This window comes from Canis aureus, chromosome 8 (assembly GCF_053574225.1).
Source record: "Canis aureus isolate CA01 chromosome 8, VMU_Caureus_v.1.0, whole genome shotgun sequence".
Taxonomy (NCBI): Eukaryota; Metazoa; Chordata; class Mammalia; order Carnivora; family Canidae; genus Canis; species Canis aureus.
This window is the reverse complement of record NC_135618.1, coordinates 19,476,922-19,621,100: the sequence shown is the minus strand read 5'-3', so window position 1 is coordinate 19,621,100 and position 144,179 is coordinate 19,476,922. Positions and strand designations below refer to the sequence as shown.

The following is a 144,179-nucleotide window of genomic DNA, read 5'->3' as shown; positions in this document are numbered from 1 at the left end:
GGAGGGGCAAGGAGGGAGGAATGAAGGGCACGGAGAGGAAGCCGTAGAGGCGGAGAGCATTGTAGATGGACAGACAGCCTCAGATTCCGAGGCACCGGGCGTTGCTGTGGACATTCCGTCTGCCCCAGAGAAAAGAGGAGGGTAACTGAGAACTTTGCACTGATTTCTCATGACCTTTTTTCTTTTGGAAAAGTGGCATGCTCCATAATATTAAAAAAAAATGTACATTTGAAAGACTGAGTGATAAGTGATATATCATATTTATTATATGTTGTCCAAAAAAGAGTCACTTATATACGTTAGTAAAACATGATTTTTCTTTTCATGTCTTTTTGATTCAGTAAAATAAATGCTTAGACAAAAATATAGATTTTTTTGTGATTGAAAATTACAAAAAATAAAGTTTATCTTTTTTTAACAAGCGATGAAATTCAAGGGAGCTGATTTTACTAAAGCAGAATGTCCTATGATGAAATGCCTGACTTGGTTTAGGGGGAAAAAAAATCCCTCCCATAATATTAGGAATTTACAAGATCTGTAAAGACTTTGGGTTGACTTATATAAAAACAGCTCCAGTTTTCATGCTGGCCTCTTCCGAGCCGTTATTTGATGTGTGAATTCCTTTCTTTTTAAGTGGATGATTTCAGAGCAGCCTGCAAGGCCAGGGGGGGAAATGTCTCTGCTCTAGGCTGTTGGTGCTGGCTAAATGGGCGGCCAACTTTCCCCGCTCCCGGCTTGCCTGGCAGCCCCAGCTAAACTGGGTCTGTCTGCCCCTCCTCCTCCTAGCGCTCTTCCCCGGGGCAGTGAGGGTCCCCAGCGCCGGGCAGCGGGCGGGTGGACGCTCCTCGGGCCTCGCAGCTGTTCTGCAGCCCGCAGCCCGGCGCCCACGCGGCGGGACAGCCTGCGAGCGGGCGGCTGCAGGGAGCGCAATTAGGACGCCCGGGGGACTCGACGAGGGCCGGCTAACGAACCCTCATCGCGTCTTTAATCCTTGCCTTCGCGTTCCCCAGCGGGCATCCAGCCCCCAGCCCTGGCCCAGCCTCCTGTCCTAGTGAGTTCGTTGTGCTGGGATGCCTTGGAGCAGGAATCTAAGTCTGGCCACGACAGGCGTGCCAAGCTTTTTATCAGTGTCCTTGTATGGGTTGGGACCACAAAATGAAAGGCCCTGCCCAGAGGGTGGAGGAGGTCCGCTGCCTGCTGTTAGGAGTGTGTGTGAATGGGTGTGTAAATACTGGTAGCACCTCTGCTAGGGCTGCAGGTGTACCCCCACCAGACTAGGCTCAGCATTCAAGACTATACAAGGGAACAACGGATCAGGGGTTCAGTTCTAGGGCTGCTTCCCCCTCCTCCAGCCCCAGGGTCATTTCCCAAAGGGCCAGGGTCAGATCCCCATCTGGGTAGTCCCACGTCTCTAGTCCCATTCCTGCCCTGGTACAGTGTCAAAGGGGTAAGACAGCTAAAACACATTCAGACCCATCCTCCAACTTCCTCTCATGTTGAACCTTAGTAGAGTTAAAAACATTTTTTAAAAAGTGGAGTGCTGTGGGAATGTGTATTGGGGAGGGGTGGGAAGGAAGAAGGGAAGAAGGAGGTGAAATCCAGGAGGAAATTGCCTCCGGCGCCTTGATCAGACCTTGGCTAATTAGGGAGTGGTTTGCAGATTTCTATCTAGCTCATCAATTTGCTTTAAAAGTGGTCTTGGTCTTGTTTGATTCTGACAAAAGGGTCTTGGATTGGCCCTTCTCGTTTTCTTCCTGCTGAGCCGGGGCAAACTCGGATAGCTGGGTTGGACTGGAAGCTGGCAATGCGGTGTCCAGTGGGGGGGATGCTCAATGCCTGGGGACTCTAGCAGACTCACCGTGTTCCATCTTAGCTGCTGCTGGGTTTTACAGTCAAGTTTAAGTAGTTCAGAAATGCTCTGCCTGGACCCAAGAAGGCCCTCTTGAAGGCTGGGGTGGAGGTGGGGGGCACTACAGCTTTTGTCTGCACTTGTCCCAGGGCCAGTCAGCTTTGGGCCCCAGAGAAACCTGGGAGGTTACTGGAGTTCACTCATCACACATTCCCTATGAAGAATGACCTCAGGTCCAGTTGGGAAAAACACATAAACAAACCTACAAATACAAACAAGGCCACAGCACCCATCGGCTACCAATAGCCAGCCAGCAGCTCACCAGCCACGCTGCGGAGGAGCCTGCCTGCTGCCCCTTCATTCTCAGGGCTGAACTTGGACCCCAGAGGTGGACAATGCAGGGGGAAGCACTGTTACAGAGACCAAGTTTTCTTAATTAGCCTTATATCCCACTGTTGTTAGCCATTACTCTGGATCCACCAGAGTCCTCCTAAATTTGCTTTTCCTCGAAGGCATGTTGTTTGTTTTTTTTTTTTCAACCCCCTAAACTGGGCAGCTAAAAGTGTCAATTCCCCCTCTAAATGTGTTTCGGTTATTTCCTGTTGCATAGAAGTTGGCAAATTGGCTGTTGGGGGTGGGTGTTGTTTCAGGAAGAAAACTGCTGAAATTTCTTCTTTTCATTCTTTTCTTTCCGCTGAGGTACTGCAAAGGGCACTTCAGCAGGTGCCCTCCTATTCAAACGTCCCCAAACTACTACTTAAAAGTCAAATGCAAACACATCCCTTTCCTCAAAAGGGGTCCCTCTGTTCTTCTGTGCTGGCCCAACAAAGATGGGGGTTGGCTAAGAGATGAGGAGTGCAACCCTAGGTTTCCTGAAAAGCAAGGAACAAAGATAACAGGCAAAGGTCTTTTCTCATGGGAGATGTGGAATCAGTTGTGGAGGCCCAGAGGACAGCTGTCCCTAGGAGCTGTGCTCCTTTTCTTTTCCCCTAGTTTCACTTGGTGTTTGAAGGGCACTCCACGGTTAAACTTTATTTGGATCGGTCCTGCGATTAAGTTGGGGACTGGCAAAACAGGGACTTGGTGGTGGCACTCTTTGCTTCCTACAGAAACCCAGGAAAACGAACCCACAGTGACCCCCTTAGATTTGCCCACCCCAGTATCAGCTCTGGGACCCCAAGAAAGCTGACAGAAATCTGTAGTGCGTGTGAAGTGAAAAGTTGAGCCCCTGGCCAGCAGCCAGCCAGTTTAGTCCAAACCAGCAATTTTCAGTGAGTTGTGAAGTACCGATTGCAGCTTGTCTCTAGCCTCCAGCAAATATACCTACCACCTTGTATCAGTTTATTTTTGCTCCACCCCTTAAAATGAAAGCCCACGCGATGCCAAATTAGACAGCGGATTTCCTCTGTTGCAAATAAAACCCACTTACCCTCAAACCAAGACTTCCCTCCTCCTCTCTCCCTGCCATCTGACTCCTGCCTAGGCAGTCCTTCCCCAGGAGTCTGCCGAATCCCACCTCCCCTCTTTAAACGGGTGGCTTGTGAGTAGTTTGTTTTGTTACATTTTTAACTTTCTAAAAATATTTGGAAAAGCTCTCCCCAGGGCTAGGGAAACTTTAGTTCCCGTTAAGCCACGTGGTTACAAAAATATACTGGAAGGAGCTACTTGGTTTTCTAAAAAAGCCAGGCGCGGCTGGAAGCCAACATGCTTGGGAGGAGACCGACTCTTCAGTGATGGTGGGAATGGGCAAAGGCAGGGTGGAGACTCCAAGGGGCCCGATGTTCCCTTACAGCTCTGAATCCTTGATGAGGGGGAGCTGGCTCTTCTCGCCTTGGCCGTTGGCTAGAGAGGTGTGGGCAGATGGATGAGCCGGGGGAGCTTTCCCAGGCTTTACCCCCAGGGACCCTGGAAAGGGCCTCTAGGCTCCTTGAGCCTCCCACTAGGTCTTTGGTCCCACTCTCTTGGCCGGTTCCCAGCCTGCCTCTCTACCGCCTACTTGCTTATTTCCTTAGAGTTGGGGCGCATGGCTAGGGCCCAGTGGCCCTCCCTTCTCCCTTCTTACTCTGGGTGGGCCGAACACCCCCAGGGCTGAGGAGGGGCGAGTGTGTAGGGTTGAGGGTGCGTGCTTTCGGAGAAAGGGAGGTGTCACTGGCCTCTTGCATTGGAAAAACAGGTCAGCTGCCTCGGGGCGATGCGGTGACCCAGAAGGGACTTTCTTCCTCCCCTCCTTCCGGCGGCATGTCGAAGGTCTTCGTGGGCCCGAGCGTGGCGGGGTGGACCGCCCGGGCCCGCGCCGCGCTCTCCCCAGCACCACAGACAGCTCCCGGGCGCGGCGGCGCGGAGCGCGGGCCCGGGGCTCCCTGCGAGGCCGGGGGCCGCCGGGGGCGCGCGGGGGAGGCCGGCGCCCGAGTACAAAGGGCCCTCCCCGCCCGCGCTTCCTCGTTAGCCCGAGTCCAGACAGGGTCACATCCCACAGAAGGAAATCTTCAGATCAATAAAGTAATTCAAAACCCCCAAAGATCTCGGGGTAAGTCGTGCTCAGCGACAGGCCGACTCGGAGCCCTGCCTCTCTAGTAAGTTCTTAGTAGGAGCCGCCCGGGGAGGGGGGGGGCCTCGGGCCCGCGGCTGCAGCGGGGTCGCCGGTGGAACCGCGCGAACGGCCCCTTCTGCTTCCCGGGCTCGCGCCGCGCGCTCCGCCGCACCAGCCGCCGCCGCGGCCGCCCGAGGCCCGGGAGGAGCGCCCCGAGGGGCCCGGCGGGCGGGAGGGGTGGAGGCCGGAGCCCGCCGCCGCTGCCGCCCCGGGCGCCTCCGCGGGAGCCCCGGCGGAGCAGGAGGCCCTTCCAGCGCGCGAGACGGAGCTCGATTTCCGAGAAGGGGGCTTTGTCACCGGGCGACGCCGACGGCTCCCCTCCCCTCTCCTCCGCTCCCCGCCCCCTCCGGCCGCCCGCCGGGCTCCGGGGTGCAGGGCCCTGGCCGCGGCGGGCCGCCCGCCTCCCGCTCCCGCTCCCGCTCCCGCTCCCGCTGCCCGCGCGTGGAGCCCAGGCTCGGGGCCGCCGCCGCGCTCGCGCTCCAAGCGGGGTCTCCCGCCGCGCGCGCCCCGGCCGGGCCTCCGCGCCCCTCCGCCCCGGGACGGCCCCGCGGCTCCGAGTCCCGCCGCGCGGTTAGGGACCGAGCTCCCGGGAGGAACGCGTGCGTCAGCGCAGGGACCCCGCGGAGCGCGGGCGGGAGTCCAGATGCTCTCACGACCCAGTGCCGGCTTGGGCTGGGCCTGCAGAGCAGGGCCCCCCTCTCCCATCTCCACGGGCTCGCCAGGGGACGTAAAGGCTTCTCCTTTTCCGATAACGATACTAAATCTTTGCCCAGGTGCGTGCTCCTATCTGCATCCCGCTTCCTGTCCCTCTCCCTTCAAAAGGCCTCGTGGCTGCAAGTGACTGCCTTCTGGAGGGAGGTTTTCCCCTTTGTTGATTACCCTCCCCTGCTCCATTTCAGTTGGAGGGATGGAAATGCTAAGTGGAATTTAGGAGCTGATAGAGACTTGCAGTGGCAGGGATGCTCTGCATTTTGTAGTTTCCGGCACCCCTGGGGAGCCCCCACAGCGTCTGGGGGTCGGAGGAAGAAGTGTTTCGGGGTGTGCATCTTTGCCTGAAATGGGAGGGAAAGTTTTCTATATAGAGCAATATGTATTTATAAGGCCGCCTTAGGAGAGAGGAATTAGGCATTGGTGGTACCTTGTTTCCTCACTCCTATGCTGCAACATGAGTGCTCCTCGTGAAAAACTACTCTACCTTCTGTCAACCTAAAAAAAAAAAAAACAAAAAAAAAAAAACAAAAAAAACAAACAAAAAAAAAAAACGAGGCAAGCTCACAATTGTCAAAAAGATTAGTTTGTTTGGGAGTAGCAGAGGAATTGCAATTTGGGACATGCTAACTGTAGCAAGCTACAGGCAAGTGTATTGAGGGTTTGAGGTAGGCCATATTTATGGGCAGAGAATGTAAAGAGGGGAGAACTCAGTTAGAATCTGTTAAAATAAAAAACAAACGGAGACCAGCTTTGAAAATTCCCTGAGCAGACAAAACCGGTCCAGTAATACAAATAAAGCTCAATTCAGCTTATTTTGTAAGATCAACCAGACCTGGGTCATTTCTTGTTCATGTCTCCGGAAGCCATAAGCAAAAATTTCCCAAGGTTGATATGAAGCAACTCCTGACCAGCTCCCTATCAACTTAAGAAAAATCCCAATATTATCAGTTTTCTATCAATCAGGAAATGGGCAATCAGTCTCTCAGGCCCCAAATTTTGTTTTCCTGAGCACACGTATGTGAGAGTTTACATTTTATATCCTCTGGTTCCATTTTAGATTGAAATTCTTTTACATTTCCCCCCTTTGACCAAGATCTTTCATAGAAAGCACCATTGATCAATTATGTCATTCAGGTGTTGCTTGTTAATTTCTGTCACAATTGTAGGTCTTTATAGGTGGATTGTTTGTGTGGCCTAGGAAGGTGAGAGGGACGGACCATCCTCGGGAGTCTTTTCCCCTCTAAAGCTGAGGAAGGCCATCCTCAGGGGTCTTGTCTCAGGGAGGAGGGAAATGATACGGAATTTCTTTTGGGCTCAACTGAACAAGAGGATTGAAAATGAAAAATCTGTTATGTCCCTCTGAGGTGGGCCATTTAGTTTCCATGGTCAGTTGAATTTCAGGAAAAGTCTTTGAAAGGAAAATAATTTTATTTTGTACCTACATTTGGGAAGAAGGCATTTGTTTACTAATGCAAAACAGGAAAAATTTAATTAGAAAGATCAAACTGAGGACCAATGGCCCAACGATAGCTATTGCTTGAAATACAACTCCCAGGGCGCCTGGGTGGCTCAGTCTAAGTGTCTGCCTTCACACTCCTGTCTTGATCCCAGAGTCCTAGGATGGAATCTGGCAACCCATCCTGCTCCCTGCTCAGTGGGGTGTCTCCTTCTCCTTCTCCTTCTTCCTCTGCCCCTCCCTGCACGTGTGTGCTCTCTCTCTCTCTCATTTTCTCTCTCAAATAAATAAAAAAATCTTTTTTTTTTTAAAAGAAAAGAAATACACCTCAACCAGTTTCCCCGATTGTCTATGTTAAATAGATTGAAAATGTCCCAAGTTCTGGGAGGTTGGCCAATTTCTGCTAGAAGCTTGATATTGTGTTTTGTTATTTTTAGTTCTTGTGTTATTTTCCATGATTTATTGACATAAAAACAACATTCTTCTCCAAGTAAGGTGCAGGTGTCTCCCCCCCCCCCCCCCCCCCCTGTGGAGCAGTGAGGAGGTTCAGGGCTCTGTGGTTTTGTAGGATTACTCCTGCAAGGCTATCTATTTGTGTTTGTTGATTTTCAAAAGCTTGAACAGAAATATTGGAAATGGTAGACATGACTACAGAAGGACTGAATTGCTTTAAGGTTTGCTATTCCCAACTATGGAAAACAATCTGTGGTGAAAGCATGCCCCGAACCCTTTCTCTCTATCATAGGGTTACAGCTAGGCAGCCACCCAAAATTATAATGTTCCCAGTTCTGACATGTCCTTTTAAGTTAATAAGAGAAAGACCCCCAGAGTAATAGGTATATAAGTAGTAGAACGAAGAGTTTTTTCCAATTTTTGGCATTAGGGATAAGGGTAGTGATCCTACAACCTCCTTTCCAATTAAGGGGGAGTGTAGAGTAGAATATATGTTTCTTCCACATAAAAAGAAATACCCAGTGTTTTCTAAGAGTAAGGCATAGGTGGATTCCTTTGCCCAGATTCTTTTTCCTGGAATGAAAGAGGGAATTTCATGATAAAAAATATAATCCTTTATACAGAGCACGTGGTAATCTGGTTTATTAGCATAATGGGAATGGTTATATGGGCATCTTAAATTTTCATAGCAGTGGAAGAAAGTAAATTTGAAATAACAAGTGAACTGATCTAGTATAAGTAAGGTTTTGGTGGAGGCCTGGAAGATATCTAGGGAAAAAGTAAGTTTCCACCGTCATCAGATTTTTGGTCAATTCCCAATGACGTACCATTGAACAAGGACACATTAGCGTCCCATTTTCTGGTATTATTATGGTTTTCATTTCCTTACCATAGAGATATATTTAATGGAGGAGATGATATATAGACTTCTGGATTCCAAATAGGAAGTGAATTCATGTTCATTTGGATCAGATAAAATTCTATAGTCACAAATATTTAATGGTAGATATCCTAGAATTTTGCCATTTCTGTCACTGTTCTTGAAACATAAAGAAAAAGAAAAAATTGGGGTAAGAGTCCAGACCAGAGTGAGAGATAATCCTTTATGAGTGAGGGGCACCTAATGGAAAGTCATAGTATTTGATATCAGTCTTCTAGAAGGAAAGACATATGTGGCTTCAGAGTTGCCAAAGGAAAATCCTACATCTTTACCAGATTGGTTTTGTCATCCTTCTAAAGATAGTGGCCAGGCCACCAATTTAGATTCATCATGAGTAATATTTGCTCTGGCACAAATCCAAGAATCAGTCATTTTAGTAGAATCAGAGAGTTTTTGTAATGTGGGGATAAAAGGATATGTTAAGCCTCAAGTAAAGGACAGTAGAAAAACTAAAGAAAGGACAATTAAGGGCCTGAATGACCTGATTTAACTAAATATAGAGTACTTAAAAAAAAAAAAAGAACAGGAAAGTGATATAGGCCTGGTCCAGATATCTTGAGTAAGCTGTCTACTCCAGATGCTATCTGCTTCAGTTCCTAGAAATTTTCAGTTTCAGGTCACCAGTTGGTGTACAGGTTCATTCAGATTTGGGGCTTTCTTTAGATGTGACACATGAATCCCAGGTATCTATTCCTTCAAGTCCTTCACTTGGTTAATAACACCTGGTAGGGACATTTTCAGCAAGGTTGAAGAGAGTCTTTTTGGAGATGTCTTTTCCAATAGACAAAATCTCCAGGCTATAAGATGTAATGTTGATGTCTTCATCTCCAGGGAGTGCACTGTCAAAAGACTGTTCTACCAGTGTGATTATTTTCTATGGACTCAATTGGGTCTTTGCAAAATTAACATATGCCCCCCCCCTTTGTTAATTGTGGGTTAAAAGAAGGAGGGGTTAAGTGCATAGGCCATCCTGTAATTATTTTATTTTAGATTTATTTATTTTGAGAGAGAGGGAGAGAGAGAACATGTGGGGGGATGGGCACCAGGGTCAATCCCACAACCCTGAGATCATGACCTGAGCCAAAATCAAGAGCTGGATGCTCAACCAACTGAGCCACCCAGGTGTCCCCTATAATTATTTAAAAAGGTTAAAGTTTATGCATCCAAAAGGAAGTAGATCTAAGATTTAGAAGGACCAATGATAATGCTTTTGCCAAGGTATTTGGATGGTTTGCACTAATTTAGCTGAGTCAGTAATTCCATTTGTATGTTAGACCAGTCCTGAAGATGTGAGGATGATAAACACAATGAAAATGTTGCAGAACTGGCCAGACAGCATAGACTTGTCAAAGTATTTGACCAATAAAATGGATTTCCCAATTACTATGAAGAGCAAGGGAGAATTATCTTTTCCAATACCATTTTAGGTACAGAAGAGCTACCTGTCTACGTGGGAAATCTTCAGTCCAACATGAAAACATACAAACCATTATCTATGAGATGGGGGCAATTGTATGATATCCATTTGCCAAACCTTGAATGGTTCATTGGGTAAACTAAATGGGGGCAGTACAGATGAGTTTCCTTGGGTTAAATTATGACAGATGGAACAAGCAAGATAAATACTTTTTTGTGCCTTGCAGATGTTTCCCACCAATGTTGATTCATGAACATTATCATTTTATCAGTTGACCAGTGATTTAACTCATGCATGGTAGTTAATAATGGAAATTTTAGATTTTCTGGCAGGACTGATAGAACCAGAGTTTCTATTCTTCATGATACCAACAGCTTTTAGAGCTCCAATTTTATTTTTCTTTTTTAAGGGCCAATTATAAATCTTTGGTTAATTCTCTTAGGTCATCGTCAAGTAGTTTTCTGGACCATGATAGAGGTTTGGTCTATGGATCCCATAAGAGCAGCATTTTTTGCAAAGGTATCAGTGAGTGGTTTCCTTTGGCTTTCAGAGAGTCAGATTTAAAATGCCCAGGGACTTTAGTAGTAGCCAGAGCTGCTGCCAGTATAGCATCTAATAAATCTTGAACACAAGGACCATTTTTAAATTTTGTCTCTGCTGGAAGTAAGGAAACTTTGTTGTTTTCATAACATTCCAAAATCACGGACTACTCTAAAAGTGTACTGACTATTTGTATAGGTGTTTGTGGTTTTACCTTGAGCTAGAACACGTGCTTGAATAAGAGCATGTAATTCAGCTTGTTGGACTGAAGCAGCCACAGGTAAGGCCTCCACGACCTCAAAAGGAGTTGATATTGCACATCCAGCATGCTATTTATCATTTTCACTTATCAGATAAGAGCTATTAGTCAAACCATGAGAAATCAACATTTGCCAAGGAGGTTTCTTGTAAGTTATCATGGGGGTTAATAGGTGATCTGTTAAAGTCAAACAGTCATGGGGATTTTAGCCATGGAATAAGGAAGAAAAGTAGCAGGGTTGAGATTGATATGACAAATAAGAATGATCTGAGGGGAGGTTAGCAAGAAAATTTCATAAGAAGATGGCTTGCTGAGAGGTGTTGGGCGTGGTGTGAGTTTGAGAGCTTCAATGGCATGAGGTACAAAGATGTCAAGGCCTTTCCAGGAAGGTGGTAGAAGTGACAGCCGTAAGGCATGGAGAGGGAGACCATGGGATCTAATTGTTGGCTGTCTGGTAGCCTCCATGTTGTTGGGTAAGTACTCTGAGGGCATTTCCCTCCTTTTCATATACAAAAAAGGAAAAAGGGTAGCTAATGGTTTTGACGTCCAAGGACAAGTGGATTTATTAAGATTTCCTTCAAGGTTTGTTTTTTTTTTTTAAATTTTATTTATTGGACAGAGAGAGAGAAAGAGAGAGAGAGAGAACAAGTAGGGGGAACTGCAGGCAGAGGAAGAGGGAGGAGCAGGCTCCCGACTGAGCAGGGAGCACACATGTGGGACTAGATCCTGGGATCTAGTCCTGAGCTGAAGGCTGATGCATACCACACAGAACCACCCAGGTGTCTCTCCTGGGGACAGGGACATGGGATCCCTGGGATCATGACCTGAGCTGAAGGCTGATGCATACCACACAGAACCACCCAGGTGTCCCTCCTTCAAGGTTTTATTTGATTTATTTTTTATAAAGATTTTATTTATTTACTCTTGAGAGGCACGGGGGGGTGGGGGGGCAGAGACACAGGGAGAAGCAGGCTCCATGCAGGGGGCCTGATGCGGGGACTTGATCCCAGGACTCTAGGATCACACCCTGAGCCCAAGGCAGATGCTCAACCGCTGAGACACCCAGGGATCCCCCTCCTTCAAGGTTTTAAAAGCCAATCCTTCTTTGTTTTCCTGGGTAATGGGGTCAGGTTTAGTAGTTTTTAATAAGACACACAGGGGCTGGGCCATTAAGGAGAAGTTTGAAATCCCACTGCAACAATAAATGACTCTGTAATTGACATTTGGGTTTAGGTTTTGAGAAGCTCCAGATGCCATGAAGCCTACCAGGACCTAGATATAACCCTGGTTTTGAGATGAAATGTCCTAAATATCAGACTTGAGTTTGAACAAATGGCAACTTTTTCTTTGAGACCTTGTGTCCCTTAGTGGTAAGAGTTTTAACAGGATTATTGTCTTCTTGTGCAGAGGGTGAGCAGAGAAGTAAATCCTCTACATATTGTAGTAAGATGGAGTCTCCAGAAAATTATATATTGTCTAAGTCAGCTTTTAAAATTTGTGAGAAGGGCACTTGATGGGATGAGCACTGGGTGTTATGCTATATGTTGGCAAATTGAATTTAAATTTTAAAAAATGTTAAAAAAACACTCTAGGGGTGGCTGAGTGACTCAGTCAGTTAAGCACCTGCCTTTGGTTCAGATCTTGGTTCCAGGGTTCTGGGATGGAGCCCTGTGTCAGGCTCCCTGCTCGGCTCCCTTCTCTCTCTCTCCTTCTGCCGCTCCCCGCTTGTGTTCTCTTGCTTGTGTGCACACGCTCTCTCTCTCAAATAAATAAAATCATAAAATAAAATAAAATAAAATAATAAAATAAAATAAAATAAAATAAAATAAAATAAAATAAAATAAAATAAAATAATAAAGGGGATCCCTGGGTGGCTCAGAAGTTTAGCACCTGCCTTTGGCTCAGGGCATGATCTGTGGTGTCAGGATCAAGTCCCACATCTGGCTTCCTGCGTGGAGCCTGCTTCTTCCTCTGCCTGTGTCTCTGCCTCTCTCTGTGTCTCTCATGAATAAATAAATAAAATCTTTAAAAAAATAAAATAAAATTTGTGAGACATAAAAATGACTTTCAGTAAAAATCCTGGGGGCCTTACTGTCTAGGTATACTTTTACCTTTTCCCAAGTGAAAACAAAAAGATATTGGCTAGCATTGTCAATTGGAAATAATGGCCTGCATAACTGGATCACAATGAAAAATTTGTTTCTGGTAGGGATGGATGCCAATAATACATGGGGATTAGGAACAACAAGATGGCAAAGAATAACAATGCCATTATTTGTTACTCAGAGATCTTGGACAAATCTCTATCCTTGACCATTAGATTTTCTTACAGGTAAAATAGGGGGATTAAAAGGACTGGTTCAGGGAATAATACATCCCTGTGCTTTATAGTCTTCTATAGGTTTTAGGTAAAGCTTCCTTGTTTATAGGGTATTGATTAATTTTGGGGAGAGGTTTTGAGAAATCAATTTGGATTTTAAGGGGAAGGGAGGCACTATGAATTCCGCCTATGTCCATGGAGGATTTTGCCCATGGACTAGGGAACACTAAATCTAATACTGGAAATGAGTCTGAAGTTTGATCTTTCCTGGTTTGTAAAGTACATGAGAAAGAAAAAGGGTTTGGATTTTCTTGGGGATTTGGTTCAAGGGATTTTAGTTCAGGAGATTTGAACTCAAGAGTTATTTCTCCCTTTTGAGAGAAAGAAATGGCAGCATGATATTTTTCTAAGAAATCTCACCCTAATAAGTGGACAGGGGAAGATTTACTGAGGAGAAGTGGGTATTTATCTTGCAAAGATCCCAAGCAAAGGAGTGTAGGTTTAGAAATAGGGACACATTGTGGTTTATCTGAGATCCCCACTATTTGAATAAATGTATTACTCTGAGGAAGGGATTGTTGTTTTTCTGTTTTGTTTTGTTTTTAGGAACTGTTTAATTGTATTGGGGTTGACCACTGATAGAATAGCTCCTGTGTTAATTAATATTGTAAAGGGTTGGTCACCAATCTAGAGTAGTTTCCCACAGCCTATTTAATGGTAGAATGGGAAATAGTCCTTGTGTTTCCTCAGATCATTGGGACGGGTCTGACCCTTGGATCATGGAAAGCTGTAATTGTCTAGAGTTTTTTTTTTTTTTTTTTGTAGCAGTCCTTTCTCCAGTGGCCAGGTTTTGTTTTTGTATTTATTATTATTATTAATTTTCAATAATGACAGAGTTTGATAGGGAGAGCTTAGGAGATTCCACTTGTTGAATTCCATCTATTGATTCCATCTGTTGAATTTGGAAACTTAACATTTTGGTTGCCTTTCTTTTGGATTCATCATTTGGGGTGCAGGTTAACTGATGAGTTAGATTGACAAGATTAGGGATAGAAGTTGTCTCCCAGCCCATGGGAGTTCTATTAACTAACAGAGAGAGAGAGATCTCTGTTTAAACCATTTATAAACACTGAATTAAAGGCCACTGGACAAATTCTGGACATCTATAAGGAGTCCAGAATTTAAAAATAATGGAGAGTCTGCTGTAGCAAGCATGAACAGATTTGGCAGGCTTTTGGGTGCATACCCCAATTTTGTTCCAATCTATCGGTTGAGGGAAAGCCCTTGGGATGGCAAGATGCAGCCTTTTGGCTATGGCATTCACTTGGTCATATAAAAGAGCTGGTGGTTGAGCTACTTGGAATTCTAAAGATTGTTCAGGGCTTTCCATATTAGTAGTTTTCATCCAATGCTGGGCTTCACCTTCTCCAAAAGCATGTAGACTAATTGACAAAGAGGGGAAGTGAGGCTGATAAGTCTGAATCACAATACTGAATTCTTCTGCAAGTCCATGAGGATCCTCAGTTCCCTTGGGAAAATATTTTACTCTATATAGCTCTAAATTCAGGTTTCATCCATGGGACATAAGAAATTAATGGTTTAGCTGGATCCTCAGAAGGCCTAATTTTAAAAAGGAGAGTTTTAACAGGCTCAGTTGGTAAGGTTTTAGCATTAGAGAAGAAGGGGAGAGCAGATAAAGGGCAGGGTTAGAAGAGGACAGAGCTGGATCTAGAGGAGGCACAGCTACAGAGTTAGGGGCCTGGGCCAGTGTTGCCACGGGAGAGGCTTCAGATTTTTAAAAAAATCTCTTTCTAGTAGTTTATTTGCTTCAGTTACTTAGAAATAGTATTTTGTAAAGAGACAATTTTAGAATCTTGAATACATTCAGAAGCCTCTAAGTACCAATTAAAACAGCTATCCCATTCAGATTGTTTAATTCTATTGCTGCAGTCTTCTCATTTAGTCTGGAGAAAAGCAAGTTAGGGGAGATCCAAAGTTCTCCATAATGGCCATTGAAATTCTAAATTACCTTTTGTAAGATGGGTCAATTTAGTGAAAAATGCGGATGAGGAGAGGCCATAATTTTTTAACACAAAATGGGCCAGGGTCCCTGAAGGAGGGCCACCCTTAGAGCATTTTAGATGATTAGGATCCCATACTTCATGAGAGACATAGAGAGAGAGAGAGAGAGAGAAAGGCAGAGACATAAGCAGAGGGAGAAGCAGGATCCTCGCAAGGAGCCTGATGTGGGACTCGATTCCTGAACCCCAGGATCACGCCCTGAGCCGAAGACAGACGTTCAACTGGTGAGCCACCCAGACATCCCAGGATCCCATATATCAGAGGTTCCTTGAGAGCAAACTAAAAAAAACAAAAAACAAAACAAAACAAAAAAACCACTTTTTTTTTTTTTAAAGATTTTACTTATTTATTCATGAGAAACACACAGAGAGAGGCAGAGACATAGGTAGAGGGAGAAGCAGACTCCTGGTGGGGTGCCTGATGCGAGACTGAATCCCAGGACCCCGGGATAACGCCCTGAGCTGAAGGCAGACGCTCAACCACTGAGCCAACCAGGCCCACATAGCCTGATGGGTGTGTTTTCAGAGTTGGGAGTTGTCTTTTGTTTTATGGTGTCTCCTTCACGGGATACTGTTCCCCACTCCCCAGCAGCAAACCCTTACTCTAGTTGCCTCACCCATGATCAAGTGTCCCTCTCTTGTTCCATGGAAATTGTGTTGCATTTGGCAGGCAACCTAACGTCAATCTGGCCTGTCCCTGATTACCTTATCCTTTAATGGGAGTCTTTTACTTTGGAGACCGAAGTCTTTCATAATGAGGTGGCAACCATTCTAGTACTACTTATTTGCTCAGCTCATGCCCACTGATATTATATTTTTAAAAATTTGCTTCACTTAAGAATTCCTAAGAAATTATACTGAAATTCTAGTGTGCTTCTAATAGGACAACAAAGGAGTACTCACTAAAAGAGACAAAGCTTTTAAACAGATCCTAAATAGAATCAGAGAGCTGAATCAAGACCAAGAGCCTGGAATTCAAGAAAAGACCTCACCAGAGAGAAAGCAGACAACGACCCATGGAGGCGATAAGTACAAGGGACTCCTTGTGGACACTTCACTGGATTCTAAGGGTTGTTTTCTGGGGTTCACTTCCTTTGGATCCCACTTCTGATGCCAAGGAATGTCAATCTAAAATGAGGTAAACTGAACTGAGCTCCAAATTGTCAAAAAGATGAGTTTGTTTGGGTATAGCTAGGAACTGGGATTCAGGACATGCAAACTGCAGCAAGCTACAGGTGAGCCTATATTAATGGCTATATTAATGGGCAGGGAATGTAAAGTGGGGAGAGCTCGGTTAGAATTGTTAAAATAAAAAAATAAACAGAAACCAGCTTTGCAAATTCCCCAAGTAGACAAAACCAGTCCAGTCACACAAATAAAGCTCAATTCAGGCTATTCTGTGAAATCAACCCAACCTGGGCCATTTCTTGTTCATGTCTTCAGAAACCATAAGCAAACATTTTCAGAGGTTGGTATGAGGTAACTCCTGACCAACTTCCTCTCTTAAAAGACAATCCCAACATTCTCAGTCTTCTGTAGATGGGACATTTATGGGAAATCAGTCTCTCAGTCTTAAAGCTTTATTCTCCTGAAGGCACATGAGTAAGATTTCCCATTTTATATATTCTGGTTCCATTTTTTATTGAAATCTTTCACAATTTAAAAAACAATTTGCTGATAGTGTTAGGAAAAGGATATGGAAGTGCTACTCACTTCCTACTGTAGGGAAGCTAAGCTGGAGGTGAAAGTGGAGTGGAAAGTGGAAGTCTTCCAAGTGAACACAGCACAGTCGGTCTCTTTCTCAGTAGACAGGTTTCTGGTTGAACGAACTGCTATGAAATTACTTTCTAATAATCTAATTCGAAGCTTTTTGATTTTCTAATATCTCTCATTTGAGAAAAGTGGCATGTCATAATGTACGAATGATCAAATAATGTTTGCTAATGCCACCAAAGGAGCTGATTGCCCAACTTCCTTTTGCAACACCTCCTACCTCCCCACACTGGGCATCTGCAGTTCAATGGGCAAGGATAGCAGAGGTATCAACAAAGACAGAGTCGTGCACTGAAAATAGGGTGGATCAGAGCCACAATCACTTTAAAAAACCTCACACTGTTATCCATCTGCCTCATTTTCCACAGGCTGTTCTATTAATGGAAGTTTACCAGTCATTTCCATTAAGAGGATTTCAGAGAGACGTCTACTTCCTCACCAACCTTGAGTGAACACACTGTGGCGTTACACTAAACATATTCATATGTGAATACATGTATAATTGTCAAATAATCTTTCATTGTTTTGCATCAACAGATTTTCCCATTAAGTCACATAAAGTCCAAATAGATAAGTAGGGGCATGGGGGTGTTAAATTTTGTCTTTCTTCTTTTCTAGATTGCTGTAGACATTTCTGGCAATCCGTGTTTTGGATTCCTCCTCAAAATTCTCTAGATTTATTTATGTGACAGCAGATTATCAAGAACCAGTTCCTGAAGCTGGAGATGCTCCACCCATTCGTCTCACGGGTCAGCCTTCGGCTGCCCTCTCCCTCCCACCTGTGTCTGCTCAGAGCAGGAAAGAAAGCACCTGCGCAGTCCCTGGGGTTCCTCCTCTTTGCTCTACATCCCCGGGGGTGGAGTTTTCCCGGCCTGCCTCCTTGCTGAGCCCTGGGCCAAACCTGTTACTTCTTTCGTCTACCCTTCTCTTGTTATCACTTTTGGTTAAAAACCCTTTGCCCTGACGGTGCCTAAGGGGTGACATTATGTAGCTCTGCACATGCCACCGTGCATCTCGTGGCCTAATTATCCCCCCAAAAAGGCACAATTATTTTCACATGCCCAAAGTCCTCCCATGAAGATATTTTATAGGCTAGGAGTTTATTAGAATTCATATAATCATTCAGACCTTTCCACCCCACTTAGTAAAGCAATAAGGATGGCTTTCATTTCAGGAACAGGTACCAGACGTGATGGCCCGCAGTCTGGTGAAGAGTGTCAGGTGAGTGAATTCCATAGTGGAAAGCTCTAGCCTGCTTGGAGACTTAAAGGCCCAGGTCCACAGAGTCCTTTCCGTTCTTCATTCTCACCTCGCTTTTACCCTCTGATTTTTGCTTTGCCATTTTATATGCCTGGGATGTTTTTAAGGGACGAAGGTGATGGACCGAGCATCGCGATTGAAGAATGTCAATGCTGAAAAGTTGAATTAAGTTTGTAAATTTATTGGATATTACTGTTTTCGAACAGGATTTTTAAAAACCCAACTATTCAAAACATTGCTTATTAACAGCAGTATTTCATGCCTCCATGGCATTTCAGGAAGGATCCTCTTTCTTTGGCAACAGGTTTTATAGGCTGTTCTTTTCCTTCCATGAATGGTCTAGTCGCTTAGGCAAGCATGACTCTTGGTTCTGCTCAGAAATTTGGCGAAAGGATATATTCCAACATCCACATTAATAGGTAAGTGGATTTTGGACAGAACTGGTTTTGATCCAAACCCAAGATTGGAAGGAATCTCAACTGGTCATCTAGCATAATACCCATTCTAAGCGTTAGTTCTTTGTACAACATATTTGCTTAAGTTTTTTTTTTCTTTCAACCTCTATTCCTTCTCTCACTTTTTTTTCTGTGCAGATAAAGGAAAGGAAAGAGATAATGCAGGATTACAGCATTTTCAGATGATTCTGACTTTCAATTTTAATGGAGTTAAATTTATGTGGTTAAATCCTACTACAAAAGAAACCAAGACTTTTTGTAAAAATTATTAAAATAACTTTGTTTTGTAAAAGTAATGCATGCTCACTGTAAAAAACTTATAAAATATTGAAGAGTAGAGAGAAGAAAAAAAAGCCCATCTTCTGTCACTCAAAGAAAACCACTGCTAACATTGGATTTATTATTTCTAGATTTTTTGCTCTTTTATATAGTTATACATTTTAATTTTTATATAGTTGTGATCTATTTCTCCTGGGATATCATTTAGTTATGTTTTCCCCATGCAGTATGAGTATTTCTCTGTTTTATTTAAAACTCTTTGTAAGTCTCTTACTTGATATATGTGTTCTCTTCCATTAGTGTGTCACAATCCAGTCAACTCTTTTTCCATAGCTGGATGTTTAAATTGCTTTCCTTAATTTGAGATAAATAATGCTGGAATGAGTATGAAAGCAAGATCTTAGAGATTGGGTTCTACATGTTATGTGGTGTATCACGCTATTATTTATCTTGTTTGGGGTAGTGGAAGCAATGAAGTAATGAGATGATCAGCTCAAGAGGGGAAATGCATTCCTCTTGAGCAAAGGTAGTGGTTTCTGTGAATAGTGCAAAGTCAGCCTTAGTGACCTGAGAGCTCTGGGAGTTAGCCTGTATATGTTGTGGCGAAGTAAGTGAAGAACACCACTTGCCATTTTTTTAAAATGTGTATCTTGAGTTTCCCTGACTTAGGGTATGAATTTGGCAGCCTCTTCCTCGGAGAAGGAGACTTGCTTGACTGAAGAGAGAGGAAGAGGTTAGGTCTTCTCGGATTTAGGTTGGTAGCATGTGGCCCGACTCGCTTGCCCTACTGTTTTCTGTGCTCCAAGCATTCTGTGGGTAAATAGAAGGCTTTGCCTTCTAGGGCTGTCAATCTGGCACCTTTCATCAGAACTAAATTCAGGTTAAAGAAAAAAGAAAAAAGAAACATAACCCACAAAGAAATTTGAGGGTGGGGGTAGGGTCTGAGGAACAGAAGGAAATAGCAGTAGTCTACCCTTTCATTTACATGACACACATTAACCGTAACAGAGAAGTTCCAAGAGAACTGTCTTGTTCTCTTGTCTCCAGGAGCCCATGTAGGGCGCTTTAATTGCCACATTTTCAAACTGATATAATGGTGGGGATGTCTTAGTAATTACCTTAATGAGATAACACCTTTCCTTCCCTCAACCTACTCATTATCACGCCTCTTGTTCAAATTTCAACTACAAAGAACTATACTTGTAAAAAAAAAAAAAAGTCTGAAATGTATTGTTCCAGGTCTCATACCCTTAAAATAATCACATTGCACATATCTTAAAAATCTGAAAGAAATAATACACATAGGCAATTCAAATATGTTAAAGGAAAGGCCTGAGATAAGTAAACTAAACATCTGGGTGCCCTTTAATTATTCTTGGTTGGATTCTTTATCTTGACCTATAGTGATGCTAAGGTGCCAAAGTGATGAATTTTAAGATGTTGGGCTGTGAAGACGTGCAGCTGCAACACTGATGGATTTAGGAAGGGATGGTAACAAGGTTAGCTGCATGTGAAGTGTGAATTGAGATTTTTGCAAAGAGACTGTGATTGCAGATGGGCATAATGTTGTACCCTTGCATGAAATCTTGCTATTATTGTATAATGGTCAGACAGAGTGTGAAATGACTTATTACTTTTCTTTTATTCTTTAATGAAGTTGGTTAGAGTAGCAGTACTACTGCTAGTCAATAGTGGTAAAGCGCACGCACAAAAAACTATATGACAGGTGCTGACACATTAAATATTTATTTAGTTTTGACTTTTTTCCCCTAATTTTCATGAATATCCATATGCAAACACAAGCATCTCTTTATCTATATAGACCAATTTGCCTTGATTTGTGAATCTGCATTTACCCTTATTCTCCTGTATAAATATCTATACGAGGCTCCAATGTATATAAAGGATTGCGATGTCCGTGATAATTTCATAGCACTTTTAAGTGTTTGAAAATGCTGTCATGCTTTGGAGCTGATTTCTACATGGAATTCAGATTTGAAAACTCTGTTTGGAGTTCTGTGGGTAACATGAAATACCAGTTTATCCTGTGGTGACTAGATATGCTTTATGGAACAAAACATAATAAAAACCCATTTTGAGGCACACTTTCTTAACATGTTGAGTTGTGGGGGAGATCAAATCATAGTTCTTCTGTTTTGTAATATAGAGTACATCTCTTTCATTATATCACAAGCCCATAATGTAAATATTTCTTTACATACCAATATCAGAATCACAAAAAGATAATACCTTAGGCTTTACAAGTCAAAGGGAAATAATGCTGTGATGTTAAAAACAAAACATGGCAAATAAAAACCCCTCTCCCTCTGTAGTCAGTCTTCTGGTTCCAGTTGCTTGTGTTAGAAACACTAAGAAATATGCATTTAAAGGAAAATTTGGGGGGCAACTGGATGGCTGGCTCAGTCGGTAGAGCATATGACTCTTGATCTCAGGATTGTGAGTTCAAGTCCCATGTTGGCTGTAAACCTTACTTAAAAAAACATTTTGGTTTTGGAGATGAGGGATTTTATTCATTATAGAATGTTTTAATATGATCTATAAGATTCATAATAATTCTTTTTTTAAATTTTATTTAAATTCAGTTAATTAAAATATTTTTAAAAAAAACTAAATTCAGTTAATTAACATATAGTGTATTGTTTCAGATGTAGAGTTTAGTGGTTCATCAGTTGCATATAACACCCAGTACTCATTACATCAAGTGCCTACCTTAATACCCATTACCCAGTTATCCCATGCCCCCATAGTAATTCTTTTTAATGTTTTTAAAAAATATTTTTTTTATTTATTTGGTAGAAAGTGAGAGAGTACAAACAGGGGGAGTGGGAGAGGGAGGGGGAAAAGCAGGCTCCCCGCTGAGCTGGGACCCCAATGTGGGGCTCAGTCCCAGGACCCTGAGATCATGACCTGAGCTGAAGGCAGACACTTAACTGACTGAGCCACCCAGGTGCTCTGATAATTCTTTTTTTTTTTTTTTAATTTCAATTTTGTTTTAGTTTTTATTGATAGAGAGAGGGAAAGCATGCATGCCCACGCATGAGTGGGGGAGAGGGGCAGAGGGAGAGAGAGTCCTAAGCAGGCTTGTACCCAGTACAGAGCCTGATGTGGGGCTTGATCTCACAACCCTGAGATCATGACGTGAGCTGAAATTAAGAGTCGGACACTTAACGGATTGAGCCACCCAGGCACCCGATTCATAATAATTCTTTTTTTAAATAGATTTTTAAATTTATCTATTCATGAGAGACACAGAGGGAGAGGCAGAGACAGACAGAGGGAGAAGCAGGCTCCTCGTATGGAGCTCTATGCGGGATTTGATTCCCGGACCTGGGATCACACCCTGAGCCAAAGGCAGACACGCGACTGTGGAACCACCCAGGCGTCCCCCTAATAATTCTTAATGCAATGGTTTGATACCCTTGATATGAATAAGAAGTGTTTAGAAAAGACAGAAAAATATGTCTTTAATATATCCCCTTAAATAGAAAATGTAACATTCTAAAAGAAAGCTTAAATCAATTTTTTTACATATTTCATATTGTTAAATAGTTAGACTCTGATATAATAAAAACTCTTGTTCTGTCTTTGGAATATACTGAGAGTCAAATGATGATCTTCAAAGCAAAGGAGGATCAGCTCTTAGAAACAGAACAATTGGCCCTGAACAACATTTAGTCTTGTCCCTCAGCACAAATTTCTTGAACTTCCTTCCACCTATTCTCTGGCTCAACTTTGTTCTACAGGCAGAAAGAATTTCATAAATATGTAGTTCCTCATCACTCAAAAGATAGAATGACCGAATATTTATTTGGATGAAATCTGGGAATATAACATATATCATACCATTTTTTAAAAAAAGGATTTTATTTATTTATGTATTTAACCGAGAAGCAGGGAGGGGTAGAAGGGGAGGGAAAGGAAGAGGGCAAGGATCCCAAGAAGATTCCCTGCTGACCGTGGAGCCTCACGACCCTGAGATCGTGACCTGAACTGAAACCAAGAGTCGGACACTTAACCAACTGAGCCACCCAGGTGCCCCTACATATATCATTAAGCTTTTTAAAAAATTTCTTTTTATGGACAAGTCTTTGTTTTCGCTAGGAGTCTCTTGGAGTGACTGTAGTCTGAGACTAAGTGGAATGAGTGTTGGGGTTTCTCAAGATTGTCCTAAGGGTACGTATATAGTATGGAGCACTATGCATAGAGCAGAGCTTTGAAGCACTTGCACTTATGAGCTATCTTAACCCTATGTGTTTGTGATATTAGTTTCAGGAAAGACATACACTCCCACTGCTTACGTAGTGACTTGGCCACATCTCTAGAAAATTCAACTTTTGGTTTTTGGCAACTGTAATTAGTGATCCTCTCTGTTCTATATTCCCTATTGAGAAGTACTGTGATTGGCTTGCAGTTTACTAATTACTTCTGTAATTTTATGAAATTGAATCTGTGTAAGAGAATCCATTATGTGACATGGGTAGAAATCTGGTCCACTACCTTATCAATTTCATGTTTTTAAAAGATTGGCTGAGCTGCATCTGTTGCAACATTTTGGGAATTTCCTCTGCCTTAACACCAATGTTGTAAAACTCCGAATACTTCCTTGTTAAGAAAAGGTTTCAGTTTACCATGAATACACAGTATGGACATAAACATTTATTTCAACTGATTTTTCCATTGATAGCTTTACCCTTGACGTTCCCTTTCTAATCCCATTCTAGGATGAGAGACCTTGGCCTTTATGTTTGAAAGTGCTTGGTGGTAGTTTTCTTTAGTAAGATGAGAAATATTCCTTGTGGATTGGTCAGGAAATGATGAAACAAAAATACTCAAATTCTCAATTAAAGAAAATTCTCATCACGTCTCTCTCTAAGTGCTGGTTTCTAAATTCTGGATTGTTGTCAAGACATCAATCTGTCGGTGCATTCACTCACCATAGCTAGTAAATTAGCATCTAACATTATCCTCAGTATGTGTCATATCTTTTTGTCTCCAATCCCTAGGTCAGGGCCTAGTGTATAGTAGGGACTCAAAAAAAGTTTATACAATTGAATATGAAGTCATCGATTCATTAAAAACAGCATATCCAAGTGATATTTGCAAGCTGAAGTGTATTTCTTGAGGGGAAGAACCATGTCTGATCTTTCATTGTGCTTTGAGCACCTAGCATAATCACTTGAGAGTCCTGAGGGTGCAATGAATGTTTGTTGCCACTGTTGACTGTAGTGGTGATACAGTGCAAATTTTCAAAAATCCAATTTTAATTTTCAGGTGTTTTTTCACTGACAGCTTGTAGATATCAATAAGAAGAAAGCACCCAGTAAAATTGTACTAGTTATAGGACATCAGCTTATTCTTGAACTAATTGTACTTCCAGGCTACATTTTATTAAACTCCCCCTTTCATTATAGCTCCAAAGTAGTTACTTGACTCGCTAGACTTACCAGTTGTTGCTGACGATGTGTAGCAAGTAGAAAAGTGCACAGAATACTCCTCTCCCAACTCTTTTCTAAAAATGAGCTTTAATCAGGATAGGAGTAAACGCCAATGCCGGGAATTGACTCCACTTTCCATTGGATCCTATATTCTAAATTGTATTGGTAAGTGAGTTCAGGCAGCTACATAAGCTAAGAAAAGGAATACGGAGACCTTTAGCCTATTAACAATATTCTTAACAAGGTAATGACAACTGGGAAAATAAATTGAGTTGGCAATTTAATAGGTATAATTCAAAGAGTAAACAGAAGCAGCTAAATTTCATGGTTAATAGTAGTACTATTGAAACAAGGCTGTACTGTTAATGAAAACAGTGACTTTCAAAATGAAGCTACGTTTAGCAACTATTTTTCACTAGAAGTATTTGGCATGATGTTTGGGCTCAAAATTACTATTCTGTATTGCTTAATGCACTGTTAACTGGAATCTGAAATGTGTGTGGCAGGAGAAAAGAGAAAACTGGTGCTTTTTCATGTAAGAACGCTCACATCTAGATTCTCTTTGTTTTTACTACACCCATATTTTAAGATGCTTGGAGAACAAAAGCATACCAATAGAGGAACATCTGTAAATCTTGTCAGGTATTATTTATGTATTATTATTTTATTGGAAAAAATGTGAAAATATGAAGAATTAGAAAACAGAACAGCTAAAATGAGGTATAATGAATTGCATATCAAAAACACACACAAGGAAATAACAATGTCATGACAACACATTTTCATTATTCTAAAAACAAATTCTGTCTGATGGTTAAAACCTATTAATTGGGTATTTTAGCTACTTACCAGAGGAATAAGACTGGAATAAGTAGCCTTTCCTTCTGAGGTATAATATGGATCTAGTGTTATTTTATTTGGTGATCTTCTGGTTCTCTTAAGCTACATATCTTATGGAAAGAGTGGAGAATATGTGGAAAGGATGTATTATTAATGTATTTCATATGTGGCTTCAGGTTTCCTAGATACTTTCACTAGCAAGGTATTTGAGGAAAAAATTGAAGAAACAAGTAGGAATGTTAGAGACATGATAACTATCCCTAGAGTACTACAATGATTCATAATTCACAAGAGAGCAAGGCTCAAGTGGATCATACTTTTTATGGTACAAATGGGATTAATATTGCACGTCATGGATACAACATGTTTATGACAGAGAGGACCACATTTCAACTCCCTCCTACTGTGTTAAGAATTGGGAGAAACAGCATTGGAATATTTTTTAAGCTTCCAAATTAAAAAAAGACCAATGGTTATTACTGTCAAAAGATGGAGATAATTTTAGAATTATTTTAGTTTTTTTCTTAGGGTGCTGAGATCTACTCACAATGGTGTAACATTGCTGCAATTCATATTTATTGCTTGTGAAACATTGCAATGTGTGATCACCTTTTCAGCTTAGAAATTGTCTTGCTGCCATATAAACTTCCAGACTATCTCTTAACTAAATTCTAACTCGAGGAATGAAGCAGTTCCTCAAATATTTATTTGCATGCATATTCTATTTTTTTTATTGGAGTTCAAGATCTAGCATAACACCCAGTGCTCATCCCGCCAGGTGCCCCCCTCTGCATGCACATCCTAGATACGTCTGTGAGACTTCCATACTTTTAAACCACTGTAGACTTGTGAGTTGTGGACAGCAAGGAACATGGCTGAGTAGATTACTGCATGAATACATGAATGGCACTTTAGTTTCTGGAGTCTTCTATACTTTCCATTCTGTATGTCAGTTTCTTTTCTTTTCTTTTTTTTCTTTTCTTTCTTTTCTTTTTTTCTTTTCTTTACAAGAGAGTGAGCGAGAACATGCACATACACGAGCAGAGGGAGAAAGAATCCTCAAGCAGACTCCCTACGGATTGTGGAGCCCAATGCAGGTTTGATCCCAACTCCCTGAAATCATGACCTGAGCCCAAACCAAGAGCCAGTTGCTTAACCGACTGAGCCACCCAGAGGCCCTTCTCTGCTTTCTTTGACTTGTTTCCTGTCTCCTTCTGCTCTTTCTATTCTTTTTAAATCCATTTTACCTCTATGTAGTACTTTTGCCATTCTTTTGTATATGATATTTGATTGGTTGTCTGTTTTTCTCCTTAGACTGTAAGCCTTTTGAGGACATATAATACACATTTAAGAAATTCCCTCAGTGCCTGTCAGAGATGCTCAGTAAATGTTTATTGAGCTCCTGCAAACTAATATTCTTATTTTACAAATTATGTATAAGGCTGTCAGGATTATTAAACTCTAGAGTAGAGATCTTTTTTTCTTCTTAGTATCTATCTTCATATATAAATTTAAATTTCTAATTTATTTAATTTAGACATAATATGTAAGGGTGATTGGTTAGGATTATCAACACAATGCTGATGCATATAATATTAAATGTTTGGGAGGTCAGAGTCCCCTGTATAGCTTCTTATTTACCAGCTGGGGACTGGTATTGTGGTTTGTGAATATTCTTCTCCAAAACATGAGACTAGAGATTAATCCTCTATTTCTTTTCTATAGCAGCCAAGAAAGACTGGAGTATAGGACCTTAGAAAGGGAAATTGGAACTGTGAAATCTTATGAGCTAGGTCTTTTGTAAAAAAAAAAAAATCATAACACATATATGTATGTGTATTTATACAATACAAATATATAAATAATATTCAATATATAATATATATATAAATATATATATTTATGGAGAGGGCAAGAAAGAGAAAGATGTCTCTCATTCATAGGCTTTGGGAAAACAAAATTTATCAGTGAAATGTCTAAGAAATATAAGCATTGGCATTCATCAACTATTTTGACTGTGTATTCTATTATGAAGTCATTTTTGGTATTTATTAAAATGCTCTCTTGGCTCCCAGTTTATTACTGGTTCATCTGATTTGAAGGGATAATTGGACAGCTCTGATAGATGAATATTAAAATGTGTCTGCTTTCCTTATAACGTTCTGCTAGGGTTCCGTCCAGTGTTTCTCTGCAATGCCAAATGACCAGGGAATCTTGGCAAAGAGAATCTCCAGGCTTTGGCAGTAGAGGATGGGCCTACATTTTCTCAACTGCCCAAATACTCTGTGACTTTTGGTCTCAGCAGGCATCTCCTTCTCTTCCATAGCAACAGTACATTTGGGGGATTACTGTTTGTTTTTTCTCCTACCTCCTGTGGGAGAATACCACTATTTCTAAGCTGGAATAAATCAGGTCACTGGCTAGAATTCAGGATGGCCCTGTTAGACGCTGTTTCTAGAGTTTGATACAGGCCTTCTTTTGGGGACAGAGGGGAAAACATAAGCAAATTAAAGATAATGTCAAGTTCAACTTGTATTTTCTTTTCCTGCTGAGGGTATGTGTAAAAAATGACATTTCTCCTTTATGCAATAAACATAAATAGAAGCAGTATGTCAAGAACTAGTCCTCAAACTTAAGATCATTTCCATGGAATACTATTTTATTAAACTGAAAATTTACAATGGATAAGGATCAGATACCGTAAATGATACAAGACTACTTTTTTCTAGAGGACTTCACTGAAAGCATTTTATGGTACATGGATTGTTTTACTGTGAACATTCCCAGTGATTGGTACAAACTTTTGCCAATGAATGACAAATTTACATACACATCATGTCAGCCAGCAATATTTTGTAGCTTTAATTGTTTTAGCTTCAGGCATTCATGTCAAAATAGTGTTTAGTGTCCTGCAAGTTGCTCTGTTTCTTTGCAACATTAAATTTATTCTGTAATTTGCCTGTTTTCTTTCTAATGCATTGTCCATTAAGTCCTTTAATAATTTATAATATAAGACATATGATGCAACTTTAGCACACAAAACTTCTTTTTTAGAAGGTTCTCGGGTGTCAAGAAGACCAGAAGACCTGAAATGAATTTGCATGAAGTGTTTACTCCTACCTTATATCTCCATTAAAGAGATCCTCTTATGTTGTTAAAGTTTTTGTCTTAATGTAAAGCCTATTGTTTATATTAATAGATATATAATATTATACTAATTTTAAATTTTAGGTAAAATAGTATTTTTACTTCAAAAAACTCCAGGTGTGCAATAAAGAATCTATTAAAAGGAAATGGATATTATTCTGGGTAGCCAAGTAATTTTAATATTAAAATTAATTTTATTCAGCAAAGTCTGAGAGAATGAATGAGACGAGAAAAAGTTGTTTGTGACCATTTAGGTAAGCCAAGTTCAACAAAGACGTATCAGCACAGAAACATAATCTTTGTTTTTTTTTTTTTTTTGAAACATAATCTTTGATGTGTCTTTGGTTGTTAAAGGTTTGGAGCATATTGAAAAAATAATTTTCAGCTTATATCTGAGTGTTACCATTTTTAAAAAGATTTATTTATTTAAGTAATATCTACACTCAGTGTTGGGCTCAAACTCATGACCCAAAGATCAAGAGTTGAACACTTCTGACTGAGCCAGGTTAACATTTTTAATGGTTAGAATTTTACCTTATGTCCATTTGTAAAGAATGACGCTTTCTCAGTTCCTTTGTCTGATGGTGGGACTGCTATGTGCATGTATATTGTGTCTTAAGTATTAAAATAGCAAAACTAGCTAAATGTATAAAAGCTAAAGAATGTCAAACACTTCTTCTCTATTATTAATGCCATGTTCAAAGATAGCCTATTCTTTAGTTTTGGATCATTTAAAATAAGTTTCAAATGAATAACAATAACATATTCCTCAGTATATCGTCAATGTCTCCTTGCTCAAAGTAGTGTTAGAGTCTTAAAAGACCAAAAAGGGGTTATCTTTTCTGTTTTGAGTACTTATATTTGTAAAGATGGAAAGTTCTATTTAAAACATGAATAATGAAAATGTATATATTCACATGTTATAAAGTTACCTTTAGTATTCCCCTCTTGTGCCTTCGTCTAGTCACAAAGGTGTTTCTTCAGTGATTGTATTTATGATCAAATTCTCACAGTGCCCTTGGACAAATTTAGCTATAATTTGGTTATTGGGCCTTTGTGATCCTTAAAACAGATTCAGACAATTATATAACTGGTGTCTTAAGAATTTTGGAGCACTGCAGCAATTTCTAGTCCAATCTTACCTAATGATTTGTTCAAAGCGTTTTATAACTTTTATTTTTTAAGATTGATTGATTGATTTGTGTGAGGTGGGGAGAGGGAGCAGAAAGCAGAAAGAAGGGAGACGAAGAAGGAAAGAATCCCAAGCAGACTCTGTGCTGAGTATAGAGCCTAATGGGCTCGATCTTATGACCCATGAGACCATGACCTGAGCTGAAATCAAGAGTCAGATGTTCAACCGACTGAGCCACCCCTGCACCCCAAGGCTTTTTATAACTTTGAACTCCTAGAGAAAAGTAGATTGTCCGATTAAATAATCTCCAGAGATATTTAACCCAAGGTTGATACCATCTGTTGATAGTTCCTCATATGGAAGGAACACTTCACACTTCAATGGTATTAGTGAATCAACCATAATATTTACTGTGGGATTTAAAAATAACATATGATGACACTATATTTGAAGTATTTGAGCACCTTGAAAAGGCTTGCCTCCAATGGCTTTACCTTTAGTATTCCATATTTGGGGGTAGTATCTAAAGGGAAAGGTTGACCAGAATGCATATTTTGAGTTAGTAGGATTCCACACCCCCCAACCCCAACAACCTTAGTTGATCACTTGTCAAGAAAGTACTTTTTTTTTTTTTTTTTTTTTTTTTTTTAAGATGAGAGGATTAGAAGAAAATACAGGTGCTGAGAATGAAAACTGTACCATATCTGGGTTTGGTGGGCTCAAATTCTGTGCTGAATTAGAATATGAAATGAGGAGCCTATATCTGTCTTGACCTTTGCAAGCCTGAATAAAGTGTTACAGGCTTGTGGTTACAAGCTTTTTTCAAGTTTCTGTTTTCTCCACTGCCTGGAATAAATTCAGAAGAGGAAGGAATATACTTGAACCAACAGCAAACTCCTATACTGCATTAGAAGAGAGTATATTCGCCTTATCAGATAGATAAATTTGGGTTATTGACAATAACATATACATTCTTTCATTTCTCTGTTTATTCCATTTCCGATGGGAACTATGGCCAGAACATTTTCTGAAGCAATATTGAGATAAATGTGGCCTTGCAATTCTAAGAGGAAACTCCCTACTGCTTGCTAATTTCCAGAATGTCTATGGTAATTAGAACAGTCCTCCACCAAAGGAGGAGGAGGCTGTGTACGTAAAAATCATGTATTCTTCTGCTTGCTTCTCCAGGCCCGTGCCTTTTTTCCTTGCTATCTTTTTGGAATCCTAAGGAATAACGTGATACTCCATCACATGCCTGGGGTGGGGAGGGCTCAGGAAGGGTGAGGAGAGGGGTGCTTGTGGCTACATTTCTGTATTGAATTTAATTTTTCATTGATAATTAGACTCTCAAAGCCACCTGATATTTTTGACCAGCAGGAAACAAAAGCCCACTGATTGACTCAGGGGATGCGGGGGAGCGGCCCCCACTGTGCTCACACAGCTTCTCCACAAAGACTAAAAACAAGAGCTGTGGCAAATTGGATCACCATGCAAGTTCCAACTGGCCCATTGTGTACAAGTAGTAAATTGGGAGCTGATATTTCTGAGAACTATTTATTAGCAAAGCTTGGTGTTTTACTCCCTCCCTCCCTCCCTCCCTCCCCTGTTCCTCCCTCACCCTTAGTTGTTTTTTTCTTTCTCTCTCTCTCCCTCTTTCTTTCTTTCTTTTTTTTCATTTTTAGCAAACTGCTTCTTACCAAGTTAAGTGAGCAATCTACAGCACTTAACAAATAATTCAGGTAATTATCCAAAGAGCTGTCCAGACTAGAAACGTACTGATTATATGTGACAAATTGAATAAAAAATTTTTCAGTAATCTTAATAGGTATTTATGTGTGCATAATTGCACAAAAGGCAAAAATGGAATGGCATTGGCAGGAGTTTACCAAAATGCAAACAAATAGAAAAAAAATTCTAGAAATTCAATCCTATTGCTGTATATATTAAGATTTTAAATGAAGATGTCTCAGTGACAGCTTCTGGTGGAGTGATCAGTTCTAACCATTTAGTACAAAAAAGGTGTGAAAATACTAGCCTGTGGCCAGTTAGCAGAAATTGTAGTTATACAAGCCTAGACCTGCATGTCTTACAGAAGGATTGATAACTCTGGAGTTTTTTCAATTTGAGTAATACAGAGAGGGAAAAATGGAGTCTGTTTCATTAGTTGCTTATATATGTTCCATCTTTGAGAGTTTTAGCTTTCACTGAGCTGGGAATGTGGTATTATTTCTACTACCAATATCACAGAGAAAATGTATTCAGAAGGTTGTATGACTGCAAGAATAAATAAAGTTTATATTAATCTTTCACAACAAAGTTTTTGAGATGATACCGGTTCATTTTATGGGTATTTATTTATTTGATCTTTTATGGACACTGCCACATATGGTACATTTTTGTTTCCGTGTGATTCCATTTTCCACCTTTATATAATTAATTCTATGACTAATTAACTGATTTGGTGAGAAGAGCTCAGACTAACATGGTAAAATCCAGTGTTCCAGCCACAGAGCATCATGAAGACTCTCACAGGGTGGGTGCAAGCGTGTTCTGGTCATTATTTTGTATCTGAGTAGTACAACTCAACCAACAAATATTAAATACCACATGCCTGTGGTATCCAACAACGTATTAGGTGTTGCAAGGGATGAGAAGAGTATGATGCTTGATTTTAGACATCTAGAAGTTTAGCATTTAATGGGTAAACAGAAGTTACCAGCAAATACAATTATTCAATTGCAGAGGTTGTATGATATTGCAGAGCTATGAGTACTTGAATGCCTATTTAGATACTCTTCTAGAAGGAATTGAAGTGTAGCCTTTCTTAACCTGGTAGCTAGCATAAGGTGGGTGGGGTTATCGTACCTCAGAAAATCATACTAGAACTCAAAAGTGTCTTAATTTTTAAAAAAGAATTTATTTATTCATGACAGAGAGAGAGAGAGAGAGAGAGAGAGAGGCAGAGACACAGGCAGAGGGAGAAGCAGGCTCCGTGTAAGGAGCCCAAAGTGGGACTCCATCCCAGGTCTCCAGGGTCACCCCCTGGGCTGAAGGCGGTGCTAAACTGCTGCGCCACCAGGGCTGCCCCCTTAATTTTGTTTTTAGAAAAAAATTTCATTTGATTTTTGGAAACCAAAGCACACAATAGAGCTCAGGATTTAGGGACAATGAGCAATCTCAAAGATGAGGGGCATGTTCTTGGAATATGGTACGTTGTAGAAAACTATTCAGTTTTTGCCATTACAGAATTTTAATTTTAAGTGGAGAGGACTTGAAGACGAGCAAAATGAAGTATGTTCATAATAGGTTCCTGACGGGGTTACTGTAGGATTGAGAGAAGGCATATAAGGTGCTTGGAACACACTGTGTTTTCATGAAATATGAGTTGTTTTTAAAATAAAGCTGTCAGTAAAGGTTGTAGTTTCTCAGGGCCTGCAAATGGAGAGTGAGTTGGAAGTGATGGTGCATGATTTGGCTCTCTGGGCTCTCGGGACTTCCGATGGGCATATATCTGTTGGATGTGACCCCCCTTTTGTGCTTTTTGGGCTTCAGCACTCTCCTTACTTTGTTAGGGCTGGCTTCTAATATCTACTCCCCTTCCATCACTGCAGGAAATAGACCTAATTTCCAGGTCCCATGGACTCTTCTGTGCAGCATTTGACAGTTTTGCCCTTCTTTGGGATCTTCTAAAAAAAAAAAAATCCCCTTTCCTTGGTTTCTGTGATTATCACTATCTCTCACTTTCCCTACTTTCCTCTGTTTCTTTGATGAGTTCTCATCCTCCAGGAGCATGCACATCTCTCTCTCTCTCTCTCCCTTTTTTTTTCCTAAACCTGAGTCCTAATCTCAACTGCCTTTTCCTCTTCTTCTACAAAGCACCCCCCAAGGAGAATCTTGTTCTCTCCCCCTATGACGTCAGTTCTCATCATCGGATGCCTGACAGTTCTCTGTGTCCAGTCCCAGCCTCTCACTGGGCTCTAAAATGCATTTATGGTTTATTTTTCCTTATATTGTCTGTAGTTGTCTTAAATACAACGTGTCCATACAGAACTTATTTTCTATGACAAAAGTGTTCCTTCTCCTGTATTCTGTATTTAAGTTAATGGTATCCCTGCCACAGGGCATTCAAATGTGCCAGTTTGCCTGGGACAGAGGGGTTTCCCAAGACACAAGACTTTCACCACTAAAACTGCCAAAGTTCTGGGTGATCTGGGACTAACCAGACATACCTGAGTTTTCATCTACTTTTCCTTTCCTTTATCTCCTACCTTTAAGTAGTCACCAGGCTCCGTGTATCATATCTCAGGACTCTCTCTTGAAACCTACCCCTCTATTTTTATTCTCAATATGACTGCCTGCATTCAGACCTTTATTATTTTGTGTCTGGGATTTTGGAAGAGAATGTCACCTGGTATTCTTTTTTTTTTTTTTCACCTGGTATTCTTGATTTTAATCTCACTTGTCTTATACATTGGCAGAGTAGTCTGCATAAGTGCAGATCTATCATCATGGCACTATTAAACAATAAGCCAAAACATTAGGAAGTGATAAATCCATGGAGAAAATTGAGGTCTTCCTTAGATTAGAGGGTTTTGGCTCTTCAACCCAACCACAAGAACCCTATGACTCTGACAGGGACTGATTGTAACCTCAGTGTAATAAATCTCTGTTAGAGATCAACACAATTTTCTCCTCAGCTTCTGGATCAATTTTTTCCCCTCTGCCTGGACAGCAGTGCTTGCTTTTTAAAAATTGCTATGGGAACATCAACTTGCATTAGAGTTGAATCAAAATAAGACCAAAAAATTTCTGTGATATGAAGAACTAGGTACTAGTGATAGGGAAAGGAGATATGAAAGAGAGGATATACATTTTTTTGAGAATATACATTTTTAACTAAGAAATAAATTGGAAAATTTACCACTCGGGAATATTATCTTAAACACCCAAAGCAGCTCACCTCCCACCCCCTACTCTAGGACCTGTCTCTTGCTTCAACTATAGTCTTGCTGGTGGTGACATCATTTATTGCTCCGTAATAATATGCTCCTTCATTGTGTCATGTCCATAAACTTGGAGAGGATGGGGGCTTTTTTTTTTTTTTTAAAGATTTTATTTATTCATGAGAGGCATGGAGAGAGAGAGAGAGAGAGAGAGGCAGAGACACAGGCAGAGGGAGAACCAGGCCCCATGCAGGGAGCTTGATGTGGGACTCCATCCCGGGTCTCCAGGATCACGCCTTGGGCCAAAGACAGGTGCCAATCCGCTGAGCCACCCAGGGTTCCCTGGATGGGGGCTTTTAAATATATCCATAAAGTCCCTGATACTCCTTTCTTTTAAGATTTTTATTGTTTTAAATTTTTAAGTAATCTCTACACCCACCGTGAAGCTCAGATTTATAAGCCCAAGATCAAGAGTTGCTGGCTCCTTTGGTGAGCCAGCCAGGCACCCCAAGTCTTTGATATCCTACCCTATAACATGTGGAGCTCAGTTCTCTTCCTGTTGAGTGTGAGCTAGACTTAGTGACTTGCTTCTAAGGAATAGAGTATGTCAAGAGTACATGTGTGTGCCTTCGGAGACTAAATCATAAAAGGCATTATGCCTTTTTGCTTGCTCTCTCTCGGATCACTCACCCTTGGGGAAGCCCGTTTGCATGTCTTGCAGGTGTTCTCCTTACGGAGATATCTACGTGGGGAGGCACTGAGGCTCCCTGAGGGCAGCCAGCACTAACTTGCCAGGTATGTGAATGAATTATCAGTGTGGAAGCGTATCAGTGTGGGAGCGTATCCCTTCAGTGGACTGCAGCCTTCATCGACATCTAGACTCCAACCTCATGACTAACTCTGAACCAGAACCACCCAGCTAAGCTGCCCCCAGATTCCTGACCCATGAAACTGTGTGAGATAATAGGTGTTTATTATTGGGGTAATCTATTATGCAGCTATAGGTAATTGATACAGAGTAGTTTTGTTTGATACTTTCTCTTCTTTCCTGTCGGCCCTTTCCCCAAAGACTCAGACCCTCAGATCATAATACATTTTGCTGATTCTTTTGCAAAGAAGCTATATTCTTTCCTTCTCACTTATTGTATTTCCTGCTGTTATGTTCCTTCATTTCTGAAATCTTGACTTCCCATCTCATTCTGAGGGGCTGCCCATCCTTCCACTGTACAGAGAGACCGCTCTCCATAGGCCTCTTGCATCTTTTAATAATCTTATGGGCAGAAAGACTACTTTTTTTGTTCTGGATGATCTTTCGAAAGATGCCAGTTTGCTTACTGTCCTGTATAATAAAATAATATCTTCCTCTGGCTTCCAGGCTGGCTTACTGCCCATTATGGAAGACTTGGGTTTCATGAGTTCAGTGTTCCTCAACTGTGGTGCAAACCTACTGTATATGCAGGATCCACCGAGGCCCTTCTGTATCACTCCCATGGCATTTGGAGAGTAGGGGTGACCAAAACAAAAATGGTTTCAGGTGCTGGTTGTGCCGTAGACAAGTGGGACCCCTCTTGTTTCTGATGCAGGAGCTCATGACTTCTTCAGGCTCCCTTTTTAGCTTGCAAGTAAGGTAAAAGCTCAGAATCTTCATAGTTCTTGACAGTTTCAGCTCATTCTCCTCATTCCCACCTGAAGTTGTGATCATGCCTCTTTTCCGTTCTCTTACTCATTCACCAAATGAAAACATGCTAGATCTGCACCTGCCTAACATTTTGATTGCATTTCATTTTGTTTTGTTTTCAATGTATCTTAGTAAATGCTTCAGGCAAACTAAAGCACACTCTTCTCAATTCTGCCTTGGAACTCTAGAAGTTGACGATGTTTTTGTCTGCTATATCTTCCTCTTATTCTTCTCCACGAAGCCGGAACACCTACCACTTATAAATGTATGAAACTTCCCTCTTCTGAGAAATAGTTATGTATAGTTCTTTTCCCTGTTTCTGGTCATCATCTGAGTCCCCCCTCACTCCATCCTTGCTTTCTCCTGCTTCCCTCAAGTACTTACCTCCCCCGTGGTACACAACGGTACTTAAGGGGAGACCTCAATGTGCAGTCTTTAAAAATCACTTGTTACCCCATATGGATGTGTTTTCTCCTAGAGAGGGTAAGAGAGCCCTTGAAAGCAAGAGACTTGGAATTTGTTTCCTGCACAAGACATGCAGATGTGGACAGAGTACGCTTTACATTGTGGTCACTCACCCAGTGCTGGCGGACCCACACTGTCTGGTTTCCTGGGGTAATCTGAATCTCATCTGGTGACATTGCCTGTTTTGCAGACATAGGATTAGAAACCCCAAACAGGCCCTGAAATAGCTCTGGTCCCAGAAGCAGATGGCAACCCTTGAAAACGGCCTCTGGCTCTTCCTGCAGAGCCACTCCTCATTTTCAGCCTAAACCTTTCTTACCAGTCTTAGCCTTTATCCACGACTTCTTACTTTTCCCCTCAGGCTCCCGTAGTGTAAGTCATCCTCTGGAAAAAAAAAAAAAAATCACCAAAGCTCTTCAATCTTTTGTCCGTTGAATAACTCTTGAGTTCTCTTTCTTATGCCCTTTAATGCTCTCTCTCTGAGATAAGATTGGGCTCCTTGGTTTCATATTCTGTTCTCTGTGGGAAAGCATTAAAAATAAGAACTAAACAAAAAGTTTTACTCTGAGGAGAGGTTTCTTTTTCTTTTCTTTCTTTTTTTTTTTTTTTTGCCTCTTCTTTTCTTTTTGATGTTTAATCTATTCTGCAAACAGATTTTTGCTTATTCTGTCCTTTACTCCATATATCTACGCTCCTGGAGGTTCATTCCTTGTGGGGAGATTTGTTTTTTGGTTTTTTGGAACTTTTATATATAGCTTTTTAGAGATCGTCTCCTTTCTCCACACCCACTCTGCTGCAGGCTTGTGAACTTGAAGGCACATGTGCGTGTGCGTGTGCGCACATTAGAAAGAGAAAAAGAGATTTCTCACCAAGCAGGCTCTTCCCAGGGTCCCCAGCTAGTTTTGGAACCTGTGAGGGAGCAGAGGGTGACTCTGTCCCCTGATGATTCACATGGCCAATGGCTTCTTCAATTCTGTCAAGTTATACGATAGCAGTTTTCCATTTTAGAATTGCCATTTTAGAGTTGGAACGGTCCAGAGGGCTAGTATGTAAAGTAGTGAGGGATATGAAATTACAGCTCAATTTCTGTGGTGTCCATGCAACAACATGGAGATTCATTAACTAAAGACGTTTTATTGATAGAATGAAATAATATATGAAAAATGCAATATAAACTCCTTGTCATTATCTTTCACTATGTATGACATTATCTTCAACATAAGTTACAACCTGATTAAATGTGATAGACATTTAAAAATCCATGCCAAGTCAAAACCCTTTTCTTCATGTACAACATCTTTTGTCTAAACTCTAGCAAATAAAGTACCTTTCATTGTAGGATTTCTGCTTAACCTGATAAGCAAAAACAAGCAAAAAAAAAAAATAAACCCAAAAGCAACTACGACTACCAATATTGAATAAAGAATTAAAAAGACAAACACAGGATACTTTTTTTTTTGTTTGAAAATGCAGAATGAATATTAAAGTTAGTACCCCCCCCCCCCGCCCCCAAAAAACCCAAAGAAAATAATCAACCATCTCCCCAGGGGTAGACTTTCCTGCCTAGGGGCACACACTTACTCTAGATGTCTCTGCTCTTCGGCTCTCTGCTCCTCTCTGTACAGGGACATACTGAAGCCTGTGCCACAGGAATCCCGATGCCTATGCACCAGTGATGTGGGATTTGTTGTCCAAGATCTCTTTGATGGCCTCAGAGCAAGGCTTCACTGGGATGCTTGGGAGTAAATCCTTTTAGGGGCAGATGTCTGAGATAAATTGTTCTACTCCAGCTAAACCACAGCAGTTCAATGCAGAGTGGCTGGCTTTTAGTGTCCTGCTGGGGCTTGTCCTTGGTTTTCAGCTTGGTAGGTATCCTTGTAAAACTCCTGGACTTAATCATCTCATCTTTGTGGGAATATCCCAGTTGCCTGCAGCTATTTCAATGGCAAATATCACTAAGCAGAAGCCAAAGAACAATCTTTGCATGCACTGGGGCTCTTGCACAGCAGCCCAGGAAACTCACCAGCATCCTGAGGGCACCGGCTGCATTCAGAATATATATTTCAGTGTAGAAGCTTTCTGGAATGATGATTTTCTTGCTCCAAGATGCTCTTGGCTTCAGATTCAATTCAGAACTAAGTCCAATGACAAGGAATGCAATCCTGGCAAGCCAGAAGATGAAATTAAATTTGAAGAGCTGGTATTTGATGTGCTGGTTCCTTTTTTGACCAGTATGCTAAAGACTGGACAGCTGGACTACTGGTGTGTGCACGGCCGGGACCTGAGGTGCCAGGGGCTGCCTGAACTTCTTTTTGATACTATTATTCTTTCATATTGCTATTAAAAAAACTAGTGAAAAGAAACTCTGTTAGAAAAAAGTCTTTATCATTTTGGTCTTGTGGAAATAGAATATTTGTTTTTATTGTAGAATTGTTCTTCTCTCTAGACTTTAAAAAATATTTTTTACAAGCAACTTTAAGAAAAAAAAAATGAGCCAAGTACATGTAGGTTATTTCACTTGACATCTCAGTATTTAAAGATTTTTTTCACCTTTGGGTCAGATTATTACCTACATTATATAGTATGAATTTTATAAAAGTTACTACATGACTGGCAGAAATATGTGGCTTAAATTACCATGATATGTATCACAATTTCTGCTGGAGACATAGATATGTTTTTAGAATTCATAAAATATTTCAAACATACAAAAAATAAAACACTATAACTGATACCCAGATTAAGCCTATGAACTTTATTCCTATTCATGCTCCAAATTCCATTCTCCCCTCTCCCTCTCTAGGGGTAAACTTAATTTTACTATATCACAGGTGGGGTTCCCCAGGAAACAGGCTCTGAGACACTGAGATTTATATGTGGAGGTTTTCTGTGGGATTCTCTCAGAAGACATTGTGAAGGGCGAGGAAAGCAAAATTGGGGAAAGTTTTCAGCATTTTAATTATATGTCTGGGTATGGTTTTCTTTAAACTTATTTGGTGTGGTTCACTGAGATTCTTGGATCTGCAAAGTTATGTCTTTCACCAAATTTGGGGCATTTTCAGCCATTATTTAAATATTTTGGGGGACCATTTTCTTTTTCCTCTCTTTCTGGGACTCCAGCAAGATAAATCTTATACCTTTTGATATTGTTCCAATACAAAGCCTTGTTTATTATTTAACTCCCCCTCCCCTTATTCAGATTGGATCATTTCTATAGATCTGTCTTCAAGTTACTAGACTCTTTTTTTTTTCTCTGTTCTACTACTGAGGTCTTCTGGTGAATTAAAAAATTTCTGTTCTTGTAATTTTGAGTTATGGAATTCTCATTTAGTGCTTATTATTGTTTCTATTTCTTTGCTAAAAATGCCTATTATTCCATTTGTTTCTAGATTATTTGCCCTTACTTGAGGTGGCATGGTTCTAATAACTGCCATAGCTTTTTTTGTTTGATAATTTCAATATTTGGGGTCCTCTGAGTGATGATATCTGTTGATCACCTCTTCTTTCCAGTTGTTTACATTTTCCTAGTTCTTTGCATGTTGGACTGTATCTTGGTCATTTTGAATGCTATGTTATAAGATTCTGGGCTCAGTTAAAATTTGGAGAATGGCTTCTGCTTCTTCTCCTTTTCCTCCTCCTCCTACTCTCTTTTTTTAAAGCAAGCAATTATCACTAGGAAATTTAGACCTCAAGTCCTGACCTGGCTTCTGTGGGCTTAGAATGTCAGTTTAGTTTTCAAAGAGTTTGCAGTGCTATTCTGGTTTTCACAGTTTGTGCACCTTCCCTGGTGGTCTACACCATAGTTCAGTTCTCAAAGCCTTTGCTGTGCTGATTCTGGTAGATTTCATGCATGTTCAGATTGAGAGTGAGTTCAAGGCTTCATGCAGAGGTTTAAAGAATCACCTTTTCTCAACTTATTTCCAGATTTATTCAGCATTTATATATTATTATAGTGTATATATATGTGTGTGAGGGGGCATCCATATTAACTTAGTTTATCATTTTGCCAAAACCAGAAGTCTACATGGTTGCATTAAACAATTTATTACATTCATGTGATTTCTTTTACAACAAAATGATGTACTTTTGATATTTACAAACTTTTATCAAAAGTTCATGTAACAGATGATGTTAACGCTCCCCTACTATTTCCTCAGATCCTTTTGCCATTTTGTTCATGTTGATCCCAGAGGTTTTCACTTTTGACAGCCAGCACCTGCACTGTTATGTCAGAAAGCTGCTTTTAGGCTTTGAGTGTCTAGTTTGCCTGTGGACACCTTGAAGATTCTGGGAATTTGCATCCCTGATGCATAGTCCTATTACCAATGGCCAATTGAGATGGGAGGTAATACTTCAGCTCCCTCATTCCTGATCTGACACCCTTAGGTGTAACCTAAACTGCACAGCTCCCTGGCGGAATTGAGTTAAAGTTATCCCTTGTGAGACTTTGCTGAGTATTGGGATCCTTGATTGGCTCCTTTAACTTCTCCGCCCACTTCCCCATTTCTTTCTGTTTTTTGCTTAGAAAACGTCTTTGTAAATAACTTCCACATCAGTCCTTCTTCCAATATCTGCCTCTGCGACAGTGTAACAGAATTCTAAGATGGCTCTCAAGATTCCCTGGTGGATGTGTCCTGTATAATCCTCATCTCTTGAGCATGAATGGGGCTATTTTTATGATGAGATAGTCACTCCCTTAATTCAGTTACATTATATGGCAAAGGCCATGGGATCCTCACTTCCTTGATTATATAGGACTCAGTTTTAGCACTCTGAAGAGAGAGATTCTCCTGGACTGGAGAGAAGTAAGCTGTCATATTGTGAGATGGCCATATGGCAAGGCCAATCTTGTGATAGTAGAGCATCATCCCAGTTCTTCCACATTCCTGTAGTGACTTTGGGCAAGTTAGTTAACCTCCATTTCTTTTCTATTTGTAGAATGGGAGTACTGATAGTACTTACCACACAGGATCATTGTGAAAATTTACTTAGCAGGTATATAGCTGGGAATAGTGCATGGCACACACACAAAAATGCTTTGTAAATGGGAGCTATTATGATAGGTAGTATTGCTAAAATACATAAATTATTATCCAATAATAATAATTATATAAGTAGTTATTAATAAATAAATATATTAAATGTACCAAAATATGTTAAGAGATCAACATTTTAGTAATAAATATGTAAAACATGAAAATATACCAAATACATTTTATAAAATACATGAGCTATTATTAATCATTCCTTTAAATAATGAAATTGTTATTAATAGTGGCCACATAGTGGTAATACATTACTTAAGCTGTGTGGAATTATGATCCCTTCCTCCTGTCCCTCTTTTTCTCCAACCACTCTTTTTTTTTTTTTTAAGATTTTTTTTTTTAAGATTTTTTTCTTTATTTATTTATGATAGTCACACACAGAGAGAGAGAGAGAGAGAGAGGCAGAGACACAGGCAGAGGGAGAAGCAGGCCTCATGCAGGGAGCCCGACGTGGGACCCGATCCCGGGACTGACTCCAGGATCTCGCCCTGGGCCAAAGACAGGCGCCAAACTGCTGAGCCACCCAGGGATCCGTCTCCAACCACTCTTTATGTCTTAGAGCCTATTCATCTTCCAAGGTCCAACAAAAAACGTCTTTTCTATAAATCCTTCTGTGATCCCACCTACACTCTGAAATTTCCTTGGTCTACTTATATTTCTCTTCTGGTATTTCTATATTTCTCTTCTGGTATTCAAAACCCCTCTTTCATTGGTCCCTTGGTTAAAAAGGTCTTATCTTGAACTGCACATGATAGAAACTCAATAAATATTTGTTGAATGGATGTATGAATTAAGAGCATTAATAGAACTTTTAGGAGTCTTTAAGCTATTCACTTACCTTAATCTACTAATTTCTCACTAGCCACACAGTGGTGTTCTGATTCATAACTGGAGCTCTCAAAATAAAGATATCAACTACACCAAAAAATGTAAATTTTCACTTGTTATTTTTTGGAAATCTGTGTTCATGGGGAATCTCTGGCTGTCTTTTCTTGGACAAAATGGTAGTGTGGAAAGTAGCCAGAGGAGGTTGGAGTGGTTTGAAAGCATGGTAATGCCAAGTGGGGGCGATGCTGTCTCTGTAGGTAAAAATGTTATCAGTATATTTAAAAATGATTTGGGAAAAAAATGATTTGGGGACTCTTTTAAAGTCTGATTTAAAAATTCTATGTCTTCTACCAGAGGCATACCTTTTGGATTGGAAGTAGGTGTTTGCTTTGTGTACAGTGGAGAATGGTTTTGAACCTTGCATTTTGGTGCTCAGTAGATGCTAATTTCCTAGGTGGACATTGAAGCATCAGGTGCTTCACCCCATGATGTCAAGATGAGAAGATCACATTTTTCCTTGACAATAAGAGTATGGGAGTGGATAATATGTTAAATAGTTCTTAAAGGATATGAATGGTGTGCTTTTTGTTACCCAGAACACGTGCTTTTTCTCTTGTACAATGCAAGATAGGTATGGCTGTAATTATCATATTACCTAGCCAGTTAGCTATTCTGTGAGACTGTGATTATGCAGAGTGTAGAGAGAACTTTATTTATGAACTCATTCTCAAGAAAAAAACAAAAGCAAATAGCTAAGCCAGCACATCATCTAATTCTCAATGTAAAATAATGCAGAAGTGCGGAAGATGAACATCTGATTTGTCACATCTGATACACTAATGTTTTATCCAAAAGGAAGAACACATTGTAACTTGCTCAGTCATCTGCATAAACACCACCTGGCCCTTTACAGGCACCTACTCAAATAACAGGAGTCAACGAATGGCAGCTCTACTCATAGCCTTTTCACTGGTAGAAATAGAAAAATCTCCTCTCTTTTTTTAAAAAAAGAAAGCATTTATGTATCAAAGCAACATCTAATACATTTTTTTTTCAACAGCATAAGACCTAGGTGATTAAAGTGAAGCCACTGGAACCTTCCATATTAGGGAATATATGATCACAAATTACCCAGTTTTTGAGCAGCTAAAAAAAATTCATTATTCTTTAAAAAGAGAGATCAAACCAGTCCTTGTGCAAACCAGATCTTATTATTATTATTGCAACATGAAGCTACTTATTCCCCTGGGTATGTCACTTAGTAAGTCTTGCATCGGAATAGCTATAGTTTTTAGTGTAAAATATTTTGCCAGAGATGGGAGATTTTTTCCCCCTCTGAACTGACACATTCTGGTTGTATGCCTCAGTGATCATACTTTTGTGCTACATTACACACATAGAGGTAGCATCCCATTTCCAGTTGCACAAATATAAAAATGGGGAACCTGGGTCACTAAAGTATATTGTACCAGTTTGTATGTTTTCAAAGAAAGAGTTAGGAAAGACAAATCTCACTTGCTTTTACATTTTAAATTCAAGCTGGCTAACTAGAAGGTGTCAACTACTTAATTTTTTTCATTGAGAAAACCCTGCCAAAGTCTCAGTGTATTTCTGTCCACAGGAGGACAATTGAGTAAGTTAGTCTTCTGGGTGTATCAGTGTGTTTTCATTTTATTTTAAAGAGGAGACCATGTTCAAGAGTCACTGAACTGTGCTGTTGGCCCATTCTGTTATTAAGACTGCCTTTGGGACATCCCTAGACTCCCCAAATTCTTACCTTTAAATATATCTTTTAGTCATCTATCACCCTAAAATTCTTCCTGGGGCCACTTGAAAAGTGACAGTTGGTAGCTCTTTTACTGGATTTCTGAATCATGTGATCTGAGTTTGAGCTCTTAATAGCCTCCTTATGCACCTATTTGGTAGTAGGGATCGTTGGACCCTCTCTGTTTTTGACTTAATGCATCATGATATTATACAGTTTAATTGCCCAGGAAAATCAATGTCAATACAAAGCAAATGTTTAATTTTGTATACACTGTTCAAGTGTGTATTTCATTGTCTTTTCATGTGACATAAGATTCTATTTTAATGTATCTTCTGATTCATGTTGGAAAAGCATGCCATGGATTAAGGAGTGAGAAGGAGTTTGCTCTTTTCCTAACTTCTGGTGCAACATGGAAAGTCATTTTATTTTTTCTTTTATTCTACTGGGAAGTTTAAAGTTCTTACTATGTGCTAGTGTTGGGGAGAGAATAATAAAAAGTAGACATGATCCTACCTTCATGCTTTATGCTTTCTAGTCTAGTAAGTTTGAACAAATATCTAAATAGAAATCAAATGTCTAGATAGAAACCAGGTAGATCTCCTAACATAGCAAAGCAGGAGGATAATAAGGTGTGGTGAGGACTGGCGTAATTTAAACTTAGATTCTTTGTCTAAATCTTCCAGGTGATTACTGCCATGTGAGAATGAAGGCCCTGAGTTAGTATAATTCTAGGCTGTATAGTGCCACTGTACAAATTAGATAAAGGCACTCCTATATTTTGTGGATATAGACTTGGCACAGCAAATAAGTGTGTTCTGGATGTCAGCCCCACTTACTACTTGGGCTGATTCTACTTGGGCCTATATGGTCTTTTTCAAGAAAATCTGGATATCTGGATTTTTTTTTAATATCTGGATTTTTAAAGTGAAATTTCTTGATTTTTAAATGAATGAATGAATTAAACTCTTAGAGGAATTCAATGAATTCAATTTTTTTTAAAAAATCACTTTATAGATCAAATAAATTTATGTGTTGGATTTGGTCTCCTGGCCACCACTTGAAACTTCTGAATTATAGGTTAAACCTCAGAGATGAGAAGTAACAGTTCTAGTTTATTTGGTCGTCATGCTCCTCAAAAATCTGGAGACAAAAGTATTTTCACTTTTGGTCCCAGAAATAAGAAGCATTTTAACTATCTGAATCCTAAAGACTAATTTGAAGAGAAATTGTCTTTGTCTCTGAGAAACAGAGACAATTAGAATACAATTAGAGTTGTATTAGTCATGAAAAATTCTCAGGTGTTTTGTTATTTGAGAATTACTCATCTATAACATGAGTACTTGGGAGTTAAAAATGCAAAGTTAATTGTAAAAAGTAAGTAGAACTTGTATAAATCTCAAATTACCTTGATTTTTTTTTCTTTTAGATATATGGTATTGGTTCTGGGCTATGATTGGTATTATAATAATATTTGATGATGTTACTGTAAAGGTGAGCTAAGAATAACACCAAAAATTTTGCATTATCTCACCCATAATTTGCCTTCTGGTCATGGATTTAGGTTGTCCCCAAATTTTCCATAGTCAGAGGTAATTAATCATTTTAAGTGTTAGCTTGATTAAATTTTGTCTTTGTAATGATTCATTTTTTATGTGTTACTTTATTTAAGTAAATAAACCAAACCATATCCTACTTGGGTCAATGGAATCTTGAAAGATATGTATTGTGGTGGAAAGAGATAGGTACCAAAGGTGTACCTAACAGCCCTGTGTCTTCTAAGCTGGTACTTCAGGGAAATCTTGTCCTGAGGAATAATGGGAAGTTGCACACAGAGAGAGAACAAATTGAATCTTTTTGTAGAGGTGGGAAGAAAATATCAGGTCTGTGTGAATGATTACTAATGACCTCTTTTGATGAAATGCATTTCTTTTCAGGGACTAGAGTTGTTTGGACCTTATGTAGTCATTACTTTTGTGAAGTTCCATAAACATGAAGTCCTTTTTTATCTGTAGGAAAGTAGAGCATAGGTCAGTGGAAATACTTTATTTTTTCCCTTTTCACCCACAAATGAAATATATATAACTCTGTGCCTAAGCTCTTAAGGAACCCAGACTGCAAAACTGCAAAAATGTAAGCTACACATGCGAAATTACCACAAGCATATGTAGTTATCTAGACTCTGATGCATTCTGGAGAAGAGTGTCCTTTTTGTTCAGAGAGAAGCCTACAACTAATTTCCATTGGGTTTCTAAAACTTGACACTGAATAAAAAAGATTTCATTAGAAAATAAGTTGGAGCTATAAAGTAAGTACATTGTTTTTCTTGATTTTATGGCATCTAAGGACATATATCTTACTTGTCCCCCCAAAAGAGTATCAGTGAAATAATCATTTTAGGATATTCAATTGTATTTTTTCTTCTAACATGTTATTTTTGGCTAGACTATTCGAACTAAAAGGAATCTTAGTGATCCATTTCATTTCTAAACTGTGATACTTGGGACTCCGTGTTGCTTTGGATATGTTTCAGTGTTCCTCTAAGAGTTTAATTAAACTTTCATTTAAAAATACATGGTTAATTCTGAATTATTTAGGTTATCATTGGCAGTAAAGAGGAGGTAATTAGTCATGGTATCAGAACCCTGGCTACCTTTCAGCCAAAGTGGCTTCAATTTTTTATTCATTTATTAAGTAAATATTTATCTAGTGCCTGTGATATGGCCAGAGACTGTTTTGGGTGCTGGGAGTAAAGTGGTTGAACAAGGTAGACAAAGTCCCTGGTCTCATAGAGGATATATTCTGGGATAGAATGGGACAGGGGACAGGAACGGATTTCCAGTATGTACACTTGAGGAATAACTAACTAGAAGGCTTGGAACACCTACCCACAAAGTATATCTAGTAGTCAAGTTCTATTCACTGTGCTAGAGTGCAGCATATAAGTTGATGAGGTTAGGAAGCTATCAGGGCAAGAACATTTAGGTCCTTGGAGTCATGATAAGAGCTTGGACTTTATTATAAATGCAGAGGCAGTGACATGATCTAATTTATGATTTAAAAGAATCATCCTGGCTTCTGTGTGGCAAATAACCTACAGTGTAGCCAGAATAGAAGCAGCAAAGACTTTTAGATGATTTTTGTAGATTTCTACTTCTGAGCCTGATGCCATAGATTGTGGCAAGGCAGTGTTTCTTGCTGAAGACAATTATAAAAGCTGGATGAATTTAAAAACTCATTATGTAAAAAGCACCTGAGAACTGTGGGAGGAATGAGCAGGACCAATTGGACTACTGTTTCAGAGAGGAGAGATTATGATTAGGGCCATTTCGCCATCCCAGGGCATTTAGTGACTTAGACATGGCCTAAGGATCAGAATTTGGCCCAGGGTGAAGGCTACTTCTGGGGGAAATAAAGGTTTTAGTAATTGTGAGGGTCTAGAGTGACAAAATCCAAGAGATGTCAGATGCATGGCCAGTTTTCACTGTAAGGCATTTGCTAAGTTTTGAGGCTTCACAGGAGCTTAAGGAGCTAGTTTGAAAGCTTCTGAAAAGTAGAGTGAGATATCATAGTCTCATGATTCTTTCTTTCTTTCTTTCTTTCTGATAGGCACACAGTGAGAGAGGGAGAGAGGCAGAGACACAGGCAGAGGGAGAAGCAGGCTCCATGCACTGGGAGCCCAATGTGGGATTCGATCCCGGGTCTCCAGGATTGTGCCCTGGGCCAAAGGCAGGCGCTAAACCATTGCACCACCCAGGGATCCCTAGTCTCATGATTCTTAGAAAACAAAGATCCTTCTAGGGGAGGAAGCCCAAAAGCAAAATGGGCAAGAGATGAATTCCCTAGAAAGAGTAGTATCCACAGTTACTTTTCATCTGGGATACTTAACTAAATCTGGGTGTATCTAAAGATTGAAAATCCAGACCTGTCTTTTGGCAGATCATTCCATAGAGCCAGAGAAACCAGCAGAAATTTGGACTTTTTGGGGGCTCACTTGAATAACAAAATGGGAAATTTAAGGAATCTCAGGCACATAGCTAATCTTCATATAGAGATCTTTCCTTGAAGACATTTGCCCCATTTGAAGCTGTGTGGAGTAGAATGCTAGGGCTAAGTTGTAAACCTTTGCAGAACTGAATCTATCTCAGACTTTCAGATTGGGGATATCAAAGTCCTCCAACATTGATGATTAAAAGCTCTGGGAATTCATGCCCTAGGAACAGGATCAAGAGAACTAGTTTGGATTTTACCAAAACCTCATCACAGTGGCAACCCAGCTCAATCTTGGGTTGGCTTGAAAAGATTAGTTCCCCCAGGGGGTGCCTGGGTAGCTCATTTGGTTAAATATATGCCTTCAGCTCAGATCATTATCTCAGGGTCCCAGGATTAAGCCCTGTGTCTGGCTCCCTGCTCAGTGGGAAGTCTGCTTCTACCTCTCCCTCTGCTGCTCCTCCTACTTTTGCTGTCTCTCCCTCCCTTGGTCTATCAAATAAATAAATAAAATTAAAAAAGGAAAGAAAAGAAAAGATTAGTTCCCCCAATAGCTGCTCTTGCTATTACCAGAGATAAGAAAGCCTTTCTGATGGGCAGATGACATGATCTGGAGACCTTATGGTTTTTTGGAATTGAAAAACAAGCCAATAAAAAATACCCAAGCAGAAGCACAGAGAGAAAAATAGTACAAAAACAGATAAGTGCAATGTGTGGGACATTCTGAAAAAGACATGTAATTGAAGTCCCAGAAGGAGAGAAGGAGAGAATAAAGTATAAGTAATATTCAGAGAGTTAGTGGCTACCAATTTTCCAAAACTATTCAAAGTATCTACCTACAGATTTAAGTAGGATAAATATAATGAAAATGATACCTGGATCTCATATATAAAACTGCTTAAAAACTAATCCATAGAGAGAGTCTTAAATTAGGTCAGAGAAAGACATTATTTTCAAAGGAACATCAACAAGACTTTCAGCTGACTTCTTGATTTAGGCCATGGGAGTCAGAAGACAATGGAATAGCATCTCTCCCCCTCCCCCAGTTTCATTGAGAAATAATACACACATGACTGTATAAATTGAAGACATACAGCATGATGGTTTGATTTACATATATTGTGAAATGATTACCACAGAAGGTTCAGTTAACATCCATCTTCTCAAATAGATAGAATAAAAGGAAAAAAAGAGGAAAAGAATTAAGGGGACAAATTTTCTTCTTATGATAAGATCTCTTAGTATTTACTCTTTCAGCAACTTTCTTGTATATCATCCAGCAGTGTGAGCTATAGTCATCATATTGTACATGACACCCCTGGTCCTTATTTATCTCATAACGGGAAGCATTTTGGTTACCTTCCTTCAATTCTCCTTCAGTTTACTCCCTACCTCTGGTAACCACAAGCCTGATCACTTTTTCTATGAGTTTGATTTGTGTTTGTTTTGTTTGTTTTCAGATTCCACATATTGCTGAGATTATATAGAATTTGTCTTTGTCTAACTTATTTCATTTAGCACAATGCCTCCAGGGTCCATTTATGTTGTCACAAATGATAGGTTTTTCTCATTTTTTATGGTTGAATAATATTTCATATTCATTCATTGGTGAACACTTAGGTTGTTTCCATGGCTGGCTATTATAAATAATGCTGCTATAAATACGGAGGTTCAGATATCTTTTTGAGTTAGTGTTTTTCTTTTTTTTCCTTTGGATATATTTCCAGAAGTGGAATTGCTAGATTATATGGTAGTTCTATTCTTAATTTTTTGAGGATCCTCTATTGTTTTCCATACTGGCTGTACCAATTTGTCATCCCATCAATAGTAATCTACCTTTTCTTCACATCCATGCCAGCATTTGTTATTTCTTGTCTTTTTGATGGCCATTCTAACAAATACGAGGTGATATCTCATTCTGGTTTTAGTTTGTATTTAACGTGTATTTTAACATGTATGACTGTGATGTTGAGCATCTTTTACTGCTCCTATTGGTTTTCCTGTATCTTCTTTGGAGAACTATTTAGGTCCTTGGCCCATTTTTAAATTGGGTTGTTTCTGTTTCTGTGTTTGTGGTTTTGTTTTTTGTTTTTTTTTGCTTTGATTTGTATGAGTTATTTGTATTTTAGATATTAACCAATCATCAGATAGATGTCATATCCAAAAAAACATTACCAAGACTCATATCAGGGAGCTTTGTTTCTGTTTTCTTCTAGGAGTTTCATGGTTTCCCATCTTATATTTAATTCTTTAATTCATTTTGAGTTAATTTTTGTGAGTGGTATAATTTATGGATCCAGTTTTTTTATACATGAATATCCACTACTTTTTCTTTTTGTATATTTTTTTTTGGATTTTGATTTGCCAACATATAGCATAACACCCCAGTGCTCATCCCATCAAGTGCCCCTGTCAGTGCCCGTCACCCAGTCACCCCATCTCCCTTCCACTACCCCTTGTTCGTTTCCCAGAGTTAGGAGTCTCTCATAGTCAGTCATCTTCTCTGATTTTTCCCACTCATTTTCTCTCCTTTCCCCTTTAATCCCTTTCACTATTTCTTATATTCCCCAAATGAATGAAACCATATAATGTTTGTCCTTCTCCGATTGACTGACTTCACTCAGCATAATACCTTCCAGTTCCATCCATGTTGAAGCAAATGGCGGGTATTCGTTGTTTCTAGTGGTCCAGGACCATTTTTAATAGACTATTTTTCTCCATTGAATATTCATGTTTCCTGTATCAAATATAAATTTGCCATACATGCTTGGATTTATTTATGGGCTTTTGATTCTGGTCTCCTGTTCTGTTTGTCAGTTTTTATGCCAGGACCATACTATTTTGAGGACTATAGCTTTATAGTATAGCTTAAAATCAGAAAGTATGGTACTTCCTGTTTTGTTCATTTTTCCTCAGGATTTATTTGCCAATTCAGGGTCAGTGGTTCTAAATTTTAGGATTGTTTTTCTACTTCTATAAAAAATACCATTGGAATTTTGATAGAGATTACACTGAATCTATGGATGGCTTTTGGTAGCGGTGATATTTTATTTATTAATTTATTCATTTTTGGTAGTAGTGATATTTTCATAATATTAATTCTTCCAATTCATAAAACATGGGATACTTGTCCATTTACTTGTGTCTTCTTCAATTTCTTTCACCTGCACAAACGGGGAGGGACAGAGGGAGAGGAAAAGGGGCAGAGAGAGAGGTTAGAGGGAGAGGGGGGCCGAGGGAGAAGCCGACTCTCTGCTGAGCAGGGAGCCCGATGCAGGGCTTCATCCCAAGGACCCTGAGATCATGACCTAAGCTGAAGGCAGATTCTTAACTAACTGAGCCACCCAAGAGCCCCTCTTTGACCAATGTCTTACAGTTTTTAGGCTAGAAATCTTTTGCTTTCTTAATTAAATTTATTCCTAAGTATTTTTTTGATGCTATTGTAAATGAGATCAGTTTCTTTTTCAGAAATTTTGTTAATATATAGAAATGCTACTGATTTTAGCATTTTTTGTGTATGAAATCATGTTGTCTGCCAATCAAGACAATTTTACTTCTTCCTTTATAATTCTGATACTTTTTATTATTTTTTTCTTTCCTGATTGCTTTACGTAGGATTTCTAGTACTATGTTGAATAGGAGTGGTAAGAGTGGGCACCTTTGTCTTATTCTTGGTCTTAGAGGAAAAGCTTTTATCTTTCACTGTATTTATTATTTTATTTTATTTTATTTTTATTTTTATTTTTTTAATAATAAATTTATTTTTTATTGGTGTTCAATTTACCAACATACAGAATAACACCCAGTGCTCATCCCGTCAAGTGCCCCCCTCAGTGCCCATCACCCATTCACCCCCACCCTCTTTCACTGTATTTAGCATGATATTAGCCATGGGCTTGTTACATTTCCTTTATTATATTGAGAAATGTTCCTTCTATGCCTAATTTGTTAAGAGTTTTTATTATGAACGGATGTTGAATTTTGTCAAATTTTTTTCTCTGCATCTATTGAGATGACCGTATGATTCTTTTTCATTCTATTAATGGGATGTATCATGTTGACTAATTTTCATATGTTGAACCATCCTTGCATCACAGGGATAAATCCTACTCAATCATGGTGAATGATCCTTTTGCTGAATTCAGTTTGCTAGCATTTTATTGAGAATTTTTTCATCTATGTTTATTGAGGATATTGGTCTGTAGTTTTCTTTTCTAGTTGTGTCCTTTCTGATTTTGGTATAAGGATAAGTCTTGCCTCATAAAATGAGTCATGAGTTTTCCTCTTTAATTTTTTGGAAGAGTTTAAGAAGGATTGGTGTTAATTCCTTAAATGTTTGGTAAAAATCACTGGTGAAGCCATTTTGTTCTGTTATTTTTTCTGCGTTGGGAGTTTTTGATTACTGATTCAGTGTCCATACTAGTAATTGTCTATTTAGACTTTCTAGTTCTTCATTCAGTTTTGCTAAGTTGTATGTTTCTACAACATACAAAAATCTATGGATTGTCTAATTTGCTGGCATTAAGTTGTACATAGCAGCTCTTATAATTCTTTAAATGTCTGAGATATCAGTTGTAATGTCTCTATGTAGAAGTCAAATTGTATGACTGGGTAAAAATACAAAATCTAAGTATACGCTGCTTATAGAGAATAAAGAATGCAAATATTTGAGGATATAGAAAGGTTGAAAGTAAAAAGATGGAGAAAGATAAGCTTAAAAGTACTAATCAGGGATCCCTGGGTGGCGCAGCAGTTTGGCGCCTGCCTTTGACCCAGGGCGCAATCTTGGAGACCCGGGATCAAATCCCACGTCGGGCTCCCGGTGCATGGAGCCTGCTTCTCCCTCTGCCTGTGTCTCTGCCTCTCTCTCTCTCTCTCTCTGTGTAACTATCATAAATAAATAAAAATTTAAAAAAAAGCACTAATCAAAAGAGCTTTTTCAACCTTACTGATATCAGAGAAAGTAGACCTTTAAGGTAAAAAGCATTATTAGTGATAGGAGGAATATTTCATAGTTGTAAAAGGTACAGTCCAACTGGGAGGAGGCTATTGCAGTAATCCATGTCAGAGATGGTAATGACACGGACTAGAAAGACAGCTGTTGATGTAAGGTAAAGTAGTCAAATTCTGGATATGTGTTGGTGCAAATAGGACTTGCTATTGGATTTGGTATGGGATATGGAAAAAAGAGAGGTATCAAGGATGATTTCAAGGTTTTTGTCTTGAAGGACCAGGTAAATCACGTGTGATTTACTGAAATGGGGAAATTTATTGAGACTTGAGGCTCGAAAAGAGAATAAAAGTTATTTTCTGGCTGAGTAGAACAGAATTTGGGGAAAGAGCAGTAATTCAGTTTTGAACATATAGAGTGATGGTGCTGAGAAGGCATTTGGATTCACGAATCTGTAATCTAGTGTAACTCCTCATTTTATAGATGAAGGGAGTGAGTGAGGCTTCAAAACCATCTTGTAGGGTGCCTGGGTGGCTCAGTTAGTTAAGCATCTGCCTTGGGCTCAGATCATGATCTGGGGTCCATGGATCGATTCCTACATTGAGCTCCCTGCTCAGCAGGGAGTCTACTTCTCACTCCTCCTCTGCCTCTCCCCCTCCTCCTGCTCTCTCTCTCTCTCAACTAGATAAATAATATCTTTAAAAACAAATAAACAAACAACCAAAAAAAAAAAAAAACCCAACAAAACTGGCTTGTAGTTACACCACAAATAAATGTCAGTGCCAGGATTAAGATCCAGATCGTTTGGAGCTAAGCCTAGTGACTTAAACCATACCATATGTTACTTCTAAATTTGCTTTGTTGAACTGCAGAAAATATTTCATATAGAATAGTAGTAATTGTTAAGGTGTATTGAGTGTTACTGCATGCCAAGAATCATGCTAAATAGTTAGGATACCTTTTCTCTTAAGGTCTTTTTTTTTTTTTCTTTTGTAGTCCAACAAGGTAGATACTGTAATTATCTCATTTTTATAGTTAGAAAACTGAGCTTTTGAGATTAAGTGACTTTCCCAAGGCCATTGGTGAAGCTATTCAGATAGCCCCAGGGGTTCAACTCCTGTCCCCATGTTTTAACTGCTATACTTTATCTTTTCCAGCATGCTAGAAAACAGACACTCAAACTGTGCTGTGTCCCAATTCATCTTCTGGATTCATTTGTGGGTTTATGATTATGTCACATACAGACTATTTGATTTTGTGACCTCCAGTTTTTCCTTTAGGTTTTGAATTGGACTAAGGAACCATTTCCATCCAGTTACATTTAGGGAACTCACTGATACTTTCATAGTGCACTTTCCCCAGGGCCCAAGAGGAATGCTTCATTAGGACATAGTGATGGCTTCTTGTTTCAGCAGCTGTAACAGCTGTCTTTTTGGAACAAAGGAGTAATTAGAAATCATTTGCAATAAAAGCCTTCTTTCTTTTTCTGACATAAGAGCCTTTGTATTTTTGTTGACTTCTTTGAAAATTACAGAGAAAATAAATGAAACCAGGAAAAAAAAATGCCAGAAACCCCAACACCTCATCCAAATTACCTCCCCAACCAAAACTGAAACATCCTCAGAAGAATGAGGCTTTTTTTTTGGTCTTTAATCTAAGGGTAGTGTAAAAGCCTAGGTAGTCTCTGGGACTACTTTAATCAACTTAATGCAGTCTGTAGACTTCAGGCTTTGGGCTAGTACAAAGAGACACTCAGATGTAAGCCAGTGAGTGAATGCTTTCACAGGGCATTGCACTAAAAACAGGTCTATGCGATAAAAGGAGAGGTCCAACAGGAGTCAATGATATGGTCCATTCTGGCTAGATTGATACCGTCTGGAAATGGGTTATGTTACTAAAGGTGTAGTGGCAAGAGCCAGCTGGTCCCTCCATCTAGCATAATTTCCTTCACAAGTCGCTTGTGAGAATAAAAGTGCATGGTGATGGACCTTTGTTAGTTCAAAGGTTTTTACCTCTTTATTCTAAAGCCCCATTGTGAATTCACAGGGCTTAAAATATGTATTACTGTCCCTTTCATTTTATCATTCTAAAAGAAATCAAAGACAAAACTTATTTCTTCCCAATGAGCTTGTCTGTTTGAAATCATAGGGTGTTTGTACATATGGTCTTCTAATATCTCAACTGAATCTTTGCAATTTCTGTGGGAATTGTGAGGTATTTGTCTTCCTTACAGAGTTGCAAGGAGCTCTTGCAAAAAAGACTGATTTGCTTTCTCTTCCTTTTCAGTAATTACAGTTTAGTTTATTGTAAAATAAAACAGAATAAACTACAGGGACATTTTTAAGGGGATCTGGAAGGCTGTTAATTGTCCCCTCCTTCTCAATGACAGTTGAGTAGTTCATCTTGCTATAATCTCAACTCTTGAAGATTTCCGTCCACAACTTTTACTTCAACAAAACTTCTGGCTGAATCAAATAGGTATTGAGCCTAAACATTGTGTACTACATAGGGTGATGCTAGGAAACATATGAAAATTTTAGCTGTACAACGAAAATAATACTCTCATGAACATTACTAATTGCTGTTTGTTATGACTGGCCTGAAGAATTTTTCCTGAAGGTACATACTTCATATTGTGAATTGCTTGCTCACTGGAGTCTCTATGTCCTATATTTTCTTGTCTGACACACAATCCATACTTTAAAGTCTATCTTTTATCCATTCAATACAGCTTAAAGTGTAATTTCGGTGACTGACAGTTTATAAAAAAAGGAGAAATGCTCATTTTTTAAAAAACTGGGAAACAAAATAATCTCTTACCAGTACAAAAACATTGGTGACACTCCCCAGTTTCCCAAAGAAATATTTTGTTCATCATCTCCTGAAATGTGAATCACAACACTCATGACAGGTGAATGAAGAGAGGAAAATTAAGATATGGGCACAAACAAAAGCAGCATTAATAATTCAGGTAAATAAAATTTGTATACAAAAGAAAACTGTCAAGGTGATGGAGAATGTTTCTGCAAATACAGGACATTTAGGCAACAGGAAAATGAGTTGAGCTTTGAATGTTTTACATTCCATGCAAGGGCTTATGTAGCTTGAATTTTCTTTTCCATTCCATGTAGCTTATGTAGCTTGAATTTGCTTTTCCTGATTTCATTGTTGTAGCAAATATTATTTACTATGATTTATAATCTTTCCTAGGTTAACTGAGTTGGAGTTTTTCCCTTATCCACATTGCTACAATTTTAAAGAATCAGCCTCAGGTAGACTGTGGAGTGTTCTTTGATATTTTATAGTTTGTTTATATTAGCTTTAATTGGTTGAAAGCCATTCTTTTCTTATCTGGGCCATTTATACTAACTTATATAATTTTGTCATATCTCATCCGTAGTGTTGCTCAGTGAGTCTCTTCATGTAGTTTGGCTGCTTTAATTTTTAAGGCACGTTGTAAAAACATCTAAAAGCAGATGTGTGTATAAATATAAATATGTATACGTATTTTCAGTTGTAAAGGTAGTATATTACAATTTACTCTTCTGAATGTAATTTGTTTTCACTTTTCATTATACCTTGGAAATCATGCTGTATCAACACGTATAGATCTACTTCATTGCTTTTAATGGTTGTGTATAGACCTTTTTTTTTTTTTTTTTTTTTTGCTGGTAGCTATTTAGGTTGTTTTTCTTTCAGTTTCTGTGATAAACAATGCTTCAGTGAACATCTTTGCATATATATCTTGGCTTATTTTTGCAAGTAAATTGCTAGTGAAATTGCTGAAGGATAAATTCCTGGCAGTTAAATTGCTGTGAAACGTATAGTCAAATTGCTTCCCAAAGAGGTTACGCCAATTTACATGTTCACCAGTTGTGTAGGAGGGAGTCTGTTTCTCTATATTCCAGCCAATATTGAGTACTACCACATATTCTGAGCTCTGCCAATCTTGCATATCATTTAAGATGGATTGGTGGCTCTAAGCCCATGAGCTCAGCTTGTTAATGTGACCTCCCTGTAGAGAGATCTGTTTCCTGGAGAACCTCTAGCGTCAGTGTCTTTAGAATTTTTCTCTTGCACTAGTCAGACTCTAGTGGGGTTGCAGACACTCCTGCAATCTCCTGCCTGGAGGGGGAATGCCTGACGGTCAGTGTTCTGGGAGCCAAGGAGAGAAGTCCGTTTTCAGTACAGAACTCATGCTCTGAACTGTACATTGAGTCCCCAGGTCAAGGACTTTGTTACCAATCCTTCCCCAAAGAGTGAATCTCATTTTTCTGCTTTATGAATTATGTTGGTTCACTGTTTCCCCCAACACCAGTTTGAGATACAGCACTCTGGGGTCTGCTCAGTCATTTACCATTCTCTGTGTTTTTATAAGTTTGCAAAAATACTGCCCCCTCTCCTGTTCACCCTAACTCACTTAAATAAAGTGAATGTTTCTGGAGGGAGCAAGAGTGGTGGGTATGTGTTCAGTCTGCTGTTTCATCTTAGTCTATTAATCCCTCTAAACTCTCAATGTTCTCAATTGAGGAAAGAGGATAATAGTGTTTTCATCAGTTGTGAGGATGGAATTGTGGTAATACAGGGAAAGGACAAATCATGGTCTCTCAATAAATGTCTTTGTATAATATTACTACCTGTGTGACTACATCCCTCCCACACTTGTGGAATATATCGCAGATATATTGCAAATAAATCTTTTCTTCCTGAGAGACGGAAAGCATGTTATATGGAAAAAAATTCCTTCTCCTCTGAGACAGGGGAACCCTCCTGCACTGCTGGTGGGAATGCAACTGGTGCAGCCACTCTAGAGAACAGTATGGAGGTTCCTCAGAAAGTTAAAAATAGCACTACCCTATGATCCAGCAATTGTACCACTAGGTACTCACTTAAAGGATACAAAGATACAGATTTTTATATCTGCCAATGTTTTTATCAGCATTATCAACCATAGCCAAACTATGGAGAGAGCCCAGATGTCCATCGACAGATGAATGGATAAAGAAGATGTGGTATAAATGTACAGTGGCGTATTACTCAGGCATCAGAAAGAGAAATCTTGCCATTTGCAATGACATGAATGGAGCTAGAGTGTATTATAGTAAGCGAAATCAGTCAGTCAGAGAAAGACAAATACAATATAATCTCATTCATATGTAGAATTTAAGAAATAAGATGAAGATAGAGGAAGGGCGAAAAGAAAAAGAGGAGAGAAGGAAATAAAGCATAAGAGACTCTTCATGATAGAGAACAAACTGGGAGTTGATGGAGGGAGATGGGTGGGGGATGAGATAGATGGGGGATGGGTAATTATTAAGAAGGGCACTTGTGGTGAGCACTGCGTGTTGTGTCTACAGTAAGCGATGAATCACTAAATTCTACTACTGAAACCAATATTGCACTGTATGTTAACTAAAATTTTAAAAAAATTAAAAAAAATCCCACCTTCTCCTCTCATCAGGATCAGATTTGTATGCCTTGCTCTCTTGTTGCCGTCAACATAATAATGTGAGGAAATGATTTTTCACTGGGTATCCTCAAATGTCGGTGTGTGTAGGTCTTCTCTTTTGGGCTAGCTGGTTTCACCTAAGGGGGAATTTCTAGTGTTTTACCTGTGGATGGCAACCTGTTGCTGGACCTTGGATTGCTGATCAGGATAAGGGCTCTGTGGGCCTTGCTCCTTCCTATGTAGGTTTGAGTGGAAACTCTGTTTTTGGTCACTTCAGTCCTATCTTCAGCAATGCCGGTGGTCCCGAATGTGGGAGCTCTGGGGTTCCAACCTGCCAGGAAGAAAGCCTCTTATCTCCTGCTGGGGTGGGAGGGAGCAGTTTCATGGCTCTCTGGGGTGTGGGAGGAGTCCTGGAAATTGAACCACTCTTTGTAAAAATGCCTTGCAACTTTTTTTTTTTTAAGATTTTATTTATTCACTTGACAGAGAGAACACAAGCAGGGGAAGGAGCAGGGGGAGAGGGAGAAGCAGACTCCTGCAGAGCAGACTCCGAGCAGACGCCCAACTGATTGTGCCACCCAGGCGCCCTGCCTTGCAGCCTTTAATGTATTTACAGATCACCTGGGAATAGGCTCTGAATCAGTAAGTCTGGAGTGGTACCTAGAATTCTTTATTTCTTTTTTTAAGGTTTTTAAAATTTATTTGTGGGGCAGGGAGAGGCAGAGGGAGAGAGAGGGAATCTCAAGCAGACTCTCCGCTGGCAGGAAAGCCCATGCGGGACTCCATCTCACGGCGCTGAGACCGTGACCTGATCTGAAATCAAGTGTCAGACACTTAATCCACTGAGCCACCCAGGTGCCCCTGGAATGCAGTATTTCTAACAGGCTTTTAAGAGATGCCAGAGGGGGGTCCCTGGGTGGCTCAGTGGTTTAGCGCCTGCCTTTGGCTCAGGGCGTGATCCTGGGGTCTCAGGATCGAGTCCCACATCAGGCTCCCTGCATGGAGCCTGCTTCTCCCTCTGCCTGTGTCTCTGCCTCTCTCTCTCTCTCCCTCTTTCTCTCTCTCTCTCATGAATAATAATAATAATAATAAAAATCTAGAGATCCAGGTAGCTGGTTGCAGACTGTGAATAGCAAAGCTTTCTATAGACTACCCATCCAACTGTCCTGGACCATCCAACCAACTTCTTTGCTTTCCTGGGCTTCTGGTGACCTGAATAAAGTTGCTTTTGTTAGTTTTTCCCTCTATAGGTTTAGGCTTCAGGTTTTCCTGCTTTGCAGAATGACTGACCGCTTGCCTGTTCATATTTGAGTGAGATAGGAAAAATCTCTCTTCTGTTTTTGTTTCCTTTTCTGTCCTCTTTGTCCTTGTAGGTTTGTAGCTTTCCATTCCTCTTTTGTCATTTTAGGAAGGGGCAAGAGGGAGCAGAGATAACTATAGGAGTTCAAATTGCTATGTTCTGTGAAGTCAATTTAGACAATCGCAGGTGTCTGAAAAACACTTGCTGACTGTAAAGTTCTATAGAAGTTAGTTAGAGTATTTCGCTGAGCATACCAGGAGGCAATGATCAGAGGTCGCTGTGTACTCTCGTCCCATCAAGTACGTAACTACCTGGTATGTACAGCTAGCATCCACCAGGTATAGAGCTGGGACCTTCAAGAACAGGAGAGAATATGCATGAGAAATATGAATATGGCCAATGCTGGTAATTATGGATTCAGCAATAGCCAGCTTACCGTTGCACATCTATAGGAATTTTTCCACCTTAAATGTTGGAATAATACAACTTTAGTTCTGATTCAATTTAAGACTGAAAGTTTGGCTATGCACAGGTATAATCAGAGAAGCAATCATGGGATATGAGCCAAGGATTCGATCTATCATCTACCTATTGTTTTTCTATCTATCACATATAGATGTAAAGGGATCTGTATCCTTGCTAGATGTATATCCATATCCTCCAGGATTGATTTATGTATCTGGAAGCGAATACAAATTATATTATTTTCCTCTTCTTTTAAAACAAAGGTAGCTGTTATATATATTATTCTACACATTATTTTTTCCCATGGCAGTATTTGGTATGTAACATTGTGCTTTTTTTTAAAAAAGATTTTATTTATCTATTCATGAGAGATAGATAGATAGATAGATAGATAGATAGAGGCAGAGACACAGGTAGAGGGAGAAGCAGGCTCCACGCAGGGAGCCCGATGTGGGACTCGATCCCGGGACCCCAGTATCAGGCCCTGGGCTGAAGGTGGCGCTAAACCACTGAGCCACCTGGGCTGCCCAACCTCGTGCTTTCTAATAGTTTGCATGCTATTCTACTATATGAATGTACCATAGTTAATTTAGTCTATCCTCTATTAGACATCTGATATCTGGGCCTTTTCCAGTCTTTTGCTTTTACAAATGTTGCTGAAATCAGTGTAATTTCATGCGTGTACTCTTAGATCTTCATGGTAAATTTTTTAAAATGGAATTTCTAGATCACAGGGAATAGTACATTTGTAGATATTGCCGATTATCAGTTGTTCTCCATAAGCATTAAACAAATTTGTATTGGGGCGCCTGGGTGGCTCGGATGGTTTAAGCATCGGACTCTTGACTTCGGCTCAGGTCATGATGTTGGGGTCGTGAGATCAAGCCCCATGTCAGGCTCCCCCCTCAGCAAGGAGTCTGCTTAAGATTCTCAGATACTCTCTCTCCCTCTGCCCCACCCCACTGCACTCTCTCTCTCTCAAATAAATAAATACTTCTTTTAAAAAATTTATACTTCTGCCAGCAATGCTGAAGAGTGCATATTATCCCACAAATAATACATTAGCAGTTCGACATTGTTGCCAAAATGAGAAGTTTTTTTAAAAAGACATTTTTCTTGGTATGTCTGAGGTTGAATCTTTTCATATGGTTAAGGGCCACTTGTGTGCTTTATCTGGGACATGTGGATTTCAAAAATCCATGTTCTTTGTCAATTTTTCAACTGAGTTTTTTTTCTTCGAGTTTTTTTTGGGGGAACTCTTTATATATTAAGGAGATGTGGCTCACAGGCTAAGGTGATCTCTGGTAGGTGATGCCCTTGTACAATTCCCTCTCTTTAAATGAGAGCAGAACCTGTGACTTGCTTCTAACAAAGAGAATAGGTCAGCAGTAAAGGGATTTTGCATATTTAATTAAAGTCCCTGACCACTTAATTTTAAGTCAATCAAAAGGGACATCCTGGGTGGGCCTGACCTAATCAGGTGCGCCCTTTAAAAGGGAGTGTAGAGGTCAGAGACTGGAAGCAACAGAAGCTTGTTCTCTTTGTTGCTGCTCTTGAAGAAGTAAGCTGCCTTGTATTTTGTGAACTATATCAGGGAGTTTGCAAGCAGGTCCTTCCTTAGTCAAACCTGTAGATGAGAAGATAGCTTTTAGGTTTAGTCATAACTGGAAAGACTTTCCCTATTCTAAGATTATAAAACATTTCTGCATGTTTTCTTCCACAACTTTTGAGATTTTATTTTTGTACACTTAAAGTCTTTGATCTGTTTGGAATTTAATTTGCCTTAAGGTGTGAAAAATGGATAAAATTTGTTTTTTCTAGGTGGCTGTCCAGATATCTCAATACTAAAATTTGTTTTAGTGTTTCAACCTATCCCCCTTTGGTCTGAGAGGAGATTTTTTTCCCCCATTAATTCCCTTGTGTATTGGAATTGTCTAAACTTTTAAAAAAAAAAAAAGAATGGTCTAAACTTTTAATATTTTGGTAGCATAATTTCTTTTTCTTTTTGAATTTCATTTCATTTTACTTTTTTTTCATTTTTAAAGTTTAAATTCAATTTGCCAATATATAACACCTGGTAGCATAATTTCTTGAATGTAATTTGGTACATTATTTCTCTGAATTTTTTTTAGGGGGGCCTATTTCTTAGAAGTCAGGAATTTCAACTGACCATCTTTGTATCTCCTAGCCCACTGTTTGGAATACAATAGACCCTCAATGAAAGCTTATTGAAGGAATGAATAATGGTATTCATACAGTGCAGATGTAATTTATGGAATGCTTTTGCTCAGTATTAACTTTCCTTAGTCAGCAGCTGAATTTCAGTTTAGGGAATTATGATTTTGGGGTTCAAGCTCCATCCCTACAAATGAGTTTATAGATACATACTCGGTGCATATGTATAGATTTATGATTGTAATCTTGACCAGTAGAACCAAAGAGAAATGAAGTGTGTATTTATGTTCCCATTCTGCAACTGAAAGAAAACATAATAAACTTCAATCAGTTAGTAATCATTTGCATTTATTATGGGTGATGGGAATCACTTACTGCTCAAACCTATAGTTTCTATGGGGAGGACTTTCCCTCTTGCCTCACCCCTTAGTCCAACCTACAGAGGAACCCACAGAGGTATTGTGAGTTATCTATCTAGTGAGTTTGGGAAAGGAGCTAGACATACAAGGCCTAGCCATTTTCTCATACTATTTGTGTGTGTGTGTGTGCGCGCGCACATGTCTGTGTTCAACATCTTGTTGGAAACACATATTCTAATCTGATTTTCTTTTAAAATTTTTTAAAATTTAAATTCAGTTTAATTAACGTATATTGTATTTTTAATTTCAGAAGTAGAATTTAGTGATTCATCAGTATTATATAACACCCAGTGCTCATTCCATCAAGTGCCCTCCTTAATGCCCATCACCCAGTTACTCTACTCCTCTACCTACCTCCTCTCCAGCAACTCCCAATTTGTTCCCTTTAGTTAAGAGTCTCTTATGATTTGTCTTCCTCAGTTTTCCTCTTTTTTAATTTTTCCTTCCCTAACTGACTTATTTCACTTAGCATGATAATGCTCTAGTTCCATTTGCAACAATGAGGATGGAACTAGAATGTATTGCGCTAAGTGAAATAAGTCAGTCAGAAATACAAATACCATATGATTTCACTCATAGGTGGAATTTAAGAAACAAAACAGAAGAAAATAAGGGAAGGAAATTCAAAAAGAATGGAATGGAATCAAGTGATAATTGTCTTTCTCTGATTGACTTATTTCACTTAGCATAATATGCTCTAGATCCATCCTCATTGTTGCAAATGGCAAAATTTCATTCTTTTTGATGGCAGAGTAATATTCCATTGTATACAAATACTACCTCTTCTTTATCCATTCATCTGTCAATGGGCATCTGGGCTTTTCCCATAGTTTGTCTATTGAGGACATTGCTGCTATAAACACTAGGGTGCAGGTGGCCCTTCAGATAAGTACATTTGTATCTTTGGGATAAATACCCAGTAGTACAATTGCTGGGTCATAGGATGGCTCTATTTTCAACTTTTTTGAGAGATGTACATACTGTTCTCCAGAGTGGTTGCACCAGTTTGCATTCTCACCAAGAGTGTAAGAGGGCTCCCGTTTTCCACATCCTTGCCAACATCTGTTGTTTCCTGACTTGTTAATTTTAGCCATTCTGACCAGTGTGAGGTGATACCTCATTGTGTAATCTGATTTTCTATGTAGATTTTCTAAAGTAGAAATTGGATGCACAGATGGTAGCATTTACACAGTGTGGTCTTGGAGAATGCATCCCTTCAATGCTTGATGTTCTTGATGGCCAGGTAGGCTTGCATTTTTCTGCACTGCATGGCACTGAGTGAATGAATTTACTTCCATCCACTGCTGACACACCTGAGCCATGTCCCTCAACCTAGACTGGCCTTTGCTGTCAATCCTGCTGATATTCTGACCCATATCTCTTGTTTAGTTCACTACTGGTTGGGAACTCGGGCCGAGTAAATGGTTCTATTTAATGGGCTTCCTCAAGCCTTTCAGCATTTAATCTGAAATTACTTTAATTGTAATCTTCCCCTGATAACCTTCCTAAACTCTTTCTTTTGAAATTACCTAATTCAACCAATTTTGTTTTAATATACTGTGTGTTGGCTCATTTTAAGTACTTAAAATCGAGATAACTGACTAATGTTACTAATGATGGGGTGTGTTTAATGTAGCTTTATATCTCATCTCTATATGCTCGTTGAAGGCCGTGCATATTATGTATATAGGTTCATTCAGTAGTTTCAGAGAATGAGCAGAGTCTGTGAAATTCATTAAATATTGCCACAATAAGAAAAAAGGACAAACCACAAGAGAAAAACAATCTGTACATGAGATTTCACTGCAAACTAGACTGTTTCAGTGTTTATAAATATTCGTCTGTGGAGAGAAGTACATGTATTATAATAATTATGCATTAGTGCCTCATTAGTAGGGGGTTACATCCATGCTGTTTCTTTTTCCTCTAGTGTATTTCTGATAAGTTAGCATTTTTAAAGTCTTATTTAAAATGTAATAAAAACAGAGGAGAGAGAGTGTGTGTATATTCAAGAGTAGATCATTTGTAATTCCTTCAGCTGTGTGAAGAAACATGTTCCATGGGCTTCTGAGCCTACAGAGAAGATGTAAAATATTACCTTCCTTATTCAGAACCAGAACCTAATGACTTGAAAAGTGACAAGCAGGTCATGTCAGAACAGAACTTTTATCGTATCGATGTTTTATTTTGGATGCCATTATATACATTTAAATGATAGGTTCCTAAGTATGTTTTTTAAAAGAGATCCTTTCCTGACTAGCACTCCCAGAAATACCTTTTAATGCACTTTGTAGGTACCTTCTAATTGCAAAATCCATGGATATGTTCAGTCTTTTAAAATTTGATCCTTCTGTCAAATTCCGTCTAGTTGGGGGCACCTGGGTGGCTCATCGGTTGAGCGTCTGCCTTTGGCTCAGGTCGTAGTCCCAGGGTCCTGGGATCGAGTCCCACATCAGGCTCTCTGCAGAAAGCCTAGTTCTCCCTCTGCCTGTGTCTCTGCCTCTCTCTCTGTCTCTCATGAATAAATAAATAAAATCTTTTTAAAAATCTTAAATTTCATCTAGTTGACCAATTTCTCCTTTTTGGGGTTTGACCTTTGACTGCTAGATAGAGCACATTACTTGTTCTCCTCCAGCCTCTCTGACTGCTGTTTCTCTATCTCTCTTACGTGGTCCTCTTGATTTTTTTTGTCTTTTCCTCACATATTCCATTTTTTCTTTTCACTGCTCTTCTCACACTTCCTCCTCTCCCCAGATGATCTTGGTTCTCATGACCATCTATGCTAATGATTCCTACGTCTATGTTTTTGCTCTGCTTGAATCTGTGTCAGGTTGCCATTTCCAACTGCATACTGGGTTCCTCTAGCAGTCTCATAGGTACTCAGAACTTAACTGAAGACCAGCTGGAATTCATCATCTTCTCTCATAAGCTTGCTCTCACTTCTTTTATTCTGTTTTAAATGACGGCATCACTATCAGTCACCAAAAGAAGCAGCTTGGAAGTTACCCTTGACAGCTTTCATATGTCCTCTCCTGTGTCCATTTAGGCACCAAGCTCTGACAAATCTACCTCTCAGTATGCTCTCAAATCGATCCCATTCTTTTGAGTCTGTCTTATGACTTCTCTGGTTGGATAAACTGCTTGGGCTATTGCAACTGACTTTCCACAGGCCACCTGGCATGTTGTCTTGTCCCAGTCAAAGCCACACTCTCACACTGCTTTAGAATGCATTGCTGCCCAGGCACTGCCCTTCTTAAAACTCATCAGTGGCTTCCTATTGCATGAAGGGTAAGGATCAAGCTCTTAATGTAGGGTGCAAGGCCTTTAATTTGGAGGAAAGAGGAGTGGGAAACTGTTTTTGAGGCACAAAGTTAAAACAATATAGAAATGTAAAAGGTAAAAAAAAAAATCACCATTCCCCAGTCCACTCCCCAGAAGTAACCACTGTTAGAATAGAAGTTAAAATTCTTAAGTACAAGTTACAGAAAATGCTGGTTGATTTAAGCAAGAAAGGAATATATTTAGAAAAATGTGTGGTAGCTTCCTGAATCCTCAGAAGTGAGAACCGGATTGAAGATGATGCAGCCAGGAGGTAACAAAGTGCCACATCCAAAGTAACATGGAGGCCATCATTGCGGTGGCCACTGTGTGGTCGGTGCTGGCCCCAGCACTACAGCTGTTGCTTCTCAGCAGCTCCATCCTACTGTCATAGCCATCACTGCACAGACACCTGTGTTCCTAGTTCCTGCAAGGCTGGGCTGGGGCTTTGGTTAGCATAGCCTAGACATAGTGAGGGCTTGGAAAGCAACTGTCTGAGATTTTCAGGGACAAAGTCACAAAGAAATTATGAGTAGAAACTCTGGAACCCAATTTCTTGGATTGCAATTTGTTCATGTACTTATTGGTTGGCAGGATATTTGACCTCTCTGCGTCTCAGTTTCCTTTTCTGTGAAGTAGGGATGCTTCATGGGATTGTAGTGAAAATGAAATGTTATTTTAGGCGAATTGGTTACAAAAGTTCTTGACTGAAATCTTATCATTTACATCAACATGGATGGAACTGGAGGGTATTATGCTGAGCAAAATAAAGTCAGTCAGAGAAAGACAATTACATGGTTTTACTCATATGTGGAATATAGGAAACAGTGCAGAGAACCATAGGGGAAGGGAGGGAAAACTGAATGGGAAGAAATCAGAGGGAAAGATAAATCATGAGAGACTCCTAACTGTTGGAAAGGAAACTGAGGGTCACTGGAGGTGAGGTGGGTAGGGAAATGGGGTAACTGGGTGATGGGTATTAAGGAGGGCACGTGATGGGATGAGCACTGATGCAACTGATGAATTACTGAACTCTATATTTGAAACTAATGATATACTATATGTTGGCTAATTAAAGTTAAATTTTTAAAAAGTTCCTGGTGATGATAAATATATAAAATGTTAGCTATTATTATCATTTCAGATTATATAGTGAAACTTGATTTTCCCATTAAGACTTATCTGGAAGAGAAAGATTGCACAAATTTAGAAAAGGAGTTCATGCAAGCGGGCAGCCAGAAAGAATAAGTGTCCATTATCCTAGGTATCCTTCCCTAGGATAGACTTTTTGCCCATCCATTTGCAGTTAAGACATTTGTGCTTGTGCGTGTGTGTATGTGTGTGTGTGTGTGTGTTGTATCTGTATACTCAACTCAAACCTAGCTCAAACAACCTCAGACACAAAGCGTGGGAATTTACTGGTTTTGTGATCAAACCACAAAGAGGGAGGACAGGGAAGCAGCTGGGTCTTAAGACAACTGGAAGCATAGAGCTCAGTGCCACTAACACTCTTTCCCTCTCTTAATCTCAGTTTCTCTTGGTGTATCAGTACCATTCCCTTATATCCAATTCTTCTACAAGACTGAAAAAGACCATCTCTGGCAGCATAGGGCCTCATATCTTCCTACTCACCATCAGCAAGAAGTAGAATGTCTTCCCTCTGATGCCTGGTTAAGGAATTCTGGCAACTGGTGTGGGTTGACTTTGGTCAGTCGCTGTGGCTGGGTAGGTTGTCATCAGGGAGCCCGGAAGCTTCTACTGAGACCACGTGTTTCAAATTTGGAAAAAAACATTTTCCCAAAGGAAGGACTATTTGGCAGGCTGTTTTATGTTCTGTATAATTAACCCCGGTGGCAAGCTAAAAATTCCTTTACATTAAACAAATCTGTCTTTAAATTAGAAATAAAAAGCGCATGTAGCCGAAGTGTTAGGTACTGATTTTTAAAACCTTGGAGATCAGCATTGTGTTAACTTGGGCTGCCAGGATAACTTGTACAGTTCCTTGGAATAAACTTCTGTCATCTTTCAGTTGTAGAGTATCCTGAGTTGCAAGGGAGCTTTAAAAAAACTGTTACTATTTGCAACCATTTATCTGTGTGAATCAATTCTCAGCAACCAAAACAAAATACAACAAAACAAAACAAAACGGCAGGGATACTGTTCTGACTGTGGCTATCATCTGCCACTCCTAATTTCTGATTTTGTGTTCAACCAGACTGCTGGGTGTTCTCATTGATTGACTTCATATTAGGTAAGTATTTTGTATTTTAATCTTCAAAATTAATGTATACTAAAACTATTGCTTTCAGATGTTTTATTTTCTTGTAAGACTTCATTTGAAAGGGTTTAACTGCTAAAATTTGAAAACTGGTATGTTACAGTAGGGGTTGGCAAAGTGCCTGTAAAGGGCCATATAGTAAATATTTTAGATTTTGCAGGCCATAGGGTCTCTAGTGCAGTGACTCAGCCCTGCCATGGCAGCGTGAAAGCAGCGATCCGACAGTGCATAAGGAACTGTGGTGACTGTTCCAATAAAACTTTATTTACAAAAACTAGAGGCAGATTGAATTTGGCCGGTGGGCTGGGCTATCGTTTGCCAACCCGTCTGTATTAGAGCTTTTGCCATGAGTGGATAGACTGGACTATTCAGACCAGTTATATAGTTACCTTTAATGAAGGGGGCAAATGAGCTTCCCTCTCATTCTGTATTTATAGTTACTTTAAGAGGGTCTTGAACAGTTCTGATTTTAGTTAAAATTACATTACTGATAGCTGCATTGGATTTGTTGGGTCATCACATTTGTTTTGAAATCCGCCAACTTTAAATTAGCCCCACTATGCATTTTATATGTTCTTAGGCATAAAATAATCTGAAAGAGTTTGTATGATAATTCTCTTCTATGGTGGAGATTTATTCATTAACTAATCTTTACTTCTAATCTCGTTTGTGAGTATGAGGGAAGAGTTTAAACTAGGCACACTAATCTAATCTTCCCAATTGATGCTTCTTTTTCTTTTGCTCACAATAGCTTGTGTCATCTGAAAAAGGGCCCGAATAAATGTATCATTTGTCACTAGCTAAAACTGTCATCATTAACTTGATTAATCAAATGCTGCTCTTAAAGATGGATTGAAACACAAAATAGTCAGCCTGGTTCCACATAATGAAGAGATTAATTTGACACCCAAGACAACCAATTTAGTATTACTCAATGATCATGCTTTATTTAGAAAGCCATCAATTAGTATATTTTTCCTTGATGTACTATTTTGTCTTTCTAACAAGAAATGGTGATTTCCTCAAAAGTTAATCTGCTTCCCTTAAACATAAAAGGATATTTATCTTAGCACTCTTAAATTCCAAAATGTGAAACTCTCTTATGAGTAAGGAGAAAATTAATGATGGATTAAAGAGCTTACAATGGAAATCTTAAGTTTAGGATATTGCTGACTTTCTCTTCATAACATGATTAGGGTTACGGTAGTAGAAGTCACAGCAAGAGAGACCCAAAGGCCTCTGTTCTTACTTCTCTTGGAGGGAGATTAAAATGGCCTGGATACACGTACTGAGGTATAAATTGTACACTAACTTGCAAAGAAGTTAATTAGATTTTACTGCTTTTTTTTGTGTGTGTATGTGGTGGTTGGGAGAAGTTTTTGGCAAAGTAAGAAGAACATTAAGTCGCAGTATCCATCTTCTTTATATGATTGATACTTAAAGCAACCGAGAGAGCTGTATTCATGAGGTTTATGTGGCATATGGATTTTTTTAATCATCCCCTGTTGAGTAGCATTTCTTACTATGATGGGAAGAAACAGCAAGCAAATATTTCATTAACTAACTTAGGGCTAATGATGCTTTCTGGACGTGGAGTTTACTGTGAATGAGAAGTTGGAGTTGATGTTTAAAGAGTTCTGAGTTGGATTAGATTTCAAATGCTAAGCGTGAGGAATTTTTAAAAGGAGAGTGATGCTATTTCATTAATAGTTGATGGAAATTTACCATTTGAAAGGCTGATGTGTTTTAGAACCTATTACGAGTTATTAGATGGCATGCCATTTATGGATTTGACAGACTGTTGAAATCTGTTTTGTTTTGCTTCTTGTTTTTTGTCGAGAGGGGCCTTGGCAGTATGCTATGTGTGTGACATATTTCTTGCATCCGCTTGAGTGGTTGGTGTTTCTGCCTAAGTCAGCCTCCTGGTGCTTGTGAAAGCTTTACAGAGTGCTAGGGGACTTTCAACATGGGTAAGGAGACTGTAGTAGGTAGTAGGTAGTAGCCCACACTGCCCTTCCCTGGTTCCGTAACTCATCGTGTGGGCTTTCTCCCTGCTGATAGAGCCAGATGACAATCAAGAAGTGGCGATGAAATATTCCTTAAGTCCTCAGTACCGTGGGCCACACTGGTGTGTGTTCGATGATCTGAATGGGTCTTCTCTGTCCACGAGACAGGAGTTCTTGGAGGCTGCTCGCAATTAGGTCCATGGTAGGAGCCCTCAGAACTTTCCTTGCTGCTATTTGAAGGAAAGTATGTAAAGAACAAACATTTCAGAATTGTTGTATGGATTTTAGAGACCTGTTTCCCAGTAGGGCAGCCCTGGACTGGGAGCCAGGTCTACTGTGTTCTAGGCCTCTTGCCACCAGTAAGGAGTTGTGTCACCTTGGGCAAGTTTCCCTGCTCTTTTAGAGGTTAGGAAAGTATAGATTTATTGCTCAGATAGAATGTGGGCAACATGAGAGGACAACATGAGAAGAATACATTAATATTTTAATAGTGTTCAGAGGCATAAGCATGAACAGTTGTAGAAAATATGTACTTGAGGGAAAAATAAGTTTATCATTGAGAATGGATTCCCACAAAGCTGAAAGAATCTGTTAAGGATTGATGGCTTGACCTTCAACCCATCCATATATTTTTCATTTCTTAAAAGCAAAAACATCTCTTCCTCCCCCTTCATGCTGCCCTTCCTTCTGATTACAAAAGAAAGATTTTTCTTTTGTAGAAAATTTGGAAAATATGGATGCTTACAAGGAAGAAAAGAGAATTTAACTACCCAGAAATCAAGCCCTTAAGATTTTAATATAATCTTATTGTTTCTTTCCTCTGTATGTGTATGTGTGTATGCACATAATTGGAATCATACTGAATGTGGTTTTCCCATTGTGTTGTTTTAATTTAATAATACACTTGAGTATTCTTCTAAAATATAATTTTAAATGAATATATAATATTCCAGAACACGCATCTTGTTTAGAAGATTCTCTTTCCCATTACGAAATGTTCTTTGGCAATAAATTTGGAAAATATAGAAAGAGATAAAGAAGAAAAAGAAAACCAATGATAACTCGATTATTCGAAGAAATCAGCCCTCTGGTCTGTTTTTCTATGCATTTTCACTATATTTATAATTTGTCTTCTGCCTTTTGTTTAACAGTATGACATAGATATCTTGCTTTACTATGAAAATTTATCTTAAGTATGCTTGATGTTAAAATTTATAGTTCCGTTTGGTATTGTACGATCTTTGTAATTAATATTGCCATGTGGTTATGTATATAACATAAGAAATTACATTTCACCATTCACGCATTTAACATATTTATTGAGAGCCTATTATGTGCTAGACACTTGGCATACACTTGTGAACAGAACAGATGGTCCACATTATGAATGGTTGTATATATTCTTTCATAATCATTCTTGTTTCCATTACCAATATATCTATACATGAACTAGTATTTTGACCCTGTTGTTGTGATCTTGTTGTTTCACTGATTTACCACTGGTGCACCTTGGATTGTTGTCAATTTTTCCCTGTGTGAATTGTGAATATCCTTACAACCAAGTATTTTTTCACGTTCTTAGTTATTTCCCTATGACAACTTTCTAGAGTTTAATATCTCGATTAAAAGGCATACATATTTTTAGGACTTCTGATATCTGTTGTCAAAGTGCTATCCAGAAAGTTTGTATCAATTTTCACTCCTAACTGTAATGATTGAGGGCCATTTTTTCTAGGCAAAAATAGCATACCATTGTTATTTTAATTTTCATGTCTTGCTTTTATGCCAGAAATACCTCCTCCTCCCGTCACTCCTAGATTATGCACATTTATTTATTTATTTTTTTAAAGATTTTATTTATTTATTCATGAGAGACACAGAGAGACAGGCAGAGACGCAGGCAGAGGGAGAAGCAGGCTCCATGCAGAGCCCAATGTGGGACTCGATCCTGGGACTCCAGGATCACACCCTGGGCCAAAGGCAGGCGCTAAACCGCTGAGCCCCCCAGGCTGCCTGATTATGCACATTTAAAATCTATATGATTAAGTGAAAGGGATTATAGGGGAAAGGAGAGAAAATGAGTGGGAAAAATCAGAGAGGGTGACAAAACATGAGAGACTCCTAACTCTGGGAAACGAACAAGGGGTAGTGGAAAGGGAGGTGGGCAGGGGTGACTGGGTGACTGGTGACTCAGGGGGGCATTGACAGGATGAGCACTGGGTGTTATACTATATGTTGGCAAATCGAATTTCAATAAAATATATATATTATATAAAAATAAAATTTACGTAATTTTGCTTAAAATTTTTGATTCCTAATCTAAGTGAAAATGATTTATTCTTGTGAATAATAGTGTAAGGTTCAACTTTTTTCCCTCCTAAATAGCTAATCAATGGTTCCAGCTGAACAGCTCTCTGTATATATACTTGGATGTATTGCAGGGGTTTTAGTAGCACTTACCTGTTTACTATACAGTCATTGCTCAGTTTTGTGTCTGGTAGCACAAATTCCTTCCTTTTTAAAATTTTTCAGTCTTTTCTTTGATTTACTTTTTTATTTTTTCAGATGCATTCGTTCTTTTTATTCAGATCTGTTCTCCAGTTTAGCTTCTTATTTTTGTTTTTTTATTTTTAATTTTTTAAAACGATTTTATTTATTTATTTGACAGAAAGAGAGCACATGCAGGCGGAGCAGCAGGCAGAAGGAAAGGGGGAAGCAGGTTCCCCACCGAGCAGGGAGCCCTCCGTGGGGCTCAATCCCAGGACCCTGGGATCATGACCTGCGCTGAAGGCAAACACTTAACCAACTGAGCCACCCAGGTACCCCTAGTTTAGCTTTTTAAATGGAAGTAGCCATGTTGGCAGCCTTTCCTGTGGCAGGGAAAAAAGGTCAAATAACAGAGAAGAAGCCTAACTCTATTGTCTCTGTCAGCTTTTTCTCATTGGCTTTATAATCTCCAGAAATTTCTCTGTGTTTTGACTTGTAGGTGGCACCTCTCCTCTGCTTCTGGCACTGCAGTGTATTAAAAAAATATTTATTCTTTAATTGTTGGATTTGGGGGAAGGAGAAGAGGTAAACATGTCATCTATCAGCCATTGGAAATAAGAATATTCAGCTTTTTTTTTTTTTTTTTTAAGAAAAGTGAGCATAGCATTAGAGCTGTTAAAAGTAGTAAACATACAGAAGTCACTGTCATGGCTGCTCAGCAGCTCAGGCCTGTCAAAGAAATACGCACAAGTATGTTCTCAGCGTCTGGATCACTGAAGCTTTGCCACAAGCTTTAAGCATGTAATTGTTACTGCCATACTCGAGAAGGAAGACAAGAAAGAAAATTATGACATTTGGGGCATGTTTGTTCTTTTAGCAGCAATAACCTGGCCAAAATTTTCCTGGATGACGTATGTAGCAAGTGCCTCTGGCCCCCCATGTCATATCTCCTCAGCCCACCTCTAGTTACGGCTGCAACTGCAGTGGACAGCTCCATTCTAATTCGTACTCACCTTGTCCTGACAATACCATGCTCGATGTGTGCCCTGGGGGTCTTTCTGTTCTCTTCCCTACGGCTTTCTCTGATGCCACAGGAGCCTGTTCAGTCCCCATGCAAGTCCCAGAGTGTGGGGATGTTAAGACCCCTAAGCTCAGCCCTTAACCAGTGGGGGTCAGAACAGAATGGATAGATGCTTCAGCCTCTTGTCTTTCAGGTAGACGATTTGGGGTGTGGTGGTCATTGGGTGTTTCTCAAATGGTCCTGACTTCATTGCCGATAGTAGGGAGGTTGGTGATACAGACTTATTAGGGGTTTCCCTGCTTTCTTTTCTTACTTGCCTGGCTCCCTCCCCCTTGTTTCTTGGAATCACCTTCTAAGAAATCACTTGTACCCATGACCTTGTCTCAGAATGCTTTTGATGGAACCCAAACTAAGACCACATCATTAAGTGTCTATTCTAGAATTTTATTATTTTTTAAATAGTTTATTTATTTATTCATGAGAGACACAGAGAGAGAGGCAGAAACATAGGCAGAGACAAAAGCAGGCTCCCTGCAGTGAGCTCGATCCCAGGACCCCAGGTTGTGAGCCACCGAGGCGCCCCCTACGCTAGAATTTTAATGAAGCTTTGAGGTTGAGATGTTTCACTGCTGGCCTTGACTGCATGGAGGATGTAGAAAAAGAATAGGGAACACCACCGGGGTTCTCATGTTTTATTGACTTCCAGATACATTATCACATATAAGAGCATAACTGCTGGGAAATTCTTCTGGTTTTTCAGCTTCTTGGGGCCACAGCAGTGTAGATAATGAGAGCAGGGATGGAGGAAATAGCTGCTATGTGTTGTGTGCCTTCTGTAGGGCTCTTTGTATGGATTACATTTAGTGAACTGAATAAACCTTAAAAGTGGACATTAGAATCCCTACTTTACAAAAGTCTGAGGATAAAACAATAACTTGCCCACAGCCACAGTATCCAGTGAATGGCACATTCTAGCTACTAGGGATTCTACTTCAAAACCCAAGCTTTAGGGGACCTGGGTGGCTCAGTTGACTGAGCATCTATCTGCCTTCAGGTCAGATCATGATCTCTGGGTCCTGGGATCAAACCCCATGTCGGGCTTCCTGCTCAGTGAGGAGTCTGCTTCTCCCTCTTCCTCTGCCCCTTCCTCCACTCGTGCTCTTTCTTGCTCTCTTTCTCTCTCAAATAAATAAATAAAATCTTAAAAAAAGACTCATGCTTTATAACTTCACCTGGTATTAATTTTAAATGGATAATGTATATAATTCACTTATTCACATGTTCAATATTTTTTAAACTTTCATTATAAATATTGCTGAAATTCTTACTCAAAGTAATATGTGTATGTGGTATAAAATTTGATGACCTGATAAGGTATGCAGTGAAAAGCATGTCTCCCTCTCACCTCTGCTCCAGGCCTGTAGAGGAAGCATCTGCTGTCACTGGTTTCTTGTATATTCTTCCAAAGTTACTCTATGTATATGTATTATTTTATTTTTAATTTTTACATATGCCATGCTCATTACTCTTTTCTCATCCTTGCTATTTTCACTTAAAATATTTTAGAGATCCTTTCAATTAATCCACAGAAAAGTTGACTCATTATTCTTAACTGCTGCAGAGTGTTCTATTATATGGATGTATCCTAAGCTATATTATCTGCTAAATTATGTCATATAAAAAGTTATTATTTTTTTTATATCTGTCGAAACCATTATTTAAAAGTTCTTCTTGGGGTATCTGGGTGGCTCAGTCAGTTAAGTGTCTGACTCTAGGTCTCAGCTGAGGTCATGGTCTCAGAGTCGTGAGATGGAGCACTGGATTGGGCTCCACACTGGGCGGGGAGCCTGCTTAAGATTCTCTCCCTCTCCTTCTGCCCCCCGCTTCATGCATGTGTGTGTGCTCTCTTTCTAAAAGAAAAAATCTTCTAAAGTAAATTAGTGGCAAAACTTATCTATAACATAAAACATAAGGAAAGTTCTCTAAAAACCAACAATAAGTGGTCCTTTTATCTGTTAATGTATAGCAAATTTTGGAGGGAATAGAATTTTGGTTCCTTTCAATTAGATATCTCTGTCTGTCTCAGTCTCTTTTTCTCTCCCCCACTCCTGATAACCATCTTTTAAAATTATCATATGTTTACTCTCAGAAGGCAGGGATTGATCTTGGAACTTGTGGTCAGTGTCCCTTTAGTTCCATTTCTGTAGCTTAGAGGCCTTTTCAGAAGCAGGCATAAATTTCAGAAACTGGGTTGTAAAAATTAACATGGATAAGGTGGATGTATCAGCTATATATATTTTTTTCAGGTGGCATAAAAAACCAAAATGCATACATAAGACAACTCTAGTTATTCATACTTAGAGTCATAAAGCCCTCTTAAAATTTGTGTTCAGAGCAAACCTACTTCGATGACGAAAGGAAGATTCCATGAGCTTCCTAATGAAACTAATTAAACCAATAAGTTACAATTTGCAATTATTCATATTATCTTTTGCTCTATCCTGTCTTGGAACTATGCTGGAACAAGCTCACCCAAGCTCACTTTTTAAAAAGCTGTCCCTTAATGTTTTCCACAGACACATATGCATTTTTCTTAATTAAACTTTTAATTTTGTGCCAATTGTAGTTCCTTAAAATTATGAAAAATGAAACAAAGAGATCCTATGTACCCTCAATAGTAGCATCTTGCAAAACTATCAACTGCAGTATCACAACCAGCATATTGACACTGACACAGTCAAGATACCAAACATTCCTATCACCACGCGGATCCTTCATGTTGCCCTTTCCCAACCACATCTACTTCCCTCCTACTGCTGTCCTTTCTTTAACTCCTGGCAACTACTTAACTGTTCTCCATTCCTATAATTTTGTGCCCAGTGCCCATTTATTTCAGGAATGTTCTATCAATGTAATCATATAGTGCATTCATACATTTTTATGGGCTTCTTGAGGAATCAGCTAAATTAATTGATGATATTCCTAAATTGACACATTTTCTGTGTCACATTAGTTTGATTTTTAACAAGAAATCAAATCATTCCTTAAATATTCAACATTTTCATTTATAGAAATTCATTCAAACCTACCGAATTAGACTGGATTTCCTGGAAACTGACTTGGAAGTAGATGCTTATGTAGAGAAGGCCCATGGGGGCTTGGTCTCAGGAGACACCCCCTAAGGACATGTGGGCATGGGCTTGGGCAGCAGGAGAAGCTGCCCCACAGTCCGCTTGCAGCTGAGGCCTCAGTAAACTTCCTCGGGAGCTCTGAAACCAGATGGTCCTTCACAGTTGTCCCAATTGAGACAAGCAGACTAGACCTATATATTTCTTCAAATATATTTTAGAATCAGCTTATAGATTTCTACAAATGATCTTGCTGGGATTTTGATTTGATATTGTGTTGAATCTATAAATCTGATTGGTAGGAAATGACACATTAAGCATATTGAATCTTCCAATTATTAAATATGTGTATCTGTATTTATCTAGGTCGTCTTTGATTTTTTTCATCAATGTTTTGTAGCTTCCAACATCTGCACATGTTTTGTTAAATTTATACCCAAGTATTTCATGTTTTTGGTGATATTGTAAATGGTACTTTTTAAAAACTCAGTTTTCAGTTGCTCATTGCTAGTACATATTGTCTTGTGATCTCGCTAAACTAACCTATCAATCCCTCTAGCTTTCTTGAAAAGTCCTTAAATTTTCTCCTTAAATTAGCATTGATGTCATCTGTAGAGAGAGTGTGGTTTTATTTCTTCCTTTCTAATTGGTTCAGCTTTTATTCCTTTTTCTTGCTTTCTCATTCACTACATTTCTACATTTCAGTGTTAACTAGAAGTGGTGAGGGCAGACACGTCTCTGCCTTGTTTCTTCTGATATTGGGGGGGAAACATTTAACCTTTCCTTTCCTTCTTTCCTTCTTTCTTTCCTTCCTTCCTTCTTTCCTTTCTTTTTCCTTTCTTTCCTTTTTTCTTTCTCTTCTCTTCTTTTTCTTTTCTTTTCTTTCTTTTCTCTTCTCTTTTTCTTTCTCTTCTCTTTTTCTTTTTTTTCTTTTCTTTCTTTTCTTTTCTTTCTTTTCTTTTCTTTTCTTTCTCTTTTTCTTTCTCTTCTCTTTTTCTTTTTTCTTTCCTTTTCTCTCTTTTCTTTTCTTTTCTTTCTTTTCTTTTCTTTTCTTTCTTTCTTTCTTTTTTTCTTTTCTTTGTGGAAGTCTTTGTTTCTGTTTGGTCCAGGCCTGGGAGAGGGCTCCCGGGTGGTCAGAAAGCTGCCTAGTGGCTGCAGGGAGAGCCTCAGCCAGAGGCCCTGCCCCCAGGGTGGTGCCAGAGGGGCCCCTCAAAGCCTGTGGGCTCCGAGGCTCCTGAGGGTGCTGGAGGATGGGCGTTAGTGACGAAGTTTTGGAATACAGGTGAGGTCCAGAGCCAACCACCAAGAAAGAATTCTTGAGACGTCTTTGGTGCAAAATGGTGGTTTTGTTAAAGCCCGGGGACAGGACCGTGGGCAGGAAGAGCTGCTGCCCGGGCCTGGGAGGGGTGGCTGGTTATATACCTGGCAGTTGGGAGGGGTTTGAGGAGAGCGGACTCCCTAAGGAATTTGGAAGCAAGGTTTCCAGGACCTTGAGGGGGCCAGCTGTTGTTGGGGAAAAGGTCACCTATTACCATCAAATAAAACCTGAGCCCTGAGCCCTTCGGATGTGTATCGGGGCCATGTGCTTGGAGGACGACGGCCCACACGTCTCTGGGGTTTAGAGAGAGCACGTGTCTGAAGGAACTTTTGTATGTTAAAGCAGGCTCACAGGATCCCGGGGGCGGGCTAGGATTGCCCTTGGCCCTTAGCGAGGTATGGACACTGAGGCAGTTGAGTCCCCAGAGGGATGTCCCTTGGCCTGTTTCAAGGACTCGTGCACCTGCTGCCCAGGCCCCTGCCGCGTCCTCAGCGGGCCCATGTTCCCCCATCATTAGGACGAGATGCCCCCCGCCCAGCCCGGGCCGCCCGCCAGGTGAGCCAGGGGGTCCCCTGCGGACCCAGCTTGTGCAGGAAGCCGCGGAGGGGGGACCCTGCGTGGGGGGGGGGCAGACGGAGGGGTGGGGCAGCTCGGCCCCAGGTCCCCCGCGGCTGGTGCAGCGTCCGGGGCTGGACCCCCGCTACTGGGGAGGGCGGGGGCGCGGGGCGGCCTCCCCCGGGGGTCCCGCTGGCCGGTCTGGGGGCGGGGGTGTCACCCCTCGGAGCCCAGCGCCAGGCAGGCGGGGGCTGGTCCTGGAGGCGGAGGGGGCCCAGGAGGTGGTTCCCGAGGTCGGGCCTGGGGGGGCGGGTAGCAGGGGCCCTGGACGGTCTGTCGGTCTGTCCGGCGCCGTGGGAGCAGGACACGGATCCCCGGATCCCCGACGGCGGGGCCCTGCTGACCACACAGCCTTGGACCCTGCGACCACGTGGGCCCCGGGGCTCTGCGGGCGCCTTAGGGGGGGAGGGGCTCCTCCCGGGCTTCTGGTTTGCGGGCGCTTATGGCGACTGGGGGCTGAGTCTTATGGGACTTTTTCCTGCTGCGACGGAGATGACGACGACAATTTCTTTTTTAGTCTTTAGAAATGATGAATTGCATTGATTTTTCAATGTTTAGCTAGTCTTGCCTTCCTGGGACAAACTGGGCATGATGGTATATTTATTTTACAAATGTGCTGCAGGATTTTTTTTTTAAGATTTATTTATTCATGGGAGAAAGAGAGAGAGAGAGAGAGAAGAGGCAGAGACACAGGCAGAAGGGGAAGCAGGCTCCATGCGGGGAGCCCGACACGGGATTCGATCCCGGGACCTGGGATCACACCTTGAGCCAAAGGCAGACGCTCAACCACTCAGCTGCCCCGGTGTCCCTGTACCGCAGGATTTACTTGTCAATATTTAGTGAAGATCCTTGAGTCTGTGTCCATGAAAGATAATGGTTTGTTGTAATGTCTTTGCCCGGTTTGGGTATCAGGGTAATGGGTAGCTTATAAAATGAGACAGGAAGTATTTGTTTCTCTTCTATATTTTGGAAGACTTTGTGTAGAATTGACATTTTTTATACTGTTTCTTTTGTAGAAGCTTGAGAAATATTTGCCAGCAAAGCCATCTGGGCCTATGGTTTTCTTTGTAGGAAGTTTTTAAACTACAATTTTAAAAATGTTTAATTATTTAATATTTTCTTTGATGTAGAAAAATTCAAATTATTTATTTCTTTTTGAGTAAGCTTTGGCGGTTTGTGTCTATCCATTTCATATTTTTTTGGTCAAATAAATGGTGATAAGGTTGTTTGTAATATTCACTTATTACCCTGTGACTGTATGATCTGTAGTGATATCTCTCTTTTATTTCTAATACTGGTAATTTGCATCTTCTGTTATCTTTTCTGAATTAGTTTGGCTAGAGTTTTATCAATTGTTTTTTTGAGTTTTATCAATTTTATCTGTCTTCTCAAGGAATTACCTTTGTGGGCTTTTGTTGTTGTTTACTTTTTTTCCATTTTTGAATTTATTGGTTTCTGCTCTTACCCTTATTATTTTGTCCTGCTTGCTTTGGGTTTAATTTACACTTCTTTTTCTTCTTCTAATGATGGAAGCTTAGATCATTAATTTGAGGCCTTCTCCTTTTTTTCTTATGAAAGCATTTATTGCTATACCTTTTTCCTTTATGCCTTGTTTTTGCTGCATCTCCCAAATTTTCTGTTTTTAAAAATTTTTTTCATTTACTTAATATTTCCTAGTTACTCTTTGGATTTTCTCTCTGACCAGTGGATTTTGTGTTTTAGAAGTACACTGCTTAATTTCCAAATATTTGAGGGGAATTTTTAAATGTGCTTCTGGTTTTGATTTCTAGTTTAATTCTGTCATTGCCAGAGAACATTCTTGACATCATTCCAATTATTTCAAATTTGATGGGGAGGGGCATGATTTATAGCCTGGAATATTTGTTGGTGAATGATCCATGTGCACTTAAAAGGATGTGTATTCTGTTGGTGTTGGTGTCAGTAAGGTAAAGTTAGTAGTGTTGCTCATGTCTCCTGTATCCTGAGTTTCTGGTTTTTGTTCTTTTAATTATTGTTAAAGTCAGTGGTGTTTAAGTCCCCGTGTATAATTGTGGATGTGTCTGTCATTTCACATCTCTCATTTTTCGCTTATGTATTTAAAGCTCAGCTGTTGGATCTGTAAACATCTAGAAAAACATTGTTTTTCATTCTTAGTAAATTGACCCTTTTATCACATAATGTCCTAGTTAATCCCTTGTAATATTCCTTGTTTTGCACTCTGATGTTCGTATAGCCACTTCAGCCTGTCTTTTAATTAACTTTTATTCAAGTAAAATTAACATAAAGTGTTATATTAGTTGCAGTTAACATAAACTGTTATATTCAGCAGTTTTATACATTATTCAGAGGTCATCAAGACAAGCATACACTTAATCCCCTTTATCTGTTTCACCCATCCTCCTACCACCTAATCATCCTCTGGCTCCAGCCTTCTTTTGATTATTTTGCAAGATACATATAGTTTCATTCCATGCTTTTAGCCTGTTTCCATCTTTAGGTTTAAAGTTAGTTTCTTATGGATAGCATGTAATTGGGCCTTGCTTTTTTAAAATCCCATTTGGTAATCTCTTTTTAAAACAGTGAATTTATTAATTTGTACCTAATGTAATAATTGACATAGTTGGGGTTATATCTACCATTTTGCTAGTGGATTTTTGTTTGTTCCATTATCTTTGTTCCTCTTATCTTTTTTGAGGGAGCCTGCTTTTGCATTAAGTACTATTAAAAACTGTGCTTGATTTCCATTTTTTTTTGTATTTTATTTTTTTTTTTGATTTTTCTATGATAGTCATACAGAGAGAGAGAGAGAGAGGCAGAGACACAAGCAGAGGGAGAAGCAGGCTCCATGCACTGGGAGCCCGACGTGGGATTCGATCCCGGGTCTCCAGGATCGCGCCCTGGGCCAAAGGCAGGTGCCAAACCGCTGCGCCACCCAGGGATCCCCTTGATTTCCATTTTTGACTTACTGTGCTTCTTTTAAAGATTTTCTTTGTTGTCCTGGTGTTTGCAATATATGTTTTAAAATAATCACACTCCATCTTCAAATATTTCACTACTACACATATTGCATGAAAACCTTACATCAGCATACTCCTAATCTGTCCTTTCCCTGCAATCTTCTGCACAATTGTTGTCCTATATTTTACTTTTATATACTGCACTGTAAACTCTCAATTGATTTCTAGTATTTAAATTTAGATAATTATCTTCTACAGCTATTAAAATGAGAAAAATCTTTTATATTTACCTTTATTTTAATCGTATTCAGTGATGTAATTTCATTGCTTAGGTTCAAGTTTCTGATGTCTTATTCCTTATTACTGAAAAAACTTAAAAACATTTCTTACAGTGCAGGTCTGCTGGTAATTCCCTCAGTTTTTTTTTTTTTTTAAGATTTTATTTATTTGAGAGAGGTTGTGCATGAGAGGCCGAGGGAGAGAATCTTTAAGCAGACTCCTGGATGAATGAGTAGCCTGACATGAGGCTGGATCTCATGACCCATGAGATCATGACCTGAGCTGAAACCAAGAGTCAGAATCTTAACCAACTGAGCCACCAGGTGCATCCTCTCAGCTTTTGTTAGATATTTTTGCTGTGTGTAGGATTCTGAGGAAATAGGTCTTTTTCTTTTTCTTTTTCTTTTTCTTTTTCTTTTTTTGCCTTTTCAGCATTTTAAAGATGTCACTCTATTGTCCTCCGAATTGTAAGTTTATGACAAAAAGTCTGGTGTATTATGTCCTTTTTCCTCCATCTTTCTTTTGCTTTCCAAATTTTCCTTTTTCTTTAGTTTTCAACAGTTTGATTATGATGTGCTTGGAAGTGTGTGTGAGTGACCGTTTGTTTTAGTGTTCATCCTTTTTGGAGGTTTTCTGAGTTTCTTTGCTCTGTGGTTTGCTATCTTTCATGATTTTAAGAAAATTCCTGGGACGCCTGGGTGGCTCAGCAGTTGATTGTCTGCCTTTGGCTCAGGGCGTGATCCCGGAGTCCTGGGATTGAGTCCCACATCGGGCTCCCTGCATGGAGCCTGCTTCTCTCTCTCTGCCTATGTCTCTGCCTCTCTCTGTGTCTCTCATGAATAAATAAATAAAATCTTAAAAAAAATTCTTGGCTATTATCTTTCCAAATATTTCTCTATATTGTTTTATTCCTCTTTTTCTGATATGTTAGATCAATTGATAGTGTTTCACAATTCTTTAGGTGCTCTGTTTGATTTTATTCATGCTGTTTCCTTTGATTTTGGGGTATTTCTATTGACCTATCCTCAAGTCCACTGATGATTTCCTGGGTTGTGTTGATTCTGTTAATGAGCCTGTGGAAGGGATATTTCATTTCCAATACCAGATTTTTATATTTACAACAATTCTATTTTTTCTCTTTCTAGTAACTTCTGAAATTTGCCATATGCATGTTGTCTACCTTTTCTAGCAAAGATTTTCCCATATTAATCCTAGTCTAATAGTTCTAACATCTGAGTCTGATTCTGTTGATTCCTTTGTCTCTTTATAGTACATTCCTCTCCCCTCCACTTGCTTTTAGTGTGTTCTGTAATTTTTGATTGGATGTTGGGTATCATATGTAGAATAGCAGAGACTAATGCAAGTACCATTTATACCTAGAAATCTGCACACCTCTCATAATGCTATGTCATTAGTGTGTGTATGTGGTGCTGGGGTAAGTTAATATAATCAGGAGTTGAGCTGGATTTAACATATGGCTTCAAATTCTTCTAGGGCTACTTTTATGTTCTTCCCAGCTTTCTATATCATAGATGGAAGAGGAATCCCTTTAGTTGCATCTTTAACTGCCCTATAAGACCAGTGGCTCTGGATAGTGTGGTATATGGATCCCATGGTTATGTGTCCACTGTTATACCTTTGCTATAAAGTAGGTCCCTTGGTTTGATACAATGTTTTGTGGGATCTCATTTTGGCAAATCAAGCACTATCTAAGCCCTTGGATATTAGTGCTGGCTTAGGCCAAGATACAAGTTGTTTCCAGTGTTGATCCCATATAACGTGAATCTCTACTCCTTCAAGAGTACAAGGCTTCTCAGCTATATCTTGCCACCAAAGGGTTTTTTGGCCTCAGGGGGTGGTACTATTTCAGGGGCTTAGCATTGATCTCAGTTTTTGCCAGGTTGAACATAGAGCAGTGGTGATAACTAAATCAACCCTGGAAAGTGGAAGGCCATCCTATTGGGCCCATGCATGTCCTCCATCCCTCCTGCCATGTTTACTTCCTTAATGAACTATGCTGGCACTGGTGTGGGAAATGATGTCAACTGGCTAAGTACTACTGTCTCTGGTTATTTAGTAACTCTTCTATGGTAAATGCCCTCTGGCATCAGTTAACATGAAATAGAAAAATCTTCATACTTTGTACCCACTCTCATGTATCCATCCATATGCCCTGTCCTTAGACTTCCTTGTTCCTAATCCTCCAATCCATTTTTCCCTCCTTGGGCTTCCTGAAAAAATAACCAGGACATTCTCTGCTGCCTGTGAGTCTATGTATGTTCTTATCCTGGGCTACCAGTCTTTTCACAGGAAATGAATGAAGAAGTACACTACCTGGAGCTCTATCCATTGGGAGGATTTTACCTTCTTACTCTCTGTCATGATCACTCCTGAGTGGGGGGATGTAGAACAGAAGTCTGTTTTTGGCTTTTACTCACATACTGAGATAATCCATCTCTGAACCAAACTTGGCATTCCCCCTCTACCCTGCTAGTCCTAAGTAACCCCTCCCTATTCTATACAACTGTCATTGAGAAGTGAGTGAGAGATGTCCATGCAACAGTGGTGGACAATGGGCACGGCATGACTTACCTGTTGATGCAGCTTACTTGTGACTTCTGGCCCTACTCTTTTCCAATGCTGAATGTATGACTTCCATCTTGCTTTGGATTGTTGCTGTGCCTTCTCAGTCTAACGACTTTTGTCATTAGTTTGTGATGGGAAACGTTGGCTGCATGGTCGCTTGATGTCCGTATCAGAGCCCTGTTAACATGATAGGAGTTGCTTTTTAAATGGTGCAGAGTTCTCTGCTGCTGATGGCGTATCTTTGCTCCAGCTTCCCTGGGGTATGTAGTCTCTTATGGGAGAGCTGTCCTATACATTTTAAGATATTTAGCAGAATCCCTTGCCTCAACCTACAAGATCACAGTAGCCTGACATCTTGCCTCCCTTAGCTACGACACACCAAAGTGTTTTTATTGATTACCAGATGTTTTCTTTGGAGCAAAATTTCCCCTGGTTAGTAACTACTGGTCTAAACAATTCAGGTCCCTTTGGACTATATTATTACATGGGGACAGAGAGTTAACATAGTCCTAGGCAAGACTGTAAATGTACATTGTTGTCATTGCCATGAAAATGTGAATTGTTTTTGATCTCCTTTTTATAGGACTGGAAAGGAATACAGTCCCCAGATCAGTGGCCTCATACCAAGGGCCTGAGGCTGTGTTTTTCTGTGCTAACAAAGATACCACATTTGGCACAGCAGCCACGATTATGGCTACTACTTGGTTATGTTTGTAGCACTTTACTCTCATGTGCCATGATCCTTTGGATTGTTTAGGGGCCAGACAGGTGAATTAAATGGAGAAACAAGGGGGACCATCACCCTTACATTCTTTAAATCTTTGGCATGGTACTAATCTTGCCATTCTCATCAGGATATCGTATATTTGACTTGCTCTCTTGGCTAGGAGTAGGGGGCAGTTTCTGAGGCCTTTGTGTTGTTTTCTGCCTTACAGTAGCTCTTACCACAGGTCAAGAAGTCAAATGTGGGTTCTGCCAACTACAAAGTATGTCCAGTCCAATTATACATTTGGAGACTAGGAAATGATCACCACTGGGTTGACGCACCCAGTGGATTGAGTAGACTCAACATGAGCCAGAGCTTGGCTGCAAATCCATATTATTAAAGTGCTTCCTTCTGTCCTCACTCTAAAAAGAAAACCATGATGGTGCTTTGGGTCCACAGATATCAATGTCTTTTCAGACCCTGTGCCTAACAGTTCTCAAAAGATCTGAGCATTCCCCTTTTTCCACTGCATGGTTATCCAAGTAAAGAGCCATACTTAAGGACAGACTGGAAAATTACTACTGAATACATCTGATGCAGTGTTGCAGGGTTCATCCTCATGGGGATTTGGCGTTTTAGCCAAGAGGTTCTGGGTTTGAGAACTGGTTTAGGTCTAGGTGAGAAATTGTGACTTTACTAGGGTGGTTGCTCTTGGTTTCCTGATTGTCTATCCTTGGTTGCATAAATTAAGCAATACATTTGTTGCCTGTCCACCTTTTCTGCCCCTGTGAACACTGTGCTCTAGCAGCCATCTCCATATCTCTCTGGAAGTTGAGGTGTCCTGGCTATCACTCCAGTGTCACCATTCATCACAGTAATTGGGCCCACTTTCCTTTGGATGGTTAATGCTATAGCTTCTTTTATTCCAGGGTTTTGGGATCTCTGTTCTTATAACAGTATCTCCTGCCACCAACCTTGGCCTACATAGTGCGCCACTGCACTGCTCAATAATGCTGGTGTCTCTTTGCCTAGCACATTCCATACCAAGAAATTCGCAAATGGAGTGTACTCTGATTTCTTTCATGAAAATATTTGCCTAGGGGATTTTCTGGATTTAAGTAGTATGTCCATTCCAGCATACCTCCTTCAATGACCTTTTAAATTTCATTTTTTCGAATTACAGCAATTCTGTAATTTCTAGTTTACTTAGTGTGAGCCACTGATTTTCCAGACTTCCAGGACCTAGCATGATCTCCATATATACCTGTGAAGAGGTGATCATAAGGAAATGTGACCCTTGTCAAAGCTGTAACCTTCATGGTTATATACTTATTCCAGTGAAGTATGTTATCCTCATTCAAACAATTTCATCACTCTTGTTTGGGAATTGCTGTCAAAAACTATGGAACCTTACTATGAAATCATTGAATGTGGTACATCTCATTCTCTACAAGAGGATATGGTGTTTTGGAAACCATTGAGTCATTCAGGACCAAATTGGGTGAATAATTTGGAAATGTTTTCAAAGAAGATAAAAGAATTTTAGTTCTTTAAAAGATTCAACTTCTTGACTGTTAAGCAGCAGTAATTTGTGTTTTTGGATTTTCGTAACTTTCTCTAAAGCCTTCTCAAAGTAGCATCAGAATATGCTCTGAACAATGACAGAATTGTTGGAATGAAGGTGGTCTTTTTTTTTTTAAGATTTTATTTATTTATTCATGAGACACAGAGAGAAAGAGAGGCAGATACACAGGCAGAGGGAGAAGCAGGCTCCTTGCGGGGAGCCCGATGTGGGACTCGATCCCAGGTCTTTAGGGTCACTCCCTGGGCCGAAGGCAGTGCTAAACTGCTGAGCCACCCAGGCTGCCCTGAAGGTGATCTCTTAATGTGAGTAACTGAAGAGCAACATTTAGGTGGATTAGATACCATTAATTCAATTTATTTTACTTTGCACACAGGCAAAGAGATGGAGGGAAACTACTATACTGGCTCAAAACTAAGTATATTTCCTTAGATGAAACAAAAATCCATTTTCTTTTTTTTTTAAGATTTTATTTTTAAGTAATCTCTTGTACTGAACATGGGGCTTGAACTCACAACCCTGAGATCAAGAATCACATGCTTTATTGACTGAGCCAGCCAGGCACTCCAGTTTTACTCATTTTTTTACTCTTAAGGCATAGTTGCCTTGTCCAGCCTACATTATAGTACAAAGTTTCTTTGGGCTTGTTTTCGTATAGATCATCTTGAGAATCTTGAATTATGTTATCAGAGCTTAGAAAATGAAAGCTATATTCTTCGTTTTCCTCTATTTATTTCTTTACTATATTTTTTAAATTATTGACTATATTCCCTATGCCGTGCTTTTCATTCATGTGTATTTATTTTAAATGTATATTCTATTATTAAGATACTGATAATAAATAGAAAAACAAATTTTGCATTTAAATTATCTTAAACTTATAATACTAAGCTCATATTTTTTATAAGTAGAGCATTACATTTGATGACTTCTAACAGTCCCCATAAATACGTCTTATCACCTCTATTTTTATCTATCTCTTCTACTAGTGAGTAGATAAATTTTATTGTAGCATTGGGTGACAGTCTCTGCAAGGTCAAAAGAATATAGGAAAATTGATAATGTACTTCCCATTGCTAACATAGAAGGATTTAGAGCATTTTATAAAAAGGTAAAAAAAAAAACCCACAAGAAAATAAACCATACCCACATTCTTAAAAAACACATTCTTCTCTCCTGGATGTGTCTGTCACAGGGAGGCTGCTCTGCATGTTAGAGGCTGTCTGTTAAGTTGCACTGAGGATTTACAACAATTTTCATAGGTGTGAAGGTGTGCAGGTAACTCAAAATTGATTGTGTCAAATGTCATGCTTAATTAAAAGGTGTTCCTTGCAACTTCTGATCTAAATTTAGGCCTGATAATTTATCCTTCCTCCTCTATCTTTCTTGGAAAACCATCCAGTGTAATTTGGGGGCTACTTGAACAACCTGAACACAAAAGGTATGCTTTTTTGTTTGAGGATGAGAAGAACATTTTTCCTAGCATTGTATGCAAAGAGCTGACTATCGCAGGTAATAGTTCAGGGTTTGATTTGGGCATTTATACCTGGGCTGAAAATTCTCAGTGAAAACTGTGATTTTAAAAAAAAAATTACCCTCAGTTTCCCTGCCTCAGATTTGTTTAATTGCCCTACTAAAACAGATCCTATAGCTCTAGTCCTTGTAAGGCTAAGAAAATCAATGTTATTATTCCAAAAATTGTTTACTGCTTTTAAACGTAGGGACAGTTAATCATATGAAACAGTATAGCAATTTGTTTAGGAACAGTCCAGATTATTATTTTGCCTATGGTTTCATCAGCGTGGTTTATTACATTTATTGCATTATAATGATGATGGTTTAGTCGTGATAAACTCCAGTATCATTAAACATGCTGAAAAATAGATTTTTGTCTTAAGAAATTGTCAAAAAGGAGTACTTATCAATAATGATATATTCCTATGTTTCTGTATCATGCTACTGAAATGTAATTAAATGCTAAAAAACAATCATAATATCAATAGCAGATTTTTGTGTACATAACAACATTAAGAATTTCTATACATTTTCTGGCTCAATTTAAAATTTCAATGTTGGAAGAGAATACTATAAAAGTGAATTGAACTACCTGAAAATAATTAAAATAAATTAAAATGCAAAGATGCATTTTTAAATCTGGCTATTCTTTTCCAGAGAGAGAGAGAGAGAGAGAGAGAGAGAAAGGGGGGGGGGCTATTCTTTTCCAAGCAAGCAATCTCTTGTAAAATCCACTTTGTTGCTTCTACTCGAATCATAGAGCAAGATTGCCTCATTCACTAGACTTTGGAAATAAATCAAGGACCATTGTGCGCGCTACTAAATAATGTCTGCGATATCACACACGCAGCAAAGATGCCTTCTTTTTTAGTTGCCTCGCTGTCTAACTTGCTCCGTATACTAATGCGGTTCTGTGATGATTGTGGGAGATGTTGATATTTGGGAATGCTGCCGATCAGCTTTCTGGTTTCAGAAATTGCACCAAAGACTTGAGGTTTTAGCGGAATTGATAAGAGGAAAGCCAACATAAGAGCTCTTGCTTTGATGCATGTTATAATAGCCAGCAAACCCCAGCATGGGCAGCCTGAGAGCAGGCCACTACTCTGAGGAGTACTCAGTTCTTTGGGGCTGATTATGGCTTATTGAGGCAGAAAACTTGTTCCAGTTCAAACTCTTTGAATTCCTTGTTCACTCAATAGTGTGTCAAAAAAGAGCATTCAATGTTTCATGTCACAAAATCACCGCCGGCCTAAATTGTTCCTATTTCTCTTTTGCATATGGTGTGCAAGAAAATTTTCAACACTCTTCCGTAGCACCATAATGCTTTGATATGGGTAACATTGCCATAACAGCCTGCATTAAGGAACTTATATTTTATTCTTCTTTTCAGTGTACATAAAAATCCCAGCTTAGTCCTTTTTTGTCTTTTAGATCCTTTGAACTCTTTCAAGCTATGTTTCAAGACTTTCTGGGCTTTGACGGGGCTGGGCATTCACTGTAAAAGCAGTCAATGCCTCAGTGAGACCACAAGCAAAACTGTGAGTGTCTTAAGCAGGGACCACACAACTCTTGTGAGTATTTGCATATTTTAGCAACTCTGTTGAGTGTGAATTTTAAAGCCAAGAATGCTGCTCATTAATTTCCTTCATGAAATATCTTGGGCCATCTACTTTTCTGAACAGACACTACCTGTGTCAGATCCGTTGGAGCTGGGGTGTGTGTGCGCGTGCATACGTGCGCTCTGGAATATAGGTGTGTGTGTATGTGTGACAGCGTGCTTGCATATTAGAGTCCTGGCTTGATGTTATCATTAGAGAATATGTTTACACTGCACTGTGAGATTCTAGAATCAAGTGCTGATTCAGACCCACAAGTATATACCCAACTGTGGACTCAAAGAGAGCCAGGCTAAAGCTGGACGGCCCAGTTCATTTTCCAGTTCAGTAGCTGTAGTAATCCAACTTCGCCAGCTGCTAACAAGATTGGGTCTGAAGTTTACCTCCACAATGAGATAATCAGATTACCAGCCACAAAGATCAAATAATGACCCAGCTTTCGAGCAAGTTCAGCAGGCCCTTGATAACACTGTGTGGTCCTTGAGGCTTGATTAAAAAATTAAATGGCTAAACTTTGCCTCAATATTTTGCATTGGGATTTTGAGTGACTTGATGATTCTTTTCATGGTGCACTTTCCTATTCTTCTGTAGGTTTGAAATTAAGAGGTAGGAGAAAAGGAGGATGCTCCCGCTGTGCAGTTGTTCTTGAGCTGGGCTTTAAATGAAGCATGTAGAATTTTTAATTTGGTGGCGTAGGGAAGACAAGGCAAACTCAAAATCATTCGCGAGCGAGGAGCTGGCCTGTAACAAAACAACAACCGTTGCCTCTCCTCCACACTGTCTCCCAGCCCTGTGCTTCTGGACCAGAATGGATTTGGTCTTTCGCTCCCAGGCCAAAAAATGTTTGAAAGTTTTGGTTTTGGCTACTATATGATAGCTGTTTTCAGTAGTAAAGGGATTATTCTGAGAGGCATACAAATGTGATTGTCTCACAGCAGATGGTGCGCACTGCTTCACCTTTGAGAAAAGTTAATTAAGCCAAGCATATTGTGCCCATAGAGAGGAAAATGTAGATGAATATTGAGCAATCAAACTCAGTGTCTCCTTTTTTCATGCCTTTGCAATGGGACACAGAATCCCATTGAAAAAGAATTATGTACAGAATCAAATTAATTCACATCCAACTTTACTCTCTTCCCACGTTTTAACAGGGGTGCACACCAGGCCCTTCAGAAGTTTTGTCCACAATCAATGGGCCACACTGCGGTGTCCACTAAATTAAATGAACCAGTGCAGAAGAATCTCTTGTGAGATATTAAAAGGGTGAAAGGCTGTTTAATTCAAATCCTTCCGTAGAGTCTTTTCACAGCCCCCTTTCCATAGTACAGTATAAATTATTAACTCACTCCTTTCATCTCAGATCAATTTACAAAACAGAAACAATTACCCCTTGTTAATGAGAGTGAACGCTTCTAATAATTATGAAAGTTGCGTTTGATTCTGTTTCCTCACAGGTCCTTGTTTACAATCTAATTTAGAGTTGCATCAAAGTGAAATAAAACAGGAATTCTCAGTTTGAGAAGTGGCTGGTCTGAAATAAATGGGCTGCCCATGTTAATGAGTGTTGCTTGAGGAATGCATTCAAATATGATTCAAATATGATACCAGCTTCCACTCCAGTAATTCTCCTCTTTGGTGCTTGAAATATCTAGGTTTCTGAGGGAGCTGCTTTTCAGTTTGGGGGTTTGGGAAGGTGTTCACGCCACCAGCTCTACAAATGGCGGGTAATTGTTGATGGACAGGCTTACCTCGAGGAGAAGAGGGAGAAAGGGTTTTACTGTGGCCTCCCGCCATGCTGAGTAGTTTGAGGCCTTAGGCAGGCTCCGTGGGCTTAACTTTATCTTTCCCTTCAGAATCAGTGACGAATCCAAAAGGATAAAGGTAGACTTTAGACACCAAAGGAGCACTGAGACTCAAATAGAAAGGCACATTTTCATCTCAATTGGATAAAGAGGGGCCAGAGGAAATGACTCAGATCATTGAAAGAAAAGGCCAAGTCTGAGGTAGGCCCAGCAGCTGTCCAGCCCTCCTTCCCATGCCTGGCCAACCCCCAGGCTCAACTATTATTTTGGTTTCTCAGGATGTATTCAGAGAGGCGAGCAGTGATTATGGAGCCTGAAGGGGAGAGGGAGGCGGTCATTGGAAGAGGAGGGATTGGTAACATAGGCCAGCAGAGGCCAGGGTACTTACTAAGAAGTCTTCCTTGGCTATAAGGGGCGGGGGGCAGAGTAGGAAGAATTTCAGTAACCACATCACTCACGGAAGAGTGACTTTAGAGACAAGGCCTTATGAATCCTACTTTGTGTTTGGTTGCGATAGTAGACTATGGGCAAAGGAAGCAGAACGTTATTTGAAGATCTAGAAATGATAGACATAGTGGGCAGTAGCGGCCATCAAATTGATAGAGGACTTTATTGTAGAAGCATCACGGCAGAAATGAAGTCCTTAGTAACTCGGTTTTTTTTGGAGATTGAATTTACCAAAACCTCTTGTGACAGAGTACCAGAGTGTCATTTTAAGTCTCTAGAACTTTTTTTCCCTATACTTCCTAAAAAAATGAACTTTCGATTTTTTTAAAATGGTTTTCATTGTGAAGATAGTACAGAAAGTTCCCATATGCATCATACCCAGTTTCCCCCATTATTAACATCTCACATTAGAATAGTACAGTTGTCACAATTAACCACTATTGATACATTTAAAAGAAACCATAACTTATTTAGATTTTCTTGGGTTTTCCGTGCTGTCCTTTTTCTGTTCCAAGATCGCATCCAGGATATACCACATTACATTTATTTACCCTCTTGGATATGATAAGTTCTTTGTTTTTGATGGCCTTGATGGTTTTCGGTACTGGTCAGATGTTTTTTTTTTTTTGTTTTTAGAATATCCTTCAATTTGTTTGGTGTTTTTCCTATGATTAGATAGGGGTTATGGAATTTGAGGAGGAAGACCACAGAGGTAAAGTGCCATTCTCATCACATCATATCAAATGTACATCCTGTCACATGATGTCACTATGGTGGTTAGCCATGACCCCTTGAGTGATGTAGTGTGTGTTCTGTTTTTCTACTGTGAAATTACTCTTTTCTACTCCTTCTTTCCACACTATTTCTTTTGGAAGGAAGTCACTGTGCCCAGCCTATACTTAAGCCCTCATGGTGGGAAGATAATCTATATAATTACTTAGAATTCTCTTATTTTTAAAAAATATTTTATTTATTTATTCATGAGAGACACACACACACAGAGGCAGAGACAGAAGCAGGCTCCAGGCAGGGAGCCCGATGTGGAGCTTGATCCTGGGACTCTAGGATCATGCCCTGAGCTGAAGGCAGATACTCAACTGCTGAGTCACTCAGGCATTCCTCTCTTGTTTTTTTTTTTTTTTTTTAAGATTTTGTTTTTGAATAACCTCTACACCCACCATGGAGCCTGAACTCACAACCCCGAGATTAGGAGTTGCATGCTTTACTGACTGAGCCAGTCAGGTGCCCCAAATTGCTTAGAATTCTTATGTGCATTCTTATGTCTATTCTCCAACTTATTTATTCAGTCATTTATACCAGTATGGACTCATCAATATTCATTTTACATTTGGGTTATAATCCAGTACTACTTTATATATTGGGTTGCTTAAATTATTTTGGCCATTGGGAGCTTTAAATTGACTCCTGTGTCCCTCTAACAAACTTCCATCATTTTTTTTTTTGGACTTTATTACTTGGAAAGGAAGATGTTATAAGATGTTCCAGACTCCTCTTTTGTATCTCCTGCTCCAGAATCAGCCTACAGTCATTTTTCCAAGAATCTCTGGTTTATTAAAGAGTAGTATTAGAAATCAAGATCTGGATGCTAACTGTTCTGTATCTTAAAATGTTGCACCTTTTTAAGGAAAGGAGTTGTGGTAAGAAACTCTGGTAACATCTGTTCATCCATCCAAACATTCATTGCAAAAATTTTTGGAAAGCTTACAATGTACCAGGCTCAGTGCTAAGAGTAGAAATGCAAAATAAAGAATAATACTTATTTATATAGAAGTTTGTAGTTGGCTAGTAGCAGGAGCTTAGATACCTATACATATGCCATGATAAAAATCTTGTTTAATTTTATTTGATAAATAATTATCATGAGCAGTTGGTCTTGTGCTAAGTACTTGAGATACAAAAAGAAATAGCCCCATTGCTGCCTTCAAAAAACTTACGTATAAGTGAGGTGGAGGGTGGAGTCATCAGAAAACACATGTAAACAGGCAGTCAAAATACAGTATGATCTAGGGTGTGTTGTCTATTTCTGGTTGACGGTTTGAGACCTTCCCCACATAACTTTCCAAAGGACAATACCTTAGTCCCCAAAGATGTTTTATCCATAAATCTAGCCTTAGACTTTCTTAATGTTTGCCTTCCTTAATGTGTTCAGAAATCCTTCAGGATTTTACTCATGTATCAAATGTTTGCTCTATTTCATCATTGGAGCTGGGCTTGTATAGAATAATCCATAAATGTTCCCACAAGCTGCACTAGGAGTGCCTTTGTCCAACTTTGAAGACTTTGTTCTTTTTGTCACTGCTGCCACCCCCTGGAGCTAAACCACATTACCGCCCCCTTCCCCGAAACATTGCATTGGGGCTAAGTCCCCTGCCCTAGTCATAGAGATTCAAATAGCAAACTGTCTGGTCTCTTACATTTTGAGACTGAACTTGCAGCTTGGATGTAGATATTTCTATGTAATAGAAGAAATTAATATGTATGAAAATCCCATACTTGGATGTAGATATTTCTATGTAATAGAATAAATTAATATGTATGAAAATCCCATAATTTAGCCTGGCTTTGTAAAAGATCACTAGACTTGGAGTCATGTCATTTGGGTGTATAAACAGATGCCTTTGGCCAAAGGTATTGACAGTGGCAGTGAGCTTTTGTAGTGTCCCATTGGTCTCTTTTCCAGGCAGGTGATCTTGGACAAATTGTGCAATTCTCAGACTCTCCATTTTCACTTTTGTGAAGGGATGGGAGTATAATGTAGTTGCTAACATCTTTGTGGGGCTGTTGTGAGAATCCAATGAGATAATGGAGAGGGAATCATTTTTCCTAATGAAAAGTGTGATAACAATCAGTTACTATTAACTGATTGTTAATCAGTACTATTAATAATTATTTTTATCAACAAAATATTTATTGAATTTATAAGAACATAACTTTGGAGCTGCGTAGACCTGAGTTGAATGCCTAATTCTGTGACCTTGAGCAATTTATTTCCCTATTTGAATCTCAATTTGCTCATCTAGATAATATCACTAGAGTATTAGTACCAATTTTAGAAAGGGAGCCAACATGTGTGATTGAATACTTAGCGTTATTGCAGGCATAGTTGTGTCCTATGTTAAAACCCTAACCTTCAATAGGATGGTATTAGGAAGTGGGTGCTTTGAGAGGTGATTAGGTCCTGAGGGTAGAGCCCCCATGACAGGATCAGTATCCACATCAGAAGGGGAAGAGAGCCAACCCTCTCTCTCTCTTCCATGAGAGAGGACACAGCAAGAACAAGGTTCCTGGCAACCCAGAAGATGATTCTCAAGAGAATCTGACTATGTTGACATTCCAATCTTGGATTTTTACCTTCCATAACTGTGAGAAATGAATTTCTGTTGTTTAAGCCACTCAGTGTATGTATTTGTTTACAGTGGCCTTAGACTCTTGGACTAAGGTTACTTATCATCTTTATCTATACAACATTGATGGCAGGATTCACACTTAAGAGAAGCATTAAAAAATGTAATCTTTGTGAAGATTAAATGATATAACTGATTCATTTCTTAAATATTTACTACTATTTTCTAGAATATCAGAAGGGAACAAAACATGTAAAAATTCCTACCCTTGGGTGCTAACATTCTGGATGCAGTGGAAGGATAGACAATAAAAAAATGAGCAAGTATAGTATGTATACTGTTAGGTGGGAGTGAGTGTTATGATGGGGATTGAGTAGAAGGGAGGAATTTCTGATTTTTAAGTAGGGAGGTCAGGAAAGGCCTTACTGACGACGTGGCCTTTGTGTAGTGACCTGAAGGAGGTAGGGTGAGAGTCAGAAGACTGCTTTAGGGAAAGAGCTAGCAGGGTAGAAGGAAGAAGAAAATATAAAGGCCTGAGGTGAGCATTGATAGCAGGCTTGGCTGCATCTTGAGCTTTTTAATTTTGCACTGATGGGAGAGTCTTTAAGACCTGGTTCTGATTTCTTCTTAGAATACTCATCCCAAGCAGCTGGTTCTAGATTGATGTAGGAAGATACTCTTTCAAAATTGGCATCATAAACTGGCCACAAAAACTACCACATAGCTTACCCTAAGCCTACTTTTGATGACACAGTCCATCTGGGCTGATTTGGTTTTAAAATGAAAATAAAACAATGGCCCACCTCTTCTAACTTGTGATTTCTTAGAAATAAGCCCAACCGGCCAAAAATGTTTATTGTGCTGTAGCATAAGATTCTCTGCTTCTTTCCCTCAAAGGGTCTTAAATGGAGAAAGAGAATGCATGCATACCCCAGGGGGCACAGCCTGCAGTGACATCGCAAGTTTGAAATTTCCTGAAAGCTTGAGTTTATCCTAACAACTAGTGCAAAATTTACAATACACCTATTCTATTTTTGTAAAATATTAAACTTCCAAAAACATGAACACTCCAAAATAAGCTATATTTATTCTAAAGCTTTGTATACCCCTTAGTACAGTACTGTGTACCGTGTGGGTACCCCACCTTGAGAAGTGGAGAAAATCAGGCTGTCGCCAAGTGCTAAGTAGAATTATCTTGGTTTTAAGGTTAAACATTCCGTTCAAACTGTATTATATCCATAAATCTTACAATTGCAAATTTACATGCAAATTGTCACCCATGCCTGATTTCCTTCCAGCCACGTTGTCTCTTAGATACGAATTCCCCAAATGGTTAAGCATTGCCTCTTTTTGACACTCTTCCTTTTTGGCTTTATGCTTGCTTTTTTTTTTAAGTTGAAATATATTTGACCTACAATGTTGTGTAAGTTCAAGGTGTACAACATGTTGATTTGATAGGTTTATGTATTGCAGTATGATTACCACCGTCGTATTAGCTAACACCTCTATCGTATCATGTAATTATCATTTCTTTTCTGTGGTGGGAATAATTAAGTCTAGTCTCTTAGCAAGTTTGCTGTTTTTAATACCAAGTGCTTTTGTCCCTTCTGTCTTCTCAGTACTGGCAGCGCTTATCCTTTTTGTGTGTTCAGGTCTCTTTGTCTTCTTATCTATTTTATTTAGAAATATCCTTGCTGAAGCCAGATTCCCTTTTAACATTTTTAAATTTTTCAGCAGCATTATTGAGCTATGTTGCTTGGCTTTTGAATCTCACCTCCACTACTGACTGGCTCTGTGACCTAGACAAGTTACTTCACCTCTCTATGCCTGTTGATTTTAAAAGGAGGATAATGAGAGAATCTATCTCCTAGGGCCATTGTGAGGATTAAACGAGTCAATGTCTGCAAAATGCTTAGAACAGTGAGTGCACGTAGAAAGTGCTCAAAAAGTGCTATCTGTTGTCTAGTGTGATTATTGTCTGTTCTTTTCCATACTTGGTCACGGGAGTGCACTTAGCAAAATAGAGGTATTCAGCTTCCTCTTTCTCCACTCAAAGTGCTCTCTTCCAAGTGCTCCCACAGTATTTCCTGCAAAGTAGCCCTTCTTGTTTATATTGCTATTATTTGATTACAAAGCCTTGTCTCTCTTTGGGCCAGTCACCCAATGAAATCTTGCTCACTTCCCTCTGGGGGACATTTGGCAACATCTGGACACATTTTTTGATGTCACATTTTAATAGCACAACTAAGGCAAAGTGCTTACTGCATCTAGTGGGTGGAGGTCAGGGATGCTGCTAAAATGCCGCCCACCGACAATGCACAGGATAGGCCCACATCAAAGAATTAGTCTGCTCCAAATGTCTACAGTGCCATGGTTGGGAAACCCTTCCCTAGACTCTGAATCCAAAAGGCAGTTATCATCCATCTTTACATATCCAACTCTGGTATAATGCCTCGTCCGGAGAAGGCAACTCAGACTATTTGTTGGATCAGTTCCTACATGAACAGTGTTAATGCAGAGGACAGGATGTTTCCAGTGGAAGTTCGGCCGGCACACATACTTAAAGAAGGCTATTAACCATGGACTCTGGTATTGGCATATTCATCAAATATTTGTTCATAAGACTCAAAAAGACAGCACCAATAGCTTTGCAGAAGAGCCTATGTCTAATGCTGCATGTCTCAGCATATTTAATGTCTATCTTTTCTGTTGCATCTGGTCAACAGTGAGGGCCTAATCCATATAGATCCTCTGATGTAGAACCACAGAAGAGGATTTTGACTCATGTTACATTTCTACCTAAGAAGAGTCCTAAGAAGATTTATAATCTTTTTTTGTCTTTTCTCTCTCTCTTGGCTTCCCTCCCTGTAGCCATCTGAAAATGGCTAGAAGAGACAAGACTCCGTCGTTGCCCAATCATGGCTTGAATTGCTAAGTGGATCAGCACAGAGGTGCAGCCTCTCCTTTTCCCTCTGCCTCGCCAGTTGCTACCAGTCTGGGGACGGAGAGGAAATGACTAAAAATTGAACGGAGGCTTCCAACAGGGCTGTGAGGAGATCTAGCCCATTTTTAGCACCTTTTAATGTGAAAATGTCTCTCAGCAGGACATCACCCCTCATTGTTTGTTTAGTTATGTGATGAGGAAGTGGACACAATTTTCTTGAATTATGCCTGCCAGACACTAAATTATATCTCAAAGAGCAAAGCTTTTGATTTTTTTTTTTCTTCACCATTCTTTTCTATTTTTGTTATCACACATGGCGGGCTGATAGTAGAAGCCATTTTCTCACTAAGTTCCAGTGGAAGTGGGGGCTGGGAGAGGGGGAGAGCCAGTTCAGAGAAGAAGCAAAAGAGTTGCAGAGTTGGCTATAATGATGAGATCCAGGATAGAATCCAACTAAGTTTCCTTAACATTCTGAAATGTCCACATGGGTCCAGAAGAGGGATCCCAGGATACCTCTACACCATCCCAGTTGGTTCAGATTTGCCGAGTATAGGGTTGAAATGGGTAACGAGCTCACTCTGTCTATGAAGTTGTCACTGAAGGGGGAAAAGGGAAGGGTTGGCATCAGAAGAGAGAGATTATGCTGCCTTGTGAAACTACTAAAGTTGGCATCGGTTGTAAGCTGAAGAATTTAGATTAAGGAGAGGAAAAATGGTAAAATATGATTATTAAAACCTGCTAACCTTTTGAATTACTTCTGAGCAAATTCTATTTACTAGAACTACCTGTTTGTGTCCAGTTCGAACCATGTTTCTACACAAAAGTAATTACATTCAACAGAGAGGCACCAGATGGCTTCAGGCACTGGTGTGTGCCGGGACACGGAAATGAAAGACACAATGCCTTCAAGGGGCCTCCTCTTACCTCCAGAATAACCAAATTGTCTAATTTGCTTGTGACTAAGATTCTTTGTCTACAATCATGTTTCCAATAGTAATAATTCCATTTGTTTGCTGTGAGAGTCAAATGAGATAATTGATATATGGAAGCTTGTCCACTGACAACTATAAAGTCCTATACTCATCTGTTATTTTGCTTTTAGAATACAAGTTAACTTTAAGGGCATCTGGCAATGTAAAAGAGTGTGGGGGTGTTTGGCGAGCACTAATACACTGAGAGGATTGGAGGGGAAGGGAAATCTTAACTACCTAAATGATTTAGAGAAAGATTATATAGGATTTCCCAGAATGAGGTAGTGATGAACCATTATGGTAATGAACGTTTGTACCATATGATGCCCTGTACATGCAGAGACCAAGTCTAAATTTCCAAATTATTTTGCTACTTAACTAGCTATGTCATATCAGGTAGTTTACTAAACCTTTGTGAGCTCCAGCTACCTCATCAGTGAAATGGGCCTGGTTCTGCCTATCACAAAACCTTTTGGAGGATTAGAGATAATTTGTGAATTGCTAAAAAAAATTAAAAATAAAAAAAAGTAAAAAAAAAAAATTGTGAATTGCCTTTGCCCAGTGCTTGACACCAAGTAGGTCCTTAGAGTACATAGTAATGTTTGTACCTACATCCTAGCATTATAAATGAGTAGGTAGGGACCTAAAATGTCTTTGCCAAAGACCCAGAGTTGGAATTAGACCCCACTTGTATTACTCCTAGGCTGATGTGCTTTCCCTTCTACTACCCCCACCCCCACCGTGTTAATTGGTCATCACAACTTGAGGGAGTCATCTTTTGAAATGTTTCTCTGAATTACCATTTCATTTCCATTTTTTCAAAAATGAAGATCCTTCTTTAGATTTATGCAGTATTGTCACTGGTGCCTTTCCTTCAGGTTTCCTTTCTGCTCTCATTCTGATTTCATCTTCTAGATTGATCATTTGCCCATCCTAGAATTCCTACTACTATATCAACTCTTAAGTCTTTCTGCCAATTTTTCAAGGTCTTCTCTTTTCTGTCCTTTGTAAGAAGACCCATAGAGCCTGGGGTATAGGATCTATTCTGCGTGTGGCTGGGTCAGTATAAGGAAACGTAACATACCAATTGGAGTTCTGGAAACGCACATTTGTTCCCTCCCATCTTCCTGAATACTTATATGTTCTATGTCAGTGATTGGCATACTTTACTGAGAAGTGCCAGGAAATAAATATTTCAGACTCTGTGAGTCTTAGGATCACTATCACAACTATTCAGCACTACTGTTGTGTGAAAGCCACCATAGACTATCTGTAAACAAAGGAGTCTGGCTTTGTTCCAGTAAAACTTTACTTAAAAAAAAAAATGGGCCACTAGTAGGAGTTTGGCAACTCCTGTTCCACACTACAGCTTTTCTCTGCTTGTTTTTTTTTTTTTTTTTTTTTTTAACTTTTCTTAGGCACATAACCTCTCTTCCATATGGACTGGTCTTGCTATCATATCTACGTGACATTAGCATTCTTTTTTTTCTTTGTCCTTGCTTGCAAACTCCAGAACCTAGAAAGTCCTTCTCTCTATTCTGACACTCCTCATTATCTCTGTTGTCTGAATCCTACCAGCTATAGCATTCAGTTATGCAAATGCAAGTTATTGCTAATTGTTTCAAATGTTGTCCTCCTCAAATTAAGCACTTTTCCTGTATTCCCAGACTGTGCCTACAATATAATTAGATAATACAAAATAAATACAACTTGATTCATTTTTTTATAACATATGATGCACTAGCAATTTGAATTAAGAACTTGGGAGAGGACTTCATTTCTTTCAGAAAGATTCTGTGGAAGATCATGATCAAAAAGTTCAAGCAATTGAAAATAATAACAAAAGGGAGACACTTGGGTGGCTCAGTCAGTTGAGTGTCTGACTCGATTTTGGCTCAAGTCATGATCTCAGAGTCTTGGGGTCAAGCATTGAGCCTGCATTGAGCCCTGCACTCATCAGGGGAGCCTTCTTGAGGATTCTCTCTTTCCCTCTCCCCACACTCATGCTCTCTCACTCTCTCTCTCTCTCTGGTAAATAAAAAGAAATATATCTTTTAAATAAAAGTTCAAGCAATTGGCATTGGTAAAGCCTATCTCAATAAATATGTCTAGGATGTGTTTTCTCTATTTTTATTTTGGGTATAGAAATCTTCTTACAGTTTCCTATGGATTCACCTAAAAAATTAGCTGCTCTGGACCTAATTCCTTCAAATATCCCTGTTGTACTGTCTTTGGCAAATAAATGTGCCAGCGTTCCAGGCCTATGGAATAAAGATTCTTTTTTTCTCCATTGAGGTAGTATGGCTGAAGTATAAAGGGACTCCTTGATGTGAATGCTCTGGAATTTATGAATATGTAGGATTTTGGTTTAGATTCCATGGTTTTTCCACCCATTTCTTCTTCATTTTTTAAAAAAAATGTTGATGTATATTAACAAATGCTAGACATTTAGGGATTTAGGGATGTGTGTGAGCTTCACAAAGGACTTTTAATGTACTTTTTGATGTACTTTGGTTTTCTTGCTTGGGTTTTTATAAGTAAACTTGTTGGTTTAGTCTTATTTAGTCCATTTTGTATTCGATCCAGCATTCTATGAGCCTTTATTTATAAGGATTTCTATCTGTAGTATGTTCTTTCACCCCTTTTTAGCCTCTACAAATCCTTTTATCCTTGTGGCTTGGCCATGTTGCCTTCACTGTGAAACCTCCAAGACCAATTCATCTTCCTGCAACTTTGCCCTTGTCTAAATCTGTAGACAGTTGAATGCTTGTATCACTCACTTTCCTAACCTAGAATTTGGGCCCTTACCATTTATTTTCTTATAATATCACTTGGTTGCCATGTTGTTTTGTTATTAAACTACAGATGTTCCATCTCTTGTCTATTGAGACTGTAAGCTCTCCAAGGGCAAATACCTAATTTTATCTTTCTTTGAACTTTCCTCACGGTGTGTGCACTCATTCTGATTGATTGAATGAGAGCATAAAAATCTATCAAATGGCTGTCTGTTCTCGAGTAAAAGGTTTGTATGTGGTATATCAAAAGGGCTCAGATCGTGTTGTCAAGATAGGAAAGTACAGAAAGATTTCTTAGGTCTTCAATACCTTCTTCACTTGCCAATTTAAGCTAGGCAGTTCTCTTCAGCAGACTGTGCTCTGCTCTTAATAGGGAAATATCAAAAGGGAACTTCAAAATTTCCCAAGAGACTGGAATGTTTGGACTACTGGGGTCATTAATGCGACCTATTAGTGTTAAATGTTCAATCTTTAAAAGCCCTAAGTAAAAGCTCCTACATCTGCTTATGTGACGGAAAGGCACATAGTCAGATGAGGGCTACTTATTCACACGTCCAAAGAAGTCTGTGTTCAGGGTTAGTTGAGGAGATTGAGAGTTGTGAGAATTAAATTTCTTGTTTCAAAAATGAGAGAAAGCCCCATATTCCAAAGGAAAATTTTATAATCTTATTTGCACACCCCAGTTTCTTAAAAGTTCCTAAATGAGTGTTTTACAATTTTGGTTATAAAGTCTTACAAATAAAAGAGACTCTAGTTCAAACATTTCCAGAAACCACCCAAGCCCCTCTTTGGATTTGGTAAACTCTAGCTTTTAAATGGAAATTTTAATTCTTGAAAACTAAACCCTGTTTTTAGAGAGGTGGATAATTAAAACAAATAGCTAGGATGGAAACTTCACCTGTACTTAATTAAAATGCTTTGTGGATACCGTCCTTCTCAGCTTTGCTAGACTTGTCCAGTGCTGCTAACCTCTGTCTCTGGCTCAGTTTTTTCCCAGCCTCTAATTTTTACCCTCACATAAAGTTATCTTTATGGATCTGTAGCAACTGTGTTTTTTTCATTCAACATTGTGTTTGTGAAACTTATCCATGTTGATACCGTAACTAGTTCCTTTATCTCCCTGCTATTGAGTATTGCCTTATTTGGTTATACCATACCTTACTTGCAGTCTACTCTTGATGAATATTTAGATTGTTTTCCTTTTCTTTTTTTCAATTAAAAATGAGGCTGCTGTTAAAATTTTAAACTCTTCCTGCACACATATGCAAGAGTTTCTTCTGAGAAGTGGAATATATGGGTATAAGGATGGTCACATGTTCAACTTTACTAAATTGCTTCTCAAGTGATGATGTCAATTTATATGCTCCCCAACACTTCCTAAGATTTCTCTTGTCTCTGCATTCTTGCCAACATGCAGAATGGTAAGGTTTTGGCCAACTGGATGGGTGGGAAATATTTCAATATTTTAATTTATATTTCTCTGTTTACTAGGGATGGTATATAGTTTTTTATATGTTTTTTGGCCTTTTGGATATCTTACTCTTTGAAATACCTCTTCATCTCTTTTGCTCACCTGAAATCCTTCATGTTTTTCATAGCCTCTTTCTTTTTTATCACAAGTTGCCATGGCACTTTGTTTTCTCTTTTCAGCATCCTGTTCTGCAGCTCCCCTGGCCCTTTTTGTGCATATGCCAAAACAAAACAAAATAAAACAAAACAAAACAAAACAAAACAAAACAAAACAAAACAACTTTAGGTCCATTCAGAAATCTAACAGGGTTATTTTGTGATTTATTATGAGAAAATTAATCATATCTTAATCACACTCAGACTGGTTGAAAGAGAAGAGTGTAGTTTTGGCCGGTAGCCCTGTGTGACATCTTGAACAACCTGTCACCTCAGAAGGCTGACTTGAGGTGATGGTGGCACAAGGCACAGGGGCCTGGAATGTACCCTGTCAGGAGTCAAGCCCAGGTGAGATACTTCAATCTCCAGGATAAAACTGGAGATTTAACAAGACTCTACACTTCAACCTAGCACTTTTCATCTAAAAACCTCAAGGCATTCAGGAAACTCTAATTAATTAAGCTTTATAACAGCCCTGTGAAATAGGTAAGGATATTCAGGAACGTATCTCTAGGGAAACAACATGGCAGCTGTTTAGCAACATGCAGGAATACTAAGTGGCAGGCAGTAAGAACTATAGAACTGCAATTAAAAAATGATAAGAGCACTTGGAAGGAGGGGTTCTGGTTTGGAATTTGGCCTGGATCCTGGCACTGACAGCTCTAGTGTTAGGAGGAGGCTGGTCCAGGCAGTGAGTGCCACTGAGAGCCTGGGCTTGGACCATTTGAATCTAAGTGCAGTACAACAATGTTCTCTTAGATAAGATGATGTTTGTTTATTTAATAAAATTAGCTACTGCTGCTCATGACTCAAAATCTACTACTTCTTTGAGGGGTGACCAGAGCTAATCTAGGAAAAAAAAAATCAGTAAGATATGTACTTTCTGAATGAAAATTTCTATTTTGGATAATCAAGAGATTGCCCTGTGTTTCTTTTTTGTATCAAGACATTCTGGGGGAAGAGGAAGCCAATTAGAAAGAAAAATTGCATCAGCAGTGCCAGCATTTAGGATTTTGGAGGAAAAAATTCAAATGTTCAAAAGTTGAGAATTTGAATCTGTATATTAAAGAAAAGTTAGGAGGATGATCTAAATGTCTTTTCTCTCTTTAAGATTCTGAGTTATTCTTTTTTAAAATATTTTATTTATTCATGAGACGGAGAGAGAGAGAGAGAGAGAGAGAGAGAAATGCAGACAGACAGAGGGAGAAGCAGGCTCCATGCAGGGAGCCCAAAGTAGGACTCGATCCCGGGTCTCCAGGATCACACCCTGGGCTGAAGGTAGCGCTAAACCACTGAGCCACCCGGGCTGCCCCCTGAGTAATTCTTTATGTCCATAAAGAACAAAAGCTAAATAAAAAGAGTTGGTGGGTCCCAGAGAATTATTAGCTCTCAGAGTTATGGGAGAATAAAATGAACATTCACTGAGTATTTCTACTTTGTGCTAAGTGCCTTACATATGTTCATCACCTTTAAACTTCATATGTTTCCCATACAATTAATAAATTGACCTTACAGAAAGGCATAGAATGAGAGTAAAATATCTCCTCTTTCCTCATCTCTTCTTTTGTATATATTTCCAGAAAAATTTTACGCATATACCTATGTGTGTAGAAATTATATATATATGGTGTATGCTACATATGTGTGAATGTATATATATATATATAGGTATATACATATATATGTATTTTTAGCATATATGTAATTTACACAAATGGATCATAGTGTGCATACCACTGTCTATATAACTTCTAAAATGTAATAGTATATACAGGACCTTTCCCCACTTAACCACTTCTAGGCAAATCTCATTATTTTTATTGGGTGCATGGGGCATTACATTATATAAATGTACCAGAGTATATTAACTTGGTTTCTGTTGATGGACATTTATATTGTTTCTTGTTTTTGTAATGATCAACATTTATAAAGATGTATCTGTATCTTGGCATGTATTTATATATATATATATAATATATATATATATTATATATATATATTATTTATGATAGTCACACACAGAGACAAAGAGAGAGGCAGAGGGAGAAGCAGGCTCCATGCACTGGGAGCCTGACGTGGGATTTGATCCCGGGTCTCCAGGATCGTGCCCTGGGCCAAAGGCAGGCGCTCAACCGCTGCGCCACCCAGGGATCCCGGCATGTATTTCTGAATATATATATACATAGAAAATTTTCTAACAAGGCGTTGGCTGCATTAAAATATATGAATATTTAGAAATTTGACAGACAGCCAAATTGTTATCTAAAAGTACTAAGTAAAGATGGGATAGTGGAATTTCTAGCAGGAACTTTATTACATTTCTATTTCCACACAATATTGCCAACTCTAGATATTGTGATTTTTAAATTTTTACCAGATAAGTGAAATATAACATCTCATTATTTTGATTTATATTTCTTCAAATTTAAGAAGTTAAGCATAGTTTCATGTTTATAGGACCTTTGTCTTAGTTTTCTTATGAACAATCTATTTATAGCCTTTGACTATTGTCTATTGCTTTTAAAACATTGGTTTAAGGTCTTTTAAATTAGGAAATAAGCCTTTTGCATTCATATTGTGCATATTTTTCCAGGTACTTTGTCTTCTGGCTTTACTTACACATCTTTTTGTACAGATATTTTGTGTCTGTGTGGACAATTTTTCATTTTTTATTGCTTCTGGTTTTTGTCTTGTTTACAAAGATCTTTCCAATTCCAAGTTTATACATAAAGTTGCCTATTTCCAGTGCTTTCACAGCTTTTAGTTTTGCAATGTTTTGATTACTCTGGAGTTTTTTTTTTTTTTTTTTAATAACAAGTGCTATAGTGTTGGGTTGCACTTTGAAGCAGGTTGTACAAGTGAGGACTGTGGGAGGCAGGCTTTGTGGTAATAAGAGGATGAGGGAACCCCTGGTTCCTGCGAGATGATGTGATGGGCTTGTTTGAATAATTTTGCTGGCTGGCAGGGAAACAAGCAGTTAGGTTGAGGGCCCGGTGGAATGTAGCTGGTCCTGCTCTTAGGGAAACTAGTCAGGTGGGGAGACTTTCCATTGGGCAAGGAAAATACCTGGTGAGAGTAGGGGAGTTTAAGCCTTTGGAGCTACCAGGCTCCAAGATGTCAAGGCAGCACATGAAATTTTAGGCCTTTACACTATAGTCTTCCAATTTCAATATTTTAGTTCATTAAAACACCTTCATTTTATTTATTAATTAACTTTAAAATGAGAACATGTTAAATTTATTTTTTTGCAGTATTCTTTCTTGAAAAAATCCTGCTTTTATATGTTAGACTCTATGCTTCTAAGATTTTGGTTTGAAAAGCATTTCATACAGGCTTGGACACCAAAGAGTCTCATTCTGCTGTTTCTGATATATCACAAAAACTGCTCCATTTTTGCAGATAGTTAAGAAGGGATAAAAAATAAATGATGAAGCATATGTAGAAGATACAGTCCCATAAACTCCAGGCTCTTTTACCATAAAGTTACTCTTTTTTTTCCTTTTGTAATTTTAGGTATTTTGGAGGAGAGACACTTTGAAACTAAATATTTCATTCCTCATTGTACTTAGTTTAGTCACTTACTAGGTTCATATGGATTCATAGTTTTCTATATATTTTAATAGGTTAGAGTTCATTAATTTCTTTATTTTAATGCCCACATTGTCCTCAGTTAGGTCAGTGACAATCCCTTCAAACAGATTATCTGGTTGAGGATATGGATGGGTTAAAATCTACCATCTTGCTGCCTTTTCTTCATTCCATTTTCCCAGTTCTCTGCCTTTGTTTGGATCAACTATTTTTATCATTTGTTTTATTCCCTTTATTGACTTTTGACCTATAATTTTTTGCTGTTTTATTTCAATGGTTATTTAGGGTTTATGGTAGCCACCTTAAATTAGCACAATCTATTTTAAAGTAATTTAGTAGTTCATGTATCTTACAAGAACTATTAAGCTTATACTTCTATTTCAACTCTCCTGACATTTGGACTGTCATTGTTATACATCTTATTACTGTATTTGTTATGAATTCCACAATGCAGTGTTGTTATTTTTGCTTTAAAATGTCATTTATATTTTAACTGATTAAAAAAATAAAATATTGTGTTATACTTATGTACACTTACTTACCACTTCTTGCATTTTTCATTGCTTGGTATAGATTTGTCTGAGTTTCCATCTGTTATCTTTTTTCTTTTGCCTGAATGGCTTTCTTTAAGTTCTTGCAGTACATATCTGCTGCTGCTGAATTAATTCAGTTTTATATATCTGAAAAAGTATTTGATGTTCATTTTGAAACCTATTTTTTTTCTTAGTGTAGAATTCTGGATTTAAATATAGTTTTACTTTCAGAATTTTCAAGATGTTGCTCCATTGTCTTCTGGCTTGCATAATTTCTGATGATAAGTCTGCTGTCATTGTTGTGATTGTTTCTGTAACTTGTCTTTTTCTGACCACTTTCTAGATTTTATTTTTGTTGAATTTAAATAGTTTCATGTTAGTATGTATTTGTATAATTTTATTCAAGTTTCTTGGAGCCAGTTGAGCTCCTTTGATCTCTGAATGTGTAGCTTTCCTTAACTTAGAAAATATTCAATTATTATGTCTCAAATATTTTTGTTCCTGTTTCATTTTATTTAGAGAGTCCAATTACTCATGAATTAGGTCACTTGGAATTGTCTTTTTTTTTTTAAATTTGTGCTTTTTTGGGCAATAATTTCTATTGTAGGTCTTCAAGTTCACTCATTTTTTCCCTCGGCAATGTGTAATTTATCCTTATCCTGTGCACTTTTCATCTCAGAGATTGTAGTTTTTATTTTTAGAAATTTAATAGAGGTTTTTAAAAAATATTTTTCACATTTCTGGTTAACATATTCAGTCTTTTTCTAGCTCCTGAACACATGAAATGCAGTAGAATAACTGTTTTAATATCCTTGTCTACTAATTCTATCATCTGTTTCATTTCTTGGCTGGTTTTGATTGGATGCTTCGGCTCATCACCATATTTTTCTTGCTCTTTAAGTACCTAGTAGTTTTTGGTTTGATGCCAGATTTTGTGATTTTTTTTAACCTTTTGGTGTGCTGAATATTTTTGTGTTCTTATAATGTATAATGTGTCTTGCCTTTAATCTCTGTTAAGCATGACCTGAACAATGTTTATCAGGGGTACCTTCTTCAGCCATTCTTTATGGATGGGATTGCTAATTACAAATACTGTTAATTTACATTTATATGACAATGTCTTGATTTTCCTTTTATTTTTGAAGGATAGTTTTACCAGATGTAGAATTCACAATTTTTGGTTCCTTCCTTTCACACTTGAAAAATGTGCCACTTTTTTTCTGGTCTTTATGCCTTCTGATGAGAAATCTACTGTTCCTTGTATTAGTATTCCCTTATCGGTAATAAGTCATTTTTGCCTAGCTACCTTCAAGACTTTTTTCCTTTGGTTTTCAAAACTTTAATTATGATGTGTGTGGTGTGGATCTTTGTTTATTTTGGGGGGATTTTCTCAGCTTCTTTGAGCTGTAGGTTTATGTGTTTTGCCAAATTTGGGAACTTTTCAGACATTGTATCTTTGAATATTATTTTAGTTCCACTTTCTTATCCTGTCCTTTTGAGATGTCTGATGATACACATGTTGGGCCATTTGTTACTATCTCATAGGTCCCTGAGGCTCTTCACCACCCTCCATTCTACTTTCTTATCATATTGGATAAATTCTATAAGTCTATTCTCAAGTGTGCTGATTCTTTATTCTGTGACATCCACTCTACCAATGAGCCCCCCGAGAGAGTTAAAATTTTCTGTTACATTTTTCATTTCTATAACTTTGTCTGGTTTTTATTTGTAACTTCTGTTCTTTTGCTGAGATTTGGTATATTTTCACTTGTTCTAAGGGAAGTTGTACTTGCTGCTGAAGCATTTTTATGTTTGTCCCATAATTCCAATATCTGATTAATGGTGGTATTGGTGTTAGTTGATTCTTTCCTCCAAGTTGCTATTTTCCTGGTTCTTGGTATGATGGCATTTTTAAAATTGTACCTGAACATATTGGCTATTAAGTTAAGTAACTGTTAAGCCTATTTTTTGTTTTGTTTTGTTTTAGTAGGCAGTCACCCTGTTTAAGTTTAGCACATAGGTAGGTCTTGGCTTACTTTTGTAGGCTGTGGTTCCAATGACACTTGGGTTTACAGAGCATTTATGGTGCTACTCGGTACTGTTGGTTTATCTCCTGCTGCTAGGGTTTCCATGGGTCCCTGCTGGTGCTGTCCAAGAAGCAGAAGGAGTTCTGCAGGCCAGTGCCTCATGTTTTTAGGTTAAGGAATGTAGTCTCAGTCCTGGTAGGAAGGAAAGCACTTGCTCTGTCCCCTTATTGTCTGCAAGGCTTCTGATGGATCCCCCTTGCCTTAACTTTTCCTTTTTCCTTGGTATTTTTTTTTTTTAATTTTTATTTATTTATGATAGTCACAGAGAGAGAGAGAGAGAGAGAGAGAGAGAGAGAGAGGCAGAGACACAGGCAGAGGGAGAAGCAGGCTCCATGCACTGGGAGCCCGATGTGGGATTCGATCCTGGGTCTCCAGGATCGCGCCCTAGGCCAAAGGCAGGCGCCAAACCGCTGCGCCACCCAGGGATCCCCTTTTTCCTTGGTATTATGGGGGTTCACATTTGATCTGGAAGAGGAATGAATCTACCTGGGTCAACTTCTGTTGCTAAGTTCAAGATTGGAAAAACACCAGGCTTAGATCCCTGTTTGGGTCAGAGTGAGAGGACATAAAATGCTTTGTCCTCATGTTGTTTCTCTAGTTCTAGGGTTCCCTAAAAAAAGGGTTCCCTTTTTCTTTCCACCTTTCAGAGTTCTACTTTGGTTACCTCTTACATTATCACCAGGATTGTACTTGTTGGAACAGGGGGGAAGAGGGTTTGATATTTAGGTAGGATCAGAAACCTCAAGATTCGTCTTCTTGGTTTTTGTTTTTGTTTTTGTTTTGTAAATAGGAAAATATTTTTTTGTGGCAAAATACACATACTGTAAAATTGGCCATTTTAGTCTTTAAGTGTACAGTTCAGTGGTTCAGTGGCATTAAGTACATTCCCATGTTATGTATCTATCTCCAGAATGTTTTCATCTTCCAGACTGAAATTTTGTACCCATTAAATACCAACTCCCCATCCCCCTCTTCTTCCAACCCCTGGTAATAACCATTACCCCTCTTGTCTCTATGCGTTTGACTACTCTAGATATATCTTATAAGTGGAATCATATAGCATTTGTCTTTTTTGTGACTGGCTTATTTAACTTACCATAATGTCCTCAGGCTCAACCATGTTATAGCATGTGTCATAATTTCTTTGCTTTTTAAGGCTTCTTTTTTAAATGGTATTTTTCTGTGTATAGAAGTCTATCAGGTTATTTTTCCTTCCCATTGTTTGCTGATCTTCAGAGACAACTCTATTGTGGTCAGAACCACAACCTGCCAACTAATTGCTTCTTAACCAAACTTAAAACCAATTCTCTTGCTTTTCATCCATCCTCTCATCATTGAAATTGGGACATATGTGGTTCTTTCAATTCCTAAACCCAGTCAGGTTTCAGCCAGTTTATCTCTTTTTGCTGTCCTCTGTGACAGGGGTTGAGTTTGTAGTTTTTCTCTGCTCTGTTAAACTAGCCACCACAGATCCATCTGTCCATCTTTCAGAAAAGCAGTAAATTTTCTGAGTTGTCATTTCCTCTCCTGTACTTTGTGGAGAAACAGATTCCAATCTGAGATGTTTAACTAAAAGTCATCCATTTAGTACTCTACTGGTATCAGATGCAAAATGTTATTACACACATAAGGATAAAACTTCTAAAAATAACTCAGCCAATTTAATGTAGGAATATATTTAAAAATTTAGATCAAGTAGAGTTATTTTAGGAATGAAGTTGAAAAAAAATGAAATTTATCCATGTAATCACAAATTACAAGAGCAAAATTACTTAATTAAATAAATAGATGCTGAGGGACATATCATAAAACTTAGTCACCATTCTTAGAGAAAACTAAGCAAAATGTGAATAGATGGGGACAATTTAAACATCATAAAGATGAACAAAACTCTATAGCAGGGGATTAGCAAACTACAGCTTGTGAGCCAAGTACACCTTGTCACCCATTTTTATAAAGAAAGTTTCATTAGACCACAGCTGTGCTCATTCATGTATATATTGTCTGCTTATGATGCTTGTTGCATGATAGCAGAATTGAGTAACTGTGGCAGAGACCACATAGACCATGAAGCCCAAAATATTTACTATTTTGCCTTCTATAGAAAAAGTTTGCTGACCCCTATACTAGAGAGTTAAATGATGAAGTTATTCCTAGCAAAAAATAGGAATAATTCAGGGATGTGCTTTATTCCAAATATGATCCATTCTGTCCTCCATTTGTCAGGAAAGGTGATCTTCTTAAATACAAATGTGCTCAGGTAATTTTCTTGCTGAGATCCTTTGATGTTTTTCCTATTGTATTTGGGGGAAAAGAATCCAAAATCCTTACTGTGACCTGCATGCAAGGTCATGTAGGCCTTTCCAACTCACTGTCAACTCTTCCTCTCCTTCACTATGCTTCAGTTCCACTGATGGTTTTTTAGGTCATGAAGACTCCCATTCTTTTCTACCTTAGGATTTTTGCATACCCTCTTCTCATTCCCTGGAATTTGGTGTCTCTGTCTACTGCTGGCTAGTTCTTCAACCTCTAGTAGTTCCCACTTCAATGTCATTATCTCAGAAAGATCTTGCCTTTCTCTGTCATTTTCCATCTCTAGATCTTATTTCTTTTCTTTATGGTACTTGTTATAACTTGCAATTGTTTTGCTTTATTGGGACTTTTTTTAAAGTTTCCCTTCTAAGATATAAGTTCTATGAGGGCAGAACTATGGGTCATTGCTCTATTTGTTTAAATAGATGCAAGATACAAGTTTAGTAACTTTTCCAACCATAGTCCATTAAATGTGGCTGGGATTTAAAACCTACCTGCAGAATGATCTCCACAGACACAGGTGCTTATTGTTATGCAAAGTCTATCTGTGTAGTCTTCCATTTTTGGATTCATTAGATAAGTATTTACTGAACACATGCGAAGTGTCATGCTTTAGGGATGGGGGTTGTAGGGGCCCAAATGGAAGACTCCGTTTAGGACTTCAGGAAGTTCACAGCCTGGCAAGAGACCTAATCAATAAGCAACTGGTTACAGTGGAGCCTGATAACCTCTGTAATAAAGGACTAAAGAGGCAGGAACCCAGATTGGCTCCTGAAGAGTAAGGGATGGGAGTAAGGGAAGAGTAAGGTAGCTTCTGGAGAGGATGCTGCCTGTGGTGGAGTTTGAAGGCACGCCTTGTATTTATTATATGACAACCAAACGTAATGCCAGGAGTGCTGGAGACACTAATAAAGTTTGGTTATTACATTTAGGAATGGGATAACCAGAAAATTGTGGGAATGAGGGTGTGTGGAAACAAGCTCTAAGAAGCAAGTGTAGCATAGGAAAAGGAATGGAAATGAGGTGGAATATGGCCCAGTTGAGGAAATGCAGAGACCAATTTGGGAGAGATAGATGAGGTATGTGGGGGAGCGCAGGAGATGAAACTAGTCAGGGCACAAGGGCAGATCATGAAGTATATTATATACTGAAAGTGAAAGGGGAGCCTCTGAAGGTCAGTGGTATGAATGTAGCTTAAATTATGTAGAAGCAGCAACTAGAGAAAACATGCTCTGTTTCTGTTGTCCTATTTGGCTAGGAGTTTTGCCAGAAGATTTAAGGCATCCTTAGATTGAACTTCTTTTGAAACACGTAGGCTTCTATAGTACTGATTTTACAATGACTTTTTTTCTTCCTGAGAGAAATTTACTTCAGTGCCTGGCAGTCGTATGCTGTTTACATCCTTAACCACTTTTGAAATACCTCAGAAACCGTCTGGTACACTTTTCTCTTCAGGCCCAGGAAGAAGAATTGACCTGTAACTTGCTTCGCGAAACCTTCCCTGTGCGCGATTTCCCCCAGGTGGAGGACTGGGGCATGCAGGCTAAACTGCAGGCCTTGAATGTGTCTTTGCCTCCCTCTTTGGAGCGGGAGACAGTCTGGAAATAAATACCTTCTTATGTTGAGTCAAGTTCAAAACAACATGCAAGGCACCCAATTTACACCTGTGGGGAAAGAAGAAGCTTCAACTAGAGCTAATTGAATAGTTTTGCCCTTGTAGCAGCTACTTGTGTTTCTGCTAGTGGAAAGAAGGCCCCTGGAGAACCAGGAATCAGGTGGCCAGGTTTCCCTGGGAATCCTTGTATTCTGAAGAGTACAGGAGTTAGAAGAATTTTTTTTTCTGTTTTCTGAACATGTGGAGTGTGTGCAGGATAAGCAATCTGTTAGTTCTCTGCCAGCTGCAGCAGGCCCCTCAGGACTGCTGACAACAGAGAGCAGTCTCTGGGTAAAGAGTGCTGAAAGGGGGCCTCAAAGTAGGATAGAAGGTCCTACCCTGAAAGAATCTATCATCTGGTGGCCTCACAGATGCTTGCCTCTGGAGGACTATTCAGGGTAGTAATAAGTGGATCATGATAAAGCTGACCAGACTTGCTGAGGAAGTCTCTGCAGAGAAAGGGAAGAGGGCAATGGGACAAGAGAGCCAGACAAGGCTTCCCAACAGTGACAAATTAGGAGCAGGACCTTGAGATTAATGTGGGATTTGATTTGAAGGGGAGGGGATGTGAGGCCATTCCAGACAGGTGGAAAGCCAGAGAAGTTGATGATAGATCACCAGAACTATCTATAAGACCTATCTAATCCTATCTCTGCCCTGCTCACAACCTGTCACTGGTTCCTCATCACCTGTAGGATAAAGTGCAAGCCTTTAGCCAGGCATAGCACCATCGGTCTCTGCTTACTTCTCCAGCCTCTTCATCCCCCTGCGCTGTGCCTTGGTCATTATGCTTTGGCAATACCTTCCTTTTATGCCTCTCTGAGTACTCCCTGCTATTTCGTGCCTTTGAGATTTTGCCTTCAATGTGTCCTCTGTCTAGGATGTTTTTTCTTGTCCCCCTCAGGCTGGTGAAGCTTCCCTCAATCACCAGAGCTCTTCTAAGACTCCCTAGCTGTCCAGGTCACTTAGTGAAGGGAGTTGGGTAAGTCCATTGGGTCTGATTCCAGATCCTTTGCTGTTCTGTGACTGGGTCTTTTTTTTTTTTTTTTTTTTCTGTGACTGGGTCTTAATTTATAAAAGTGACTGATGACATGGAGAATCGGTGCCACTGAAAGAAGAGTTTAATCTAACTCACGTTTCTTCTGGAAATAAAAGACATGGCTTGCCACCCCAGGCCAGAGAGGAACACTAGGAAGCAGAAGCAATGACAGGTTTTGGCCAGAGCCTTTATTGGAAGTTTCTGAGGGAAAACAAGGTAGGGCAGGTTAAATAGTTGAAGATTGACTAATTTGCAATAGGAGTGGTCTCTTGCCAGCTATCTGACCCTGCGATGATTGCTTTTTGAGATGTTTAGGCCAGATAGAGGAGCCCCCCACCTTTTAAATATTTTATTTATTCATGAGAAACACAGAGAGAGGCAGAGACACAGGCAGAGGGAGAAGCAAGCTCCCTGCGGGGAGCCCAATATGGGACTCAATCCTAGGACCTCGGGATCATGACCTGAGCCAAAGGCAGATGCTCAACCACTGAGCCACCCAGGTGCCCCCAGATAGAGGAGCTTTTGTTCTGGACTGGTTAGTTTGCACTCAAAGGCAACCTCCTGGTTCAGTCCTTTGGTACCTTGAAGAACTGGTTAGCCCTAGAAGAGGCAGTCTCCAGTCAGAAAAGTTATTTAAGGATGTCAGAACATTATAAGGAATGGGGTGGGGGGGAAGGCTAGTACAACCGCTATGCTATCTGTAAGGAAGGATCCATTATTCACAATTTGTTTTCTGAACACATGAGTTAGTCTCAATGATTGAGCTGAGTGCTTTGGGAAGAGAAGTGCCCTGGGTTCTAATTCCTTCCTGCTATATTACTTTGAGCAAGACATATTTTACCTGTGGGCTTCATTTTTCTCATTTTTAAGATGACTACATTGATCTTATGCATCTACAGAGTATTTTTTGTTCTGTCAATACACTCATTTTTTTTCATAGTGTAGGAATACTGGCAAAGTTTACCTGCTGGGTATAGAACTATACTCAAGCACCTAAATGAGTGACTTCTTGAATGTCCGGGATTAATTTACTGATGGAATACGATCTCCTTTCAAAGTAGGAATTTAAAAACTGAAAACAAAACAGGACTCATCTTTGTAGGAAGTTGGAGGAAAGGCGGGTAAAATGAGTCAGAAAGATTCTCTGCGTTGGTCTTGTGACCTGAGGCAGGATTATCCTTTGATTTTCAGTTTCCTTCTCTGGAAATGGGATACTAACATAATGTACTCCTTAGGGTTGTGAAGATGAGACGAGGTCGTGTGTGTAGAGATCTTTGCATAGTGTCTGACATAAAACGTATGGCCCAATAGACCCTGGCTGTGGATCATAGAAGTGAGGGGGGGGCCCACAGGGACTGGAAGGGGTATGGGTATGGGTAACTAGATGAATGCTTATGAAGACCTCAGGGTTTCTTCACTAGCAGATATACCAGCTACTATTTCTATTTCTGATTGGTATGCCCTGGAACTCAGAGTCAGCTTTGGGGGCTGGGGTGGTGATATCCCATGACATCTTGGATATAGGCACTGGGATAGCTCAGGAAAATCCTGAATACTAAAAGTAACAGGAGCAGCAACAGCAATAATCATGATCAGGTCTTTGATTCCAGAGCCTGTGCTCTTGACCATTTGTGTTACTCTGAGATGCCAAACAGTCATCCCTTATGCAAGGAGGAGGCCAGTATCATTATTCCATGGCCTGAGGACACTCTGATGGGTGCAGTAGATAAAGTCCCTGCCTGTGATAAAGCGAGTGCTTGTGTGATGTCATCAGATGGGCAAGGAATAGCCCTCATGAGCCAGCTGCCAGGGCAACTGGAAGTTTCATAATGTGTTACCCATGGAGACAAAGGCATTGACACCTACTAAAACACACATATAATCTGCAAGACATAGTGCATCAGTCCTTTACCATGTTTTCAGAAATCATCAGGTTAGTTAGTCTCTTGATTGAGGCAAAGGAAATACAGAACATAGGTGTTGTTTTACCTCTAACAGTAGTTGAATACTAAGCTGTCCTACTATCTCTTCTGTGCCCACATCTGGTTTCCTTTTCACTGGTTTTACAGTTGAGGGAAAGTAACTCATGTACTACTCCATATAGTGTTGCACATTTTGTAATACAAACAAAAAAATCCACAATTTTTTTTCTTTGAAAGCTTAGTACATGCAGGCTAGTTCAAGCTCAATCTTTCACTTTTTACTTAAATTTTCCTGATATCCATTATAGTTTCTCTGTGTGTATGTAAGTATGTGTCCTTTCTTATTTATTGCTTTATTGACTGCATTTAATTTATATTCTCAAGTAACTGAATTAATAAAGTACTCTGTTAGGAAAGGCCCCCTGAGGAAAATATGAAAATCAGTAAATAAAGGATCTTCATCCTCAAAAGTCTTATAGTGGGGAGACAGGTTATAAAGCTGGAAGGCAGTGAGTACTTGGGTTAGACTAATGGCTATAGAGGCCCCGGTGAGAACATGGATCCAAGCAAGGATCAGGCAAGGAAGGAAAATGAGGCAAAGATGAAGGTTTGAACTTGGATTATTGCAAGAACCATGGAGCCATCAGTAGAAAGGGGATTGTCAAGAAGAAGAACAGATCTGGGGGAATGAGACTAGAAGGTGGATGGGGGGATCCCCGGGTGGCTTAGAGGTTTAGCCCCTGCCTTTGGCCCAGGGCGTGATCCTGGAGACCCGAGATCAAGTCCCACATCAGGATCTCTGCATGGAGCCTGCTTCTCCCTCTGCCTGTCCCTCTGCCTGTGCCTGTGCCTGTGCCTCCCTCTCTCTCTCTCTCTCTCTCTCTCTCTGTGTGTGTCTTTCATGTATGAATAAATAAAAAAAATCTTTTAAAAAAGGTGGATATGGTGAGTGTGATCTAAATATATTGGGTTTAGATGACCTAGACTTGGATGTTGGCTAAGATGTTTAGTTACATTGTCCTCTCTTGTGAAGATGAGTGGATTGCTGAGTTCAACCCCAAACTTAGGCACTTCCCCATCCTCTGATACTTGTTCCACAGTACTTTGTGCTGGACAGTGAAACAGAATAAAAAGATAAAAATGGCATGGTCTTTGCTCTCCCAGTGTCCCAGTTGAATGGGTGGCACAGTTTGTCTTCAACAGTGCAAGGCACTAAATACTGCTATGGGCAGTGGTGTATAGAAGGGCCAAAGGAACCATTTGTGGGGGGTAGGGGGAGGCAAACTTGAGCCTGAAAGCAGCTACCTGTAGAGGATTTTCTTAGAGTCCAAAGATCAGCATGACCCAGATGACATTCTTGAGGAAGCTATCGAAAATGAAAAGACCTCATTTCCCAGTATCAGTTTTATTAAAAATGAATAGAAGCAGTGTAAAAAGTCTATGTTTTTACAGTGGTAACCTTACTAATACTTATGGTTAAGACAATGTCACTAGCTGATTGATTTCTCTATCTCCTGGAGCCTGCTGGCAGTGTGTTGAGACCCGCCCGGTGTCTGACTGTTTTTTAACGCCACTGTGGCAGTGATAACAGTGGCCTCAGAGCCTAAACTTTGAAAGACTTTGCAAATATGATGGGGCAGGCACCTGCTTCTGTGGTTATTGTCTGGAGTTGACTCTGTCCATATGAATATGACTTTAAAGACCCTATGTATGAGCTTGAAAATGCCTATAACAATAATAGATCTTAACAATGGAAGTTCCCTAGGCTTATGGAGGAGGTATTGAACTTCCTGTTGGTGATTTATGTGGTCATAGCAATGGGATTGGGGGAAAATGAGAATTTATTGGAGAGTATTTTCTTTTTTTTTTTAAAAATATTTATTTATTTTTTATGATAGTCACAGAGAGAGAGAGAGAGGCAGAGAAACAGGCAGAGGGAGAAGCAGGCTCCATGCACCGGGAGCCTGATGTGGGATTCGATCCCGGGTCTCCAGGATCACGCCCTGGGCCAAAGGCAGGCGCCAAACCGCTGCGCCACCCAGGGATCCCTGGAGAGTATTTTCTTTTTGAAAGTCAAACATGTGAGTATAATGGAAATTTAAGAGAAATCCCAAGGTTAAAAAATTTCACTTTGGGAATAATAGTAGCTCTTTCATTAGAGCATATTAGTATCAGATATAAGGAGGTTAGGGTAAGCGCTCTACTACCTCATTAAAATAGTGCCATCTAGTGGTGAATATTTCAAATTGTAGCTAGGTGCCCAGAGAGTTGTCACAAACCCTCAGGGGGCTTGGCTTAAAGATCAAACAGCACTTGTAAAGTGCTCATTCATTTATTCATCTATTTCACTTAGTTTATTTATCACTTATTACATGATGGACATCTTGCCAGATGCTTTGTGGGAAGAGATGAGGAAGACACAAACCTTGACCTCAAGGTACTCACAGTCTAGTAGGGGAGAACACTTGTAAACCTGTGATTGTGGTCCAGGCATAATAGCTCTGAGAGAAGTACAGTGGGGACCCAGGTGACTCAGAATGTCACAGGGGTTTCAGTGACTTTGCTGGAAAACCCTCCCGTGTGTATTAAGGACTTGACTTACAGGGATTCCAGTAAGGAAGAGACAAGCCGTTAGAAGTATCATCAACTTGCACCAGGGTCAGATTCCTGATCCTGCCAGACCTCTCTTTTGGGTTTTCCTCTTATCTTTGGCCTTACCTCTAAGTTGGGAAACTGAATGAAACTGCAGTTTGCTGCCAAATGAAACACTCTTTCGTGGGCTTGATTCTCAGTATCCTGGGATATAGCTGACTGGACACAAGGTGATATATCTAAAACGCTAGGCATTTTCCAGGAATCAGTTAATAAATTTGTATATTATCTGTCCTTTGCTCATTTATATTTTTCTTTTCTTCTGCCCTGGGAGATTTCTTGCAAGTCTACTATTTTTTTTTCTTAAGATTTTATTTATTTGAGAGAGCTAGAGTGCACATGTAAGTAGGGGGAGGGGCAGAGAGTGAAGGAGAGGGTGAGAATCCCAGGCAGACTCCACACTGAGCACAGGGCTCTATCTCACAACCCTGAGATCATGACCCAAGCTGAAATCCAGTCAGATGCTCAACCAACTTAGCCACCCAGGAGCCTCGCATAGTTGGTTCTTTATGTAACTGTCTCTGCAGCATTCACAGCTCTTTTTTGGAGGAACATTTGTGTGATCCTGTTGAGGTATCTAATCTTCCTAGCTCCAAGGGTAGTTTTCTCTTAAAACTAGTTCAATAATGTTGACCTACCTATTTTAATTAGTCTTGTTGGTAAAGTGCTTTAATTATGATTTAGTATTTTATACCATCTAAACAGGAGGAGAAGGATTGTTATGCCTTTTCTTCGCTTGTTTTAAGTTTCACCATGTGACAACTTCCCCTTATACTGTTTTGGGTAGAATTGAACACTTAAAAAATTTCTACCTCAGGTACTTTTTAACACTATGCTTCTTGGGTAAGTCTTTTTTTAATTGTATATTTTTAAAATATTTTATCTATTTATTCATGAGAGACACAGAGAGAGAGAGGAAGAGACACAGGCAGAGGGAGAAGAAGGGTTCATGCAGGGAGCCTGCTGTGGGACTTGATTCTGGGTCTCCAGGACCACACCCTGGGCTGAAGGCAGGCACTCAATTGCTGAGCCACCCAGGGGTCCCCTGAGTAAGTCTTTTCACTTTCCTTTGAACCATCTCATTGGTTTCCTTATTTTCATTCTCTCTCTCTCTCTCTCTCTCTTTTTTCAGTCTCTTTCCTTCTTACCTTGGTGTGGCTTCCCTTTACTGTCATAACTCTTACCTTACTTTATTTTTCTTTTTGCCTATCCAGTCACTTTTGAATCTGTTACTTCTCTCTTCTGGTTCCTCCCATTCCACCTTTCTCATTCTCTCTTTCACTTTTCCATATGTCTTTCATTATGTTTCTTTTGGTGTCTTCATCTTTTAGGGTCTACCTCTCAGAAGTTTGTAGGTAGCTGCTGCTGATGGAGGATTCCGTGTTAAGCTTGTCCCAGTGACCGCCATTAACACCACTCTGGTGGTATGAGGGAGAGAAAAGATCTGTGAGGAAGAAACAATGAATTAAGGCATTCATTCATGGATTTATCAGACATGGATTGAGTACCTGCTAGGTTTTGGGCATTGTGCTATGGGCACAGATATAAGAGATAAGCTGTCACCCTCTCTCATTTTTCCCACTCATTTTCCCTCCTTTCCCAAAACATGAGAGACTCCTAATTCTGGGAAACGAACAAGGGGAACTAGAAGGGGAAGCAGGCGGGGGGATGGGGTGATTGGGTGATGGGCACTGAGGAGAGCACTTGATGGGATGAGCACTGGGTGTTATACTATATGCTGGCAAATCAAACTTCAATAAAAAATATAAACAAAACAAAACAAAAATAAAACTGTAATTAGTACATTAAAAAGAGAGAGAGAGAGACAAGCTGTTACAGATATAAGGACAGATATAAAGAGGATTGAGATAGTCCCAGCTTTCAGCGAGCTCGTAGTCTAACCAGAAATAAATAGATCAACAGCTATTATGCTACAGTTGGATAGGGGCTACAATAAAGATAGGAGGAAAGTGTAATAAGCATGCAAAGACCTGAAATAATGGTGTCTGGAAGAGGTGGGGAAGAGTTCACAATGCATGAGGCATATGGACTAGGACATGAAGAATGATTTGGAAGTGGTTTGAAACACTGAAGGGTGCTTCAGGGCGAGAGATGAGTTCTGGAATCATGGAGCCTCAAGTGAATGTGGTGGGCCCAGGAGGAAATGCAGATGGAAGATGTGGGGATATAATGGCAAATGATGAGACTGGGGAGATGGGAAAGAGAGTTTTGTGGAGAGTCTTAGGTTCTATATAATGGAGCCAGGGAATCATCCTGCAAATACTGGGGAGTCATGGGTGAATGGCTCTTAAGTATCTGGGTTATGTATAGGTTAAGAGGTTGGATAAGAATGAATGGATTTGTTGGACATTAAAGAATCAAATGGACAGAAGTGGTGATGGGATGTGGAAGGTAAAAGGCAATGGACCTTTAGGAGAGGTCATTGGCATTTGCTTTCACTGGCATATTTGTTCCCTAGGATTTTGAATTCTCATGAGTTACATCCTTTTCTATCTCTTATGTTATCCTTTTGTAGTAGGATCTTTCCTAAAGAATCCAAAATTTGAAGCTTCTTTTCAGCTACTTGGAGAAAGTGTTCTAAATTGTGGTAATTCTGTCTTGTCTTTCCTGGGTTGGGCTGAACTTGTCTGCCAGCTCTGGTGCTTCTCAGGATAACCACTGATTCCACTCTCAAGTTTCTGAAGAGGCAGATGGTTGAGACCAGTGTCCCCATAGTGGGTGTGTGGATGGTGGTGTTGAGGGAAAACTAAGAGCATTTTACTTATTGTACATACCAGGTGCCCTGTACTTGTTGATTAGGTGGAGGAGAAATAATGCAGAATGGTGGATAACATACAAAGTACCTTATTTTATATTATTAATGAGGAGGGGTATTTGAAAAGGAGGCTAATGATCAGCAGGCTTTCTCTTCTTGCTATATTTTACTTAGATCAATACTGATACTGTTATGGATTTTTCACATTTGCATAATGGATTAGGGAAGGATGTGAAATTGTGATAAATTTTGTGGAGACTTACCAGGTTAGGATATTTCTTCCTTGGGAGGATTCACTAAAAAAGATAATTACACTGACTTAGCAAAGACCTAATATCATGACTTAGGAAAGGACAGACATCAAATTTGGGATCTAGCCGCACTCTCTCCACTCCCTAACCTCTAACCTGTTAATTCAGTTGATGTTTTTAAGATTCCACATTTCTTTTTTCTTTATCAGGGGTCACATAAAATTCATCAACTCTTTGGGTTCATCATTTTCCCGTACTTCTCCAGTGTCTTGAGTGCATAACCTATTGTTTCATCACAGGTATCTGAATATTTTTCTGGAGGCAATAATGTCATAGTCAGGAATCTTCATTAGGTGCATTAGATTGATTGCATGAGTAGTCTCACTTCTGCATCCTTTCTCTATCCATACACTTTGGGCATACGATTTTGTAATTCCTCTCATTGGAGTTGATTTACCCCTTTTGATTCTGAGTTTGGTCAAGTGACTTTCTTTGGCCAATGGAATGTTGTAATTAGTCTGATTCTAATCTTCATGTTTGCCCTTAGACACATTTAGACCTCTACCCCTCCCTTCTCCATCACTGTACATCTGGCTTTTGACAAAGAAAGAAACATCCACCTCCCGAGCTTTTGGCATCAATGGGAAGTTTGAATTCTCCAACCCACATGACAAACCCTTCCCCAACCCCACCTGCCACCTAGCCACTATAAAAGCCCAACACACTTTCTCCTCTTATGATTCCAGATTGTTTTGTGTCTACCCTTCTACTCCAAGAAGTTTCTTGTATGAGTAATAAACTCTTTCAAATTCTCTGTGTGTGAAGGGTCATCAGTCTTGACATCCAACCTCTTAATTAGAAGGAGTGGGGAGGCAGTATCCATCCCACCTCCACAGGATGACTACAAATCAACTGCTTATCTATGTGATACTTGCAGATGGTTGAAAAAGCACTTACATGTTTCTGCTTCAAGTGTTGCTCCTGTCATGGCCACGAGAATGCTTGGGCTAGCTTGCTGAAGGGTGAACTACGTGGAGCAGAGACTAGTTGCCCTGTCACCCCAGTCGAAGCTCTGTCAACAGAGGTGATCCCAGGTATGTGAGCAATTCAGCTGAGATCAGCAGAGCCAACCAGTCAACCCTCAGCTAACTGCAGATGTATGAGGGAGGCCAGGTAAGACCAGCCACGGTTAGCTGACAGGAGCTGAACCCCAAACTAGGAGGCTAAATAACATTTATTGTTATATATTTCTGAGGTGGTGGTGGTTATGTTGTGGAAATAGATAATGGATAAACCAAGTGTGGGGACTTCTAGACTGACTATGGGATAAAGAATAGAAAGTCTCCAAACTTTCACAGCCATTACTGAAAGCAGCAAGCCAAAAATGAAGCGAAGAATTGTAGCTCAGTTCATAGTTAGTCCCCTTTCCTTCTATTTTAAGAGTTTATTTTGTTTAATTTTTTGTGTGTGTGCTAGGACTCTTAATAAGCAATTCAAAAAAAAAGCCTTAAGTAAGATTAGCAATTTGCACCTTTTAAAAAATTAACAGCGCTCTGTTGTTTTGATATTGAGCTCCATTATCAATTTGCATCTTTAAAGAGGTGTAACCTTTCTCAGATATTTTGCTCTGTGTTCTTATATTTAGCAAGACTTGATTTTTACATTGCTTATGTTGCATTTACTTCTACACAATTAAGAGCAAGGGGAGAAGAATAAAAAACCTAAAGTTCAAGAGTTAGGGGCATGTTATAGATTTCTCAAACCTGGGCTATTCTGGGCTGATGGGGGATCCTGTCAAGGAGCCCTTCATATTAATAAAGGGAAAAGAGTTCTAGAGTTTCAGGAGACATATGAACAAAAGTTTCTGTGTGCCTAAATAGGTGCATACCATATCTTCTTATTAAACTAGTGCCAGGGTACAGCATAACCTTCAACCTGCCAGGAAGTCCCGAACCCTACTCGTATGACAGGTGCATCTTGACCATCTCCCCCGTTCCACTTCCTTTCGCCCTATCAGATGTCCCCCTTTCTCCAGCCAGATCATCCAACAAAGAATTTGTGGAACTGCTTCAGGCAGGAGGGATCATCCACCTCAGGGGGTCATCCTTTGCTTTCCATTGTCATCTTCTATAGAGAGAAGATTCAGTTTGGTGGCAGAGAAGTCTTTCTTCATTAGGTAAAAGTACACTAAGTGTCCTTTATTCTTCAGAAAACAAAATCCTAACCATGTTGTCCCAAGTAGAAGGAATGTTAGTAATAATCTAGGTTTTTTTGTTTGTTTTGGTACTTGCACCAGACTATTAAGCACTTCTGCGTCTTCTGGGCTTCAGTTTGAAGCTAGTTACTGAATTCCACCAAACTATGAGCCAAACTGATGTTTGTTGTTGTTGTTGTTGTTTTTTCAACAATGACCTAATTAAAGCTGGAGCCTAACCTGTATATTTTCTGAGCTTGCTGAGCTGGAGCCACGCATCAAAATTTTTTTCAACCGAGTTGACATTCTACTGAGTTAAATCCCTGTTGAGATCCTAGGAAAGGGGGAGTAATTCTTGGTCACTTTTCAGAGTTATGTGTAAAATCTGAAAGCTTTGGGTATATCTTTGGTTAAAGCCAGTTTCACCTTGAATAGATTTCTAGTGGAATAAGTGAAAAAGATGATGTTAGACATTGCAGAAGAGGGAAGAGACAACACATTCAGGCAGATTTTATGTTTTTTCACCATGTAATTGAAGTCATTTATTAAATCTCACTTTTGACCTCAGTCCAAGCAGTTTGCCATGGGATATATGGACGTGGTGTTCCTTGTGGGTAGTGTTCTCTCAGTGCTTATATGGTATTCTCTTTGGAGAACCTGATCCTGGGTATCTTGAAGATATAGCCTTGACTTTCTAACTTATCATTAAAGTATATTCAAAAAGTTCTCAAATTTTTAGCTCATACATTTCTTTAATCTAAATGACAGATTTGAAAAAAATTATGTATAAAAACTATGTAATCTGTAAACAATGTATAAAAATAATTGCATCGTTCATGTTTCAAGAACATTTTTGCCACATTGGTTAACTTAACAAAAATTAATTTTGATTATGAACTCATTGATTTTACCAAAGATAATACAGACAGGTTTTTCTCATGTATATTGAAAAGTTCAAAGAGGAATAAATAGTTAAGAGGCCAAAGATGTTTAAGGGTTATATAAAATGGTCTGCACTTGAAAATAGAGGAGGAAAAAAAAAGATTCCTGAACAGATAAGGTATAAAAGGAGTTAGGATGATACTGAGTAGGTTTTCCAAAAGTAGTAGCCTGAGGAACCCTTAATAAAATGTGGCCTCTGGATCAACGTTGAGTAATAGGACATTCCAAAGAAAAGATGTGGTGGTGTTTTCTGATGAGGTACAGGCTACTGCAACTGAACTTAAATTTCAGGAGACCACTGCTCTGATTTTCAAATTTTTCATTTGATGTTTTCTCAACTACAAAGTAGTCTGTTCTTGTTACAAGTGAAACGATGTAAAGACATATTGAGATACCACTAATTATCACTGCTCCCCTCACCCTTCCATTTCCTGTTTCATGGTTTTCAGGGATTCAGTGATAGCTGACTGATGTGGGTCTTTTACACATTGCTCCTTTTCTCAGATGTACAGATACATAAATACATGCTTGTGCATAATTTAAGAAAATCGCACTAAGTAGGACATGCTATGCTCATTAATCTGCATTTTGCTTTTTCACTTGGAGTGTACCCTGGAAAATCCCAAGAGAGAATAAACACAGCCAGTCCTATTCTTTCTCATTTTTATTCTTATTTTCTTTATGTGCATGTATGCATGCACACACAGATTTTTACATAAATGTGATCCTTTAAGATTATACTTACATGATTATTTTCTTCACTGCTCCTTTCCTTTTTATGTACTGTTTCCTTCTTTTCTCAGCCTTGTACCTACCTGTACAATCTGGTTGGTGTACATCCTTCAGTACTTTTCTCCATTCTCTTATAAATCTTAACCTGCACACATACTCCCACATGTAGATACATTTCACGTGTCATAATCCTACAATGTGTTTCAGGTTGAGGTGGCCCTTTAAATCTCTTTTCTAGACTCCTCTTTAGATCTCATCTCATGAAGGTTCTCAGTGGTTTGGGCCTTAGCACACTTCCCTGATTTATTTATTTATTTATTTAATATAAGCCATCTAGGAAATCTCATGCAGTCACATGATTTCATTACCACTCTTTTGCTGTAGTTGCCCAAATCTACATTTCCAAATTTTGGTTTCCCTATTCAATTTGCTGCTGGATATTTCCATCTAATTTTTCTGCAGGCACCTCAAACGGAGCATGCCCTGACTTTTTCCTTCTATTCTCCACTTTGCATTCCTATTATTTATTGCCATTGATGCTATCATCAACCATGGATGTCAAGCTAGAAACCTGCAGTTTCTAATCAATCGTCAGTTCTGCCAACAGTACGCTTGAATAGTTTTTTTACTTGAATAGTTCTTGAGTTTGTTCTTGTCTTTTGATTTCTCCCATCAGTACAATTAAGTACAGTTAAAATGTTTATTAGACCTCACATAAATTATAGCAAAAGTCTTTCAACTTTTTTTTTTTTTCCCATTCAGACTGCATAAAATAGTGGGTCATTGGGAACCTATGATCCTACTCTTTCAAAGAAAACACTATTGTCTTTGGGAAGGTTGAAAGCATAATAGAATGGTTAATATCAAGGTTCTATTCTTTCTGGAGTAGAAAATGCAATATACATATCAAGATTTAAAAACAAAAACAAAAAGGAACCATGAGCAGAAGGAGAATCTGGGCAAGAGTAGTAGTGTTGCAGGGAAAGGAATCAAATCTGAGCCAGAATTGACACTCCAGCAACCTGGGGAACATACTCCTGGCTTTTGTCTCCACCCACTGCCCATGTTGGTGCCTTCCAATTTAGACTGGTGATTTCTATGGTATAACTTCTGTGTCTATCCTCCTGCAACAGTAGGAGCTGTATAAAACAAGATTGATTTTTATATATGACTTAGCATTGTGGTACATGGGTGAATGGGACTGAATGGCTCAGTGGGATGCATAATTTTAAGGGCTAGAGTTAGTTTTAATTGAACCAGCAGAAGAACAAGTGAGGAAACAAGGACTATGGGTAATGGAGAGAGCTGCCATCAGAAGACCACTGAGTTAATTGTGTGGGCCAATAAGCTAATGAGACTCGTCTCAGCTCTTCTGAGGTGTCATACCAAATCACCCATTGGAGTGGATGCTTTCTAGACTGTGTGGCTGGTTAGTGTACTTTGTCTATGTTCTTTCTTGGGGTCTAAGAGCCGGAATAAATGTCATCTGTAGGTCCCTGAGACTTGATGTCATTGTCCACCGGGGAGACAGAACTTAGATAGTAGGAGCCAGGAAATGCGGAGGTATAGAAGTATAAATAGAATGAAACAAAGTGTTTGGAAGAAGGCATAGGTGGTAATGTTGCAGTAAAATTGGTAATAGGAAGGAGGAGGAACCTACAGTTCTGATGATGGGTCTTGTTTCAGTGAAAACCCTATTTTATCATTGTTGAATTTTTTAAGTGTTTGAAGAACTATTCACAAATAGGGTGATAAACTGATATCCCTGGTTCTCATTTGTCATGGACGCTCAGCCTCCTTCAGGATTGTTGTGATAGTTTTGGCAGTTGTTATGGATGTGAATCTTATGTGACCAGGATTTTTATGTTAAAGTGTGACAATAGGGCCATAGGATGAGGTGAGGTCATTATGAAGTTCAGTAACGTCTGTGACAAAGAACATTGCAGGATTAATAGGTGCTGAAGGTTTTTTTTTTAGTTCAATAGTCTTCTCCTTGGGGAGAGGTTCATACTTCACAAGTATTTAGGAATAGATGATCAGGCAGCCCGGGTGGCTCAGTGGTTTAGTGCCACCTTCAGCTCAGGGTGTGGTCCTGGAGTCTCAGGATCAAGTCCCACGTTGGGCTCCCTGCATGAAGCCTGCTTCTCCCTCTGCCTGTGTCTCTGCGTCTCTCTCTCTCTCTCTCTCTCTCTCTCTCTCTCTGTCTGTCATGAATAAATAAATAAAATATTAAAAAAAGGAATAGACTATTATACTTCATTCTGGACACCAACTACCAAAAGTTTGAAAAACATTCAAACTCTCCTGAAGGCAGAGTCATAGCACAGGGATTGTTTTTCTGGTTTGGACGTACTCCTTATAGATCATATAAGTATAGGACACTCTTTGAGGATGGGTAGTGTCAAATAAAGCCTGAATTGTTAGATACCATTGTGGTTGCTTTTTGATAAGAGAAATTGGATCCAAATTGCAATGAGGAGTGGTTTGGCTCTCCATGTTCTCAGGGAGGGACTAGCACCAAGAAAGTTCTGGATGGGAGAGAGCTATTGATTCAAATATTTGTAGCATTCAGGTTACTTGGAAATGATAATGGAGAAGCAATCAAACACTATTTCTGCAGAAGCGGAAGGCTGGTTTTTGGGTCAGTTATATACCTACACATCATAATTTCATAAGCCTTTGTCCCAAGGATGTCCAATAAAACAAATGAGTCACATGCTAAAAAAGTCTGCAGTCTTTACATTTAGGGGCACCAGAAAAAGTGGGAGTTTGGGCCAATGCCTAAATATGGGAGCATAGGAACATTGAATATAAACAACAATAGGTGGTCTAGAACTACTTTCCTAGACCTTGCACTTCAAAGTCAGCTAATCCTAATCATGTACCATGTTCTCTTTGGCCAATAAAAAGAATTACCAGATACAGCAATATTCTCCCTTGAGAGGGGGAAAGACTGGAGGTTTATACTGCGCCCTTAGGAAAATTCTCACTTTTTGTCTCCTTTGCAGGAAGTGATGGAGGTAAAATGAGATGACCACCCCAATTTAATCACTGCTAGTGTATTAGTGTTGGCTAACTGGAGGAATGGATTTGCTATTTAATTTAGACTCAAGAAAGCAGAGAAGAAAAAGGGCCAAGAATGCCATGGATTTCAGAACCCTCCCAAACTGTGATCTCAGAGAAAGGAATAGAAGGTTGATGACTAAGTGCCACCGAGTTACTTTTACCCAGAGGGAATGCATGGCAGCTTTAACCACCTGGGCAGCTTTGGACTACAGAGTAGAGTAGAGGGACCCCAATCACATCTCTTGGGGTGGTGGGAAGTTTTGCTTTCTGGAGTATCACTTTGAGGACTTAGTCGCTTCAAAGCCATTTTTTGTTTTGAACAAGGTACAATGAAATATGCAAAATACACCCATACCAAGGTCTCTTTGGAAGGCCCAGTTTTACCTAATGTTCTTTGGACTTCTACCCCATTGAAGAAATTTCTCTCTACTCCCCTTTATTCTCAAGGCTTTCTTTAGGTGTTCTTGTTGTCCTGGCTTTCTGCACTACAGGATGGTACCTGATGGACAATATCCTGCTCTGGAGATAAATTTCAAATGTCGAGTCTTACAGCAAATTTGAAATTAAGCCAAGTATCTTCTCCAATTCCTACTTTTTATTCCTTATAATTTCCAAGAAACTTCCTGCTAGCAGACTTCTCAGACAGTGACAAACTGAATCCTCATTAAAACAAAGAAAGGTTAAGGGGAAAAAAATAACCCATTTAAAATGAGGTAACTCACCAGTCTTTCAGCTGTAAATTGACAATTGGATTTATATAAATCCATAATTGTATCTCTTTTACCTGCAGTTAGGCTAGTTAATGATGAAAAAAAAAAAAGGTATACAGCTGATTGTGTAGCTTTAATGAGGTTTCTTTTTACAGAGTTAAAAAAATCCACCAAATTAAATTCTGCCAATTTACTTCATTGCAAATTGAGCACCACCCTGTGAGCAGGAAAAAAAAAAAAAAAAGAAAAAGAAAAAAAAAAAGAAAAAAATCATCAAGTAGCTTAAATCAGTTACAGCTAAATGTGTAAGTCAGCATGTGCTTTAGCCTTTAGTCATGAAGAATATATTAGATTTTAAAAATAAATGGCTTTCTGCTGAGTCTTCATTGCAATGGCTTTCTGACTTTTAATTAAATTTTCAGTACTTGTGGATGCTTCCTCATGTACTCTGGCCACAGAGCTCGAATTGCCTCCATCATTAAGTGGAGTGGAAAACCAAATTGGAGATTATTAAGCTTGTTCATTTCTTTGTTATCGGTAGCTGGTGACTCTCTCCTTTTTACTTGTTAAATAGGGATGGAGCTTTCTACCAGGATATTTTCCAAGAATGAAATAAGCTCTCGTAAACAGAGCATGATTAGCCCTAATTCGGGAGCTTGTTAAATGTTCCTCATTATACATTTCTGGTCTGTTTCATCAGTGTTAAATGAACTTAATGTAAATTAATAAAAACAGGTTTGCATTATTTGTAACAGGATTGAGAGTAAAGAAGAAAACTGTAAGCAACACTAAACTCAGCAACTAATGTTGAAGTTTGCACTTTTTCTCTGCTGCCCTTTCTGTTCTGTGGAATTGAATATATTGTTCCAAAGGTTTAATATTTAATCTTTTGGAATGGAGCATTATAGTTTAGGTCTTACATTAGAGACTTTAATTGCTAATTTGGTGCTTTTCTGCAAATTTTGTTTTTGCTCCCTTTGAACTTCCCAGAAATAAAGAGATTTATGAGAATAATGTACTGTAGGAACCAATCTTCAACAAAGGAATTTGGATTTCTATACCAACAGGGTCAAGAACAACATAATTCTGGTTATAGAACCTAATAGTTGGTTGGTTTTAAATTCATATTTGTTTTGATTTATAAAAAAAGAGTTCATTGCAGATGCTTCGAGGCAAATGTGTAATGTAAAATTCACATTGTTTTAAACAGTGACATTCTTAAAATACAAGGCTGCTTCTCCTAATTAAGGAGAGAAGCCAAACTGAAAAGCCTTAAACATGCATGGAAGGTCAAAGAGCTAAGGGCCACTAATCTAGATGATAACATGATTTATCTCTGAGATGTGGAATTAGATGCCTATGAGCAAGTAAGAATAATTGGGGAGCCCAGCATTTAAAATTGCAGGACCTTCATTAACTAACATAGGATGTACCTAAATTGCAAACTCCTTTAGATGATGATGTCAGGAAAATGAGAAGCTGTGATTTCAACTTTCTGGTTGTGGTTGGGGCCAGTAGACCCTCTGTAAGTGGGGTCATGGTTATTTGTTAACCTCAAAAATACCATAAGGCTCATAAGAGTTTACCTAGTGTTTACAATTTTGTGAAACCAAGTTAAAACTTGTAAATTATGAAAGAAGCATGTCACCTAGTAGTTTTCTGGAACTTTCTACTGAAAAATTTGTAGCTTCTCTGGTTATAGTGAGTGTTAATTATTTGTTTAAAATTAGTGGTAACAGATCTTGGTTTTCGTTAGAATTCTCAGAGAATGTCATGTTCACAGTTCAGAATTATTGCAGAACCACGTTTCTGCTCAGCTTGGATTGGTCCCAGAATCCTTCTTAACACAGTAATCCAGGCAGCCCCAACCAATAGACTACAGTTGTTATATGAGACACATGAGGCTTTTTCTTTTTGCCATTCCTATTCTAATTAGTGAAATTTTGAATTACTTAGATATAGTTAGAAAATCTCTATTTAACGTTTGTGACAGAAACATTGTGGAACATTGTCGGCCTTAGTAGCGTATGGTGAACACATTTTAATTGTCACGTCATGATTCATTTTAATCTTTGCTCTTTGAAGAACTTCTTGTAATTCAGTGCCATCATTATGAAAATTAATTTTATTTTCATAATGAATAATATATGCAAAAAAAGTATAGCAGATGGGACTGAAATTGTACTGAACTCAGGAGATGTACAAGAAAATTTCTCTTCTTCCCTCCTCTCCCCTTTTTCTTTTTCTTCTGGAAATCCCTCCTCCCTTGGGATTTGGTCAGATAACTAAGAAATAAGTGTTCCAAAGCATGGCTTAGAGGAAAGGCCGACAATAGATCTTCTGAAATGACCAGTCAGTGGGTCATTTCCAAACATTGTCAATCTGGCTTGGTCATGGGACTCTCCACTGTGAACCTCAGCCTCATTCTGCTTTGCTGCTCTGTTTATATTCCCTTGTTCAGCTTTCACCTTATCCTCTGGTGTTTCCAGGCTGGCTTCCTTGTTACAGGCTAGCCTCTGTCCTGGGTCCTTCCACTGGATTAAGATGCGCCTAGCTCTCTCCTGCCTTACTCTTCAAGGAAAGCACTCAAAATTGATTCTGGTTAATTGACAGCTTTTATTCACAGAACTCTCTTTAACAGTTTGCTGGATTTTCTTTAGTCAATATATTTGGTGAATGAAAGCTTGAAACTTTGCTGGTGTGTACTAAAGAATGCTGTGTGTGTGTGTGTGCGCGCGCACACGTGCGTGTGTGTAAAGGTTATAGGGAAAAATTGAGGCAGAAAAACTTCAGAGAATCCAAATGTTACTGAAACATAAAGAAATGTAAAGATCGACATGTGACCTACATGTGGGCTTAATGTGATAACAATAAATGGCTCTAGATTATCAAAAAACAAATTTCAGAGATACACAAAAGTTACAAGGCAATATTATTTTTTTTAAAGATTTTATTTATTTGAGAGAAAGAGAGTGAGAGAGCATGAGCCGGGGGAAGGGCAGAGGGAGGAGGAAAAGCAGACTCCCCATTGAGCAGGGAGCATGATGTGGGGCTTGATCCCAAGTCCCTGAGACTATGACCCAAGCTGAAGGCAGAGGCTTAACCAACTGAGCCGCCCAGGCATCCTACAAGACAATATTCTTAAAATACAAGAAGAAACGAATCCTAGGTCTATAAAATAACAGTGATGGCGGCATAACAGAAAATATTAACTGAACACTTACTATGTGATAGGCACTATTGCAGGAGCATTCTATGCATTAACTCCTTTCACATCCACAACAATCTTATGGGGCAGCTGCTCATATCCCCATTTGATGGTAAAGATAGCAATTGACTTGCTCAGTGTAAACAGCTCATAAATGTCACAGCTGGGAGTTGAGTCCACCCAATCTGATTCTAGAGCCCACGTTTGGTTGGGTTGCTTTTCCCAAGGCTTAGTGCTATGTTTTTCACTCAGCATTCTTGAACTTAATCTAAGAAAGGAGCCCTGCAGGTACATTTGCCACATTATGAGTCAAGCTCTTGGCAGAAATAACGATGCTAGGGAGTAGGGTGAAAATAGAAGCTTCTGGAGATGGAAAAAATAGGCGATTGTTACCCAAAGGGCATTCCTTTTTATCAGTCAAAAGGTGCTAATGAAACAGAAATCAGAAAAGGATAGCCAAGTTTCAGACTTTGGATAAAACTGGACCTAAATGTAGGATTATTCTTTGTTACCAACTTGCCTTATATCCTCGGGTATTGAAGGAAAGAGATAATAATGTTCACAGGCATCAAAGGAGGTGAGTGACCAAAGGTTAGAGTTGGTATAAATAAAGCAAAGGCAAGCCAAGATGAGGAGCTGGGTCAGAATCTACCAGCTAGTTAGGGAGGTATTGTGGAAGAAGTAGAGCAGAGGAAACTGGAATGTGCGTAGACGTATTTCTGTTACACAGTGGTGATGATGGCGGTGGGGTACTGGGGCAGAGGTCTGGACATCTGTTGCCACCCCAGTCATCTGGCAAAATTGATCATTGTGTACTCTGGACTAGCTAGTTGCTTTCAAGGGCTTGCATTGTGTTTAGAGTGGATTCTAAGAGGTTAGCTTTCGGAAATAAATTACTGTGTTTTTCATACTTACTGAGCATCTACTATGGATGAGGTCTTACGCAGAATCCTAAAATGGGAACACAGTCGTCCTTGTGGGTAGATTTAAAAACTTACAGGCATTCATGTTTTCCTTTGACCCTACACATCCCTCCTAATATCAGCACTGCTGATTTATTTAGCTGAGGGTCACTTGGGCAAGTGTTGTCAGCCACCTAGCTAATTTTCATTAAAATTCTCTCTGCTTTGCCACCTTTTCAGGCAGGTACTGAAAGGGCCCAGGTAGGTGCTAATTTACACAGTTAGAATATCATCACCATGTATCGTTCTGCCTCTTGGCTCTTTATCAAATAAACGTACACAACATGTTAGACCCTACACCTATGATACAAACACTTGAAAAAACTTGATGAGGGAGATGAAAATCTGTAATTTTGGCTTCTGAAATCTATAGTTTACTTCAGGGGAAAATAAGCAAAGGAAGGAATATTATTCACGTAATCTTAAGGAATCTAAACAGGTGGTGAGATTTCTTTCTAGAATGCTGTGTAATCTCAGCAGTCAAAAGTAATTCTTGTGATATTTAGCTCAAATAAGGATTGCCATACAGGCTGCTCTGATGGACTTCTCTTGGAGGGTTCTTAGAAGAATTTTGAATGATTTTCATTCATGTTTGCCAATTTCGTAGATTTTTTCCCAAAATAAAATTCAAAAAGCAGAGGGAAACTCTAAATCTGTTTTAAAATGATGGTGTCTATTTCTACACAAACGTGGCAGAGAGGAGTTTTCTCAGAACCAGTTGAATTCATGCCATCACTCTGAGAAGGCAAAAGGCCTGAACACCACCACTCACCTTCCCCCATCCTACCCTTCCTTCATCTGCCTCTGCAAAAACATTCCACAAGTAAATCAATCGGCAAAATTAGGAAGCTATGTGGTCACAGCAAAATGATGTAATAGCGATAGCTATTTATTGAGTATTTATTAAATACTCAATCCATGGCAGGTGCTCTACTGGTGCCATTTCTTTGAATCCTTGTGGCGACGCCTCGAGGTCAACAGGTGTTGGCCCTGTCAGTTGGGTTGAGAAAACCAAGGCTCAGAAAAGTTAAGTGACCTGCTAAGGACACCCAACTTGTCAGAGGCAAGGCTGGGGTTCAAGACCAGGTCTGCTAGATTGTAAGGCCATTGCTTTCAACACTATACCTACCATCCTGCTTCCCTATGTTACCCGGTTTTAAAAGCTTTGTGTCCCCTAACCCATGCCAGAGACAACGGGGCAGCCAATGCCATGTTACCAAGTTCCATACTGTGAGGGGCCAGCCAGCCCCACCTGCCTGGGTATTTCTGATCACTGAGAACTAAGGCTTTGGGTACAAGCTTAAAAAAAAAAAAAAAAAAAACCCGGCTTCCCAGGCTGGCAGGTGGGTTGGCTAGCTGGGATTAAGGCACAGGGACTCTTTGCTGAGCAAGGTGCTCCTTCCTGTCACAACACATTTCCTCGGAGCCCCGCAGTCAGCAAGCCGGTAGCACCTCCTCTTGCTTCTGCCTCCTAGTGGGCTGTCTGGGGGAGGCTATACATATGTATTAAGTTATTAAGCGGTGGTATGGGTTCTCACAAGTTCAAACACAAAGCATGCTGTGTCTCTGCTCCAGCATCTCCAGGAGGGCCTGGATTAATAGAAATGCAAATAGAGCATCTGCACAAGGCCATATGATTAGAGCCTCCCCCTCACACCTCAAAGTCAAGAGCAGAAAAACACTGCATGTGAAACACAACAAAACATGGTGATATAATATGCAAAGTCTGTTACCCACTGCAGCAGCAGTCAGCAGAACAGTTCTACTCACACCACTCACAGCAGCTCTGCCCCAACTTTATTATGTAAGCTCATGTTTTCCATCGGCATAAACTTGCCGTTGGGGTGCGGGCACCCCCCGCCCCCCAACTCTCTCATTGCTTGAGACTCTGCACACCACTGTCCTGCCCGTTCTAGAAAGAGGCTCTTGAAAAGAGAAGTGGGGCTTTCATTTTCCACCTCGGCTCTCTCCATCTCTCTCGGGGGTGGAAAAGCAAGGATCCAAGAAGCCTGCAGGCCAGAGTTTACTTTTTTAGTTGGAGGAGACAGGTAGGGCCCCAAACCTTCCAGGCCTGGGGAGCCTTTGGCCAAGCTGCCCTGGGGTGATTCAGGCTACAGGGACCAAATCGCAGCCCCCAGCCCCAGTGGTGTTTCCTACAGGGTCGTGGGGTGGTGGAGGTACGCGAAGGAAGGAAAGAAAAGCATGCGGGCCCCTCAGTGCAGGCTGTGGGAGGAGGCGATGGGTGGGAAGGGGTGTGGATGACCTAGGGCGGCCACCCCCCTGGAGAAGCAGCGACTGGCCCTTCTGGGTCTCCTTTCTTTCTGCTGGCGTTCTTCCTCCTCCACTTCAGTTGGTTGGTTTGGTATATGTATGCCTACGTGGCTTTGAAAAGCAACCCTCCTCCAGTCGTGACCCTGTGAGGTTATGTCACTGGGTAAAGGCATCATTGCTCTTTCCTGTCTCCGGAGCAGGAGGGGTCAATGATGCAGCTGAGAGGGAGTCACATCTCGGGACAAATTGTGAGGTGATGCTGAGCCCTAGGTATTTGGTATCTTCCACATTCGGGCAGCTTCATGCTCTGAGTGGCTGCAGAGCTGCTGGAGACTCATAGGCTCATCAGGATGCTTGCATTTATACTTGGATTTCTAGAGAATGTTATTCATCACGGGAAATCGCCTACAAATCGTTGCAGTAGATTTTCACCTAAGGCATCCCATCTTCCTCCCTCATGTTCAGTTACTGCCCCTGCTCCAACCCTGTTCCTTACCTCTTACCTGGGCCACAGCCATCTCATGGCCCCTGGGCTCTGTCCCGCTGCCATTCGGTTGTGCACATACACACTTCTTCCAGATTCATCGTTCTAAGGCACAGCTCTGAAATGTAACTCCTCAGCTAAACATCTTCGATGATTTCCCATTGCCTAATAAATAAAATGGACGTGGTCTCATTTTGGCATTCAAAGCTCTCTAAGCTCCAGGCCCAGGCTGCATTTTTCAACATTTTAAGTTGCCTGCGATCCCTTCACGCCATGCGGTTCCCCTCTCTCTGTAAACCCCTGGACACCGTTCACCTCACGTAAAATGATGCTCCCTTCCTGGTCCATCCCCTTCAGGAAGGGAATGTGGGCCTCTCCTTCAGGAAGTATCTTCACCGCTGCCTTCTGCTGGAAGTCTACCAAAGGCATCCCTGTGACTGCATATCACACGTTGTCCCTCTTTTGGGCCAACATCCCACTTACTCTTGTTTCCCAGGTAATGCTGGTCACTTGGGTAGGTGTGCGGTAGAGACTTGTTGAACAAATGAACCGACGCTGAGCGAATGTGCATCTCTGTCTTCTGTCCCCTTAGGGTTTGTGGGATTCCTGAGGGGGCAGCAGTGTGGGGTAGCAGTAAGAAACAGGGCTTTGGGCTGGTCCAGAGACTCTGCTTGGCCATTTATTAACCGCGGGACTGTGGGCAAGCGTCCTGACTTCTTCAGGCCCTGCCTGAATCAATGCTTGTTGAATGTGTCAACTTTTATCCTGGACTTTTTGTTCATATGCATATTCTTTAGTCCCCGGAAGTGTCGAAAAGCAAAGTATTACCTGTCTTACAGATAGAAAACATTCCCTGCACATATAAATCATGGTGTGAACTGACATCATAATATACACCACAGACCTAGTAAGATTTCCCTTGAAAAATAATGAGGCAGGGAAGCGTCACGTGATCACTACCATCTACCTCTTTGACAACTAACTCTGAACAATGGCGACTGTACGCTTGTTTTTAATGTGCTTGGATAGTTTAACTAATTTGGTCACCCAGCGATAGACCAGACACAATACTGCTAATCCAAGTATCTACGATGAAGAATTTCTTGGAAAAAGAAAGAAAAGGAAGGAAAAGTTCCCACAGTGATTTCTTGCATCTGCAATCCTAAATCTAATTTAGTATTAGTGCTCCTGACAGGAAAAGAAATTTCAGGGCAGTTACTCACATTTTTGAAGGTTTTATTTGGTTTAACCTCAGAAATAACTGTACTGATGGTGCTGAGTGCTCTCGGATGCGGGATTTTTTTCTGAAATAATGGACTCCTGAGTTTCTTCTCTTCCTAAAATTAGGTCTGAGATGCTGTCGGGGCTTCCTGATGAGTAGCTTTAACTACTGTGTGATATTAAAACAAAAAAGTAGTCCCTCACCCACTTAGTGAGGTTTTTTGAAGGTTTTTTTTTTTTTTTTTTTTTTTTTAAGAACACGTAAGAAACTGGGAAACCTCACTGACCACACCATAGATTTTAATGTGACGGACAGTGGACCTCATTGGAGCCACATGTCCTGGCTGTCATGCCTTCCCTTGTGAGCCAGGACCACTCTTTGTGCCACGGTCACTGAATTATGGGAAGAGTTCCATCCACATCTCACATCCTCTCTGGGAGTCATTTTCGTGTTATTGATAGCCATGTCTCCCTTTCCATGGCATTTGTCCTTTTCTTTCAAGACTTCCCTTTGGCCTCTTGTCAAACTACAGTAGGAAACATAAAACTCCTTTTTCTGTTGAGCATGAGATAAATAACCAAACAAGAAATAGTTAATCTTATAATGAACACCACAGGTATAATACTGTTTTATGTCATAGCTTTGGTAGAAGAAGGAGTTCTACTTTTGGCATAGGATGTAGGTCAACACAGGGCTAAGTTTTTGCTTATTTTTCCTTGTCTGATAGAATCCCACAGAACTCTGAGAAATCATTAACATTTTGTATAGTTCTTTACAATTTGTAAAGCACTTCCCCCCAAATTTAAAATTTTTAATAGAGCATCCCTGTAAACTTGAGTTATTTTAAAAAATATTTTTCTGATGATGAATTTGAGGTGGGGAAGTGTGGTTTTGTGGTTTGTAAGAAATACATATTTGGTCATTCACATGAACAAAATGAATTTCTCATATGTATTTGTTCTTTGTCCACAATTCTTGGCTCACAAATTCCTTGGAATTTCCTAGGTGTGAAGAGTGATAAAGGTGTCTTTTGTTGCATTAATGAAGGTGACTTTTGGACTTTGCCCAAGGGCATGAGCTGATTGCCCAGAGAACCAATCCAATGATTAAGGAGTTAAATTTTCAGTTCCAATCCTAACTCTCTGGGAGGGGAGTGAGGTTGGAGGTTGAATCAGTCACGACAGTACAGTGCGGTCTCCATAAAAACCCAAAAGGACTGGGTTCGAGGAGCTTCTGGGTTGGTGAACATGTGGATACTGGAGAGAATGGCATATGTCCACCCTTTTCCCATACCCTATGCATCTCTTCATCTGGCTGTTTGAATCCTTTATCATATCCTTTAATAAATTGGGAAATGCACGAGTTTTCCTGAGTTCTGTGAGCCCCTTTAGCAAATTAAAAGGACCTAATGAGGTAGTTAGAACTCCAGATACATATCAGGTAGGTGAGAAGCACAGGTAACAGCCTGGGGCTTGGGACTGGCCTCTGAAGTAGTGGAGAGAGCCAGTCTTGTAGGACCTAGTTCTTCACCTGTGAAATCTGATACTATCTCCAGGTAGACAGTGTCAGAATTGAGTTGAATTCTTGGATGCCCTGCTGGTGTCTGAGAATTGTTTTGTGTTGGATGAGGAGATCCTATGCTCTCCACCCCCACTGTGGAATTGGGTCCAGAAGGTCTTCACAAGTTAAGTAACAGAAACCTCTTGTGATGAGCCTCTTGTGATGGTTATTGCCAATGGTGGTTCTCAGAAACACCAGGGCTTGGAATCCCACCCTCAGACAAGTGGGAATCCAGGGCAGTAGACATGTCTGGTTCCTGGCATGAAGTTTCAGGCCATGATGTGTAGGGATATTTGAGGTAGGGTGAAGCCCAAATGAAAGCCAAGCATGGAGTTTAGTAGAAGTGTTGTTCTGAGGGGACCAGAGGGAGAGGCGGATCCAGGGAGGAGGTAACAGGGCAGAACCTATAGCAGCACACCAGGCTTCTAGGTGTCGATTACGGAGCAAGAGTTGGAGCTTGGCAGAAATCAGAGTCATTGAGAAATGGCTGCGGCTGTTTTATACGGGACATTTGTAGCCTTGACCATGAGCAGGGATGAGTGAGCTAGGAGGTCAGATCATGAATTTGGAGGTGTTAAGTTTTAAGAAGGACATCAGGGCAGGCAGGGTGGCTCAGCAGTTTAGCGCCGCCTTCAGTCCAAGGCCTGATCCTGGAGACCTGGGATCAAGTTCCACGTCGGGCTCCCTGCGTGGAGCCTGCTTCTCCCTCTGCCCGTGTCTCTGCCCCCCTCTGTGTGTGTGTATTTCTCATGAGTAAATAAATAAAATATTAAAAAAAAAGAAGGACAACATCCAGAAAATGGAGCACAAAAAGTAAAGAAACATTTGAACACATATTTTGGTTGATATAGAGATAGCACTGTATCTAAGCATTTCCTAGGCCAACTTTTCCTTCTTTCTTTGCTTTACTCCCTCCTTGACTTCTTTATCTCTCTCTATCCTCCTTCCTTCTCTCTTCCCTTTCCTTTATTTTGTATCTGATAGTGCAACTATTTGACTTTGCTACAGACTGTGTGAGACTCCGAGGAGGTAAATGTAACTTATGAGAAAAATATTTACAAATCTTTTGTTGATGTGGAAAACTATGTGCCTATCTTTAGATTATTTTTGTCTAAAATATTTAAACCTTTCAAGTAGGTGAATTCGTGGGTTGGAAATAAAAACAATGATTTTTAAATGCTTATATTGAATGCCTATGACTCTGTGTGTATGTGTTTGTGTGTGTTGTGTGCACACACAAAGAAATATATTGCTTACTGCTTGGGGTGTTTAAATATGGTAAAGAGTACCCATACTTTGAAGTCCTCAATTAACTTTCATATCTTTGTATCTTTCATATAGTTCGTTCCATTTATGTAAATACAGCAGTCAATACATATTTGCGATTTACTATCTTTTTTTTCTGTTAACTCCAGGTTTTCCATAAATTTCTGGTCCTGAAGATAATAATTTATATTTCATTATTTAAAAACTCTCTATGACTTAAGCCTTTTTTAATTTTCACCTTGCCTTCACCTGTTGGCCAAGTACTTAAAGCAGGTATGAAAATAGAATGGATAGGGTAGGGTAACTGAGTAATTTGTAGAATCCTAAACCCTTTGTTATGGAAGCAAAAGTATTGAGAGCTTGAATAATGGAGATTGCCTTTCTTTGTAGACAACAGCTAGCCTGGATAGCAACACATATTTTTAATCAACATTTTTCCTTTTTAGAACACATAGCTATACAAAAACTCTGATGTTTAAAAAGAGAATGGAGTGGTTCATCAGAATATACAAGTTTACCCTAGAGCTGTAACCATTCATATTCCTGTCTTTTCAGAGCATCTAGCATTAAGTCCTGATGCATTAAGCTTTGAACAACTTACAGCACTAAGTCAATGAGATGTATTATTATTATTATCATTTAGCATTCTCACTTGATCATCGTGCCCTTTCCCTAGTCCAAGGTAGCATTTTTTTAAGCTTTTATTTATTTATTCATGAGAGACACACAGAGAGGGGCAGAGACACAGGCAGAGGGAGAAGCAAGCTCTCTGTGGGGAGCCTGTTGTGGGATTTGATCCCAGGACCCCAGGATCATGACCTGAGCCAAAGGCAGATACCCAACCACTGAGCCATCCAGGCACTCCAAGGTAGCAATTTTCAAAGCAATGGATAAATTGAAGTTTTATCTTTATGAGCTTGTCACTGAGATTCAAGTAATAGTTTATACTCCGGGAAAATACTACCTAATGTTCTAATTATGTATGTCTATTTTATTTGAACTCAGAAATTTCAAAATCCCCTGCACACAGGTTTTCCAAATGATTACCCTCATCAAAATTACACAAGCAAAGAGGAGGAATAATTAGCAAAATGAGAAGTTAGATTTGGGGCTCATATAATTTTCCATGCTAATTGCTTATCTTGGGAGCTCATTCTAGGAAGCTATCAGGAAGTGGATTTTTCATGTGTGTGTACCTGGATGTGGATCCCTGCCAGTGTTCTTAGAGGTAGTGAATAGCAGCTGTGATCCCAGAAAGGACTGGGTTCAAGTGATATGGGGAAGCAGCAGTTCCTCTTAATTTCAGAGATTCTCACCTGAGATTTTCCAGGGGCTGATCCCATTGAATGTTTTTAAAGAAAAAGGGACAACTAAGGAATTTAAAGATAGGCTATTTGTCCCAGGTTGTAGATTGGGGCCAAAAGTAATATCTAGTTCTGAATTTATTGTGTAGATAACTCACCAGTTTAAGAAAAAAGATAAGGTAGGATTATAAAATCAAATAGAGAAGAGTATATTTATAGTGGCAACAGAATGCATAAAGGATCCCCTCACTTTTCCCAGCAACTTCTCTCCCAAACAATTGTCTGGTTAATAAGTCCCTCTTTTTTTTTTATTTTTTTTTATGGAGACCAATTTATTTCAGCCAGACATCAGGAGAAGGTCTTGGGAGAGAACTGAGACCAGATGTGAAAAATGGACTGGGCCAATTGGATTCTTTTGGGGAGCTGTATAAGTCGCTGGTGAGAAGCTCAGATGAAAGGTGCGTCAACAGGTATCTTGAGGTAGGGAAAGGTCGTGTTGAGCCATCTGCAGGTTGAGGACAGCCAAGGACGCTGGCTGAGGGGCAGGAGAGGGAGCTGTCATTCATCATGAATCAGAGGCAGATCGTGAAGACCCACACAGAAGATGAGTTGTTCCTTAGAGTCAGGAATTACCCCAGTGAAGCCTGTTCCATTTCTTGGATTCCTTTAAGATCACTCTCTTCGTTATCACTCCATTTACATGTATCCTTACATTAACTTGCTTGTCACCCCTTGAATGTTTCCTTGAGTCAGTTTTATGTGATGTCTGCTTTTTGCTATCAAATCAGCTAAACTAAACCCATTTTACGACAATAAGAACATTCCCTTTTCCCTCAAAGAAACAACCAATCACATTCCTCAAAGCAGGGTAGCATTTATCTCTACAGTGAGGGAGAACATAGATGTTTGTCAGGAGCTACTTTTTTTCCCCCCTCTGCTGCCTTGTTGCTCTTTAATGCTTTTGGTAATCTTGGTGGAGAAGGGATCACTTGAACTCCTAGTGCTCAACTAGCTTTTATTCAAGTGAGTAATCTGCAATAAGTAATGAAAAACCTTTGAAAGCAGAGCCTGAACTGCCAGTGTTATCTGGCATCTTCATGGTTTCTTATAATGCTGTCAAGGTTCCTTGTAGAAATAGAACTTTATTGGTTTGTCCACTCCTGCTTGCAGGTGGGCAGGGAGGGTAGGGAGAGAAAATGAATGAATGAATGAACAAGTGAACGAACACTGAGTTACGGTGTTACTTAGTCCTGAGTCATCAGATGAAGTTCTTGCTAACCCACTCTACTAGTTAAGAGGCAGATGGTCACACAGGGCGCTGCCCTCCTTCAGTCTCTCGGGAAGCTGGTGAGCTGAGTTGCCCAATGCCAGGATAAGCAACAGTGATCTGTGGCTTGCTGAGAATTCCTTAGGCCCTGCTGTGTTGCCGCTCTCCCAAGCAGTGGGGGAGAGAGATGGATCTGGACCTGTTTAGGTTTCATGAGAAAACTTCGAGCTCACTGTTACAAGGGAGGTATAAGCTAGAAGAGGAAATGGGGGTGCTACAGATAACCCAGATCTGAAACAGAAAACATCTCTCTCTACCATGAATTTGTACACAGTGGTATTTTCCTGCTGTGTTCCTGAAATCGGTGTCTGGTATTCGTGCTC

General features: G+C 39.6%; 1 protein-coding gene and 1 pseudogene across 1 annotated transcript in view; one reads left to right on the top strand and one right to left on the bottom strand.

The window, feature by feature from the left end:
- The window catches only part of BARHL2 (BarH like homeobox 2), a 5,860-nt gene extending 5,496 nt beyond the window's left edge, over positions 1-364 (top strand). The window contains exon 3 of the mRNA XM_077905362.1: positions 1-364. This exon is cut by the window's left edge and continues 671 nt beyond it. The gene's annotated coding sequence lies outside the window, so the exon portion shown is untranslated.
- Positions 365-37,706: 37,342 nt separating this feature from the next.
- On the bottom strand, positions 37,707-123,596 carry LOC144318233 (CD9 antigen pseudogene; annotated as a pseudogene).
- Between the last annotated feature and the right edge of the window lie 20,583 nt (positions 123,597-144,179).